Source organism: Drosophila albomicans, chromosome 2L (assembly GCF_009650485.2).
Source record: "Drosophila albomicans strain 15112-1751.03 chromosome 2L, ASM965048v2, whole genome shotgun sequence".
In the NCBI taxonomy this organism is placed as follows: domain Eukaryota; kingdom Metazoa; phylum Arthropoda; class Insecta; order Diptera; family Drosophilidae; genus Drosophila; species Drosophila albomicans.
The window spans coordinates 7,512,976-7,632,774 of NC_047628.2; the positions used below are offsets into that span (position 1 = coordinate 7,512,976).

The window sequence follows — 119,799 nt, forward strand, 5'->3', positions numbered from 1 at the left end:
GCTCTTGGATAGAATCTTAATAACGAGATATCTATGTGTGTAATTTGTAATTGTAATTGTAAGCTTAGTTTAATTGTATGACATTTCTTATGGTTTGGTAATCGTATTATTATTTAATTCATATATTTGTATTTTTCTCTGTTTCTTTTCGTTTGTTGTTGCTGTTGTGGTATTTGTTTTGTTTTTATATTCAAAGAAAAATTCTGATTGTTTTCAATGCACAAGATTTACAATTAGAAGCAGAATTGCTGTAACTTAAAAATTATAAAAATAATGCTATTTTGTGAAAATAGTTTAGTTTAGTTTAGATTTTGTTTAGAAGCATGTGAGAATCTCATGAGAACTGCAAGATCACGGTCAAGATTAGAATCATGAATGTTCTAAAAAAACTATCTTCATTGCAGTTGCTCAAATGACTCAGATGCGATCGTAATTTTTAAGATTTCTGTTTTGCTATGTGTGATTTTGTTTAATCAGACCTGAATTTCGAATTCGACTTTCGTATTGATTTCACAATATCGTGCAAAACATACTTTAATGCATGTATATGAAAATAAGAAAAACTTGAAGTTTCGCCTAAAAGTATGCATTTCACATTTATGTGGAATTGACGATGAAAGGGAATTCGAAACAGACCCGCATGAACAGAAATTGTGTGCTTGGCTAGTTTGCGGACAATAAAATGCTCGTACTGTATGATTATTGATCTATGGATTCCACGTGGAAGAAAGATCATCTAATAATTGAGTATATTCGCGAGTAAGATTAATTTCCATATGAATCTTGATATTCGATTTTCATTTTGTTTGTTTGTCTTTTTTTTAGTGATCTTCTCTATACGTATAAAGCTCTCTCTTTTTAATAAGTGTTTTGTGTTTTTTATTATATGTAAGTATTTAGGTTTTGCTCTCAATACTAAAGCAAAGCACACAATTTGCCATGCACCGGACATGTTTTGTGTTCAATATGATGTTCATTGTTATTGGTATATTTTTTTGTATATTTTTGGTATTTTGTGAGTATATTCATCCTTGGGATGTGTTGAATCATGTTGTATGCATTTTGGTGTTTGTATCAAGTTTCAGTATTCATTTTTGTTAAAGATAATCAAAAATTATTTATAGATAGTTGTTTAGTGAAATGAAAATTGAAATCAAATCTGAGAATTAAATCAAAAATAATGTGGAATACCGAAAGTTGTAAGTTACAGTTACAGATACATTTCGCTGTTCTCAATGCAATGAAGAAGCGAACTTTTGCTTAGATATCTGTTTGTTCGTATCTATGCAATGGATCGATCGATCATTGTTTGCATCACCAAAAAATCATGCAATTCATCAACACGCAGATATTATTGCTCGCAACCATTCAATTTTTCTCAATTTGTATTTTCGATTTCGGTTTCGATCATTCACAATCAGATGAAATTCAGTTATTTGCATTTCACTTGTTGTGCGCGCCTTGGGCTTGGTTTCTTTTACTATATCTGAGGTAAGACCTACAGATTTGAGTGATTTCATTTTACATTCTTTTTTTCCGATGTGATATACAGACAAGTTCTGAATGCCGATTCCAAATCAATTTTTAAGAATATTCCATACTTCTTAAAAGAAATATGCAAAGTCATTAAATCGATTTGAAAGTGCATTCTAGAACATTTCTGATTTCACTTAAGTTATTCATTTTTTTGTGATATTTTATTAATTTTGAAATTCCAATTGGATTTTGCATTTCAATTTGTTGGATGGGTTATTCTATTGGTTTTGTATATGCTTTAAGTTTTGGGGAAAGGTATTTGTTTACGGATTTGTTTAGAGTTGAACTAAAAATAAAAAGAGCGGATTCAAGGAATATTACGTACAATTCATTGGATATGTAGATCGTCAATATTGGTTCTGTTTAGAAATGCAGATGGAACTTGTATCTTATGTGTTTAGTCCAATTCCTTTCAAGACTGTTTTGGAAGCATTGGATTCGATGATCTTATGACAAAATCTGGAAAACTACACATACTAAGTGACTTGAATAATGATCGAGAAGAGTATCAGAGAATTCAGTAATTCTAATAATCCTGCAAGAGAGCCAGAATAAAAAAGGTTGGGTTTCGCCTAACACTTTGGATCCATTTAATTTCTACTATGTATTTCCCTTTATAAAGCTCAATATCAACCAAAACGAAATTGAGCGTATACAATGAAGTCTTCGAAATGTTTTTTTTTTTTTTTTTGCTTTTTTTTTTGGTTTTATATACGAGTTATACTGCAATTTCTTAAAAGTTTACTAAAAAATTGTTGGAAATTGTTGTCTATTTCGAGAAAAATTGCTCTTAAATTGTAAAATATACAAATCTATAAAGAAAATATACCCGTTTCATTCTTTGTTTTTTTTTTTTTTTTTAAATTTTGGAAGAAACTTAATTACTGACTTGGGAGTAACAGTTTGGAAAGTCGTAGGTATCTAGGGGTTTCAAAAGGATTAAGTTGATTTTTTTTAATAGTTTTAGAGTTTTTTTTTAATTAAAAAGGTGTAAACAACTTTATATTGTTTTTAAGTCTCTGTTTTTTTGTTTTAATTTTATATTAAAGACTTGTTTAAATGAATTTTCGTTTTATGTTTAAATTATTGTGTTTTATAGATTTTTTTTTGGGTTTTTCTTTTTGGTATTATTTAGTCAATGGTTTTTATTTAAGTGTTTTTCTCTTTTTTTGTTGATTTTTGTTGTTGAACGTTTTTAAACTTACTTAAAAAGTTTCGTTATTAATTTAATAATTAACAAATTGATTTTATAATAAAACCAATAACAATAACCACCTCGCCCATATGGCTACGAGACAATAATATGTGGTGCTGATAGTAGTACAGCTATTGTGGCTAATATTGTGAACATTGTGAATATGATAAGGCACAGTCTGTCAACGACCATAGCTGCAAATTTCCAATCATTGGCAATGTCATTGTCCTCGTCATCTTTACGTAGCTATATATTGTTGCAATTATATTATTTCATATTTGTATATTTATATAATTTATAGAGATATTGTTAAAGATTTGGAGAGAGAAAAGAAGCAAAAATAATTGGGGTATTGGTTTCAAGTGTCAACAAAACTTATCTAAATGCCATTAATTATTCTATGGTAACTATGAGTTTTAATCTAATTTCTGTCACAATAAAGTAATGTGCAAAAATTCATATGCATTAAATACTAGTATAAATAGATTCAGAGCGCTTACAAACTAGCATGCATTAAACTTTTTAAATGCATTTTTCATAAATTGAAAATGAATTAAATAATTGACTTGTACGCCAAAATCCCAAAGCTGAGAAAAAGGTTTAAATATTTTGCTATTTTGCCATATGCAGACAGATATGATAAATTGTATTGTGGAAAGTTTGTCAAATTCCAAGTTTTCGAATTTCCAATTAAAATGTTTTATGTGAAAGTCTTTAAATCTTGAATCTTTTTTATTAAGGCGCTATTCCCAGATGAACGGAATAAATTACCTGCGAATTTATACAAATTTTAGAGTGACCGTCTTTTTATTAACATTTTTGTGCCTAATTTGACACGAAAATGTAAAAAAAAAACAAACAAAATCATGGACACACCACTGAAACATTCGTATACTAAATAAATTAAATTATTGAACTGAATTTTTCCTATTTCTATGACGATAATATGCCAAGTAAATTTTATTGCAGCTTGGTTAAAATATTTTTTTTATTTTACATTTCATATGCAGTCCTGCGACTCCACAGTTTGAATAAATGATGCTTCACACGCTTATCATATTTTTCCATGTGATCGTTTTAACCGATATCAGTGCGAAAAAATATTCTGCCTATATTTTGAAGGGCGATTTTTATACGCAGTTGCGTTTTCGCTCATCTGGGAACAGCGCTTAAGACTAAGTATGAAAATCCAATCGAAATTTAATAATGTTCTTTCTTTATCTTGGTTAAAATAATGCTTATGAGAATATAATTTATTAAAGCAGTACAGATAGAGGAAGAAAACTAGTTGGCAGAATGACAACGGAAGCACTTACCTGATCAGTAATAAAGCGAATTTCCTTTAAGATTAAACCTAATTCATATTCTGTTGATGATTTGATGCACGTGTGATGTGTGACCGCATCGGGCATTCGAGTGCTGCCAATTGGCCCAATGCTGCCATCGTCGCCTTGCCTGAGTTCGGGATAGAAACAGAAAGAGAGAGAGAGGGGTGTGAGTGGCATAAGTTTATTGGGCATAGCACTAAAGCGAGATTAGCCTGTGCATTGTGTGTGGTTTGTTGTTGTTGTTATTGTTGTTGTTGTTACCCATAAACCGTGCGATAGAAAGCCGGATTGTGTGGCAGTGTTCCGCCGGGCGTCATGGGGCGACAATTGTGCCGAAAATCATCATCAATGTCGAGCACATTGGCCAGCAGCGACTTGGAGGACCTTCGATATTTCAGGCAGTTAAGGGGGAAAAGAGATAAAGGGTAATTTAGCATATGAACAGATCATTGAGTTGCTTTCAATATCATTGCATAATATACCGCTCTTTCAGCTCAACATCGGACAGTATCTGATGCTTGCGCTCGGAAGATGTATCCGAGCATGGCGTTGTCGGGAATTCCAATATCAGCGGTCGTCCCGGTCGACTCATGCGCAATATCCATGGTAGCCAGCATAAAAATACGATGCGAATCTAACGTGTGGCAAGTGGCAAGTGGCAAGTGGCGTGTGGCATGTGGCAGGTGGAAATTGAAACGTTTAGTAGACGGAACTGCAGGCTGACTCGACTCCAAATGCGTGTATTACGAGTATGTGTTTTGCATATGCGAATTTCACCGTCTTGCTGTCCGTCTGTCTGTCTGTCCATTTCGTGTATGCGTGTGTGTTTGTGTGTGTGGCATACTTACTGGGCTGCCAACGATTTATTGCTCTTTTGCATGAACAGTGAAGCATATACACACACACACACACAGACACAGACACATAGACACGCATGCCACAATTATGATTTATATTTGATTTTGATTACAACTATAGCAACAATAAGCCCCCATCGAGTGCTCTCGTTGGGGCACAAATTGTTGTAGTTGTCGTCGTTTAGTGGCTGTCTCTCTGTCCGTCTGTCTGTCTGTCCGATGTGTCGATTAGTGTTGGGAAGTGTCGCTTTGGTGCTGGCAGTTTTGCCTGCTTGGTATGATATTTGCTGGTGCGTTACTATTACACTTAGCTATAATAATATTTATGTGCGCCTTTCGGTGTTGATCTGCTTTGCGCCATGGCAGCGGGTTGCTGTTTATTTATAGCTATGAAGCATGCAAAATTTATGATTTACAACATAACACGACACAGCAACAACGACAACGACAACGACATAGACAACAATATATGTAGAAATACGAGAGCAACAATAAGAACACAGCACAACAATTTAGTATTATCGCTGAGAGATACAAATACACACACGTATGCAGATGTATGTTTCGTACTCATTCACACATTCTTAGAACGCCTTTCGATTGTGCTTTGGCCATAAATAATCCAAACACTCGCACATATTCACCTCTCTCAAACTCAAACTTATATTCATTCCTTTTCTCAAAGCCGTCGACGACTTTCTAATAACGCAACGCAACAAGTTTTGCATTAAAGCTATTTAATTTCGTATTTGCTATAGAATGGTAACAAAAACTTAATTGTCTTTTGGTATTTCTATTTCTATTAAGAGCTACAAATAAAAACTGCGCAAATTTGTTATAACTTAGTGAAAACCTTTTTAGTTTTAAAAGTTGTTATTATCCACACTATTTTTAGTTAATTTATTTTATGAATAATTTATACAAAAGTGGGCTTAGAAATAATTGACCTATGTTTTCTGTTTTTGAAATAAATTATAGTTTTTGTGAATACTGAAATTTATTTCTATAAACCTAATAAAGTTCGGTCACACCTTGTTTCTTTTGTTTTTAATTTTTTAGTTCATTAAGTTCTTCAAAACAGCATGTTTTAAAGTTCAACTAGTTATTAGTTATTAGATTTTATACCCGCTACCCATAGGGTGGAAGGGTATTATAACTTTGTGGGTCCAGCAAATGTATGTCACAGACATATATAGGCTACTCCGTCCCTTTAAAGTATATACATATATTCTTTTTCAGCGTCAATAGCCGAGGCGATATAGCCACGATCGTCGATATAAGTATTCTTTCGATTTAATAATTCGGTATTTTTAAAAAATAATACCACTATTGGTATATTGATGTATTTTTTCGGTAAATTGGTTTTATTCAAAACGGATAGCGGGTATACCACAGTCGAGCACACTCGACTGCAGCTTTCTGACTTCTTTTTATTAGCCTGCTCTCTTTCAATTTACGTATTAAATACATTCAGATTATTTTCAACTTTCAGTACTCTGCCTTATCACTACAAGAAAATTAAGTTGACATTTTGATATCTTTAAATTCTATTTGTTGAACTTTTACAAAAAACTCATTCAAGGTTTTTTTCTTACGACGGAAATCATTTTATGATGAATGAATCATTGATCAAAGTCTCGTAACTTATTTTCATATTAGATATCAAAACTCAGTTTGTTTTTGATGTAACTGCAAAAAGCAGCTAAGGAACAAGGGCAAAAAACAGGGAACTAAGAACCAAAGAGAGTTTGTCATGCTAAGCTGCATTTCATTCAGGACAGTTTTTTGTCCCACCTCTCAGCTCCTCCCCTCTGCAGTTGGTTAAAACTCAGGCCACGTTGACATCTGCTGCAATGACTCCAGCCGCTTCAATGCTCCCCTCTTCCCCCTCGAAGTCCACAGTGTGTTGGACTCCTTTGACGGTTGGCGGTTTTCGCTAACAAGCGATGGTAACATGGAAATGCGCTCGAGGACGTGGCATGCAAACCAAATGCAAAGTTTTGACTGCGATCGAATGGATGGAGCATGGAGCACGATGGAGCATGGAGCACTCTGGCATTGGCATACGAGTGGTATCCATATCGTCCCGTCTATGATATGCGACATGGCCACAGACCGCAGCTGTGCAAAAGGATACTCTTCTCCCTCCTCTTTCTCTCTCGCATTTGCTCTAGTGTTTTCTATTTTTTCTATCCATTTCGTCCGTTTCGCTTTGTGCAAATTTTGTGCAAATTGATTTGTTGTTATCACAGAAGAGGAGGAGCGCGCGCGCCAAACTGTTGTAGATGTTATGTGCCCTAAGCTGCCACATTTCTAATGCACCTGCCTGCGTTGCCAATTGGCTCAATTTTCATGCCCGTGTCACGACAACTTGCAACTGGGCCAACTGTCGCCTAGCTGCCACATTTTGAATGTGTATTTCTTTTTCTCTTCTATAGTATATTCACTGTGTGTATACTTGATTTGGGGGTTTTCCTTCAATTGCTCCAAATTCAATTGCATGTCGAGGCGGTACAAGTGCCTGTCCACATTTCTTTGGGGCGAAATGCATGCCAAGAACTTTTCATGTGACTGACTTCTTAAAAGCCAATCGACTTCCACTGAGCTGCATTCGGTTTAGCGTCCCTTTTTTGGAGCCAACTTGTGAGCCAAACTTCTTCTACAGTTCTTCGAACTTTCCATTATGCTCTTCATGCAATTGCAATAATGTGAATAAATTGCTTTCCACTTGGCATCTTGGCCATATTCAATTCACTTCAAAACTGATGTGTATGATACTATCATATTCTTTTTTGATTTTGATATTCCATTTTCGATATGGATACAAGTACTTTGTCAATAAATTGCTTTTCAGCTATTCGTATAAAATATGCATATCAAAAACTAAAACATTGTTCTTTGCTTTCGATTATAGCGTCCTCACTTTGTCCCTTAAATTCTAAGTTCAGCAGTCAAAGCATTCCATCAAAGTATCATACAAACCATTCACTTACTTTACATTTATTTGAATATTTAAATATATATACACACATTTATTTATTTACACATATTTAGAGTACAACATATCATTTGATAGAATGTTGAATATTAAATTAACTGGACTGCACATTTACGTTACGTCATAGAAAAACGAATAACTAATGGAAATTGTGCAACTGGTGACGATAACGGAAGCGTAAAGGGCTCCGAGTGATGGGTTGTTAGTAAGTTAGTAGTTAGATAGCAGGTTCTGTGGATAGGCATTTGCGGGGCAAGGGAGGAGGAGGAGATGGAGGCTGTGATGGAGAATTGTACAGAGTGACATAGCTTACATAAAGAAGAAAATTATGGGCCCAACATCAACATTACGATATTTTTCATTACATAAATTATTTTATAGTAGACACGTTCAGTACTCAGTCGTGGCAGACATGTTGGCTAGTTAATACACTTAGTTACAACATTCATTTCGAACTCTGTACATCCGTCCGTCACATTGGGTTTGGTATTTTGCAGTTTTCTACAATATTTGCGATGCTTTTCATTTTCTTTTGGGTCACACACACATTTGGGCTATAACTGACATTTCTTTTTTTTTTTTCTTCTTATTTTCTTTTTTTGGCTAAGTACACAGCTCTAAAACAAACGCAAAAAACAAGAAATAAACTTGCTTGCAAAAGCGCCTCTAAGTAGGCTTTAAATAAACACACAATAACATAACGAAAATTCTCGAATAGCAAATGATTTGGAAATGAAAATGTTTTTAATACGACAACACAACAACAACGACAACAAACTGGGTGGAATAGCAATAATAATTGCACAATCATAATAACAACAACAAACATATATTTGTGGTGCAGCAACTAGCAAAATTTGCATTTATTTTTTGATGATTTCACGGATTTCTTCGTTACAAAATAATAATTTATGGTAAATGCGAAAAGTGTTTTATACTGTATTTGAATATTTCAGAATATTCAATATTTCAATATTCAATAGAAAATTGTATCGTTTTCACTCATCCGGAAATACACCAAAAATGTAAGCTTATAGCAATATTTTTTTTTTTTTGTTGGGGCGGTAGCTACATTTAAAATTGTATTTGCTGATCAAGGTGTGGCATAATTTTGTACGAACACAAAACAAATATAGAGTACTTAATAAATGAGTAATACAACACAAGGGGTAACAGCGATAACTAAATAACGAGAATGTCAAGAAACAAGTAAACACAAAAACATTTCTCTAACTAAACACATAAATTATTTTGCGCATTTCTCAAAATTATATATATATAGAGTATATATAGAGTACGATATGCGATATGCGATATGCAGTTGTCTCGGTTTGTTAGTGGCTCTAGAGAGATAAATCATATGAAAATATGCTAATGCTATGCGAGACTGTGGACAGCGGAGCAGCAGGCGAGCAAGTCCTGCTCCAGGACGACGATTTGTGTCCAGGAATGGAGATTGCTCCCGTTGCTACTGCGACTGCTGGAGGCTATGATAAGTGATGGTCGCATTTTGCAGTTGTTTGTTGTTTTTTTTTTTGTTGTTAGTTGATTTGGATACGAGTTGTAAGTTGGTATTTGATTTTGTTGGTTGGTTGTATTTTTTATTTTTTTTTTTTTTTGGTAAATGACCCGTTTGAAACTTACCCATTCGGACATTTCGTGCGTATCAGCATTTCGATGATGATAATTTAATATTAAAATCGTTGACACAACGGATGAAGCTACCATAAACATTATGCAATTGAAATATGTACCTGTTGGTTGGTTGGGCGTGTTGTCAATATATAAAATAGTATTTTGGTTTTTGTATTTTTTTTTTTTTTTTTTTGCATCGTTTATCGATGGGTGTGTTTGAGTGAGTTTTGAGAGTGTAATTCGGAGTGGTTATTGTGGTTGTTGTAGTGCAAATGGTTATTTATTTGTTTTGTGGTTTCGTATCGATTGAATTGTTTATCATTGTTTTAGTTGAATTTTCGATTTGGTTAGTTTTTTTTGTTTTTTTGTCGAGCATAGTTCAGGGTAGCATATTTCGTTCAGAATTCATTCAGTGTTTTATATTTGTTGGTTGATTATTGATAGTAGTTTGGCAAAAGGTTTACAATTTTTTAGAAAGAAAGAAAAAAGGCAGAGATATATACAATATTTGAGTTAGTATTTATAGTAAAATGCAAATCTTCTATCTTAATTTTTTACTATCTGTTTTTTTTTACGTTTTACTCGTTTTAACTTTATTGTTCATAGCAAATATGTTTATTGAATCGAAAAGAAATCATTTTAAAAACACACACACACATGTAACTTGTAAACTGATTTAATTGGAATAGTATTTGTAGTGATTATATAATTATAGTAGAATTAGACACCCATAAAAAGTATGCCAGAAACTGAATTAGATATATTACGTTTATCAAATAGAGTTAAGTAAGTATTTGATTTTAAAGATATTTTTATGTATATAGAATTGGAATCGAAATAGTTAAATTTGGCCGAAAATTTAAATTTGAATTTAAAGAAATTTTGAAGCAATTTTAAAGCTCAATCAATTCAATTTGAATGTATTTTCCATAGGTTTTTTCTTCACCAATTAATGCAATTTTCTTCATTCGAATTCTTTAATTTTTACCTTTAATATATTTAAATTATCGCGGTTTTAAATGTGGAGTATTGTTTAAGATACAGTTTAATGTTTAAATATTTATTTGATTAGAAGAAACCTATAGATTAAATACAGTTCTATGAGTATATAAGAGAATACTTGATATTGATCTTAAGAGCCCAAAAGAAAAGATTATAGCGTGCAAGTAACTGGTTGTAAAATGTGTGTGCATTTATCAAACCAACTCGTGTGTTCAGTGTATCATATCTGGGATTATAAATATTATTCTTAGTATTGCATTGTTTTCTTTTTTTTTAATTTCTAAATATTATTGTTATTATTAACTGCATCATTCATATGCCCTTTTAAGTATTATTTATTTTTATATTTTTTTTTTCTTTCTCTACAGATTTTTAGACTATTATTTTTTTAGCATCAGCTGGCAGTTTCTTTAGTCGCTCTAAAGTCAAACCAAAGAGTCTGTCTTTAGAGCCAAAGAAACTGCTGTTGTATAATCAAAATGTTGCCGATGCATGTCCATTATGTTAAATGTGTGTCAAAGTTTTAATATTATAAAATCATCGGATTTTACTTGGAATTTATAAAATCATTTTTAGAAATGCATGAATATGAATATATATGAGTGGAACTGTAATTGCAACTTTAGATTTATGATGTTTGTAGTAAATTTTTTTGTTTTTCTTTTGAATATGGTTCTATAAACTGTGAACAGATAAACACACGAACTCAAAAGCAAAGTCGAACGAAGACACAGCGATTATACGAATATACGAATACGAGTACACAATAATAGGATAACGAGGATTACATATAATATAGTATAGTAGAGTAAACAATACCATCAGCAAATTTGGCAAACAAAATGATCTTACCTAGCAGAGGCACTGCATCTGATGTTGCCGGCATTGTCTCAGCGACCATATTGAGGAACACGGTCAGCGAGAGCAAGATCGTGACGCCTAAATATATACACAAAAAAGAAATATGTTGAGTAGAGATTACAAAAATATATGTTTAAAAAAGTGTACATTTATTTTCACACACAACAATAAGGATAATATTACGTGAAGATGCCTCGCATCAATAAGTGCTTACTGAACTGAAACTTATCTCATGACTTGTCTTTTTCCCACCCAGAAACGTCTATTATGTAGATGGGATATTTTGAACATAACTCAGATACTTTGTAGCAGCCATCGCAGCATTAAAAGTTCAATAGTTTGTTTACCAGCCAAGCAGCTCAGCTGTCTCGTGGCGTGGCGTCATCATCACCCTTCATCAACGGCCCGACAATAACGACTAATGTGCGACGTCAGCCAGGCTCAAGGCACGAGGCACAAGACTGGATGCTCGATGCTCGTCAGGCTGCTCTCCGAGCACTCATCAACGGCATTGGCAACGACATGCTGAGGAGGGATTTTTGCCCCGACAGCGCCAACTTATTTTAAATTCTTAGCGAGGGGCTGTCATTATTATAAAGAGTACTTGGCAAATACTTTTCGAAGCACATCTTGAGCTCCTTACACTATTTGTATTACGTACATGAGTGTAGATTCATATTGTAATTTATTGGAACTATTCAACACTCAGTTTTACTTTGCCATTTCAATAAATTTAGTCCTTGTTATAGAATTTTAGAATTTTTCACCATTTCATTTCTTAAGCGGCTGTGTGTAAGAGAGGGACGGCTAATGGAGCCGCATCATTGATAATGCGACAATAATTTTTAAAATGTGACCGTATTTCGGTTATCGAAAAAAGTGTGTTATCGATAGAAATCAGCTGATCATTCACACTTACACATATTGACACTTTAAAATTATTTCAAATTGCTTTGCAGTACTTAAAAAAAAAAAAACTCAAGACGAAAAAGTGAAAATGCTTAAAGATAATCGCTAAAACGAAAAATTTGACAATTTTTTATAGAAATATGATCGACGCGGAGCAAGTTGCCTCGCTTTGAGTGACGCATAATTTATTAATTTTATCAATTTCGATTGATTTGCTTCTATTTGCCTTTTATATCCTGTCTGAGTCTGTTTACTTTTTCATTCCCAAACAGTTGTTCGCGTGACGCAACTTTGGTGTAAACTTTTGCATCATAGATTCGCATCGTTAAAGCAGATGCACTTGGTCTAATACCCTATTAGCGTCAATTCCTTTCAACTTACCAAGCGATAGTTTTTCACCCGAATCCGGCGGCAGTGTGAAGCCGAGCAGAGCCATCGATGCAATCAGCACACAGGGTATGATCAGATTAAAAAAATAGTACAGAGTGCGTCGTCGTATGATAATGGCAAATGTGATGTCAATATACGGTTCCGGGCAGCAGTTGTAGTAAATCTCATTGCGTTTTCCGGGCACACCTGCGAGTTGTGGTTGTGTTTAAAGATCGTTGAGATTAGTAAAATGTATGAAATATTTCGTTTGCATTTCGGTTAACTTCTTCTTGTATCTGTGTCAGCGTTTACTTGGACCTTTTGTCTGAGCTTTATGTCTATAGTATGTATAGTATATTGAGTATATTGAGCATGGCATACAGGCAATTACGAGTAAGTAGAGTAGTAAGTAGAGAGTAGAATAGAATAGAGTAAGTTCGTAAGAGAGTAAAGCGAGAGTAAAATGAAGCGTTCGCTACAAGTAGTTTAGAAGAGTGTTTGCTCAAGATGGGTGGGTGTGTGTAGGGAATATATATATATATAGTAGATAGAATATGTATTTATAGAGTTGATAGAGCTTATAAGTAAGTGAAGTAGACACGAGTATAATATACTTGTACTTGAGTATGAAAACCTTTTCTGTGCATGCTGTGGTTTTGTCTAAGTGTAGTCAAAAAGTTGAGCGTGTTTTTTGGGTGGGTGTAGTGTATGGGGTTAGAGGGGGGCTGCAAGGGGATTGCAAGGGTAGCTACGACTATGCGTAACGGTATGTAGTTACAGTAAAAGTTTTATTTGCATACGAGCAACTAATTTGAAGTAAGCGCCGACTGAGTTTGCTCTAGACAAACATGTTTTCAAAACTTTCAGCACTTTACTCAAGTTGTGAAATACTAGCAAGTTAGTTAAAGTAATACAAATAGTTAAATGCAAGAGCAGAATTTTGATTTCAAAAGCGGGCGGTTACTTAACACTGAATCTTGCGGAATGCGGAAAGCGGAATGCGAACAAGTTAAGCTAACAATTCACTTCGACTGGGCAACCAAAGTGCCCAATTTCATTTGCTTTCTATTCTAATCGCAATAATCTCACTGCTAAATAATTTCCCTAAATTATTCCCAGATTACTTAAGGGCTTATTCTGGTAGTTGGTAAGCATTTAAATACAATAAAAAAAATGGCGGCTAACATTTTCGCTCGTTGGACTCTGAATGAAAACTAGTGAAACTCCAAATTATTTGCATAAACTAACCGCTAAAGGCAAATGCTGCAAATGCGCCCAGAGAAGCAAAAACATTAAGCAAGCCAACAAACTTAACAAAACTTCTAAAAAAATGACGCAGCGAATAAAACAAAAGCCAAATGAAATCAAAAAAAAAAGAAAATAAAAATAAAATGCTGCAGAGGAATGCATGAAAGAAGAAAAAAGAGAAAATAAAGAAAAAAGGAGTAAAAATAAAATTTGTTGCACAAACTTTCTCAGCACTTTTGTATGTTGTGAACTTTTGTGGCCAGTGTTGAACAAAGAACATTTTTGCTGCTTTTTCTCAACTCTTTCTGTATGTGTGTGTGTGTGTGTTAGTGTTTGACTGTATGCATCTGCTAATTTATAGTGCTGCTTAAATGTGTGTATGTATTTGGTGGGAATGTATTTGTATTTGTCTTTTAATTTCTTAATTGGTTTGGTGCGTGGTTGTAGCCAACTAAAGACCAAATCTCTTCTTTCAATGGTTAAGTGAATGCTGGACAAAAGTTTTGTTCTGTGTCTTTGTCTGTATCTGTAAATGTATCTGCATCTGTATCTGTGTGTGGTTGAGGGACTGCGCAGTTAGCTGCTTTGGCATTTTATGCGGAAAAGTGCAATTTACAACTTTCTGCTTTCCCTTAGTTCTAATTTCACTTTGCTTCTCCTTTTTTTTGTAGAGTTCGACAACATTTCCTAAATTTTTCGTAAATCGCATGACCTTAGGAAGTAATCAAAAGTTACTAAAAACCATTTGAGGACTGAAAAAGTGATGCAACTGAAAATGAAAAGCAATCAAAATGGTCTGCAGTTCTAGCTAAATTTCTTTTACAGTATTTGCGCTAGTGTAATTAAAGTGAAAAATGAATAGTAGCTTCACAGTCTCATTCAAGAAGCTTGATAGTCTCATTCATCCTTTGATTATCCTTCTTAGCTTACTTAACGCTACACAAAATGCAATAGTTTTATTGTATTGTTTACGTACAATATTATATTTCTAAACAGCATTCATTAAAGTTCTTTTTTTCGGAACTTGTTCATGCCATAAGAGCTTCGTAAAAATTGAGATATATATAGAGAGAGAGATCAAGAGATTAGAAAACTTCTAAGGGAATGCATAAACGGGCCAGACCTTACCTCTTGCATAGGGGCGATTTTATATATGAGAGAGAGACAAACAGTTGGGGCAGCATATCATTGACTTTATTTAGACAAAAATGATGCTGCACCACTGATCGTATTTCTTTTTAATTTGATCTGTGGTAAACGAAACGTTTACGCGGCTATTTCGGTCTTGAAAAGTTAAAGCGCCCAAGTAGTTTTATTTTTTATCGAATCGAATTGAATTTTTTTTTTTAATATTTTCTTTTTTTGTTGGAGTGAGTGAATGGGAGAACACTGGATAAGCGTGTGGTATTTTGGTAGTTTGAGTGTACTTGAAGGAAAACAGTAGTAAAGTACAGAATATAGATAAGAAGAGTAGTTGAGAGTAACAAATGTACATATGTATATAACACAGGGTTCATTAGGTGCATTACTTCATTCCGTATTCATTTGCCTCGAAATTGCATTTGGGAATCGCGTCGATGATTAAGATGTGAGCAACAGTGATGGAGAGCGTTCAAAGCAGCCGATTGATTGACATTTAAATTGACCAGCACTGGCGCAAAAAGTATTCAATCAATTGTCGAGCGAAACGCACTTTTATCTTTTCATATTTTGTTAACAGTATGAGTTTCGAACGGAACGAGTTCGGAACTTTAGCTCGCAACCTGAACCCTGCTTCAGTTTAGAGAGTTGAGTGAGAAATATTTATGCCATGTTCTTGGTGGGTGGTTTACGGTGGAGGGGGGATTGGACATGAGATGAGTACTTTGCACAAGTACTCGAAGTACTTGAAGGCTTTAAGGCCTTGGCTAAGCCATTGTGTGTGTGCTCTTCTGGAAACTTATAGAAACATCTCTGACATAAAGATGAAGACGAAGATGAGAAATAAGTTTTGTTTTTTTTTCTGCTCTGCTCTGCCCTGCTCTGCTTCGTTTTGTTTTGTTTTCATTTCTATCTTTTTTTTTTTCTTTTCATTTTCATTTTGTCATTTCTGCCCGGGAAAACGAGTTTCGCACAGACACGCAAACGCACACACACACACTTAAAAAGTATATAGATGAAAGTATATAGAACACAATGAGAATGCCTCTAGTAGTTGTGGCAGTTATTTCTCAATTTTTCTAATGTGTATGTTTTCGTTTCATTTGTCTGAGAACGTGAGTTACTTATGTTAAAGTAAGCAAAGCGACGGCCTTAACAGCCAGATGGATAAGTCTTTAGCTTTAGGTTTAGCCTTAGCTTTAGCTTTAGCTGTTTCTGTTTCTGTTTCTTGCTTTGGTTCTGGCATTGGCTTACTCACCCAGTAGTTCCCACTCGCCGTTGAGCACGTAACTGCTGATATCACCGCCAGTTTCATCTTGTAATTGCAAATCCAGCTTTAGTTACAATGGGGGGAGAGGGTAGAATAATATAAATATATATATCGCTCCGCCTCCTCCTCCTCTTCTTTAACTTCCTTCTTCTTCTTCAACTTCTTCTTCTCAATAAATCATAAAAGTATAAACACAAAAAAAAAATGTACGCAAATATTTTATAGTTTAAGCATAACAACTACGAGCTGAGCAGTACTCCCTGAGGTTGCCTTGCTTTTTGCCTACTCGGTCGACTGAACCAAACCTGAAATCCATCATAGGTCCAACTGCCAAATTTCATCTCGCAGCGCTGATCATCGAACGGGAACCACGTGATGTCGATTTTGCAAGTCGATTTGAAGATACCCGGCGGCACGTAGAGACACGACCCATTGTTGCGGACCACAACATTTGTTTGATAGGTGCCATCGAATCCCTCGTCGGCGCTGTTGTACATGAGGACATCGGGCTTCCAGATGCGATGCGGGGGAATGCGCAGATCCTTGACACCGCCATAGTCCGACGTATTCCAGCGGAGATTCATATCGTTCCACTCCAGTTTTAGCCACACATTCGTGACAAGCAATTGATTTTTCTCATCCTGCGAATAGAAACGTTTTTGATATCAGTTATGTGAAAATAATCTTTATCGAGATTTTTAAATTACAACTTATTGTCATATAATTTAATTCTTTCGTTTGATTATCAATATTTAAGTATATTTAATTTATGCAGCTCACAATAATGTCAAATATGTACACATTTATGCAGTTAAGTCCGTGGGGCATTATGAACTCCACAGGATTTTTCATCATCCATCAAATTGCTGAATAATTGAAGAGCAGCAAGCGACACACACACACAGAATACAAATGAAACCATTTCAATTTACGCGAACTTTAATCAAGCGGGTTAAATTTTTAAATACGCCGTAACCAGACCCCAATAAAAGCCTCTCCCTAGGCACGTGGCCCAATGGCCAAATCCGCGCATTACAATGAAAACAACAACAGCAACAACAACAACAACAGCGACGGCAGCTCGCAAACAATTGTAAAAAATGCATAAAGTGCACACAGGGCGAATGTGTAATTTACAATTAAATGCCTGAAATATTCATAGGCGTACGGGCCAGAGAACTGCCAAAAACCAAATCTCTGGGCGCTTAACTACATAGTACTAGCAAAGAGAAGGAATGCATAGAGTCTGTGTGTGTGAGTGTGTGTATGAGTGTGCAGACTGCAGAGCACGCTGAAAGCTGAGCCTGGGCATTGTAGAAATATTTTGGCCAGAGCAATTTCCGGGTATGAACTGTGCGCAAGCTGCAAGTGCAATCACAAAATGCGCCAGCAACAAACAAATAACAAAAGTGGCAGCAAAATTGCGACAGAAATGCGGTAAAATGAAATGGAGCAATGGCCAGTGCCCAGCAAAAAGAAAAAAAAAAAAAACGTCCTGCAGCCCGGACAAACAAGCAGCCTACCCAACAGCTGGGTCACATAGCAATCGTCAATAAGTTTTGGCTTCTTTTTTTTTGGTGAGGAAATCGAACTGCTGACAAATAAAAGCAAGCTGCGGCTAACAGAGTTGCCGTCAAATCAGGATGCTGCAAGAAGTGTACACAGAACACGTAATATTGTGGTCATAACATCACTTCGCCACACGCTCTCTCGCTCTCGGTCTCGCTCTCAGTCTCTCTTTCTATCTCACTCGGTAACTGCCATTACATTATTGCACTTGATTGTAGCTTCAATTTCAGCTCTCCGCTGTTGTCCGCTGTGTACGCTCTCAAATGCATTTTGTTGGCCTCCAACCGCAGCCCAAACAAATTGAACGCTGCATAGTTCGCTATGCTATTCAGTTGTCCTTTTCCTTTTTCCCCTGTGTGTGTGTAGCGTCAACCTAATCAAATTCGTTTTCAACAAATTAGAACGAAAATTGGTTTTTGTGCTCTAGCTTTGTTAAGAAGCAAAGGAAGGTGACGACCACCGCGCATAATGCGCTCTGATGGCTCAATCGTCCAGATTGTCCAAATTGCTTTCCACGCTTTTTTTTTGCGGCGCTTCACGTTGCGTTTCATTGTATATTGCTCGGATTATTGCTTGCAGTGAGTGCGAGAATGTTTTCAAAATATAAAATGGAAGGTTCGTGTACTATACAATGCTTATAGAATGCATTTATTGGATCTCCATTGTAGTAGTACAATCAAATTCAATTTAATATTGTTTTTTCTAATTATTACCCATTTTAAGGTAAGGCAGAAAAGTACGGAATTATTTTTGAAATATACCAAATGTATATACCTCAAAAAGAATTAAATATAACGAATGTTATTTTTGATATCTTGATATACTATATTCAACAAATACCATTGAGAACAAAATGTATCATATTGTTAACCAAAGCAGGTATGACCAAAATTTGAAATAAACTTGATCTGCTTACAAAAATTAGAAGTGCCGACGAAAGTTATATTCTCTCTTATATTCTCTGAGATCTAGATGTTCATATGGACAGACGGACACGCTATTTAAGAATATATATAAATTCAAATAAAATAATAATTCTTCTTAAAAATGAATATAAATTTTTTTAAATTTGTTTAACAATTCAGAATTGTTAAAAACTTAAATATTAATTAAATTCAAATCAATAAATTACTACTTTCCACCCCTTACATTGCCTTTTTCTTATCTAATTTTGCAAATTTCATAGAAATTAAGCACTATTAATATTGGCATTCGGGATTTTTTCAAGACCAAATAGATTCAGAGAAACATGCTAAAGTTTTCATGATGATTTTCGCATTTACTATTCAAAGAAATGTAAAAGTCTGAAGGTAGTTCTAAGCAACTTCCTAGTTATTTATTATGTACTACTTCACCCGTTCTTTATCAACATTTATGTGCAAGTCGTATTTGCCTACACATGTTCATTTGCAGTTCTACTAAAACTTTCAACTCAATTATACAGCAAAAAAAAAACAACTCAAATGACTGCATATGGAAGAAATAAAAAGAAAAGGAATAAAGAGCAAACTGCTTCAAGTTTAATTAAAATAAAAATGTGGGAGGCGAGCCAAAAGTCAGACGAATAGCAAAATAGGAGCCACAGAAATTGTGGTGCTTATTTGTCGTCGCCTTCGGTGGCCTCTGCAGCTGTTGTTGTTGCTGTTGCTGCTGTTGCATGCATGTATAAATAGCAGACAGGAGAGGGACGAAGGGATAGGCGCATGCTATGTATTTGCTGCTTCTATGGAATTCTGTTTTTTTTGTCGGTTTTTTTGTAGAGCAACAGACGTAACATAAACGAGGCTTATTTCCATTCAAAAAGTGCGAGCTCGCCATTTCGCTCGCTCCCCATTCGCTTTTCCCCATCGCTTTTCGTCTTCATTTCTCTATCCCATTCCCACACTTCAATGTAGTGGTAAAAATGGCAGCGGCGGCAGTTGTTGAATTTTAAATGAGCAGAAAAAAGCAAACGGCAAAATTATTACAGCCAAGTTACAGGCGTTGCTTGGCGCTTGCTCACTGCCCAAAGACAAGTTTTTGGCTTGTGTATAATTTGCATATATTCCCACACTTATAAAACACAAGCACACACAGACACACACACACATTGACACACTCATACAGTTACAGGCTGCAGTAGTTCATTGACATGTGGTGCGTTCTGGGAATTTAAAAAGGCGAAGCAAAGGCAACAACAACACACACAAAAAACTGTAGCGCATTCCCCACGCACACACACAGACACAAACACACACACACACACACACACACACACACACACATAGAGAGACCTAGTTTCTTATTGTTCTGCCGCTTGGCTCCAACTCGAGTTCATTACTCATTTTCGCTGATATCCGTTGATATGGCTCGGCCTTTTGTTGGCGGCAATGCCTCCAATGCCTTTTTCCCAACTGCCGGTGTCTACTTAATCACTTTTCGTCCTTGCCGCTTACTCGCTTGCCTTATCTTCCATTCTCTCTTTCTCTTTCTTGGCTTTTCAGTCTCTCACTTGGTCCATTTTTCTTTCCCGCTTTTCTATTCGTCTGCTACTCATTGACGCCAATTAATCTGCGCCTCGCATTGTCTCTGCCTTTTAATTGATGCGCTTGGGAGTTGTCCTTTTTTTCTGTTTGTTGTTTGCTATGTATATTTTTTGCATTTTATCTTCGCCTTCTTAGCGTATCTTTTTTCTTCAGACTCTTTGCAGAAACCGATTATAGAGCTGCTTCATTTGTCATTCTGCGATTAACACAGTTTTGCAAAATGCTTTTATTAAGTTGCACTCATCTCTGAGATTTTGGACTTTTCTATAAAATTAGTTAATTGGATATTTTCCTAAACTAATAATAGTGCACTTTACTTTTGCAGATATTTGTGCAGGTCTATAAGAGATGTAAATATAATTATTTTTGCAAATTTCTTTAAAATTTTGTCAAGCCCTAGTTCTTGTAGTACGCCTACTGAAATCAAATCTTAGCAACTTTGGTTGACAATCTGGTATATTTTGTACTATATGGTATATTTTTAATATAGCACTTTGTCAATATACCAAATGTAGCTCTTGGTATATTTAAGTCTTTTACGATATATTATTTTTTAGGTATAATTTTAGAATATGGTTTTGTTGAAAATGTGTAACGTGTATCTCACAATCGAGCAAACTCAACCGTAGTTTTCTAACTTATTTTTACTTAACTCAGTTTGTACTTTAAAATTACTTTACTTTGAACTCATTGCTGAATTAATTTATGTATTTTTAAGTTATCAATTAGAAATATTTAAATCAATTAGAATTCTTTATTGAATTTTGATTTTGTATTGATAATTTCAGAAAATAATAAAACAAAAAAACTTTCGATATTAAATAATTTCATTCATCTTCCGTAATCCATAGTAATTATTTTTAATTGACCAACTGGAAATTGGATTGAGTGAAAGTTTGAAAAAGTTTTTGCGAATCGATCGATAGTTTTCAATGGAGATCGACATGCATTTCACATTTCAAATTAAATTAAAAAGAATTTTGAGAGTTTTTCGCAACGCGAATTAATTGAAAAATGGCAACAAAAAGTTGTAGCTGCGAGGTTCGCGTGCTTTTAAAATGCAATTAAATAGAAGCATGGGCGAATGCGTTCGTGTGGTCGTGGTCCTTTTTGCATATTTTAAGCAATGGACGTGCTTTATATGTGTGTGAGAGTGGTGAATGCGAGTCGAGACGAGGAGGAGGTTGTGTTCATGTGGTTAGCTCTCTTCGTGAGCAAACACAGATGCGAGACGAAGGGAGAGACGCGATGGGCTCGGAGGGGGAGCTCTGCTTAGGCCCTTGCATAGGACTTACAAACATGTGCTTATGAGCATGAATAGCAAACATTTGAAACTCCATTATCAAAATGACAGCTGCCGGCAAATATTTACAAGGCGGCACACATATAATATACCATACTTCTTATATGTGAGTGTATAAAATGTACATACGCATACGCATACTATATATGAATGGGCTATAACCTCGATATCGAGTCGAGAGCTCGAGAGGGAGAGATGCTGGCTGCTGTGTATCTGTATTTCTATCTGTATCTGTATTTCTATCATCGCTCGCGTTCAGTTAATTAAATTACGCTTTTATCATCATCCATATTCAAACACACACACATACACTCAGCTGGTTGTCGCATGATTTTCAAGGACTTTTGAAAACTTGACTTCCATTCTGAAGTATTTACGCAATGTTCACTCGCTTAGCTATTAAACCAAAAAGCCGTTGTGGCCCATAAAGCCCATCAATTCGTGCCAAACTGTGCATGCCAATGCCAATGGCTTCAACGACAATTACAGTCATTTGTTGGATGGATTTACAGTTAAACTATATAAATTATGCCTTCTTTATCTTCTCTATTTTGTGGTAGTAAACTATGAGTGAGAGTATCATGGATAAACTACACAAAGTGATTATTTTTGGGAAAATAGCCCCAAGTCTTAACATATGAAGTTTAACAATTTAAAGTATGATAAGTCAAGTGTGCTCGACTGTGAGATACCCGCTACTCATTTTGAATAAAAAAGCTAAACCGTGTGGTACTATATTACTCTTAAAATATACACTTCTTTAAATTCCCTTTTTGCGGCAATAAACTACGATTCATTAGTTTGGAATCAGAATTCACTAGTTTTGACAAAATTGCCCTTCTTGGATAAAGATTAACCATTTAATTTCTTAGATAGCAAAATTTAAATAAGAATTAACTAAATTGCTTTACATTATTTCTGGAATATGTTAACACTTTATTAGAACGCCTTAGAAAAATACTTTTTTTTATTAAAACATATATTTCTGATATTTATCGTTTCGAATCTAAATAATATATATACTATTCAGATGATTGAATAGCAGGAAAATAAATAATGTGTAGAATACAATTTTTAAGAATAAATTACAATTTATTATTATTATTATTTTTATTTTCTAATTTTCATTTATCTTTCCAAATTAAAAAGATATATCAAATTTAATCGACTATAAAAACACTGAATTCAATAAGCTTAGACGTGTGCGGGTTTTTTCAATTTTCCTTAAAGTGTTTAAGTGCATTTGGCGCTCAACTACTTGGCTGCTTGAGAAGTTAATGCTTTTATGATGGAAGATATTGTCGAGGAGGGTGATGGACATTTGCCATGTGCTCCGCTCGTTAAGTGGAGTTGTGTCATTTGTTGTCGAAGTGCTGTCCCAATTTGAGCAAACACTCGCACAGGCCATTGAGCAATATGCTCTGGACACAGGATACAGCATCAGCATCAGCAACAACATCAACATCAACAACATCAACATCAACATCAATGTATCTGTGTGATGGTGTGAGAATGTGTGCGTGTGTGCTTGCTTGCACTCATTTGGTAGCGTTTGCCTTTGAAAGCGACAGAGCCCAACACACAGATTGAGAGAGACACAAAACAGGACTCGAGCCGCAGTCATTCGCACATGCAACAACATCAATCAAAGGGAAAGTGACTAAGAAGCAGCTGCTGTGGGGATGACTATCCCAATGAAATGCAAAGCCAAATGCATTGAAAAATGTTGAAAAGTATGCCAAACAGACACAGAGAGAGAGAGGTGTCTGTCCTCTTTAAGTTGATGCAATACATGTGTGGCGCTTACAAAAAAGAGCCTTTTAGTCCTGTAGGCAAAAGCGAAAACGAAACCGAAAAACGATGCTGAAATTGACGGGAATCTGGAATTAGGTGAACATGGCAAACGACACGGCAAAGTAAAGCATATAGAATAAGAGTGGAACAGTAAAAGCAGAAGCAGAAGTTGTAAACAAACTGCAACATGATAACATTCTAATTTGAGCAACATCAACGCCATCGTCGACAGGTAAACAAAGGTGTGCAGCATAAAATTCATAGCATACTTTTCAGGGCAGTTGCATTGCGTTGCGTTGCGTTGCTTTGCGACGTTGCCTTCCATTGTTGTTTGCACATCTCACCAAGTCTTGTACTCGCATTGTGTGTGTATGTGTTTGCTTACTGCTGAACAATGTGGCACATAAATTGTGACTTATTCAAATGCAATTTCAAGCTGCACCGCACACCGAAGTATTGTTATTACTGGATTCGTTTTGTTTCTCCTGGCATTGTGCACATCTTCATCCCACTTCACACTTCTCGTGTTCTCGTGTCATGTGTCCTTTTCCAGTTGACCTCCCTGGAGCGCAATTATGGCAAGTTGTCGCTGCAATAATAATGCATTTGATAGGAGCTGCGATTATCGTTGCCAGCGACTTGCTCCATCGTTGGCCACGCTCATTTGAGCAGGCTCCGTTTGGTGTGCTTAAAGCTTAATCACTTGGCAACTTGACAGATAAGAGACGTTGACTGTCTCACTGATAAGCAGCTGAATTGATGATGCTTAACGCTCTCAAGAACACTTTGCACCTCCCCAAACACACACTCACACATATACACTCGCACTTGTGTTCCAGTTTCCAGTTTTTTGGAGCTGCCTCAAATTGAATTGCTGCTGCTCTGGGGAAAACGTCGCTTGGCCTTTGCCAACAGCGTCGTGTCCTTGCCACGCCTCTCAACCCAAGCTGCCAACAGCAGCTGCACCAGCAGCTGTCAGGTGTTAAATCTTCAAATTGCTTTGAGACCAACGCCCTCACTCTTCCTCCTCCTCCTCTTTCGTTGCACCTCCAGTTGAATACGTAAAATATGGAAATGCAACTACGAGTGCAGTTAGCAGTTAAAATATTGCCAGTGTCAAATGCCTCAATATCCCAAGGGAAATATAATGGCATTGCCGCCTTATATACGCCCACGGATATAACGACAGAAATGAAAGAAATGCTGGAAACGCGCATAAATATTTTTCTGCTTAAGTGTAAATAAGAGCAAACTGGGTGTGAATTGCTGAAAATTGAAAGATTTATGCTGAAGTTCGACTGCAACAATTTCCCTTTGGTTTGCAGTCGGCAATTCTCAAGTTACTTCTCAAACAGATTTATGGGACTGTTATCTAAAATGCATCTAACCAGGCTACCAACAAACTGTTAGAGCAATTTAAAGTTGCGTCTTACTTTGAGTAGTAAGCAAAGTCTTCAAGAATATTCTATCTATTTTAATTAGGCAAATATATAGTAAAAATAATAATAATACATTATTTTCATGAATTTTAGGTATGAAATTGATTATTCCTTTTTAAAATAATTGTATTTTTGCTGAATATTATTTGCTTATAAAATATTGTCTGGCGAAAATGTCGAGAAAAACATATACCAAAAGATTTTTTTATTTTGAGTGAAGATGAAACTTTTAACTCTTGTTTAGCACTTTAATTAAAGCTAAGAATGATTCTGTATTTTTTTTCTTTGAAAATTTGAAAATGAACAAACTTAAACCAAAAGTAACGAATTTATATATTTTATCGAAAAACAGAAAAAGTTTCTTAAATCAATCTTATCTCTAAAAATAGTGCTAATAAAAAGCCATACAAAAAACCTTATATTTATTATTACAACTGTGTCCGATTATGATTTTTTTTACTATAAAAAGTGTCACACGCGACAATTTCTGACAAAAAATTACCCATAAACATACATATGTCGAGATGATTATTTCAGGTTAGTCAATGGATATTTGGTTGGATATTTTTTACACTATACCAATAGGGTAGAAGGAATTATAACTTTGGTTGCGGCATTTGGGGCTTAGTTGGCTGACAATCTAGTATATTTTGTACCCTACTTTTCCTATTTACTTATTTTGGTATTGTCTATTTTAGTATTTCTTCAATACATTGATTAGGTTAGATTATGTTTTGTTTTCATTGAAAATAGATAGCGGGTATCTCATAGTCGAGAACATTGACTGAAGCTTTCTTACTTGTTTTTATTTCTTGTAGTTTTATAACTCTGGCAAGCTTGTCAACATGACTAATTGGATGTTTCAACTGGTTGCCATAGTAATATTAAAAATTAAAAAAAAACAACAATAAATAAAGTGGAATATTCATTCTTTTTCTATTCATTTTAAAAATATGTTTCTTTTACACTTTATTTATGTTTCTTTCAATCAATGCTGTAAAAATGCACATTTTTGTATATAATCAATATTCTCAATATGTACGAGTACTTTCGAAATAAAAACACGACAAAGAAATAAATTTGCTCAAAATATTAAAAGTAAATGCGTATACTTAATGCAAGTTGCTTATTACACTCTTTAAAGCATGTCATTAATAAATTGCCTTTTGCATAATCTGAAATCATAAGCCAAGCACTCACAGTCTGTTGGTGAATGCAGTTAACAAGTTGCCTCATTGATAGCTTGGTTTAATTTTGGGCAACATTTGCAAGCAAACGCGTTTGCCACACCTAAGCAATTCGCAAATTATTCGTTGAATAAAAACTTTAAGCACCGCTAGCTTTTGGCCAACACCCACACACTTTGCACCCAGCGAGATGTTGCTGACACTTTGCACACAACATAAACTTTACGGGCCAAAAGCAGACAGGGCGAGGAGGAGAATGAGAAGGGAGGCGAAGGGAGAGTGCATAAGATCCCGTTGGCTGCTTTGGCGAGCTCTGCTGGGAGCTGTGTGTTCACACCCGGACACAGCTCCAGTGTAACAAAATGACCCGATTTTTGGTTTTTATGCCCGACATACCAACTGTAATTGCTGTTGTTGTTGTCGGTGGTTGCTGTCGTTGCTGTTGCTGTTGCTGTTGCTGCTGCTGCTGCTGCGTTTTGAGTGTGCGTGCTGCAGTTTTTACTGCCAGCAGTTTTAGCGCAACGCCAGCAACAACAAAGAAGACTGGGCCAACGCATTGTACTTCATTCGTTTTCAACTTCATTTTGCAGGAGCTGTGTGACAGCAACAGCAGCAATAACAGCAACAGCAACAACAACAGCAACAGCAGCAACAACAAGAACAACAATAAAACAGCAACTCGCACTTCATTGCTGAGCGCGCAACTTTTATGTGCTGTAGCGGCAGGTGTGAACAACACATGTGCAAATTTTATTTATTCATTTTATTTGCATGCCACATGTGCGAGTGTGAGTGTGTGTGCGTGTGTGAGTATGTGTATTTGGCTGTGTGTTGTATTGTGAATGCTTTGCAGTATTTTCGCAGTGTGTGACTTTTAACGCGCCAGTGAATGCGCAGTTCTAGGCCTGTTTTCTGCCACCAGCAGCAACCATCCCCACATTCCACCCCTCGCCCCCTTCCCTCGCCTCCCTATTGCCACCATCTTACTCTCTGCTCTGGACTCTGCTTTCAGGCGCAGTATCTTTTGTTTGTGCGCTCCATTTTGCTGAATCCCAACTTTGGTCGGGACACCGACAGCCAGGCAGGCAGGCAACAAACAACACATACACACAGACACACACACACACACACTCGCACACTCTTACATAGAAATCTAATATGAATTGAGGTTGTCTCACTAACAAAAGCAAACGCAACGCGCTCGCTTGATGCATATACAAATGTTGCCACCACCTTGCTGCTGCCCTCTACGCAACAGCAGCAGCAACAGAAGCAAGAGTGAACAGAAAAAAATGGTATATAACAAACTTTGCCCCAATGAATGCAACATGCAATTCCCCTCCCTACGCTCACTCTGGAGGTGAGAATGAGCCAAATGCCACACGCCACATGACGTTGCATGTAATTTACTCGACACTGCCTGGTAAGTCAGGTTGGCAGTCGGGCAGGATGTGTGCGTCCTGTCTGCATCCAGGCCAGTCAACCAGTCAGCAAGTCAGCCAGAAGAGAACTCAAGCCAAGCTGTCATTCAGGGAACACAAACACACACACACACATACTGACATGCATGTGTGTACTCCCGCACACATAAGCAAATAATTAAAATTTCACTTTCTTGGCAATTCACTTTTCATGCACAGCGCACAAAATGGTGTCATCAGTTTTTTTTGTCACCTTCGTGCTGTTTTCTCTCTCAATGGAGCTTGAAATGACTTTAAGATTAAAGCGTTCGGGGTACATATCTTAGGCAGATAATTTAATGAATGGGAAAAACTAGAAAGTACTTAGCTCGTTGAGTAATATTAGAAGAGTGAAAATCTTAAAACTACAAATATTTTCTAAAGCTTTTGGCGCGTGGAAATAAAAAAATGTATTTAAATAAAGAATAAAACTTAAATATACCCGCTATCTAGAAGGTAAAACTTTTGTTATATAACGTTGTAACTGCAGCAAATGTATTTAACCGGCAAAAGAAAGAATCCAACTCTAGAAAATATTTTTTGCACTCAATGTAGGAAATAACGCCTTTTACATATTTCGATATTTTTGGTATATTTTGAGAATAATGCCACACTGTTTTGCTCTTATTCAAAATTAGTAGCGGGTTTCTCATAGACAAGCACACTCGACTATAGCTGTCAGACTTGTCGCTAGAAGAATATTATAACTTTGAGCCTGCAGGAAATGTATTTAACAGGCAGAAGGAGGCATTTCCGACCCTATGAAGAATTTTTTGCACTCTGTAGTATATTTTAAAGATATGACTATATTTATCAATATACCAAATAACGCCTTTAGTATATATTTTGATATTTAATTACAGTTGTTATATATATTTCTTTTTTAAATTAAACTACCACAGATATAATAATGTAATAATTTAAAATATTATTTAATATTAGTTGTTATTTTGCTGTACTTACCACATCGATAATTTGCATTAAAGTTAACCCAAAGCTTAATTGTAACGGGTCCGATTCGTTGAGAACCGGACGTTCTAGTGTATTATAAGGATCCAAAAGATCATGTAACAGTCTCTTTTCATGATATCCTGCTAAGCAAACTGCAATTGATACAAAAGACAAGATAAAAATGAAATTAGTTTCTTCACAAACTTTGAATGCAGCACTTGTAAAGATCAAACTGTTTCGATAAGGTGAGGCAGGCAGGCACAAGGATACAGCACGATTTGTGGAATTGGAGTTTAGAGGGTCGATGCAAGTGTTTGCCTCTTGCACAAAAGCACCGCAAATCAACATCAATAATTTGTGTGGCAAAATGGGAACCAGAGACAAAAGTCTAAGGCGAGTGGGCGATTGAACGAGAAAGACAGAGAGAGAGAGAAATATAAAGAGGAAAGCAACTGGAAATTTATTGATATGCAAAAGTTTACGAGTTTTCGGTTTGGTTTTGCAACTTGGCCAACTGATTCTATTCCTGTTTCTGTTGCTGTTGCTGTTGCTATTTGAGAATGCGGGTTTCGTTTTGGGAAAACTTTTGCTTCTCTGGCTATGCTCTTTTTCTGCTCAGCATATGTCCCAGTGTCTTTGTGTCTATCTGTCTTCCCGTCGACCTCCGTTTCTCTATTGTTCTGGCTTGCGTATAACAAAGAGAAACTTTTATTGAGCCAAAAGTTTTTAACATACAAATTTCCTTGCGTTCTTCTCGGACAAGACTGCTCGCTTGCTTGTCGATAATAAATTGGCTGACACACACACACGCACATCAAATAATAGAGGAGAAACAACGAAGAAAAAAAAAAACACTCATACGCCTCGTTATTTGTCTGCCGTTTGCCGAATCGTTATCGTCGAATTATTTATGCATGCAACGAAAACGACAAAGAAAACACATGTGGGGCATTTTTCTCTGCCTTCTCTTCTTCTCTCTATAGCGTGTCTCTATTCTCTTCGCTTTCAATTTGATAATTTCTTAAGGGTCCTTTGCAGATTTGGGGCAAACAATTCCATTGCAGTATGCTTTAGTGTGCCAAGTTTCTTTTGTGACACGCCACAATCTGCAATAAGAATGCCAAAACTCTAGCTGCAAAGAGTTGTAAGTGTCGGATTTATTCAGTGGCACGTGGCACGTTGAACGTTGCACGTTGCTGCGAAAAATGCAAGAAAATTGCAAATGGATTCATTTTTAATGATTCGCCACTTGTGGCGCTTGAATACCAAAGTGCTTGAAAGTGCAAAAAGAGCGAAAACGATTTGCAGCAGCAGCAGGATGGCGATTGATAATACTTTAACTATTCTGTGATGAATTTTCAATGGCTCGCGATGAAAATGAGGAGCGTTTGAGGGAGGTTAGTTAATATCCTGTCTATTCTACGTTGAATTTGCATGAGCTATTACAGATAAATTGAATACTGATTAAATCGCAGCTCAATTTTAATAATAGAACGATTTAAGTGGTTTGGATTATTATGCAGTCTATTACAAAAATCATTCCAAATGTTTTAAGAATAAAATTTAAATGCTTTTAGTAAAACTTGAATTTTATTGTATTTAGAGAACTTAAAAGATTAGTTACGAAAAGCCGGTTGCGGCATAAAATATTTAATTTTAATAACAATCAGAATAATAATTTAGAATAATTGTTGACAGAAACTTAAGGCGATGAAATAAATAATAATTTACATACGAGCATGATAAATGTGAATAGTTTTCTTCAGCTTTCATTCTAGTTTATAAGATCTGGCTTTGCTCTCATGTAGATGGCAAAAATGTTCTTCTCTGCACTTTCTGAATTGTTATGCCACAAGATTTGCATACAAAATGAACATCATAAAAGTTATGCACATAAATTTTTTACTTAGTTTTAATTCGCCTTTAGTCTTTTGGCTGGCAAACTCCAACACAATATGGGAATGTGTGTGTGTGTCTGTGTGTGTGCTGCTGCTCTAGGCAGGCCGAGGAAAATGGGTGAAATTCTTTTATTTCACTTTCTTCACGTTTGCATATTTCATTCTCTTTTAGCGCGTTTGCATTGCATTTAAAATTAAAAATTCTTAAACAAAATGCAGAGAGATCGTCGGCAGGCGTCGCAGCTAACGAGGCAAAGCTGCCTGACAATGAAGAGTAGGGACGGGGGTGCGGCGAGCTCAGTGCCGAGGCAGGAACACGGCAGCGTTAAGCCTTTAAGGCAAAGCATTGACATCACAGCACAAAGCAAACAGGAGCAGCGACAAAAAAAAGACGAGAAAAATAAAAATAAGAGTGGAAAAAAATGCAACACAAAACAGGGCCAACGTCTGATGAAGTGTCAAAATGAATGTAATAATAAAACAAATACTTCAAGCCGAGCAAAAGCAAAAGCTGCAGCCAGAGAGCAGAGAGGGAATTGTGAATGAAACCATTGTGTATTTAAAAAATATACGTATATACTTTCAGTGCTAAGACTTTTGTTTGTAACACTTTTATTCACAGATGGGAAAGGAGAAGAAACAAATGTAGAAAACTAAACTAATGAATATTCAGTCCTGTGTTTGGATAAAATAAAAACTCTACTTGCATCGAAAAGTGTCCGATAAATTGATGCTTCACTACACTCTATTCACTTTACAGTCGACATTTGCTAATGACTCACATGAAGTGGCAATTAAATGCTCTAGTCACGGTCTAACTTTTGGTGGCAGCAAAACCATAAATTGCGTCCATTTTGGAAATGCCTTTTCAATGGCTGCACTTGCTCAGCCATCTTTACTTCTCTTTGCTTATTTTGCTGTTGCTGTTGCTGTTGTTTTGCGGCAGGCCGCATAAAATTGCAATTTTATTGCAGTGAAGCATGAAAAAGTAATTGCTATTTCACAAAGTCAGCGCCAGTACAGTACGCCAGTAAAGTACGAGCAACAACACCAACAAAAAAAAAAAGAAAAACAAAATTCGGCAACAGCTGCGAAATTGGACAGCAAAGACAACAGCCAGAACGTGGCCACGGTCTGTAGGAAAGGATGAGACAAAGCCAGTTGCCTAGAACGACCGCAAAGCCGAAGCCAATTTAATGTGCACAAAATAAAAGGCAACAAAATTGGTTAGAAAATGCACTCGCCTACAAACAACAGCAGCAATATCAGCAACAACAAAAAAAGACCAGAAACAGCCAAGTGTCTAACAAAAATATGAAACAACAAAGCGCTTGTACCCTGCTCTATCTAGAGATTTTTACACTGATATATAAAAGCCATTTATTCGATAAGAACAGAAAATTTTGAAATGGTTGAAGTAAACAAAGGAACTGAAGTTTGTTAAATTTAAGTAATTTCAGCAAATTATAAACCTTATTATAGATAAACTGGACATTTCCAAAAAATAAATATAATCAGAATAATTTTACTAGCATTACTAGCAAATTTATGAATATAAATTTACGAAATTAAGAGTAGCTCCTCTTTTTTTTTATCGTTTTTTGGTTATTAAATGTTGGAAAATGTTTCAAGGCTTATTTTTCTTGTAATCTCCTAGAGTACTAAAACTTAAAAATTGATATGTTTTTAAATTTGTTTTAGCGGGAATATTTAAGAAAATTTGCAAGTAGGAATTTTTAGGTGAAGCGTACTCTTTAAAAATGTATGTAAGATCTTGAACCTTAAAGAAATTATAATTCGCTGTCTATCAGTTTCGAACGCTATTTGACATAATAAATTTCAATTGTTACGAAAAAAATATAAATTCTGATAGTCCTTTATTGATGTGAATCTAGTTTAGTAATCGCAATCAGGTCAAATAATCTTAGTTATCAATTTACAACTTTAATAATGAGTTTGACAGAACTGTGAACATTATACAGAGTTTTTAAGCACTCTAAATTCAGTATATATACTTTTTTAAATTCATTTTTTGCCACTCTGTTATTTGCTTAGATTAAAAGACAGCTGCAACTCCCTGTCATATACTCTACATTTGAGAGCCGCTATCCGCCATTGGGGCACTCGTGCTGCATGTCGATATTAAAAATTGAAAGCGAAATGAAAACTGACGCGGCGCCAAACCACTTAAGCGGCTAAAACCGATACAAAGGAGTGAGCTGCGATATAAAAGTAGTCTGGAGAGTGAAAGAGAGAAAGAGAGAGAGAGAGAGGAGGGCAATGTATGCAGAATGGTCACAGCTCGACTCGTTAGTCTGATGGGCTGTCTGTGAGCTCTGCGGCCATGTGGCTGCTGACCTCCACTCAGCTCGGCGGGGAGCACCTGCTAATGGCTGCGGTGAGCGCAAAAGAGACAGACAGACAGACAGAAAGAGGGAGAGAGTACGAAATAAAGAGCGGCGAAGCTGAGGATTTTAATAGCGCCAAGGTGACGCTTAACCATTCAAAGCTTAATTTATGCAATAAAAATGGCAGCAGCTATCCAAGGGTCAAACACACACGTATCCCTAAGTACATAACCTAATTGGATAAAGCTTGGCTGAGTATATTTAATTGCTTATGACTATCTCTTTTGTTTTTTATTCAGCTGGTAACCTGAGACGAAACAAGACTCAAAAATGGATACAAATCAGCAGACAACAGCCAAGGAGGGGTGCGAAAAAGAGAAAGAATAGATTGGAGATGGAAAGCAGATGCTGCAAAGAAGTACGACTGGGGTGGATAACCTGAAGGCTGGCAATTTCCTGGGCAGGCTATCAATCAAACGCCTGTGTCCACTATTGAAATTATGAATGCTATCATATTTGATGATTGATTTCAGCACAGCACAGAAAAGTTGTTGCCGCTGCCTTTGCCATTGTGTGGCTGCTTCATGCTTACAGAAGTGAGGGGCAAAATATGTGTAGGAGGTGTAAGTAAAGTTGTTTGTATAGCATGATGGGCATATATCTTTGTGTAGGTGTAGATGTGTGTGTAAACGTATGTATACTAATGCAAATAGCAGTCATGACATTCTGTTTTTCTTTCTTGTGTAACCCTTTAGCTAATGATGGAAGCAGCATATGACATTTAGGGGAAGAGACGACAGTACGAATATAGATTGATAGGCGGGATCGATGAATGCTGAATGCTGCTTGAAAATCATGTGTGGGCTTTGTGCTTGAATATTTAATGAGCGACTAGAAATATTTCATAGCTGAATTGAAGGGAAGAAATATTTTACTAAAATAAGTAAATTTGGATAATAATTATCTAAAATTCAACATATATTAAAAGGATGAAGTTCATTTTGCCATTCCACATTGGAAAGAACATTCATGTTTGTAATTTAGCCTCCCTTTATGTATATGTGGAACCCTTTAAGGTACTTAACCCTTTAACTTAATGCTTCTTTCGCTTACGTACCATATTGTACATCAGAAATTATATTTCAAAATGCTAACAATTTTCTGTACTTCCCCCATTGAAAATTCTCCCCCTGCTCTGCTTTGGCACATGCTGCAGCTCGTTAGTCAGCGGCACAAGCAGAAAACATTAAAATCAACTTGCTCGCTTTATTCGGCTGTCAAATGGCTGCAAAGTCTTGAAGACTTGAAGTCTTGAAGCATGCCAAAAAGCTTTCCGAAGCAATAAACGTCATAACAGGGGCACTTGGCTGGCCAACGGGGCGTATGAACGATGTCATAGGGCAGCTAAAACACAAACGCACACTACGACGCGCACAAATACACAAACTAACACACACACACAAACACACACACAGTGACTGCTTCATGCATATGCAGCGTTGTAAGCGACGTTGACGTTGTGTAAAGTTTAAATCTGATTATCGCTGGCAGCGTTCACAGAAAGGGGAGAGGAGAGTGGGTAGTAACAGGGGTAGTTACATATAGAGTACAATATGGCATAACGGAAACGGAAGTGCTGCCATAAAATCATAAACATGCACACACGCACATGGACAGCGACATTGCCTGCATGAAACATGAACTCGCAACTCGCTCCAGCAACAGCGACAGAAGGCGAGGCGGGGCGAAAACTCTTCGAATGCAGAGACAAAGACGTTGCCCCACTCGCACACATACACACACATACGTTTGCATAATGAGTTTATATGTGTGCGTGTGTGTGGTCATATGTTTTCATAGCTGGCGAACAACCACGACACGCAAAGCCGAACGACTTATTCAACAGTCGAATGCACAGTGGAGTTAGAGAGGGAGGCAAATCAACAAGGCAACAAACACTTTGCAACTGCTGCCAAAGTGATCATTCCCTTCCATTACAATTTGCCCTCAATGTGGGTGTGTGTGTGTGTATGTGTGTGTGCCCCATTAATAACCCCAATATGTGTAAGTGGCAGTCAGGCGGCATCGTTGTCAGGTGTGTGTATCCCGCCTTCCCACCATCTGCCCCTAAGGCTGCCTCGCGGTGTTAAAAATATTGTTGTCATGGCAAAAGAATTTGTAAGCTGCTAAAAAGCCATTAAAAGGATTTTGCCAAAACTGAACTGCACACACACACACATAACATACAGAAAATTGCACAGGAAAAATGAAACTAGACAAGCATCCTGACGCCAGCAGCTGGATTTGCACTGAAAGCGGAACAAATTCCCACGCCACAAAATTCTTTGCTAAAAATAGTTTGCACATGGAAATTGTTACAGGTAAACGACACAACATATTTTCCTAAGCTATTTTTATAAGCTGCATTTTAGAGCAATGCCTAGCAAGAATGCTGTACGAGAAACAGTTTTCATACAAATTGGAATTTCAATAAGTGGAAAAATATATATGAACTGCATATATCACTTTATTGCTATTGAATTTACTATAAAATTGTAATATGTATATCTCCAACAATGGAATTATTATAGAAATAAACAACATATTATATAAGTACTTCAAAATGAAATCCAGGTTAGAATTAAATGATTTAAAATGCATTTTGAAATATGAAAAAAAATATTAAATTGGAAAACAATAAGTAAAAACAAATTTTATGATAAATATGAGAAAAAGATTAAGTTCGAGAAGAGTACATAAATAAAATAAAATACAAATTTCAATATATGTGTAAGCTTTGTTCAAAGTGAACATTAAATGTAAAGACAAATAATGGATTGGAAAAACGAGTTTATTATAAAATTAAAACTAATATGAATAATACATATATTGATAATAAAACAAATTGAGTTTTACATACGATAAATAAGATTTAAAATAATGAGACAAAGTATGAAATAATTAAATGAGAATGTGTTAGATATGCATCTGGCATTAGAGTTTGTTTTAAGTTCTGCGCCAGACGCAACAGAGAACTGAATGCAACTACTTTATATACATTTTGTGTTGCATTCAATTAAGCTCTGAATTAAGCAAATTACATCAAAATGATCTGCAGGTAAATATATTATGATCTGCAGTATAACATTTTCTTCTCAAATGACACTATGAATTTAATTTACAAAATATTGTGCTCTTTATTCGCATTGCTTTATTTGTTGCTTGCAACTGAAGTACACTATTCGGCAGCACTTAGGGGAGGGATTTCCATTACTAGGAGAATATTATAGCATACTTTTAAGCGTTTTAAACTGTCTACACTATTCATTCAGGTAGCATTCAATGGACCAACCGCCACCGCCACCGCCGTCGTCCTTATGCGGCTTGGCTCGTTTTAGTTGCCACCATAAAAATAACAACAACAGCAACAAAAAAGCAGCCCTAGGCGCAGACGCTTTCAAGTGCCATAGACAGTCAAGCCGAGACGGTGGCAGAGGCAGCAACAGAGGTTGCGGCTGAGGTTGCGTCTGAGACTGAGGTCGGGTTCTGTTGCTGCTGCTGTTGCTATTGCTGTTGTTGTCGACATGCTTCACTTGAAGCTGTCGTAAATGTCACAACTAACAAACGGCAGCAACGCCCACAACAACGACAAAATACAACAAAAAAAAAAAAAAAGAAACTGTTGTCCCACCCTTGAGTGGTTTTATGTGTCAAAGTGACAATATGTTGGCGGCGTGCATTATGAAGTTGCTGTTGGCGTGCAGCTAAACAATATATGAGAGCTTGTGAGGCAACAGTTGCTGGCAAGTGGTTGTGCCAACAACAACAACAATTGCAGCCGGCTACAGACAACACAAGACTGTTGCTGTTGCTGCCTCTCAAGTGTTGCACTTGTTGTCTGATTTGATAATCGGATAATTGTAGCAGAGAGCACTTACCTCTAGCAGATAAATTCAAATATATCAATAAAAATATCCATGAGTGTTTATTAAGTCCGTTGATTATTTGTGTGCTGCTGCTGTAGCTGCTGCTGTTGTTGCTGTTGCTGCTGCTGTATCTGCTGCTGTTGCTGTTGCTGTTGCTACTGCTGCTGCTCGGCTTACAGCAATGTAGTTGCAGTGCAATCGCATTTGCATAGGAAATGATGGCGGTGGTGATGCTATTAGCAATGACTCTAAGCACTGTTGCTACTTGCCGTTGCTGCTGCAGCTGCAGTTTCCACAATCTCAGTGCCGTCAGCAACATATGCAACACAATGCCAACACTAACAGACCAAATGCCATAAAATATGTTTAAGCTGTTTTCATTGCTGCGGGCTAACCAATATGTTGTGGATGCTGCTGTTGTTCTTGATGTGGCCGCTGTTGCTGCTGCTGTTGTTGTAGCGGTTGCTGTTGCTGTTTCTGTTGTGGTGGTGCTTTGATTGCTGTTGCTATTGCTAAATGTTATTGCTGTTGCTGCTGTTGTTGGTTTTCTTTTTCGCCGCCGACGTAATCTTTGTCGCTTGCGTACGCACAGTCTTATGTTTGTTTGTGTTGCTTGATTGCTGCCGGCTTCGCCCTGGTTCAACATGTTGTTGTCTAACTCCGTTTGCTGCTGTTGCTGTGAGTCCCGTTGAACATGTTGCTGGCCGTTGTCGCTCGACACGCTGACTACATGCTGTGATCCTCTCCTTCTAGTTGCTCCTGATGTTGTGTTGTTGTTGCCGTTGCCGATGCTGTGGTGTTTTGTACTTAAGCTCTTTAGTTGCTGTTGAGTAAGTTGCTTGCTCTTGTTGCTGTTGTGTGCTAATCTAAACGATAGTTGTTGCTGCTGTTGCTGATGTTGTTGGTGTTGTTGCCACAGCCACAGCTCATCATCATCAACTTCACTCAACTTCAGTTGCGCATTTTTCATAGTCTCTTCGGTGTTTGCTGATGACGTTGCGTATATTTGTTTTTACTTTGCTTTTCCTGCTGCAGCTGCTTCCAATTTTCTTTTGTCCGTTTTTTTCTTTGCCTTTTTTCTTCTTCAAATTTTCTTTGGGTCTTACATTGTCTCTTCCCTCTCTATTCCACTCTCTCTCTCTCTCTCTCTCTCTCTCTCTCTGCTTCCTTTCACAGTTTTTGTGATGCTCCGACAACGTTTCTTAATAGCTCTTAATTTTACAAAAATGTTCAACTTTTTTTTTACTTTGCTTGTCTATGTTTTTTATATTATTTCCTATTGTTCAATATGGCGAGTATAAGTTTTATTGTTGCCTTTAGCTGTAATATTATTAAATTTATCGTTTAGTTTTCCCTTTTTTTCTTGGTTTTTTTTGTATGCTTCCTTCTTGTTCTGACTTTGGTTTCTTTGTGTTTGCTTTTACAACCCAAAGAGTGTTTTCTTATTTTCTTGTGTCTTATAGTTTAAGTTTGCGCTTCAGCTTCAGTTTGAATGCATTTCTCTTGTCCATGTGCTTGAGAGAGAGCCTTGTAAATCGTGATTATTATTATTATTATTATTATTTCTATACTGTTATCTGAATCTTTATTTTTTTGCAAGAATTTAGTAGATGCGATGATTTGCAGCTTATATTGTGGTCAGCTTTTTGTAAAATTTGCTTTCTCTAGTTTGTAATATATACGTATGTATATACACTTATATATATTCTATATATTATTCATGTATATTTGCAATTTATGTTGTAGTTGCTTTTTATTTATTTATTTTTTTCTTGTTTTGTGGGTATTGTTCAATTGCAATTGAATGCAGTTTTAGATGGCAGTGCATTGTAGCGTTTTGCTATTGTTGCTGTTGCTTCTTATTGCTGTGGCAAGACGGGCCTGAAAAGATATGCAAATAATTCATAATTAATGCAAAATGCAATAGACATTAAAATGTGTTTATTTTATAATTAATTCAAGTGCATAATGTACACAAATTGTTATGCCAAAAAATAAATTGAAATCAATACATTTATGTGTTCATTAACACATAATTGACATTTGCTTGCGCATCTAAATTGTCGAAACTGTATATTATTCAAAATGATTTTATCTCGGGTTTGTCCTCTCAATTATAGCTCAGCAATCACAACATTCATTTGTGTATTATTCAGGCTTAAATTACAAACTGGCTGCTAGATTATGGCATTGCTCAAAATAGATTTGACCAAAACACCAGAAGGCTTTTAGCTGGCAATCTAAATCAAGTCGGAGTCTTTGTGGTTGCAGCATTCGTATTAAATTTGTATGTCCTCTCTGTTTGCAGTTGCAGCTTATAGTAATCGACAACAACAATTGCATTTAATGTTGGTCAAATTGTTGAATCTAGAACAAAAGCTGAGGCAATCTCACAAAATTCGAAGGCAAATTGTTGCAAGCTAATGAAAATCATTTTAGTTCTCTGCTATAAAATTGATATTTTCGAAGGAGAAGTGAAAACATTGGAAGAATATGGGTGAGTTCAAGTTTCAATTACTGCTCAAACTAATTAGTTTTGCTAAAACAATAAACCCAAAACATTTTGCATGCTAATTACTCGTAGGAATTTCTGCAGCTGCTGCACAGAATGGAGAAAGGTAAGGACAAAGTGGAAGATGGTAACGAGTCCTAGCTTGTTCTCGTTTGACAGGACTCAGCTCAGTCTGGATGCCTACTTAATGCTGCATGCAAAGCAGCCTTTGCTCTCAGCATTCATAAATAATGCCTATGCAAAACGATAAATACACAAGAGCATCCTGGACGCCTTTAGTCTACAGTGTTCAGCCTTCTGCAGCCTATTCTGTGGCCAGTCAAATGGCCAAAGTAGCAGCTGCAACTGCCCAAAACAATGACGTGCAACAAATGCAAATAGTAAACTTTTGCAGGACACACACACACACGTTGACGTTGACGATGATGGACACGTTCTGGACATTTATAGCATCTCCTATTTGGGGCAGGACACTTGACATCAGCTTATGCATATTTATAACAAAACTTGTTACATTTTGCATACAATTTGGACATTGTCCATTGTTGCCTAGCTGAAGCAGAGAAGCACAAGTACAAAGGCGACTCGCTGTCAATTGTTTTTGAAAGGCGAACATCTTTGTGGTTGTAGTGGAAAATTGAAATAAAGAACAAAAATGTGAAAAGCAGTTAGAACAAGTAAGAAAGCTACAGTCAAGTTTGCTCGACTGTGAGATACCCGCTACACATTTAAAATAAAATCATATTCCTCAAATATAAAAAAGATATATTATATTTGATATATTGATATTGTCATGTATTCAAAATATACCATAAATTGCAGTTATACTAGATATAATACTAGATTGCAATTACGAGCCGATTACAGTGGCCTTTTTGGTATACAAAAGTTTTTGTAAACAAATAAAAAAGCTACAGTCGAGTGTACTCAACTGTAAGATATCCACTACTCATTTGTGTAAAAGGGAAAAAAGGTATTATTTCTAAAATATACCAAATTTAAATACAGAAATAATTCTGAAATATACCAAAGGCTATGTTTTCTTAATATGGATATATGGTAGTACCATTGAAAATATACCATACCCCTAACTATAAATAACAAATACTCCTTAAATAACTTCTACAATTAATTAATACAAATTATAACGCTATCTCTTTTAGTCTCTAATATCTAGGTAGACAGTAAGAAAATGGTTATTGCGTCTCAACTATTGATGCTATTCAAGAATAAATCAAATTTATATAGGGTCAGGGATAGACCTCTTTCTATCTGGTACATCCATTTGCTGGAGACACATAGCTATAATACACTTCTGCCCTATGGGTAGTGGATATAAAAAGTTTTCTAGGATTGAGATAAATGGAAAAAACAACTAGCTGATGTCAAGAGTTCAGTTATGCAGTTGCTGCTTGCATTTTTAAATTCAAATAAATAGTAGAAATTTTTGTATTTCCATTTCACCTCAGCAAAAAGTTTTTCTTCGCCTCTATCACATAAAATGTGATGTGTTATCTAACCCGATGAGTTGTGACAATTTTTTCTGTAAATATTTCTGTGCATAACTCAATTACTAAACAATAGGAAAGTGTTGTCGTTTTACTTTTAAGTCAATATATTTATATTATTTACATATGGGCAATTCTCTGATGTCGAATGCGACATTTGTACGCATTCAAACTGAAAAAAAACATGTGCCACGACATTATTTTAATTTTGTAAAAATTGAAACTTATAGCTCTCGGTTAGCACTATAATTGGTGCTAAGATGGATTTTGGGCAATTGTTCGTTTTCAAGAAAATTGCAAAAATGTTGCGCATTCGCACGCGACAAAAACAGAAGTTACTTTTTCAAAAACCAGTTCAAGCACTTATTTCAGCGAAACGTGATGAAAGATTTTAATGCAATTAATTTTAATGTATTATGCATATATTTATCTAAATAGTGTATTTGGTTTGACTTAAAAATATTAAGTTGTCTTTTTTTAAATTAAATTTTAATCACTGTCGCACGCGACATGTCGCACGCGACATTTTTTCCATCATACTTTTTATGCTGTTTTTTTTTACTTTTTAAGTTCATTTGAAGAGCATATGAAGCATTTTCATAGTTTTTTAATATATTCAATATATATTTTTATTTTCAACTGAAATTTCATACTTTAAAAAATAACTTTAATAAAGGTAAACAAAACGAAATATATTCATAACATGTACATAAGAAACATAATTACCTATCTTAAATTACATCATTAATGTCAAAAAAAATTTTTTTATGAATATACTGTTCTAGTAGATTTCGTTTGTTGGCCATTTCAGCAAAACAAATTCATTTGGTTTATAACCGGTATACTGTGCACATTCATTCTATCATTGTTTTTAATGACAAAGTCTCAATTGGCGCTTATGACATGAAATTTATATTATTTTTTGCACATAAAAAGAGTATGCATCATCTACACTAAAAAAAAAAATAATTTAAAGAAAAAAAAAAAAAATTTTTTTTTTGCCATGTCGCACGCGACAAACTTTCAAAAATTCTTAAAAATGAAGTTGTGCTTATATTCATTCAAATTTTATTTTATTATATTTGGTAGCAAAAGATGTGTTTGGACACAATTTTGCATGCTCAATGGACAAAAACTTTAGATGCACTCATAACAAATGCTGTTTTTCACTGTCGCACGCGACAAAAATAGAAGCTGATTAGCTGAAAAGAAATTTACCGTTATTAGCTATTGCATCATTTCTTTTATATATTTTGTATATTCCTTGGATATTAAACAAGATATTAAACTAAGGGTATCAATGCATACTGACTCACTTTAAGGAAATGAATCAAAACAAAACTTGCAGTATAAATGTTCAAAACAGAACTTTTGCTCATCTTCGACTTTGCATTGAAATTTTTCAAAATGTGTTATGAGTAAATGGAAAAATCGTTTGTTAAATGTAATATTTTCCCTATAAACAAATGTGAAGAAAACATGCTTTTATAGAGTTTGAATTTTTTGGCGCCGGTTGCACTTTCTAGAGAATTGCCCATATACAAAAATTTGCGCAAATTAGCTGCAGTTTGTTGCTATCGGTTTCTGTTTCTGTTTGCGCCGTATGCAAAAAAAAAATGTCGCGATAAATGTTACAAAATAATACCGAGTGAAATTCGCGCAGTTTATCATAAAGAATTCTTTTTTTTTGGTCGTAAAAGAATATGCAACCCTAAAAACCACTTGAACAAATATTAATTTTCCGCCACTGTCGCCAGTGCTCTAAAATTCGCCGACAACGACAACAGCAAGCCAAACATGGCTAAGAACATTTTGCACATAATTCTTGCTAGCCGCAAAATAAAAACGAGCCACAAACTTACAGAAAAAAAAATAAAAACCGAATAAAGCGGCAGGCAATGGTTGAAAAAAAGTTTTGCCGCTGCTGCACACAAAACGAATTCATAATTCATCGAGAGAGAGGCAAAGCCCAAACGGACTTAAGGGCGCTACAGGAAGAGCTCTCCGAGCTGGGACCATTCCTAAAGTTCTAGTATTCGCCATATCATTTACACTATGCATTTTACTTTATTTTGTGTGGCTGTGTATATTTTTGCATACCCTGTAAATAAAAGATATTCTAAAAATTGTATTCTCGATTCATCCAGAAAATACAGTTTTCAATTCTCTCAATTAAAATGCAGAATTACATAAAGTGTTGATTTTTAAGCAGTATCTATGGCTCGAACTGTATCTGCTTGGCATATTTGAATTTTTTCAGAATTTTCTTTTTTCGGCGATGAAAATTAATTTGCTCACGCGCCAGTCGAGAGTCAGCTCGCAGTTGTTGCCTTCAAAAAATGGCTACATCTGCAATGCGACGCAGCCAGTTACGAAAACCATTCTCCCTCTCACTCACTCTCTCTCGGTCTTGCTTGCTCTGTTCTCTCTGTGTGCTATGAATGTGCGAAAATGGCGTCCATTTTATGCGCACACAACTCGTGCGGCGGCCATCTCATAAATTTCATGAAATTTCATGAAATTCCATACATCAATATTACGCTACTCGAATACCGAGAATGGGTCAATGGCTCTCGTTCGTATTTTTGAACATGACCTGCGGTTGCCACTTCAGTTGATTAGGCTGAGCAGCAGAAATGCAATAAAATTATTTGTAGCTGCATTGAAACATGTGGCGTATGCGCAATATTTTTAGATATTCAACAACAAGCAACGAAAAACATACGAAACTTGGCTGCCTTTTTACCTGTCCAAAAGTGGCGGCCAAGTGAACCATAAAATGTCTGCTCAACAGACCGAGGCGATTTCAACTTGCCACCATTTGCTGCCAACTTGCAGCCCATTTGCAACAGTTGAAAATGTCACGAGCTTTGTCAGTTGCCATTGTAGCTAGACTTTAGTTTGCTCGCTTTCGCTTGCGCTTTTCTTCTTATTTTTGGCAAGTTCAATTGTAGTCTAAACGTTAGTTTGCTGCATTGTTATCTGCTAAAAAGTCTCTTGACTGTGCTGCCAACTGCCACCTGCGGCATCTTCCATTTTGGACAGTGAATTTAAAATAAAGCAACTACTGCATTTAGCTGTCTTGTTATAAAATGATAAGTGTGTGATATCTGTATTTGAGTAATCGATAAAGCGAACCACAAATTGTTTTCAGAGTCAGGCGCATCGAATTCACTGAGATTAAAGCTAAAATTTATATGACAACCATAACTATCGAATGATAAACACAAACGCAAGCATTCTCCAACATACCGAACATACTTTTCTTCGATTTAGCGTCATGTCCTTAGCTGTCCATTTAGCTCCCTTTGACCTCATTCCCACAATGGGAAAGCGACACACAAAAAGCCAAAAAAAAAAAATGTCAACGTTTTAAACGACGACAACAAAAGCAAAATTTTCTGCTTCTGCTATCGCCCTGTCGAATTAACTATAAAGGATTATATTAGCAATATTTTATGTGATTTCTTAACGGCTACCAACATCAACAGCATCCACCACTACCACTAATTTTTTCTCAGCTGCGTATTGAGAAGGACGCTGGCAGCCAATTGACGTGGAACAAAGCGACGTGTCCTCCGCAGGCTGTGTCCAGATAGCATCTTGCCACAGCCAACAAAACACGCCAGTGTGTCACTTTGAATGTGTATTTGTGTGCGTCTGAATGCGTGTGTCTGTGTGTGGGCGTATCTAAAAAAAAAACCTCGGACTCTGGCCATTATGGCATGTAATTTATTTTTGGACTTGGATTCTCTCTACGCTTGGCTCTTTACTAAGGGAATGCGACACAGCTATCGACAAATGTGCTTTCTTAATACCCTTGCAAAAGGGATTTCACACGGACTACCAATGCTAATATATTATTGGCTCCTAAGAATAAAAGATTATAAACATAATCTTATAAAGTGGAACATTTGTCAACTGCTATTTACTATAAATGCTTATTAATATGCAACAATCAAATGTAGCATCGAATCATTTTTTTTTTATGAAAAAGTGAAATAATAATAAATAAATTTGGGCTAAGCTTAAATATAAAATTTACTTAGAATCCTTATTTTTAAGAAATAAATAAGAAAAATATAAGTTAATATGTAAAGATTTGTTGATGAGATAACATACGTATTTACATTCTAAGTTTCTTGTAGATCGTTACTAAATCAGAATTAAAAAAATTAAAAAATTGATACAAAATTAAAGTATTTATATAACTTCCTAGTTATTGGAAATATGATAATATTTCAAATTAACAAATATAAAACTTAAAATAGTATAAATTAAATATCAGAAAATATTTTATTCTGATATGCATGTTTTGAATTGACAATTAATTAAATTTTGTGATCAAAAAAATAAAATTAGCTAATCTATAACGTAGAAATAAATAAAGTACAATTTAAGTAAACATAAATATCAATATATATTAAATAGGTAAAAATTTAAATTTATTATAATTTTAATTGTAATTTACCAGAGTAATTAAACATTCGAATCATTTCTATTCACATTATGTATACGCAGTGTAAACACTTGATGCTCCAACAGATTAAAGATATGGGTAATTCTCGTAATTTGTCGTTAGCGACACAATTTATAGTGAAAAAACACAAACTTAAACAATACTTTGAAATAACTGAAGGATATTGTTAAAGCTTTGGACTAGCACTAATTTTAGAGCTACGATTGAGTTTAGGAACTTTTTCTGTTGTATTAAAAAATACATAAATTCATTAATTTTTTGGTATCTGTACGAATTCATTCATTTTTGCAATCATCTTAAAACAGAAAAATAATTCCAAAATCTTGATTAGCTAAAAAATCGGGTTTGTTTAATGACAATTGTTTATTTGTAGATGCGCAGGTCCTCAGTTGCGGCAACTTATACGAAATATATATAGAATTATATAAATGATATTATATATATATATATATATATATATATATATATATATATATATCTTAAGCTTGTTTTTACAGGGTATGTAGTAGACGAAACGCCTCTTAACTCTCCCTCTAGATTTCGTTTATTTTGCGTTGCTGTTTAGTTGCATTGAAAGGGTTTTTTTATTTAGTTGCTGTTGCTGAAAATGAACTGAAAATGGATTGTGGTGGTGGGTGCCATAAGCTTTTTAGCTTCGGTGTTTCGCAGTCGCTTTATGGTCATGGGCGGCCCATTAAATTGGCAATATTTCTGCACATAAACAGGACACTGCATTGCATAGTTTATGCGTCGCCAAAGATCCAACTCCTAGACCCCGTTTGAGGTTGGTCAATGAGCTGGAAGCATATTTTCTTTGGCACATTTTGTGCCCGCCCGCAAATGTAGTTCAACACAAAAAATTCAACAATACGCAGCACATTGGCGTATTTAATATGAGGGAGAATTTCACATAGCTTGGGGACATCAAGACGCAAAATTGGTAAAAAAGGGAAGTGGTAAATTAAATTAAAACTTGATCATCGCAATTTGGTTACTCTTCTGTTTAGTCTGTGACTATTATTCAATCGCAGTTACCACAAGCTCGTGCTATCCGATTTTCTCATCATCATTGAATCGATTCGATTCATCAGCATTCTTGTCTTTTGCTCTTCACATTCAACCAACATGTATTTATCCTCTTTGCTTTTAATCTCATAATCTATTTTGCAGTCTCCTTTTCTCTCTCGCTCCTCTCGTAAGCACTCTCATCAATTATTGCTATCTGGAACTATCTCAATTGATTTTTTGGTTTTCTCTTGCATCTCTTTCAATGGTTGCGTTAATCAGCTATTCATTTAGCTCTCCAATTACGACTGCACTTCAATTTCCTTTTGTATTTCTCTGCTTATAGAATGCAATACTTCAAAATGGTGCATTGAACCTTAAATACTGTCGTCAAGCTGGTGACTTTTGGTCAAAAAAACAATCGCTTGGCATCGCTTTTTGAATTGCAAATGTAAATAAATTATTTTTCAGCGCATGCAGCAAAGAAACAATTTATGGGCAGTCGTTGTTATGGTTGTTTATGACATCATCGAGCTGTGGGCGGCAAGAGATGTCGTAGAGCTCTGAGTGCTATGATGTTGGTATCTATGAGGCTGCAACATGACAAGCTCATGAATATTTGCCAGCATTCGTTCTCGTTCTCGTTGTAGTTGTCGATGTTTGCCTGGAATTTCTGTCAAGTTGTTGCTGTTGCTGTTTATGTTGCCCTCCCGCTGTCTGTTGTTGTGGTTGTCAACGGGCGCGTGTTGCTTTTGCATACTATATACATACATAACATATATGAATGTTTCTACGCTCGCACATATATTAAAAACTGGCGACACTTTTACTACCCAGTTACCCAGCCTTGTCCTCTTGCCACGCCTGTAATTGCATTGCATGTGCTGCCGCCTGCCGCCTGCAACTGTTTGTTGCCTTGTTGCCTTGTGTCGCTTGTCAACAAACAAACCAACATAAATCATTCGAAAGCCCATCGCATAAATAATGAATGTGCCACGAATGCATTATCATTCTCACTGATTCTTGGCTTTTGCGGCTCTTTGAGGTTCTCTTTTGGCTTTGCTCAACAATTGTTTATTGCACTTGCCAAATGGATGCTGCAACTGTCAGATACGAGTGAGAATAACGTATATAAATATAGCAGCTAGCAGATGTTTAAGCCATTAATGGCAACATTCAGGCAGTTAATTACCTGCATTGACATTGCTGAATCCTGTGAAAATTCAGCCAAAATTTTCAGTAATGCTAAATTGTTGTTTTCACTTAACATTGCATTAAAAGAATTAATTCGTTTTATGTGAACTTTTACTTAGTATTAACTTGAGACTTTAAATTATGATTAAATTGATAGAACTACTTATTTCATAACTAATAATATATTTATTTATTCATTTTATTTTATTTAAATTTTTGGTGGCTTTGACTGGCATATTTTGCTCTCTAAATAGAATATGTTTTTTTTGAAGAGAGAATTCATCAAACACTTTTAATTTATGAAAATTATATAATATATAAAGACAAATAAAGAGAATATATAGATTTATTCTATCTTCGCCAACATTTAACGCGGCTATAAAAATTCAACAATCCAATAAGTTATTGATTAGATTATTTTAGCTTGGAGCCCTATTCTTTAAGCTGAATAAATATTAAAATACAATACGCATTCGCGACCTTTGAGGGCGTTAAGCACGCACATCGTGGAATGAAATTTACGAGGTATAAATGAAATTTGGCAGCTGCAATCATAAATAAGCATATTTTGTTGGCGATTAACTAACCACAAAATAGCTAACAAAAAGGGCAAAATAACATGGAGAACAGCATGAAAATGGTCAAGAGTGGCGACCATTTGGATGCTGGGTCCAACACATGCACACACACACATACTCAGAAATTTATTTCTGTACTCTATAAGGCAATAGGATTAACCCTTAATGCGCAACAGCAATAATTGCCATGACGGCAACGGCAACGACAACGGTGACTGCGACGCAGGCAGCGACGTCGACTGTGACTGCGACGCGGACAGCGACGACTTAATTTTTAGCACAGGCGGCAACAACTTGACCCATATTTTCAATGGCTGACAAGCTCGCATCGCATCGCATCGCATCGCATCGCTTCGTCCGCTCTGCTGCCACTTAAAGCTGCTCACATACAAACACTTCAGTACAATCCAACCACCGCACCGTCCCCCCCTTCCCCACGGCATCGTAGCACACCACCAGTTCGCTGCCTATTCCACAGCAATCAGTGTACCCAATATTTGTACACCTCTGTATCCACAGCTGCCACCTTTGTGCCCCTCACTACCGCGCTGATCTCGTGGTGGGAGGCAAAGCTGAAAACTGAAATTTTGTCGTCGAAGCGGCAAATGAGCTGGAAGCGTGTATCGAAGCGTTGGCATGGGATATTTTTGGGGGAGATGCTGCAAAATAAATATGTATGTACACAAATAAACGAAATGAACGAACGGCAAAGCGAAAGCGAAAGCCGAAAAAGGCAACAACAGCCAGCCAGCAAGCAAGTGGAGGAGGAAGATGCGCAGAAAATGGGAAAATACACACAGAGAATTTGCAAAGCGACGGCGCAAAAATAAATTAAGTTAAAATAAATGTCACGATGCGAAATACATATATATATATATACAACGACAATGGCACATGGCAAAAGCAACAAAACTAGAAATAACAGCAGCCAACGGCCTAGTGAAGAAGAGTTACAATAATATTCCACATACGCAGCGTGGGCTCTGACAACTCGACTCGAATCGACTCGAGTCGCGTGGGTGTTTTGCTGCTTTTTTAATGAGTTTTATTAGGCGGGCCCAAAGCCAAAAAACACACGCATAAACAAACACTTAAAGAGCGAGCACAACACCACACACAAACACACCTACACACACACAAACACTAAGAGTCTGCTAACAACAAATCGAATTAGTCTTGGTGCCTTTTTACATCAAAGAGAGCGCGAACTGACTCTCGCTCTCTCCCTCTCTCACTTCATCTCTCTTTTTCTCTAGCTCTCTTACGCTCTCTCTTTCACTCTGCGCTCAGTCACGAGTCTGGCGAAAGCTCGACTCTGGTATTATCCCTGGATGCTGCTGGAAATTCCTTTCGCTGCCTGCGTGTTGTTGCGTTTTTCTTTTTTTTCATTTTTTTCGTTCTACTGTTTTCTGTTGCCTACTTATAGGCTGTGGCACGCATAGAAATGTTAATGTTTGTCCTCCGTGTTCAGTTTCGAGGGCAACTCTGTGTGCTTAGGTGTGTGTGTGTGTGTGTGTGTGTTTTGTGCGTTCCGCACGTTGCTGGAAGCTGCACGCAATTTCATTTTGATTTTGATTGCTTTTGTAGTTGCGGTTTGTATTATCCTATACACAGTCATGTAGAAATCTACTTATATAGTATATATACCCACGCATATTCATGACTACATATTCAGATATAAATTCAACTATTTGGTGCAACGTGCAGCACTCATTGCTCATTGCCAGCGAAATGTATTTCACACTTCATTTTACTGCGGTGCCTGGAATGCCACTTGGATGAGCTCGTCACTTCGTTTTATTCATTTTGGACTTTTAAAGCAGACAAACTTGAAGATGTGAATAACTATGCTGAATACTGAATTATTCAAATTTATTTTTAAATTATGCTACATCATTTTTTTATTAACTTATTAACTTATTTGTCCATCTAGCGCAGCAAACTTTTTTACAGCTGCGGCGGCAATTTGGTATATTTTGTAGTCTATGTTATATTTTCAGTATAATACCATCAATATACCAAATATACAATTCTATACATTTAAGTTTATTTGTGGCATATTATTTCGGTATATTTTCTGAATAATTCCGCATTGTTTCGTTATGTTCTTTATATTAGTCACAGTATTAGTAATTTTGTTTCAACTTTTAATATATTAAAATTAAACATATTGAATTTTTACTTATTCATATAATATATATTCATATATACCAGAAATTCTGCGTAAATTCGATTGGAGTTACTTTTTATTTGCAGTAACTAAATTTCAATGCTTTGTCTTAATACAATTACAAAGATGTATATACATATATATATATATATATATTTATATCTTAATTACTCTATTAATCAAATATTTTCAACTTTTAATAAATATTATTTTAATTAATTCACTTTATTTACTTCCTCATTTCCACTCTATATTTTGCTTTAATCTGATTTCAATTCCTTGTCAGTTTCCACGACTAAATTTAAATGTTGACATCTATTTGATTTTAAAAAATATATTTGCTTAATACTTCAGCATTCTACTTCATATAGAATTTTCAGAATTTCATTTTTATTTTATTATTTATTTATGAATTAATAACTTTGCCTTTCTACCAACACAAATACTTGAACTCACTATGAAGAAGTCACTTCATTAGTCACCTAATTCTAAATCAATTACTAAAGACTACTGGATGCTTTAATGTTAAATTATCTGAATTTGTAAAATACATAATTAATTTATTAATTAAAAATCAAGTCTTTCCAGCTGCACAAATATTTAAAACAACATTTATTTAGGCCACTCTATTCTACTTCAAGTAGAACCATTAATATTTATTATTTAAATTAAATCACTTTCTTAACTGCATTATTTCTTCTACAAATTTAATACAATTTCAGTTTTGATTTTCTGGGGCAAAATGTACATGTTGACATCCATTTGCCTTTCACTTGATTTTAACGAAAATAATTGCGGCATTTTGTAGATAAATTAGAAAACTTTCACTACAGATTAAATGCGAAATGAAAAGCTTTAATTTGAGCACACTTAAGTCCTCTTCAAATATGCATAAAATGTAATTAAATTAATCGTTGAAGTGAGCTTACAAAATAAGCTACGTAATCCATTCAGCCAAATGGATAATGAAGCGTGCAACAAAGGAAAGCACTTGAAAAGTAACTCGCACAGCACAGTACAGCAGCAGTCGCAATAGCCCCCAGAGCAATATGTGCCACAAAATTTCGTTTCCTCAATAGTTTAATTGCATTATTGTTGAAAAACCAGAGAGAGAGAGAGAGAGAAAAGCAAGACAGCCGTTGAGCTGCTTCATGTGGCAGCTGCAACATTATCCATTATCTATTTTTCCAATAATCCGCGGATTGCCTCAAACTCCATTAAAACCAATTAATGCTGCACAGAGCGGGAGGAAGGATGATTTATAAATAGCCGCCTTGCAACGCGGCGTGCAGCAAAGTTCGTTGCAACTCTGGATAAATAATATAAAGTAATAAGCAACATTTTGTTGCGCAGAATAAACACACACACACACACATAAACACACAGAGCAAGGCTGCGTGAGGATGAAGCAGAGGCTTGTCTTGTGGCAACGCTTCCTGCGAGGCAATTGACCAACATTTTCAATTAATTTTTGCTCCAATAATCAGGCAACGTGTAGACGCGGCGGCAAGACGGACGAGGCGAGGCAAGGCGAGGCGAGGTTGTCCTGCCGTGTAAAAGCGCGACATGCCCCACATCCTCACCGTTGGTTGCACAAACATTTGCAGAGGCAAGCTCCAGCTTTGCCGCCTTGCCACCCACCTCTTGCTGCCCCCATCTCCTCCTCGCTCTCTCTCTTTGCCTGCTTTTAGCTCGCCTCAACGCACAGTTGAGTTATTTGACGCGCAGCTGTTGGCCAAAGCCGCAACAACCCGGCAGCCTGGCTTCCAATTTCTCCTCCTTGCTGTTCTACAAAATATTGCAGCATAATTTTATATGCATGTGTGCTTCACGTATGTACGTGTGTGTGTGTGTGTGTGTGTGAGGGACTCGTTAACCTTTTTTACTCAGCGAGCGAGCGAGCGAACGAACGAGCTTCTTGGTATACACAAACATTTATCTTCTAATTGAGGCAGTCGCAGAGCAAATTGTTAATTTGAGTGCGGGGACGCATTCCGGGGAATGAGAATGGCACTCTGGAGTTACCTTTTTGTGCCACACTCGACTCGCTGCAAATGCAGTTGAGCTTTAACTTTATGGCAGGTGTTAACGGCACACACATTCAACCATTATGGCCGCATTAAACATTCACTTAACACCGTCTCCTTGTCTCGATTGGGAATTGCAGTCAGCCTTTAAAAGCCTTTTACCACAGACCCACACAGAAAAGCAAGCAACTGACCAAGTCCGATACCAAACTAGCAGGGTTATCAACTCCTTAATAACTTCAAGATGACGCATAACAACCACAATAAAAGGGAAAAAAATCCCGTTCAGTTATACTTCACTACATATACTTTTTTTTTATAATAATTATTGCAATTTATTAAATGAATTTATGGGAGCAAAGAACTAAGTTTCAAAAATGTTTTTGATAATTCCGCAGAATAAATTTAATCATATTTTTTAAACACAGTTCACTAAATAAGCTAAAGTAATCAATAATACTTTCAGTATTAAGATGTATTAAACATTATATTTCATCTTACACATAATAATTATAATAATTAAATGAAATAAATACAATTCGTACTATTTTTGTTTACAATTCAAATTAGAACCCAAATAAGAAAATACAATAGAAATGATTAGAACAATAATTAAAATTATTACAAAGTGGTTAGCACCATTTTCCTTCTGTCAACTGCTGTCAAAAATAAAATTGAAAAAAAGTATTAACAAACAAGTAAGAAAGCTATAGTCGAGAGTGCTTGAGTGTGAAATACCCGTTAACCATTTTCAATAACATCGAAAATATACCTTATAAATACAAAAATATACCGAATGCCATATATAGTATTTCAATACTACTTTGTCTGGCAAAGCAAATAGTATTTCAATACTACTTTGTCTGGCAAAGCAACTAAGATCCATAGTAAGTAGTCAATTTCTCCATACAGAATTGGTAACCAAATTTTCAGTAATCATAAATAATATATATTATTATTATTGTTTATACAACAAATCGGCTCTAGTTTCCAGAATTGGTATTCTTATGTTACTTTTTTCGACTTGGGGGGTCTATAGTAAGCGTGGTAAAAATGTGAAACGAGCTCATATCTCAATCTCTTATAGTATGTTAGAGAGACTAACAGACAGGCATGACTATAAAGTCTTGGCTGTTGACGCTGAACAACAATAAATATGATATATGTCTCATTCTGCCTGTATTTAGAATTCATTAAATATTATTGGAAAAAAAGTATTTATATTAAACAATATGTAAATTCTGATTTCCTTAATAACAGATTAATTTAAAATATTTGTATAATTTTGGAAATTCCTTATTTGGTTGGAGCATTGATTTTACAGACAATGGTTGTAAACCACTTTGATTTAGAAAAGTTATGCTCGAATCCTGTTCATTTTCAAGGGTTTACCGGTTATTACCGTAACATATTAGTGAGGATTAGCAGTGGCACACGTTCATTTCTAGTTTTAGCTCTAAACTGAGGCGGAATTTGTTGGTTGGCTTAGGGAAATGTTTGAAATGTTTTCGCCGAAATTTCGCTGTAAACTTTTTGGTCGAGCAACTATTTGGTTTGCCTGCCTGCCTGCTAAATAGTTATGCTAGATAACTTCGAGATATACTATATACATTTATGTGTATATTAGAAACTGATGTATGCATGTTAAATGTTAAAGCAACCGCAAAGTTTCGCTCAACTCAAACAAGATGCCTCCTCCATCTCCTCCATTCCCCTGCAGAGAACTCTCACTCTCTCGCATCCAAAAGCATTTTAACCTGTCAAGCCGCATTTCGAGAAATATATGTGTATATGCGTTTGTATGAGTGTGTGTGTGTGTGTGTGTGAGTGAGTGCCACGTGCATTAACTTAAATGCTTTGTGGGTTGGGCACTTTGGTCTCTAAAAGGCAGCACACTGAGCTGAGAGAGAGTGAAAAACGAGGGAAAGAGAGAGGGAAGAGGTAAGGTAGAGCAAAAGCGAAGCCGCTTTTCAAACATTTAACGATTTTTTTAGGTCAGGCTGCAAAAATATTTTAGCATAAAAATGTGAATATTTTTGCCGACTTACCCGCGGCAGTTTATGAATGTCAGCATACTCACACACACACACACACACATACATACACATACATACATATGTGAAGCCTAATATAAAGTGCAGTTTATGAGCATTTCCTGTATGAAGCAGTTGGAGGCAAAAAAAAAAAAAAAAAAAAAGAAAACAGAAAATAAAAACCCAAACTCAGCTCAGTCCGCGCGCATTTGTAATGCGAAACTTATTAACATACTTCAGGGCGCATGCATTAGGAGTATGCCTAGTGCAGTCAGCCTCCCTCTCAACTCCCTTCCCAACTTCCACACACCTTCTAACTTGCAATATGTGTGTGTGTGTGTGTGTGTGTTTAATTGCAGCTGCGCCTGATGATGGCTGTAGCCTTGCCACAGCTTGACAATAAAATGCAGGATACATGGCTTGCAAATTATGAAAAACGCCAGCCAACGTTTTCCATGGTTATTGAAATGCACACTCACACACTGACACACACACACACACACACACACACCTGAGAATATTCACTCACTGGGTATGGAGCACTCGTCGTATACGCAATGCACTCAACAGCTCTGAGCGCTCGTTGCGTATTTGTGTGTGTGTATCTCTCTCGCTTTGCTGTAAGTAATTTGAAAATCTGTTGTGTGAGTGTGCGTGCGACAAAAATAGGTCAGCTGTGTTGTTGCTGCTGCTGCTGCTGCTGTTGCTGTTGCTGCTTGTTAAACTGGGCGTGACGGCAAAGTGGCAAACTGAAGTTGCATCTGCTGAAACTTCAACGCATAAAATAGCTATCCGAAAACTCGCCTGTTAATCGGGCGGCAGCGGGGCGTGGCATGTTGCTGCTGCTGCAGTTGCTGTTGCTATTGCTGCCAATGCTATGTGCAACTAGTGGTTAATATTTGATGGCTGCTGCTGTTTTGCATTTCCTTTTTGGGCGCTGCCACACAGCGGCGACCTACTTTCTGACAATGCATTTTTGCAGCTGCATTTACAAGTGTGTGTGTGTGTGTGAGCTGCATCAACAAGTACACACTGAAATTCCCCAGCATGCAACGGGGCGTTGCTTTTATACCTCAGCTTTATCACTGCAACTTCAACTTTCAACTGCCGCAGCAATCATAAAGAGCATAATAACAACATCAGCAAAATAAGTCGAAATACAAAAGGGGAAAAAATTGCTGAAATAAACTACAACTCTGGGGAATTTGGTAAGCCAGCTTTATCCTTATTCCTTTGTTGCTGCTCTTAGTTTAATAAATCAATTTCAGGTGTCGTAAAGTAAGCCATAAACATAGTGTCGAAATCAAGCAACGAAAACTAAGACAATAAAATTCCATGGCTTCGAAAGATGACTGAAATCTGCAACCATTTATCAATCTATTGGATTGTGCTGCTGAATTTGCTTTAAATATCATTCACTGTTGTACGATATTGAATTTTTATTTATTACAGTAAAATATAGTGATATTCTATGTTTTTTATCCAACAAAAATAAATATAAAAAATTTTAAAAGGATTAATTTGTATGGTTGTAGTTTACTAAGTTATAAACCTCTACTAATCAGAATAGAATCATTAAATAACACAAAAGTATTACTTCCTTGATATAATTTATATCATAAAGAAATAAACGTAATACTGCATCAACTTAATATGTAAAAATAATGTTTTCGGCATTCAAATGTTTCAAAATACTATATCTCCCACAAAATATTTATTATACCAAAACTTCTCTGTTGTCGAATTTATTGATTTAACTGCTCTGAATAAATTTAAATTTAAAATACATAAATGCTGATTTTGCAATTGTTGTGCTTTTAATTCAAGACTCGAGAAATAATTAAGTTTTGAGAGCAAGAAACGTGATAGAAGCAGTCACTGTTGGATGAGAATTTGCAGTTCTGTTCAAGGCTTAATTCAATTAAATGCAGGTCGAGCAAGTTGGCACTTGGCACGTTTTTTAGTGCTGGCTGGACCAAAAATAAATGTTGCAAACAACAAATAATAAATAAATAACTAAGTGAGCAGAGAGCGCAGCTTTGCAAAAAAAAATGCTACAAAAGAAATAAATGTACATAAGTATATGAAGGTATATATGTATAAGGAAAGAACAAGAACAGTTAGAGAAGAGCAAGCTGAGACAGAGACAGAGACAGAGAAACTGAGGCTGAGGCTGAGACAAGGCAGAGCAATAGTGAAGCGAAATGGCAAACGGGGCAAACGAGGCAACGAGTCCATGTCCTTGGGCAACGTCCCACGCAAAATGTTGGCATAGCCAGCAAAGGTTACCAATACAAACACACAAACCAACCAACACACACACACACACTAAGGCACGCATACAGACACACGCACAAAAGCAATCAAAGAGAATGGCTGAAGCACACACACACACACACACACACACAGAGGGACGCACTCAACGCGCCGACAAAGAGAAGAGAAAACAACATAAAAATTAAAGAAGCTTTAAGTAGCCTTGTTGCTGCTCTGAGGGCAACGCCAACGCCACAGGAAATGTGCAGGCTCGACAGCGGCAAAAACGGAAGGGTAGCCAAGAGAGGAAAGCGGACGGGGAGGTGGGAGGATGCTAGAGGGAGGATGTTGCTGTTGCTCCTGCTGTTGCTATCAGAAATTGGTTGTTGTTGTTGCTCTTACTGTTGCTGTTATATATATTTTTTATTTTTTCTTGCTTATTTTTATATATTTTTCTAAGATTTTGCACGCCTGCCAAAGTTCACGCGCTCTCACGCACTTGCTCTCTCTCTCTCTTTCTAGCGCTCTCTTACACACTCTCTCTCTCTTTCTCTAACACATATTCTGCGCACCTTAAAGCTCGTGAATGGGCGTGTGTATGTATGTGTGTGTGTGTATTTGGCATTTGGCTTAGTGCGAAAAATATATAAATGTGCAGCGATTATGGCAAAAAGATCTTTGTGCTACTGTCACACACACACACACACATACACGCACGCACGTACATACATATGTAGATACAGCAAAACACTCACAGATATAGACACATACATACATATGTATATCTGCAGCTGATAAAAAATTGCTTAGGATATTAAAGCGTTGGCTTCCAAAACTCTCGCATACATTAGCGAGAGTGACAGCGCTCTGTGTTTGTGTGTGTGTGTGTGTGTGTTTCCATATTTTTAGACACTTTTAAGTTGTTGGTTTTTGTTTCATTCCGACTCGCTGTTTTTTTTTTCGTGTCTTGTATACATTTTTTATAATATGACTGTAATCGGCAGATGAGTGCATATGACTCCTCGGGGAGCCTGCGCCATATATGTTCATAATATTTCCTTCCAAAATTGTGTAGAAGTTTTTAAGGAATCATTGTGCTCATATTTTTAGCATCTTTGCTGAATACTCTGGAATGTTTCTCACACTAAGCGCATGCTAAAAATAATCTAAACTTGTACTTTCAAGATAAAAATAACACAGGGTTCAACTATATGTTAGTTTTGCATCCTAAGTTTCGGAAGTTTACTCGGCTTGTGGCTTCATTATTATATGATATGAAAGGCAGATCTTTGATTTAAGTCTGGTCTAAAAAGTTCTTCTATATAATATGATATATCTGCTGAGTAGTATTTCATAATATACTATATCACAGTATATCTACTAAGTAATACATTGTCTTTCTATAACATACTACATCTAGTATAATAGTCTAATAAGTAGTCGGTTAATTGATTTCTCAATTTTAGGTGTATTTGGTATTTATTTTTATGATATATATGTATGTCTACTAAATATACTATACTATACTAATCACAAAATCAAATAGCAGAATTAAGCACAATAACTATAATATACTATATCTACTAAGTAGTATAATAATAATAATAAAGTAGTGTGACCAAAAACTGATTTAAACTGATTTAAAATTATCAATGCACTCGTGAGTTGAAAAACATTACTATTTATTCTGCTCTGATCTTTTACATCGGGTCAATTGTCTTCTTAGTCATAACTTTAGTCGTGTAGATAAAAAGAAAGTTATCACATTCATTATTATTGTTGAGAGCTGCATATGAAAGATAAATTCCATTGTCTTTCTGAACCTGCTGAGAAAACATTCCATTTTATGTGACTTCCTTATCGTATTCTCCTTTATGAATGGATGCAATCTTCATTCCAACATACAAACTTTGAATGTATGACGAAGTTCAGCGGCTTATAATAAAATTCTTTATAATCGTCTCGGTATATTATCACATATTTGTTACTTATTCCTTATAAACTCAGTAGACGTAAGAGATTAATTTAATTCATAGTCCTAAAAGATTGGCGACGAATTATGTACTCAATAATGATCAGTAAAACCTTATTTTAAACTACAGACTTTAGACTCAGATTATAATGTGTACTTGCTATATCATTCATTAATTTAAAATTTAATTATTATATAGAGTAGAAAATTATGTATATATCTGCTCAATGCTGTACATTTAAGTGAAAAATTTAGTTCCTAATTCAACCCAAATGTCACTCGAAGTTCTTAAAGATTTATGCCTTTATACGATCAGTCCTATAAAACTTATTTATTATTATATATTTATAAACAATTGTGTTCAACGACATATTAAATGCAGATAATTGAGATATTATGCTTTGTTGTTACAACGATCAACGAATATTATCTTAATCTTATGATGGTTTGACTTAAGTAAAATTTTCTGTATTTCGGTAATTCTGTTTTCCGTTGTTCTCTTTTTCGGTTTTTATGAAGCGAGACGAAAGTGAAAATGAAATTAAAGAGCGACCAACGCAGTAGATTAAACGACCTCTCCGAGGGTGACAAGAGAAAATCATAAATTCGGTAGGTAAAAATAGAATAGAGTAAATGCAGTGAATAGGTAGTTTCTCTCTCTCTCTCTCGCTGTCTTTCCTCCCTCTCCATTTGTGGTATGCTCTCGAAGAAAGAAACGCTCAAAGGCGAAGGCACAATAAACGTGGTAGAAAGCGAGAAAAGAGCAAATAATGCTCTTTCCCAACTCTGTTTTCAGCTCGAATCGAAAAAAACATCGAAACTTTTCTATAAACAGTCTAAAGTGTATTTATTTAGTATGAAAAACTTAGCGACTAATAATGAAACTTCAACTAACACAGCCCATGCGAATGATGCCAACTGCTCATGGCACAAACTCATCCACATCATAAGTCTTCTGCGAGAATTCACAATGCAGCACTTCCTTGGGCTGAGACTCCGAGTTCTCCAATCCCCCATGACGACCACGACGGATGCGTGTAATCAAGCTGGCAACGACGAGCACAAAGAGAAAGCCAGAGGAGAAGCCGAGTACGGGAATTGTGAAAAAGTTGATCTCATCTTCGTCATCAACAGCTTGATCGATGCTCAAAATGTCGCCTAAGATGCTGCGATGACACGTGAGCGTGGTGACGCCTTCCTTGGGTTCATCCTTCGAGTAGCCAATGTTGCAGGTGCAGTTGCCCGTCGCCTCGTCGCAGGTCTGATGTGCTCCACAGCCGGTGAGGCGGCAATGCTTCACCTGCAGCTCGTTGCTCTCAAAGAACTCGGCACGACATTGGCCCGCATAGAGAACAAATCCCTTTTCGCAGACGATTGGTTTACTGGGCTCCTCAATGCCCTGCTCCCTGATCGTGGTCATCTCTTGCTGCTCCACTGATTGCTCTTCGGTTATGGGTCTAAATTGTATTTGAATGCAGGCGTGCAGAATCGTGCTCCATATATAAGACTCGTTGCAGACACAGACATCAGCTGCCTCGTCGCATTTGCCATTCTCACAGCCATTGTTCAGTCGACAACTGGGCAAACAAGGAGCACTCACAGCATCGCCAACGGGCGGAGCTGCGTTATAGCCTTCCTTGCAGGCACAAGTGTTGGGTCCGACGCATTCGCTGCCATCGGAACAGAACGAATCGCAGACTGGCTCACAGTAGTGGCTGTTGTCACGTTGACTAATGGCAGACACATAGCCTGCGGTGCACTGGCAACGCTGTGGCGCCACACAACTGGCGAAGGCGGGGCAGCCACGCTCACAGATCGGTTCACAGAGTCCGGTGGCCACTTGCAGATAGCCTGGGCAGCATTCCGAGATGACTTTGTAGCTGATCTGCTCCTCGTGTGTGGCATAGGTTTCGGTGATTTCTTGCGCTTTCTTCCAGAACTTCCATTTCGAGGGCTGCTTCACTATGGTGCGCTGCTTGTTCACTGGGCACCATGCTGCTAACGGACACATTCCGCTCACAGAAATGCTCTCTGAGTGCCACACTGCTGCCCAAGAGACAGAGCCACAACCACAAGCAGAGCTCTTGCTTCATTTCTCTTTTGTATTTGTATTTTGTTATGACTTCGACTTCGATGGTGAACCGCTCAAGTTGAGGCTCGCTCGACAACTGAATGGGACAGGCAAGCGATGCTCGCCTCGAAGTGACAACAACATCCGCCAGCTACTAGATAAAGTCCCGGGCCGACCCTTGCTCTATTCTCGATAAGCGAGGGTTGTTCGTGCGCATCGGCAGGAGGTAGAGGAAAACATTCAACACTCCACAACAAAGTAGGGAAAACTTTATTTGCTCTTCACGGAAGTACGGGAAATATGTGCGCATAAAAGATACATTTATTTTAAACATTTCAGTCTGTTTTGTAGCTCAGTGTATACTGCGCCAATCAGCTGTTTTTGTGAGACTGCATTCAGAGACATTGACTGCTGCATGCTGGTCAGAGATTTGAGTTTATCATAATGCCCGCTTCATAAGTCGCCCGCATTCAAGTCTCTGATAAGCTGTAGAATAGCTGCATCCGAACAATGCAAAAGATACATTTGTATTCCAACATGCGTCACAAGAAAAAGAGGCGTTTGCGGATAGCACTCTGAAGCATTTATTTCGATTCGATAAGGTCAAGCTCAAACATTTTATCTGAGTAGAAAAATAGTCAAATGTCTCTTTTGAGTTACACACAAAACTAGTTTTCAAATGAATATGAAAACTCAACAAATGAATTTTCAACTCACTTTTCAAAATTCATTTCAACTACCTGTAATGTTGCCGTTTACCTGCTTAGGAAACAGAAATCGAGGTCAGCGGAAAGAAAAGAAAATGTGAGAGGGAAGAAGAAAAGAGAAAATTAAAGAGAGTGAACAATTAAAGAGAAAAAGATCAGGTAAAAACCAAATGCAAATGTGATATATTGAATTGACTGAGGTTGTATTATTGTTATAATATATTCAATCTGGAAAACTGATTTTAAATTGTACATATTATTCACATATATCAATTTATATTATATTATATTAAGAATTATATATTATATAATATTTATTTAATAAAAACATAAAATGTCTGATTTCATGATTTCATATTTGTTCCAAATATTTAATCAATGCTCTTCAAAAATAATTATGATGATGATTTTTTTTATTTTCGAATTTTGAAGCTAGAGTCGCAGTTTGGTATAGACATTAACAACTATAGCATTTATGCATTCAGAGAATTTGGTTGTGATCGGATAAAAATTGTTGAATGTATTCTGGTATATTTTCGCAAATCGAATTTCGATATACCAAATATAGCATTCTGTATATTTTAGTAGTTTTTGTACCGTTTTTCTTTTATTCAAATGTTTTGTCAATCACACTTTATTTTAATTATTAAATTTAATAGTTCAACATTTTTCGTGACTGTTTAAGTGTGACTTAACAGCATGTTATCTAATACAAATAAATGATTTAGTTTAATAGTTAGATAACATTCGGCTCATTTAAGTATGACTAAACAGCTCAGACGGCGGACATCGCAGCTGTGTGTTCTATATTGATAACAAATAAGCGATATTTATGTCTAGCATGACTAAGAGTTTTCTATTTAATTCGTAGCATATCTTTAGTCGCTTCTTTATGCAAAACTGGTGAGAAATTCTCGCATTTGCCAATTCGCTTAATCACATCTACAGTTGATGTACACACACACACAAACACACACATACAGTCAGCTGATGGACACAAGGCATCAACTGTCAATGCAGAAACAGGCGTCACGGGGCACGTATCCTGCGCTCTGTCTTCCAATCTGCCTGTCCGCTCCTGCGAGCCAACAAAATGAACATATGAACGGATGAATGACAGCTGACATAGAAACGAAGTGCGAGTGTGTGTGTGTGTGAGTGCGAGTGTGTGGGTGTGTGTGTGTGCGTGTGTGTTTGTGACACAGTCACATTCTAATCTAAAATAATTGAATTGAAGTCAGATTGCAACTGATGCCTTGCGCACAGCTACAGATACAGCACGTTGGCATTGTGAGTGCGTGTGAAAAGTGTAACTGTTAGATACATTTTCAGTAACAGTCTTTGCTTGTGCTTGGGGCATGTGCCACCAACAGTTGTCGCCTCAGTTCTCAGTCAGGCATTGTGTGTGTGTGTGTGTTTTTTTCCACGCCCGCATTCACAGCATTTGCCTTTCCTTTTGCCTTTGCCTTTTATCTCTATCTCTATCTATCTCTCGCTATATTTGTATCTACAACTCACACACACATACATATATATCTGTGTAACTATATTTGTATCGCTGGCTTATGCTCCAGTTAGCTCACATATGCGACGTTGTCGCCGTCGCCTTTGATAATTAATGGTTAGAGGACTCGCTAACTGAATTTTGGTTTTGCCATTGTCTTGTTTTGCCTCGTTTTCGTTTTGGCTTTCCCCCATAGCGCTTTTTGGCCGAGATTTTGCACGTTCGCCAACTGCAATTAGGCTCAAAGTTTGAGCTAGTCCAAGTTCGTTCGCTTGAGTTATTACCTTGGCTTTGGTTGCGATTCGCGACCCGCTAATTGCCAGCCATAAATTTGCATTATCTCACGTAGAGAGCGAAAGGTACATCCTTAACATCCTTGCTTGCCTCTATTCCTACATATATCCTTCACCTTCCCCCACTCTCTTTCCATCTCTATCTCTATCTCGCTCTGCTTGTGTCCTTCTGCTTAACTGTTAAATTATCCAAGCTGCGAGCGTTCGAAAACTTTTACCAACCCCATGTGACATCTGGTGCTCAATGCACAGACACGTAACGAGCTGCTCCGAATGGATTGCAAAGGGGGGGATGCGGTTGTGTGGAGGAGTAGCGAAGGGGGGAATAGATTGTGGATGTGAACAGACAGTTTAACTACCAAAGTGTTGAGGTGTCTCACACAATCCTCGCCAACTTGGCAGGCAGTGCAAGTAGTTCCCAAATGATTAGGCAATCGTTTAAATTATGAATTAGCTGCCTCTCTCAGTTGAGCAGTAAAAAGTCTAAAATAAGTCACAATAATGAGCAGATGATGTAGCGTAATAAAATGCAAATGAAATTGCTAACAGCAACACTTGGAGGGAGAATCAGGCTATAGGCCTATAACTATTTCTAACTATTTTTAAATTAACTATTATATAATATATCAATTACAAAACATTCATTAGAATATTATTGCTAGAGCAAATCGTTTCATATTTGGGATAACAAATATTTATAATTTTTAGATAAATATTCAAATATTGTATATTAAAAAAAAGTAACTACCAATAACAAGTAAGAAAGCAACAGTCGATTGTAAAATACCCGCTACCATTTAAAAAATGACAAAACCAATAAATAGATTCTAAAATTTTTATGTCACATATTGAGAAAAGTGTGTTTTATAAAATATGATAAGTATTATGTTTGTCAACTTTTCACATTGACTCGTGTATAATTCTCTCGAGAAATATTTATCTTTGAACCCTTGAAATTTAATAAAAATTCATACAGCATTTTAATTTTGTATATTATTAACAATTCGCCTTTTACTAATGCTACATTCCGAATTCTCGAAACTTGGGCACAACTTTTTGCTCTGTTTTTTCCTTTCTAATATCTGTGTGTGACCTTTGCGAAGAGGACAAGCTCACGTTGGCCTAGTTTTAAATTAAGTGGCGCAACAATAATAAAGCGATATTTTTTAACCTTAAATTTTTTTCTCATTTTCTCGAAGCGAAGGTTATGAGAAACGCAGCCAAGCTACAATAATGTTCGCATTGTCTCTTCGCAACAACACCAACAACAACAACAAAACACACATGAGAAACTTTGCAAATGGTTGGTAGGAAACTGCGTCGCCGTCTGTGATTAAAAAGCATCTTCGCCATTTTGTAGCTGTTTGTACCGTGCACAAAACTGGTTAAGAAACTTTCACCAACGAAACTTGAGATGCTCAAACTTAATCATCGGCAGAAGAAGTTTATCTATAAATTGTAAATACATAAATAAGTATTATGTTATATGTATCTGTATTATATTAATTTATTTTATTTTATTTTATTTTCTTTAATTATTGATATTTTTTCTTTGAATTACTCAGACTAAAGGAAAATTCCAAAAAAATTCATTTTATTTTGGATTTTTCTTTTTTCAATGCGATATTATTAAAATTTTTGTAATATCATAAACAAGAATTACAGAAATAAATATATTCCAATTTTGTTGTAAATTATAGAACATAATGGAGATAAACGAATTAGAAAAATTTGAATTCATACTAGATTGTATTAATACTTGAATTATTTTAATTTTAATTTTATTAATTACAAAATATATTTCGCATATAATTTAATGAAATATTTTTTATTTTATGGATTATATGTAGATACCTATACTTTTATATTCATTTTATAGAGTATCTAGTTATTTAGACACTTAATTAAATGTTGTTTTTTTTTGCATTCTTTATCTCTGTGCGCGGCCATTTTCATTTGCAAGAAAGTTTAAGGTCCTTCATACATAAATAAGCAGTAAGCAGGCGGCGTCGCCTCAAAGTGCCAGGCAAACATCAACAACAAAAGACAAGAGCAACAACAGCAACAACTAAGCGGACATGACACCCACTACAACGGCGCACTTCAAAAAGGACCAGCAACAACAGCAACAGCATCAGCAGCAGCAGCGGCAGCGAGGCGACAACACTCATCAAGAACGACCAAACACAAGCTATAAAAACAAGCGCAACAAGGACTTTAGTCTCGAGTCTCTCCGACATGACACACGACAACGATGACGATGAGTCGCGAGCGCCGAAGAGCTTGGCAGTTGTGCCTATGTGTGCATGCGTCTTTTTGACTCACAGTGCCACTGTGTGACAGTCAGTCATGGCTTCGCTAGCTGGCTGACTGACTGACTGGTTGGCACATAATTAAGGACGTCAACAAATAAAATTTAACAAAAAACTTAAGGCCGATGCTTCAATCAGAAAACAATTTACTAAACTGCATACTCCACCCATCGAATATACTTCACAATATATAAAGAAAATCATTAAAATGACGGTTGTAAGAATATTTTGCCTGATCCCCAAAAAGTATGCTACACTTTTTTATTCAAGAGATTAAAAGAACATTTAAATATTTTCAACTATAAATGTTTTGCAAAAAAGTGCGTCTATATTTTTGGAAGGGTATTTAAAATTTGTACTCGAACACAAACACATACACACACCCACTAACACTCACTAACGCATATACACCACACGAATATTGCACTTTTGTTTTGTTGGTCTTCTCTCTGCCTCTTTTTGCATTTGGATTTGCTGATGTATCCTAACTGCTGTGTGTGTGTGTGTGAGCGCGTATATGTTGCATGAATGAATGATGAAAGAAAAGGCAAAAGACGTTAGCTGCCAGAGCCGGGACTAGAAGACAAAGCCTCAAATGAGCATAATGAGCATAAGGAGGCGTCAAAGCCAAAAGTGCTCTCAGGCGCATCTGGCCAAGACAATGCTGCACGAATTGTGTCATATTATTAATGAAAAAAAAAAAAAAAAAAACGCAGCAAGTACTAAGTTTACGATGGCGACCATGAGAGGAGCAAGAAAGCATGAGGATCCAGATTTTTAGTCAGCCAAATGAGCAACGCGCAAGACACAAAACAAAAAAATAAGAAGGAAAAACAACAACAGGAAACTGAGGCACTTTTTATATGCAACAGTCTAGCGACTGAATGTAGTGTGTCCACTCTCTCGTTCTCTTTCCCTCTCTGAGTGTGTGTATGTGTGTGTGTGGGTGTATTTGCGAAATGAAAATGAAAATGAAAATCAAGCCCAGGCCTCGTCACACAAAGCAAATAAACGCGCTGAGCGAGCGTCAAGTTATTTATTTGGCAATTGTTCGTTGCTTTTTATTGTCGCCAGAGTTGCGGTAGCTGCTATTTGCTTTTGGGCATTGCCCGACCATCCCAATCAAGCGACCTACCCACTTTGAATGTCCCATGCTCCTTGCCCCTATTCGTCCCCCCGATTTACCGCACTGCGTGGTCGCCAAAGGTCAATGGAACAATTTTCAACTGAGGCTCAAACCAAAACCAAAAAAAAAAAAAAAAAAAAAAGAAAACACAAAAAGAAAAGAAAACCACAGTCGAAACTGTGGCTACTTGGGGACACACTGCACCTGGGGGCATCGACGTTCAGAGCAAAGCATCTCAAAAAGAAATTATGCGCTGCTAAAAGAGCCTGTAGTTATGGTTTTAATACAGCAGTAAATATACATCGTACGATACTATACGAGATTATGTAGTTTATTTTTTCCATTCATGAAATTTCTCAAAATTTTAAAAATATCTATATAAATATATATTTTATATATAAAACCCAAAAAAAATGTCTTTCTCCTTCTTCTTTCTACAAAGGTCTATATCAATATGTAATACTATTTTATTTTATGAGTTTTTAAGTTTTGTTGAAAACCTCTTTTGAACCCTGAACATTTTTTTTAAAATTTATTTTTAAAAGTTTTATTTTTTACTCATTAAAGTATTTCTCAATAAATTTCTAAAAATGGTCAAAATATTGCTATAGACTCAAATATGTTGTTTGTGTTGCTCATTACAAGGCTCAACATAAATCATTTCAAAAATCTATAATAAACTTTCATGTTGAATTTTGAAGTTTTATTTATTGCTTGCAAGTCTGATTTTATTGAATATTTCTATAGATTAAAATAATATTTTTGTTCTACTCGTAGCAAGGCTCAATATAAATTATTGAGAAAATAGGTAATTCATATTAATTTTTATTTATTATTATTATTTTTTAATTTAGTTAGTTGTTGAAAATATCCTTTATAAGTCTGAACATTTTATTTCAAAATTTACTCTCAGAATTATTATTATTTTTATTCGTGAAAATGTTTCTCAATAAACATAATAAAATATTGTAAATATTTCTGTAGTCTCACGAATTGTTTTTGATAAAGCTTTATATAAATCAGTTTTCTAAGTCAGTTTAAATTCTATAAATTCTGAAGTTGAGCTAATTGTTGAAAATAATGGTTACAACTCTGAATATATATTAAAGAAATTAATTTTTAATTCTTTAGAATTAATTTTTAGCTGATTTTTAATTTAGTGTTTTATTGTGTGTTGTTCACTATTTGTAAATTATTCTAGAAATTTCTAAAATTGTATACAAAGCATTTAAAACAAATGTTGGTTTTCTGTTTAGTGATGTCTTTGTTTTGATTTCAATTTTAATGAGAATTGACTAATAGATTCACAAATTAAATTTGAATTTGCAAAACTCAACACAATATTGCGTATACGTAATAACATTTGGTACTCACCTTAACTTTCAAATTGATTTAAATGTTTCACTTTCCAATTTGTTGTTTTGTTGTGTATATGTATAAAGTTTTAGTTGATCTAGTTGAATACTATAAATATTCCATTTATTGTTTCTTATTTAGTATTAAATGATTTATCAAATTTTTCGCAGTTTCGTTATGCACATTTGCAATATAATTATGAATCGTATAAATAGTTGTGTATTCATACAGCAGAAGGTGAATGAATGAATTAATTGTAGCTCAATTGTAGTGATTATTATAATTACTTTTATTATTATTATTATTATTATTATTAATACTTGAATTTGTATTTGTATTTGTAATTTGTAATTTTTTATTAAGTAGTTAGTTTAGTTTAGTTAGCTGCGATTATCGATTATCGAATATGTATATGTATGTCTCGAATGATTGAAAAGTTTTCTGTCTTCTTGTAATTGAGTAATGAATAAATTTGCATCGAAATGATTGCGACACCTTCCTTCAATAGGTCAAATGGCAGCAATGCAAATGATCAAATGCAGCCAATTGTTTAATTGTTAAATTAAAATGTATTTTCTTTCGATTTACATTTTATTTGGTTATATTTTTGTGCGTGTTTCAGTTGCTTATTGAGTTTAATTACCGTTTTTTGTTTTTTTGTTTTTTTATATTCTATATAATAGAAAATGTTGTATTACAATTATTATTAAAAACGTTTTTCATTCAGCGAAAAATGTGTTCGTCATCCTTTTATTAATATTTCTATCCTTTTTTATCTTTTTTTTTGGTTTTGTTATTTGTAAATGTGTGTTTTTTTATAATTTTTTAATATTTACAATAAATTTCAAAATTTGCATTTTTCATTCAATTATTATGTTTAAAGTTTCATTTAATAATTTTAGTTGCGTTCGTGCTGCCTATAAATTTGTTTCATCTTAAGCCTTTATCAATTGCTTCAGTAAGAGTTTTGTTTTTGCGATTCTTAAACACTTCTTATGATAATCTTTGGTTCTCTTTCGATAATTTTCACTAGCACAAACACGGCTTTCGGGTTATTAAATACTTTGGTGCTTCTCACTCAATCCTCAAAATATTGCTTAGTATTAAATAAGTATTTTAGTAAAGTTGATTCATGTAGTATTTTTGTATTGAAATGTCATCCATTGTTTTGTGGTTGAGCTGTAAAGAGAAAATGTAGCATTAATAAAGGCACGAAATTGACTGCAATTATCCTTACTTTAATTTCTCATTATTTATTGCTCTTATCACTAATAAATTAAAATTTCCTGCAAATACTTTACTATTTCTAAGTGCTTGTGCACTTGTTGACAGTGCAAAAGCAAATTTCTAGTTCGAATTTTATGGGCAACTTTCGGTTAAACTGACACAATATGAATATCAAAATTTGCCATTTCCACTCACACATGAAATATATGTATTGGCACCTGTAATACATATATTCGCACACACACAAATAATACACATATTTATAAAAAGCAACCCACACACACAGCACACAACCTTGCACTTGACATGTATCTGTAAGATACCCATTGAGCTGAGTTTTTTTTTTTATTTTTTGGCAGAGGTTGAGGCTGTGGCTGCTGCAATTTGAAACATTTATTTGATGGTCAATTAGAAATTTGCCTGCCATTTGCAATTCGTTTTTCGCATTTCGTTTTTCCGCAGCAATAAAAAAAGAAAAGCAACCAGTAAATAAAATACATAGATGATGAGATAGAGAGTTGGGCAGGCAGGAAGAGGCATCCTCAAAATTGGAGGTGGGAGTTGCTTTCGAGGACAGAAGAAGAAATATGTCTACAACAATGTTGCCACCGAGAACGATGATGATGCTGTTCATGATGATGATGATGATGGAATTTTCACACACACACACACATACACTCTTACAGAGCGCAGAGCGGAGCAGAGAGCGAGAGCCTCGTGCCGTTATTTTTTGCAAAAAAGCACAAGAAGAAATAAGAATATCAATTTCCTCCAGTTGGAAAGCGCACCGCACGCACACAATGGCAAAAAATGTTCAATGTTCCAAGCACACACAAACACACACTCTCACGCATACGCACGCACTTTGAAGACCCAGTCGATAGCTAGATACACACATATACAAAATATAGATGTCGAAATATATGTATATTTATATTTCGATATAGAATGTTTCTGATTAATTTGCTAAATATCTTCGATTTACCTGATTGTGTGCTATATTATCGGCCATTTGAGCATCCTGCTGTGCGCTGCTTAAACGATGTTGCCATGTAATGTAGTTGGTGTGTGTGTGTTTTGGTTAATGTGTTGGTTCTCACACACACGCACACGCATATGGTCACACTGGTTGTGGCTCCTATACGCAGAGGCGGAGGCAGAGGTGGAGACGGAGGCTGCACACTCCTACACAACACATACACGCGCACGCACGCACACTACGAAGTGTCTCAAACGCGCGCGCACCGTTAGCGACAGACAACAAACTCACGCACACACACACGCACGAACATGTACAGAGGATAGAAAAGCAGGCATACTCACACACACTCACACAATCACACACACTGTCACACTGTCACACACTCACAGTCACAGTCAGAGTCAGAGTCCACAAGCTCAGGCACATGCACAGGCAACGGGCACAGGCACCACGACCGAGAGACCGCGAGACTCCGCTTGGCTCTGCTTAGCTCTGTGCAGGAAAAGGCAACTAACAGCACAACCCGAAACCGGAACACCAACTGAATGCGCTGACAGCCCGCAATTGCCAGCCAGGCGACGCTGGAAGTCACTCTGCTAGTCTGCTTCAGCTGCAGGAACGAACGCAGCTCAACTCAGCTCAGCTCAGCACAGCTCGCCTCGCACACGAACATCTCTTGCAGAGGACCGATTGGATGGCCAAAGCACCAGTCGTGGGGATGCTAAGAACGTAACGGTGAATGTGAACTGGAAAGCTTCGTATGAGCTCGTGCCTGGAACTAAGCTGCGAGCGAGGACAGAGAACGAGAGCGAAACAGAGAGAGAGTGAGAGAAAGAGAGCGCAGTGCACAGCTTACAGCTCGCATGTTGGCTTAGGCGGCAGCCAAAAGCTTTCGCTGTTCCTTTTTCCATCTTTTTTAGTCGCTTCAATATGCGTGACTTTCGGGAAGCTGCGTGAGCGAGCTCCATCGAGCTTTACTTGAGGTAGTTTCACAGCTATGACCTCTGCCTGCTCTGCATACAGGGTGCGAGCTTCAAACATTCACAACTCACTCAATTCACAATGAGTGGAGTAATATTAAATTTATTATAACATATATCGAACATACATTTCATATTAATGCAAAGAACGAAAAATTGTTCTGCGACTGATTTTAGAATGATTAATAATAAAACTCAAAGTCAAAATAGTTATAATCTGAAAAATTAGACAGAAAATAAAACAATTTTATATATAACTCGAAATCCACTTTTTTTGAATAATAATATAATACTTAAATAACATCTAATTCTTTATTTTTTTAATTAAATATAACTATTGCAAAGCCGGAGCCTAACACCTTTTTGTGATTTTTAATAATTTGTGAGTTAATTTTAGTCAATTATTTATGTATAATATATCTGATTTACTATCAATAATCAAAACATCTCTGATATTATTTATTTAACTCGTTATTATTATAGTTAAAATACAGATCTATCAATGAAAACGAAGTCAGCTCTCAATTGAGCAATCAACTTTTGTTATCTAAAGCACTCAAATGCCTATGCCGTTATGGAGCCAATTGTAAGTGATTGTGAGCTATAGTGCTCACTTGACCCAAATGTTGAGAATCCTTCAATGCAATCACAACTAACTCGAATATTTGAAATTTCACGCATGTTCATTCATGCACAAGAGCACATACAGAGCACACATACTGCAAAAATATAGTACACACATACAAACATAGCTCACGCACACATCGCTCCCACTCATAGCAAACCATCCGCAGTGTAGGTCCAGAGCCAAAAATGATTTATGACCCCCAAAAAAATTAATTTAAAGTAAATTCGCATGAATGAAAAATGGCTTTTACAAACGAAAAACTACAGGGCGCCTACACGCAGCACATAAAGAGATATCGAGAGAGTAAAAAGCAAACATTTTTTAAGAGCACCCCACTGAGAGTGATAAGGTCCAGCTGAAAGCGCTCTTTCAAGCCACTTGTAGACTGCCTGCTTGCTCTTTACTCTGAGCTTAAAGCTCACTCAACTCTCTCTCTCTCTCACTTTCTGGATTGTGTTTCTCACAGTCGCTGCTGCTGCTACTGCTGTGACTTCCATTATGTTTATCCCTGTTTGCACTTCCAGTGGCTGTCAAACTTTTCTCGCGCACACGAAGGACACACGGGAGGCTGCTCCACAGCTCCTACTCCCAGCGACAGCTCCAGTGCTCCAGCTGCTATTTTCGTTGGTGTAAAACTCACTTCGTCTGTGCCCGACTCGGCATTTCACTTCGGCTTTGCCGAATCGGTTGGTATCCATGAATGGAGGCTGATAATGCCAGTTGCCAGCGCAGCATTTGCGCCAGGCGCACCGCACCGTACACATGGCCGATGCTCCCCACAGGACAGCGCGGTGGCTGCCACAACTTTGTCTGGGATCTTGCAAGCATGATTTTTTGAGCAGACCAAGTCAGTGTCCTTGGTTACATTCGCCCAAGCCGAAAACCCTCACACACACACACACACAAATATGAACAACTTTGTTTTTGCGGTGTTTCTTTTTTATTGTCTTTGCTCATTTACCTTTGTTTTGCCTCTGCTTATGTTCGTCTCTGTGTGCTCGTGTGTGCGGTCGAAGCAGGTTAATAACTATGTTACGGTGTTGACAAGACCTAGGAGGCTTATCCGTTCAAAGTTATGATACATATCAAAGTAATGATAAAAACCTTAAGGGATAAGCACACTGTAAAGTTCCGCAAAGTACAACTTCCGAAAGAAATTTCTTAATTATTTAATGGATGTGTGGTTTGAAAAGCTTTACTCTATTTCATTTTTCGTCAATTTAAAAAAGGATTTTATGAAACAAGATAATTGTTTGGTCTTCTTAGCTACTAATTTTGCAATTAGTTTTCGCTTATGAAATAGCATTAAAATTTTCTAAAAAAAAGTTAAGAAATATGTTGCGAAGCACTTGTAGTTTATTTTATGTAAATGTATTAGCAGCAAATATTTTTTAATATATAAAGTGATTAATATTCGTAAGCAGAATTATGTATTGTAATAAATTTATTCTTTTTTCATTAATAATAATAATAATAATAATAATAATAATAATAATAATAATAATAATAATAATAATAATAATAATAATAATAATAATAATAATAATAATAATAATAATAATAATAATAATAATAATAATAATAATAATAATAATAATAATAATAATAATAATAATAATAATAATAATAATAATAATAATAATAATAATAATAATAATAATAATAATAATAATAATAATAATAATAATAATAATAATAATAATAATAATAATAATAATAATAATAAGAATAATAATAATAATAATAATAATAATAATAATAATAATAATAATAATAATAATAATAATAATAATAATAATAATAAGAATAATAAGAATAAAAATAATAATGATAATAACAATAATTAAGCTAGAGAGGGTATTTAAACTTCGTCTTCAGTTTTCAATCTTATAGCAATTGTTGTTTTTTCTTTGTCGCGGCTTTCTCAATCGCTTCATTTTCACAACTTGCAGGAAACAAACACAGCGCAGTGAGTATTAACCGCAGTATCTTTGTGTCTGTATCTACTCGATGCATACAAGGTAACAACGATATGTATTCGGAAAGTGTTTTGTTTTTACATTACTGTTCGTCCTTTTTACACTACTGTATTTGAGTGTAAGCGAATTTCATTTAATTTGCTCGGCACTTCGGTTGTCGGCGTATTTGCTTATTTGTTTTGATTTTTTCATGTTTCCATTTCTGCTTGTGTCTGTTTTCGCGTCTCTTGAAACATTTTTGCACGAACCCGCAATTCATATTGTGAACAGCTCCCTTAGACTTTCATAGCAACTTAACTTAACTCATTAAGTACCCGAGTTGTTGTGCGCCTTTGATGCATTTGACCTTTGCCTTGCACGATTTGACCGATAGCGTGACATACAAGTATTATGAGCAATTCTCAAAGTCATCAAAGTGAAGCACTCACAAGCAAATGCAGCTCAATGAACTATTGTGCACGGAAAATAGTGCCATAAAGTACAGTTTACATGATGGTATGATTATGGTATTTTCTATTTATATTTTCGAATCTCTTTTGTATATTAACAACTAAAGGCGAATTAAAGACAAAGCTTAGCTCAAAAATATCTCAAAATTGTATTACATTGACCCATTTAAAATACATGCTCAATGCGCTATTCAATGCGGTGCAGAGTTTTCAGCACTGGACATTTGATTTCAACACTGCTCAAATATTAATTCATATCAAGGTTTCGCCATTCATTTTGTATGTCCGTCTGACGGAGCTCTGCTCAAACTCAGCTTGATGGGCCGTTTCGGTTGGTTCGTTTCACTGGGATCGTGTAATGAAATTTAAGCAGAATTGTAAACAAAGTTGTGCAATAAAATCAACAAACCGCAAATAAAGTGCAATTTAGAGCAGACTCCAACCAAAACGAAAAAAAAAAACGAACGACAGAAAAAAGACATCCAAGCCAAAGCAAAGAAATTTTCGTTTTATTTCAGACTTTTGCTTGGCTTTTTGTTTTTCTTTAGGTCTTTTTGTCAATATGCCGCCGCAGAAGAGGATTGCTTTCATTTTTTTTTTTTTTTGGGTGGGCGTGACTGTTCTGATTTCACGAACCATTTGCGAAAGTCCTTCGCTCAGAATGCAAAGCGAGAGAAACTGAACTCTAAGAATGCAAAACGATGCAGTTGCTGCAACGTCGCGAAAATTACCGCAAATTGAAACAAAGTCGACGACATTTTATTGAAGTTCGCGCTACCATGGGACCTCTTTTTGTGGCAGATATCCTGTCACTAGAAGATACAAATTCGACAAACGGTCGCTTCGTTCTTTCAATTTGTGCATTTCGCCTTCCAATTGCCAGCTGATAATTTATGCAAATTCCAAACAATTTGCTTCTCCTCACTTTTGCTTATTCACTTTGCCAATTGATTTCGTGACTGCCGACCGAAATCTGTGTCGAAAAGTATGTCGAGGACACTGACGCCTAAAATTAGCCCCATGGTCAGAACGATTTAAATTTAGTTAAAGTGTAAAATCACTCTTACTCTAGATAGATATAGATAAGATATAGATATAGATATAGATATAGATATAGATATAGATATAGATATAGATATAGATATAGATATAGATATAGATATAGATATAGATATAGATATAGATATAGATATAGATATAGATATAGATATAGATATAGATATAGATATAGATATAGATATAGATATAGATATAGATATAGATATAGATATAGATATAGATATAGATATAGATATAGATATAGATATAGATATAGATATAGATATAGATATAGATATAGATATAGATATAGATATAGATATAGATATAGATATAGATATAGATATAGATATAGATATAGATATAGATATAGATATAGATATAGATATAGATATAGATATAGATATAGATATAGATATAGATATAGATATAGATATAGATATAGATATAGATATAGATATAGATATAGATATAGATATAGATATAGATATAGATATAGATATAGATATAGATATAGATATAGATATAGATATAGATATAGATATAGATATAGATATAGATATAGATATAGATATAGATATAGATATAGATATAGATATAGATATAGATATAGATATAGATATAGATATAGATATAGATATAGATATAGATATAGATATAGATATAGATATAGATATAGATATAGATATAGATATAGATATAGATATAGATATAGATATAGATATAGATATAGATATAGATATAGATATAGATATAGATATAGATATAGATATAGATATAGATATAGATATAGATATAGATATAGATATAGATATAGATATAGATATAGATATAGATATAGATATAGATATAGATATAGATATAGATATAGATATAGATATAGATATAGATATAGATATAGATATAGATATAGATATAGATATAGATATAGATATAGATATAGATATAGATATAGGTATAGATATAGATATAGATATAGATATAGATATAGATATAGATATAGATATAGATATAGATATAGATATTGAATATCCTGTTGCTCTTGGCAATTAAATGTTTCACAAAGTCGTTGCTTGAATGTTTCTGAATGTTTTCAGTCCTGGCCATCATCCAAAAGCTGTTGACTGCAACCCAAGCTGCCACAAAAATGCAATCCCCTTCGCCTCCTCACTTTCTCGACACTCGCACTCATAAAATTGGCTGACTGCACACTCACACACACACACAAACATACACGCAAACACACAGATACACACAGACATGGTTTACGGTGCTTTTCGTGTTGCACGGCAATAAATCATAATGCGCCGGCTCAGTCAGAAACTCGGACTCGAGACTCGAGTGTTGGCAACGGCAACGGTAATGGTGCAATCGGTCATGTTATTATTTGTTGTTCTTGCTGCTGTTGTTCGTTGCTATTGTTGTTATAGTTGTTGTCGTTACAGCTGCAAGCATCGACCATTGGATGCAGTTCGTTTGGCGTTGTTCCGTTGCAAGTTGACTTGTCATAAAAATTGAAATTGTTATCAACTCATCCGTGCGTTCGACGTTGAGGATTATTGCATTAAAGTTGGCTCTGTAATGGAAAATGTACAGTTACCACGCCCATTGAATGAAGCTGCCATTTATAACATGACAGCGCAGGAAACTGCACTTCTTGTCATCCACTTCTCCGCTTCCGCAAAACCTCTTTCCACGTCGCCTCCTATTGTGCTTTCATCTTTCGCCATCCGATACGTGAGCTGCGGATTAAAGTCGACAAAGTGTTGAGAAACGAGTTGGTCCTTGGTCCTTGATGTTTGGTTGATGATGGTCCATCCACTCTTGGTCGCTTATCAATAGCGTGCATTGAGTCGCCGCATGTTTGAGCATAAAAATTAAGCCCAGATCCTCTTATCATATTTCCCATTGAGTGAAGTGGAAAACGTTTGTCGGGAAATTTAATTAATTCCCCGCACAAGCAGGAAAGAACGAGTTCTACTGAAAAGCAATATGTGATAAGTCAGCTTATATTCTTAATTGCTCATTTATGAAAGTCAATCTACACTAAATATTAAAGATATTGATATTAATATACAAATTTAAATAATAAATTGCATTAGAAATTCTTAAACCAAGTGCAAATGTCATAAAATTATGATATATAATAAATATAAGAAATTAATTGAACTATAATCGAAATATTTAAAATGAAGATTAAACTCCTAAATTTCACTGTCCATATCTTTGAGAAACTTAAGTTTTGAGCCTCAGGTAGATGAAATAGTAAAAATAGATTCCACAATACAAATCTTATCTAATTCAATTTTGGTTTAGATTTTCGACATGTGAAAACGGCGTGAGTTGTATCGATTATTCAATCAGTTGAATAACATGAATTCAAATGCTTTTTATTGCTCTTTGCAAAGCTGTGGAAAACATGACTCTGATTTGTTGAAAGTTTCGTTGTCAGCAGCAATTAAAACAACGCCCAAAAAATGCACAGGAATTACTTGGGCAACAATAAAACCAAAGCAAAGCAAAGCAAAGCTGAGCGAAATGAAGCTCGGCCACAAAGCTGGAAAAAATACAAATAAGATTGTTTTAGTTTTAAGTTTTTACCACACAAAATACCCTTCTTATGATTTTGCTTTAACGAAATATTTAATATATGTATATCATTATTTGACATGGAAATAAAATAATTAATGTAAATGAAATTAGTTGGGAAACATATAATAAATATTTATTATTTTTAGTATGAAATCTTAGTAATTAAATATAAAATTGCTATGATAAAGTGAAACTTTTAATATGCTCTTAACCCATTTTAGTAGTTTACAGGGTATTACAACCCGGAAAATAGAGCAAAAAAGTGGCCAGCAAAATGAAATTAAATGCAAAAAGCGTGCGGGCGGAAAAGCGTCAGCAGCGTCAGTCGGTCAACTGGTCGTATACAGTATACGAAAAGTCAGCCAGCCATCCGGTTAGCCAGCTCTCTCTTCTTTTTGCTCAAGCTGCCTTTCCGCACTCACGTTCTCATCCTCTTAGTTGAAAGCCAGCTCTTCGACCATGTTTCGTTTTACATTCACATTCTCGTCCATTGTTCACATGCCGAATTTTTGTAGCACTCCAAATAAATAAACACACACACTCAGGCCACACAATTCACATTCGCTCACACATAGACGTAAAGGGACATACACACACATGGGCAAAGTGCAGGCAAAAAGGAAACACAAACTAAACGCAGTCCTGTGTTTCCTGTAATGAAAACTTTAGAAATTTTGTTGCTGCAAGACGTCAAACAAGAAATGAAAAACTCAAATGGAAAAACGGCTTTAAGTAAGCAACTACGCAAGTTCTTGACTTAAAGATATCCATCTTTGTTTAACAAAAATTTGAAATTAATTTTGTAAAGTAAATGTGTTCAAAAAAAAAAATAAATCAGAATTAGCATATTTGAATCTTCCATAATTTTTTTTAAAATCAATCACAACGAAGAATTTGTTTATAAGTATTCAAATTCAAACATTTAAATAAATTTTTCAAAAATTAAAATAATTTGTGTAGAAGTTATAAATCCTAAAGTCTTATTCAATACAAAACTAAACATTAAATATAATAAATTTAATCCAAAAGAAATGGAGCAATTCCTACATAATCCACCCCATTTAATTTGTTGTAACTTAAGTATTTCACAATTGAAGCTCTGCTGTTATATTTTTTCTATTGTTGTTGCAGTAAATAAACCAAAAATTCTATTAAAATTGAAAAGCCAGAGCAAAGATCCTTCAGGAACAAAAGCATGAGAAGAGTCTGCCCTTTTTCTGTTGGATTTGCCAAGGGCGCAATGGCCAGTGTTGCAATTAGAGGTTAAAGCAACATGATACAACTGGTAGTAGTTGAATGCAGAGGCGAAGCAAAGAGGAGACGTGAGTGCCCCAAAAAAGGACAATGCGCATATTAAAAAATTCATTGAAATCACAAATAGTCGAGTGTAAGAACTCTGGAGCTGTAGCTGAAGCTGGCACTCTATTATAAAGCTGGAAATTAATGTGAAATGAACAGCAAGAACAGCAGACAAAATTAGAGCAAAATAATGGACACTGAGTTAGAAATGTCCAAGACGAAACAAATAGAAAAACAGTGAAAGAAAAATCTATACATACGATTCTCAAAAATGAACAAAACACTTTAAGAAACAAAAATACTATAAAAATGTAAGCTTATTTATGGCACATTTTAATTTCCTGAAAAATCTACAATAAGCGAACATAAAATAATAAATAATAATATATCCAACTATTTAACCATTTTAGCCATAAACTACTCAGATTTAGTGCAAAAGCTATTTATAAGATGTAAGAAAGCAATCTAAACTTATTCAGCCACTTTTGCATTTGCAGCCACATAAATAAGACAACATAAGTAAATATTATGACACTTTATCTTCATTACACAACCAGAAAAGGATACACTCCATTGAAAAGATAGAGATGCATATAAAAGACGAGGGTAAATTTATTTTGCGGAACTAAATTGAAATAATTTGGCAGCAAAAATATGCTTAAAAAATATTTTTAATACCAGAGACCAGACATGAAGCCAAACACAGACGCAAATGCTTGCTGCATTTGCAGGCAGACAAAAAGACAGACAAACAGACAGACAGACAGACCGACTGGCAGGACCTCAGCAGTCAAATAAAACCCGGACTTATAAGTGTGCAAATTCCCGCAGTAGTTTCCCAGTGAAGTTATGTCCTGGCATTTGGCCAAGTTTTCTTTTTTATTGCAACTGGTTTGTGCCTTCGAGTTGTAACTGCAACCGACGACTGAAAGGAAGAGCGACATATTAAATTTGTCATTTTGCGCGCAACGCGAGGCGTGGCCAATTTATCCTTATTGCTGCCTGTTGTCCCTGTCAATTGCAGTGCAATTTAAAAACGCATTTCGCAACCGTTGGCCATGAAAATTGAATTATAAATCGCTTGGCTGACACACACACACACACAACAATTAAATTGAGTATGCAACTGCAGTGGTAAAATGTTATTAAGCAACAGATGCAGCAGCAGCAACATCGAGTCGCAACGCAGCGACAAACAAAGTGGAAAGTGGCGCAGTGGCGCAGTGGCCAACGCGGCGTATGCGTAATTTGTACACAAAACTCGCTGGCGTCAGTTTGAGCGCTCATTGATGGGTCTTTCTTTTACAATGCCGCAATGAAAAACATATTATGCTGCAGTCCACAGTCAACTACTAAAAAAAATTAAAATAAAAAGCTACAGTGAAACTTTTTGAAACGGGACTTATGTGCCTTAATCCTTATCTCTATTACAATATTACTTCAAAACAAGTCAAAGAATTCAATCTGAAAAGTAAAAATTATTTTAAATCACAAATTCCATTGCAAATATTTTGTGAAATTTTTTTAGAGAAAATTATACTAAAATCAACAATAAAATCTTGTATCAAAATCGAACCAGAAAAGTTGATTCTTTAATCAACATCAATTATATATCTTGCTTCAAGAATGAAAAATCTCAAAATTGAACCATGAATTAACTTCATCGATCGAAAACTTCATTATTCAATATATGCAATTTTATTTTGAATCTAGAATTAATAATTTTTAAAGAAAGATTTTAATGTCCAAATAAGAATTTTCTAATCTTAAAATGTGAATTTAGCTTACAAATTTTGATTTACCCCTAAAATTTTTATTTTAAGATTATTTTTTTAAGATTTAAAAATTTTAAATGAAGATTTGCAATTTTTTTTTAATTTAGATTTTTTTTCTCTGTGTACAAATTTGATTTGTAATCGTTTTTTAATTAGCTTTGACAACTCTGAACAAATTACGTTTTTAATGTCAAATAAATATTCCTAAACTTATCAATTTTCTAATTCAATATTTTTATACATTTCTGTGCTAAATTTAGTCATTTTAAGCCGCATGGAATGGAGATTCAACTCGGATACTTGGTGATTGTTTTGCTGCTCATCCTGTACATTCTGGCCGATGTCAACTATTTCATTCGTTGTGCATTTGTCTTCTTTAGTGCAAAGATGTTTCAGACCAAGCATAAATTGACCGACATCACAGCTATTTTGGGTATTTGTACTCCGCAGGATGTCGACATCTTCCTGCGGCACATGAATAATGCACGATTTCTGCGTGAATTGAATTTTGCTAGTTTGCATTATTATGCCGTAACAGATCTGTATAATCGGTTGCGACAGCGTGGTGGCAGCGTCGTTCAAAGTGCCGTCAGTTTGAGATATCGTCGATTTATATCAATTTTCCAGCCGTATAAGATACACACGAAACTAGTCTGGTGGGATGAGAAAGCCATCTATCTAGAGCAACAGTTTGTTGGTCTAATTAATCGATTTGTCAATGCCGTCGCTCTATCGAAACATTCGTTTATACAGTGCAATGTAATGCATTTGCTTCAAACATTTCCAGAGACGATTGATCGACCTGAAATTCCCGAAGACCTTAAACTATGGCTGCAAGCCATAAATGCATCGAGTGGCAAATTGAATACTAAATAAATTGTAAATATTGATTGAAGTTTGCCACTTGAAAAGAATAAACAATTTGCCATCTTAATGTTTTATAAACCCTTCTGGCAATTGCAGGATTAACTCACTGTGATATACATATATACCAAAACATGTATCAGTCAATCTGCTTTGTAGATTATGAAACCACATATGAAAATACCATATTTGAACCGAAACCACAAGATACACTTCATGCACACTCATGTGCTAACATGGATGCAATAATCTTTTGTTCTTATACTCGCTACCCATTGGGTAGAAGGGTATTATAACTATTTGTATATAAAGTATATCCGACCAAATTCCGCCATGGAATTACCCATATGATAAGCCTCAACACCAAAGATCATGTTTGTCTGTCCGTCAGAGAAAATAAGTCATAGAGCTATAATTTGTTTTTGATAGCAATTGGTATTTTTGCGCGATGGGATAAAAAAAACTTTCGTCACGCCCAACTTCCGCTCCCGAAACTCGATAATATAAAATAAAATAAAATAGAAAATAAATAGAAAACATAATTTTGAATTTCGATTTTGGTGTAGACAATAATATCTATACTATTTATAATTCCAGAGAATTCGATTGCGATCGGATGAAGTTATTTAAGAAATATTTCCGTGTGAGTTTTGGCTGGCAATCCGGTATATTTTGAACTTTATGGTATATTTTTAATGGTACTATATTAGCATTAAAAAAACATAGCTTTTCGTATGTGTCAGTATTTTTGTGGTTTATTAATTTTATGAAAAACACTGCATTGTTTTCCTTGGGTTGCGGATATCTCACAGTCGGGCACACTCGGCTGTAGCTTTCTTACTTATTTTATTTATTTATTTTTTGTTTTTTCTTGCCCATTTATATCAATTTCAATTTGTCTGTGGCATACGAGTAGTTTTTGCCCGGACTCTGGCCTGTGCCATGCCACAATGCTCAATGCTTGGCACAGTTTCAAAATCCAAATTAATAAACATTACAATTGCGGCAACAAGCAAATTTGTATAGTCATAATCGCTTCGTCTGTATGTCGGTGCTTGTCCCCCTCTGTTCTTTGTTGCAACATTGCCTTTAGCCAACTTGGCTAAGTGCATTTGAGCCTGTGGCTTTTCATTGGCAAACACATGTGCTGGAGTAAAAGTTGAAATGCAGGTAAAGTCCAAACACAATACTGTAGCAGGAAACCATCAATGGGAATACTCGACTTTCCCATACTCTAACTTTAAATATAAAAAAATAAGGACTATTTGAATAAATTATTATTTTAAAACTGCATCGGTGCACACCCAACTTATTAAAAATGTAAATAGAAATAGAAACAATAAAAATATTTTTATAAAATTTGTTTACTTTCAATGACCAATAAAATACAACAAAATTTTAATTTAGTTGACATTATGGCACTATAACATTATAGTTACTAAGAGAAATACTTTTTTTTTAATATACAACATTTGTTACATTTGCACAATTGGATGCAACCCCTGAATAACATTTGCTAAACACTGAGTATAATAAACCAACACAGCAATGAATTAAATTGTAATTATAAATAATCAAAAGCAGTCGAATATGCATTAGACTGTTTTACTTATTTAAATAATGCAAATTTTAATGTATTCGAATGCCTGAATAAATACTTATTCTTCCATAATTCACAAAATAAACTAAATGAAAATGTATATCTGAATTAAATATGCTCTTAGCTAAATTTCACATTTATTCTATTTATTACCCACATAATAATTTCATAAAATTACTCATATGTTCTACACAACCAAAGACTCCACAGATGCGGGAGTATTTCTAATAGTTTGTCTTGGATTTCTTTTCATTATTCTATATCGTATAATTAAAAATATAGCGACCACAATGAAAATAAAAGCACATATAATGAGACTGTAGACAAGAACGGAAAGTGGTGACGAGAAATTTGTATTTTTATCCATAATTATTTGGTGTTTAATCTCTTTCAAGTACAATTTAGTTTTTTCCGTGAACTGAACCGTTCACTAAACTTTGTATTCAATTATGAGTTCTGCAAAATAAATGAATAATAATTTACATCGAATAAATGAAAAGAGCTCTCTCTCTCTCTCTCTCTCTCTTTTCTCTCTCTCTCTCTCTCTCTTCTCTCTCTCTCTCTCTCTCTCTCTCTAATTCTTTAAGCTTTCAAGTCTTAAGCTTTCATATAAAGCAAGAAGAGAGTGAACTTTAAGTGTAGCTTGAAAGTTAAATTAATAAACAGTATGCGATAGCGAAATTTTTGATACTAATATTAAAATTTCTATTTTTGGGTGAATTACACAATGATGAATAATCTACATTTGTTAAAGAACTTTCGTGGATTTTTTAAATCTTGTGTATTTTTTAGCTGTGCCTCAGGGTCAAGGCACGCAATCTAACCAAGCAAAGTAAAATTGTTAATTGTGACTCTTATTATGTTTATAGTCAATCTGACTATCTTGATGAGTTTGAATTAAACATGAAACGATAATAAGATTTAGAATAACATAATTAATTTATTTAATTTAATATCAATAATTTATTAAATACAAACGTTGCCTTTCTTTAAACCAATTTAATTTTTTCCCATAGAATTATTATTTATGTTCTCATTCATTTCATATTCTGCATACGAGGCGAAAGAAGTATGCCATGATCGTGTATCGGGAACTTCCGCTGGGTTTTCCTTTCGCACACAAATGACTATCATTGCAATTACTGTGACTATCGTGAATATCACCGAACAAATCAAAAAACTGTAGATTATAATATGCGTTTCAGTGAATGCAGTGAAAGAGTCCTCGAGACAACTAGCTAAAGTACCAGACTTATTCGTGATTGGACTATATCCCGGGTTACACTTGCAATCATCTGGAGAGACGCAGACCGAGTTCTCGGGGCACTCCGCATTGCAAACAGGTTTGCAATGCTTCAATTTTGTAGGGTCATCATCACTCATTTCATCGATCTCATAACCGCGAACGCACTTACATTTTTTTGGCGAGGCGCAGAAACTATTAGCGGGGCAACTCGGTTCGCAAATAGGTTCGCAGCTCTGAAGACTTTCGACTTTTTGGTAGCCATCAGGACATATGCAAGTAGTATCATTAACCATTTGACTGTTTGACGGACATACTAATAAGTTACAAGTCATATTCGTATCAGGTCCATTCTTAACGTATCCTTTATCGCACTCACATTTCTTTGGCGAGGCGCAGAAACTATTAGCGGGGCAACTCGGTTCACAAATAGGTTCGCAGCTCTGAAGAATCGCATTCCTTTCGACTTTTTGGTAGCCATCACGACATATGCAAGTAGTATCATTAACCATTTGACTGTTTGACGGACATACTAATAAGTTACAAGTCATATTCGTATCAGGTCCATTCTTAACGTATCCTTTATCGCACTCACATTTATTTGGCGAGGCGCAGAAGCTATGAGCGGGGCAACTCGGTTCACAAATAGGTTCGCAGCTCTGAAGAATCGCATTCATTTCGACTATATCTCCTTTGTAGCCATCAAAACATTTGCAAGTAGTATCATTAACAATTTGACTGTTTAGCGGACATACTATTGGGTTACAAGTCATATTCGTATCAGGTCCATTCTTAACGTATCCTTTATCGCACTTACAGATTTCAGGTTCTACGCATTTACTGTGCTCAGGACACTTATCATAACAATTTGGCTTACAATCTGGCACACGTCCAATGCATTCCTCACGACAAACAGGTATCGGGATATTATCAGATTCCTAAAAAACAAAATAATAAAGTATTACGATGTCCCGTTTTTTTGTTTTTTTTTTTTCCTTACGGAATTTGCGTATTTAATGCAATTGTACTCCTCAGCCAAAACCAAGCCAGATGCAAACAGTACAATAAGGAAAAGATTAAGATACCCCAACATCGTTGTTCTGTTACAATCAAGAGCAAAAATACACAACTTGAGCCTGTGCTAAGCAACAATATACTAAGTTACTGCCATGTCGATTAAATTGCCATTGCTGGTATTGTGCAAATAATTCCTGACTCACACATGAGCCAACAATGAGAGAACTCTCTCTCAACATTTTTTTACTGCTTCCCATAGAGTAGAAGGGCATTATAACTTTGAACCTGAAAGAAATGCATTTAAAAGGCAAAAGAAGTCACCTCCGATATAAAGTGTATATATTCTTGAGCAGCGTCAACAACCGAGACGATATGGCCATATTCGCCTGTCCGTCTGTCCGTATACAACACCGTTTGAAATCCTCAGAGACTTTAATTCTCTCGAGAGCACTTGTTTTGTTTGCAGGCAAATCAATTTCTTATCAAATTTCCCACTTCAGCCCCTGTAATTCGAAAAAAATCAAGTGACAACAATAATTTTAAAGCTAGATCAAATAAAAATTCTTTGCGATCAGATAAAAATTGTAGAACAAAAATGTTCTATTAGATCAATATACCAAATAAAGCCTTCTGTATATTTGAGTATTTTGCGGTATATTTTTAGTATACTTGTAGAATATGGAGCTTTTGAAGATCGGTAGCGGGTAACTCATAGTCGAGCTATAAAAGCTATTTGCAACACTTGCTTTTCTAATTTAACTTCCAATGATTAACTAAGCTTTGTTATTGGACCGCTAATATTGTATAACTGATTCCTGAACCACTCATTATCGTACTCTGAGAGTAAAACCTTTTCTCATACATATATATTTTCATTTAATAAGTCCCTTCTATAGTTCACATTCGTTAAAGAAATGTAAAGCTATTTAAAGAGTTCATTTTTATAATTAGTATGTGATTAATATGTGATTAAGTGAATTTTGAGCAATATATTTGTGACGCTGAATCAGCATATGAATAATACTGCGCTTTCATGGAATTGGAGTTTTTATTTATAAATAAAATATATAATATTCAACAACAGAGCTTCATGAGTTATTTCAATACCACCTCATTTTCCAAACATTCTTCAACGCTGGGACTAGAAATTTTTTGTCTTTCTCGAAAGCACTTAACGTAAAGCAAATTGCCATACCACTCACAGTCACAGTCAAAATAATTATAATGAGATATATTGCACCACGTTCAAATTGACAGAGCTTCATGAGTTATGTCAATGCCATCGAGATTTCCTCATTTTCTCCGTCTTCAATGCAGGGACTAGAAGTTTTTTGTCTTCCTCGAAAGTACTTAACGTAAATACAAAGTGCAATACCGCTCACAGTCACAGTCAAAATAATTATAATAAGATATATTGCACCACGTTCAAATTGGCAGCTTTTGATCAACTCTCTCCCGTAATAGGTATATATTTCATCAATCTCATAGCCCATATCGCAGCCGCAGGTATTGGGAGATACACAGTGACTATTTGGGGGACAACCCAGATCACATCTGGGCAGGCATTCGCGTCAATTCTTTCATAGCCCGGACAACAGAACTTGTCGAGCTTCGGCATATAATTTTTCTGAGATAACAAAAATATCACTTAATATTATTAGGAATTAATAACGAACCTTAAATACATACTTGCACTGAACCATATTTCAATTTATTGCAAATCCCGTCGCCATTTAAAGCTTGCGTCAGAAGTACATTTATCACCAACGTTAGACCCGCATATTTTATGCAATTTGCCAATAGTTTCAACATTTTTTGATAAAGTCACAAATTGCGTAAATTTTCATCGAAGAAAAAAACCCTCTGCGATAGAAGTTAAAGCTGTCAGCTCTACGGTTTCATCTAAACTAACAATCACAAGCACTCACGATTAATAATCGACTTGAGGTCAGCAAGTTCTCTTTCAGGGAGCTTTTATATTCTTTGTAAAAGCTTTGGAATTAATTAAGTTTCCTGGTCAATAATAATGATTTGTATAAATAATCAACGTGCCAGTTTTTCTCAAAAGTTCAATTAAAAGTGTTCGAAAATACTTCAAAAAGAAAATAAAGAACAAATAAAAATTTGTATTATGTTTAAATCATTTATTTTCCTTGCAAATTGATATTTAAAAAAAATGCAGGCTCGTGAACGAGGTTTTGCAAGTCCGGAAATGACAAATGCATTTTAATGACTAAGGATTTAAAAATATTTCTTTTTAAATACAAATTTAATCAAAAAATGAATAATAATAATAAAAAAAGAAACAATTATAAATAAATAAATTAAATCATTTGTGAAAATCACCCACATGATTTCTTGTTTCTTTAAAATTTGAACAATAAAAATACAAACTAATATGTATTAACGAATAATTGTAATAACTTAGATTTAATTTCTGTATATTAAAAATAAAATAAATATAAAAATGAAAGAAAAATAACATTAACAATATATTCTAAATATCATTTAAAAAAAATAAGCAAAAAATATTAATTTTGATGTAATACAAATACATATCAAGAATAATAATAACAACAATTACAATTGTAATACAATTTAATTATAATAGATTATTAAATAAAGCAAAAAAATGACTTGATCTTATTACTAAATCTTTTAATTATAATCAAAATAAACATAATTCAATCAATTATTTAAAGAAATTCACACAAAACATTTACTTTTACCTTATAGAAATAAGAAATTTAGTCAAAATAAATGCAATTGAACAATTAAAATTGTATTGCAAGTCGTTTTCTATAGTCGTTAAAAAAAGTTCACGTGATTCATCCACCGCCAGTGGTGTTAAGGCAGTGAACACAGCTCGCTCTGCAAAGGGTAGAGGTTCAAGCCTTGATAAGATCCACTGAGATGATAGTTGGTACGAATGCAGCAACCAGACGGAGGTGTACACCTCAATACGAGTCAGGTTAGCGAGCCATGGTACTTGACTTAATCCAGTAGATCGGCGGAACACACACAACCACACAAAACGCAAACACGGCTAATAAAGTGTACTTTACACGATCCATTGTGTAGGATCAGTAGGTACAATTTAACCGTTAACATTCGCAAACACGGCAAAGGTGTACCTTTCACGATCCTTAGTAGATCGGTAGGAACAATTTGACGTTAACACTCGCAAATACGACAAAAATGTGCATTACACGATCCATTGTAGATCGGTAGGTACAATTTGACGTTAACACTCGATAAATACTACAACAACACCACTTTTTTAAAACTGCATTTAATAGATCTCTGTTTCTTGTTCTAATGACTAAGCTTGCAAAAAAAGTGATGCGTGATGGCTCGCTGAGAGAGCGTGTGAATGCCAACAAGAAGGTCCCCGGTTCGAATCCGGAATATTCAACTTTTTTTTAATTACTATGATTAAATATATGTCCAATTAATATAATAACTGTTCATGGGCAAATATTCCATCAAATTCCTTCGACACAATATTAATATTTATACCCGCTACTCATAGGGTAGAAGGGTATTATAATTTGGTGCCTCCAGGAAATGTATGTAGCAGGCAGAAGAGATAGAGCTATAATTTTTTCGACAGCAATTGTTATTTTTGCACGCAGATCAAATTTGATTTTTTTTCAAAATCAGCAAAAAATAGTAAAGCTCATTAAGGAAATGCTTTTCTATAGGCAAAAACGTCTACTTACGTTACTTCGAATCTTAGTTGCTTTGACAACTGTTTTTTGAATGTAATACTGCACCACGATACCTAAAAAGGCCTTTGAATATTTCTTAGTATTTTGCGACATATTTATTTGGTATATTTTAAAATGAATACCACACTGTTTTGCTTTTATTAAAAATGGGTAGCTGGTATCTCACTCTCAAGCACACTCGACGGTAGCTTTCTTACTTGTTATATCTTGAATTTGGAGTATGTGCATGCCCTCAAAATAATAATATTTGTAATATTCATTGGCCTAATGAAATTGAAAATTTTGTCAATAAAGACTCAATAAAACTGAAAAGATACTGAAGAAACGTTTAGCTGAATCATGAATGTATGAAACAAATAAATGTATTTACATATTATATTATTGTAAAGTAAAATTGAAAATTAAGTAAGTAAGTAAAAAGTGAGTAAAATTAAGAGATTTATTTTATTTTAAATCGAACACAATCTGTCTTGCGATATGTCCAACTATGAAAACTAGCTTAAGACACATTTAATAATTAATAAAAATAATAGTTACTATAAGCGAACAATTTTCCCCAATAGACATTAACAGCTTTGTCTGTAAATGTGAATGCCCATTGATGATATCCCCAAAGTCTATTTGCCTGCATCTCCCAAGCTGCACACTTGGCCAACAACAAACACAAGCAGCTAGATAATTAACACAGACATGCAGATAAATGCAAACCTGGTCAAATCCCAGACGACTTGTTAACGATTTGGGGGTAGCAATTAAAACGGTAGTCGCGACTTGTATGATTACAGTAAATATTTGGTCGAGTCGGTTAACTGATTAACTATCTTGACATGTTGTCAACTAACTTGAGCAGCTGCATTGCGATAAGACGACTCATTTTACAGTTACAGCTTCCCATTCTTGCCAAGATTCAGTCTTTACTGAAATGGGCCAAAGAAGGTTGTTTCTGCGCCTCCTAGTCGCACTGCTCTGCTGTGTGGCAAGCAGATCACATTCCCTGCAGCTGACTAACTGTAACGTCAGCGAGTTGAGCACTCTGAACAACGTTGAATCTCTGACCTCGTTGAGTCTGTTGCACTGCAACCTGCCCCAAGTGAGGGCAAATCTTTTCCAGGGCTACGCTCAACTGTTGCGCCTCGAGTTGTCGCATTGCTCGCTCACCGATTTGGCCAAAAGTGCCCTTAATGGTTTGCAACGTTTGCGTCGTTTGTCGCTGGCCCACAACAATATCAGTGAGATTAAATCGTGGTCAGAGGAAACATTGGCTGGACTCAGTGCGCTTGATGCGAGTCACAATAGAATTGTGCAGTTAGCGGCATTGAGCTTTGCGGCTTATCCACAACTACAGGAACTCAATTTGGGGCACAATCTCATCACAAAATTAGAGCCGGACGCGTTCCATGGTCTTCAGCATCTAAAGCAATTGCAACTGCAAGAGAATCGCCTTCAGCAGATTGACGGTAAATGCTTTCATGGTCTGCCTCGACTTCACAGTCTCGCTTTGCAGCATAATCAGATCAATCATGTGGCGGTTGCAGCTTTTGAGAGCAACACACATCTCCGCAGTTTGCGGCTGGAGTTTAATCAAGTTAGCAACATGCAATTCCTGCAGGATCCCGGACTCTCGCGGCTGGTGCTATTGAATCTGTCGAGGAATGCTCTATCTAATCTGGCACCTTTGACATTTTCACAAAATGTTGAACTCCAGTATTTGGACTTGAGTTTCAACCAGCTGAGGCAGCTCGACAACGATAGTTTCATCGGTCTGGACTTGCTAGAGGTAAGATTAAGAAACACAGAGTTCAAGTTATTACTGGAATCTTTACATATGCTGACTGACTGATTTTGTCGAAAGATAAATATAGCTTCAAATTCGAATCATGTGGAAAGTTCTAGAAAAATGTCTAAGTTTGTGATATTTTAAAATTTTGTGTTTTTATTTCATATATTTTTTCAAACCCAGAAAATACAAATTCAACTAACAACACAACATTTTCAAATGAAGAGCACAACTCAAAGAATATTGCTTCCTTAGCTTTTGTGCGGTATTAAATCAGAATGATTGTACTACCAAAAAATGCTAAAGAATATTTTTAAGATAAAGCTTTTTATACCCGCTACCCATAGGGTAGAAGGGTATTATAACTTTGTGCCGGCAGGAAATGTATGTAACAGGTAGAAGGAGGCATCTCCGACCCTATAAAGTATATATATTCTTGATCAGCGTCAACAGCCGAGTCGATCTAGCCATGTCCGTCTGTCCGTCTGTGTGTCTGTCCGTCTGTCCGTCTGTCCGTCTGTCCGTCCGTCCGTATGAACACCTAGATCTCAGAGACTATAAGAGATAGAGCTATAATTTTTTTTCGACAGCATTTGTTATGTTTGCACGCAGATCAAGTTTGTTTCAAATTTTTGCCACGCCCACCTTCGCCCCCGCAAATCAAAAAAATCGAATAACAAGCGTAATTGTAAAGCTAGAATTGCGACTACTATAGTAGTTATGATTCCTGAAAATTTGGTTGCGATCAGATAAAAATTGTCGAAGTTATTAAAGAAATACTTTTGTATGGGCAAAACGCCTACTTACTAGGGGTCTAATTTGCTTTGGCCGACAATCTGGTATATTGTGCCGTCTATGGTATATTTTGAATGCGGTACTATATCGATATACCAAATATACCATTTGGTATATTTTTAATATTTTTAGTATATTTGGTATATTTTTTATAATAATACCCCAAAATATATTTTTAGTATTTTTGTAGTATAATTGGTATGTTTTGAGAATAATACCGCAAAATATATTGCTTTTATTCAAAATGGGTAGCGGGTATCTCACAGTCGAGCATACTCGACTGTAGCTTTCTTACTTGTTAATATACCGCATAAATACAAAAGTATTTCTTAAATAACTTTTACAATTTTCAAATGATTACAAAAGTAAAATCAATTTTGTTTTTTTTTTAATTTATTGTTTGTTTCAAAATCTAAATTTCCATTTAAAGAGACATCCTAAAGAAACTATATAATTTCATTCTTATTTTTAGAACGTTTTTCTGCTCGACTTGCATAGAATCTTAACTAATCTTATCTTATCTCGCTCGCCTTCAGCACATCAATGTCAGTCACAATAACGTGGACGAGATCCATGGAGACTGCCTTGAACCACTCAGCACACTGCAACAACTTGACTTGGGATATAATCAGTTGTCTTCACTGCCCGATCAATTATTCCAGACGACAACACAACTTAGATCCATCGATCTGACACACAATAAACTGGAGAAGTTGCCGCTGCACTTGCTCAGTCAATTGATACATTTAAATCGATTGAATCTTGCTGAGAATCGCCTTGATAATGCCGCCTGGTTGCAACATTTGGCGGCAGCTTTGAATCGTTTGGCACTTCGAATCGATCTCAGCTCGAATCACATTCGATCACTCAACCTGAGCAGCTTGGCGCTGTTTGAGCATGTCTATCTAGCGGATAATCGATGGGATTGCATGTGGCTGACCAGAAATATGCTGAGAACGCCGCCAGCTACCTTGAGTTTTGATCGTTCTTGGCCAATGTTGAGTGCATGGAGCGAGGATTTGATGAATGTCCGTGGCATCGATTGCTTCGATGGTGAACAGAATCGATCCATTGTGCTGCTCGATGTTGGCATCGCTAGGCAACAGCAGTCCAAAAGCTGCAACTGTGAGGTACGCAAATTCATTGAGATTGTAAAGAAATCGAGTCAAATTATTCTCATGATTTCTCAGGTAAACGGCGATGACATCAGCCCACTGACGCCACCTTTGACCTGGCCTAAAATTCGCACAGATCGCTTCGATTCGCGATCGGTGATCATCTGGATGCTGGTGGCCATTGCTTTGGCTTTTTCTGGCTTGCGGTGGGGTCAGCGCTTCATGGATCGTAAGGAAGTCACTAAGAAGCTCCAAAAAGCCAACGATGAGGTAAGCATAAAATAAATACACTTGACATATACAAGTAGTCGAGAAACAAAAGAAGAATTGGGGAGTACCCAAAATATTCAATCATAAGATAAACTCTAATATCAAATCTGACTCTTTCACTTTAAGCATTCGACTTTCACTTTAATGCAGAAAGTTAATGAAATAGTTGTTTTTTGTAAATATACCAATAATTTAAATAATATCAATACCACACAAAAGTAAAAAAAGCAATACTAAAACAAAATCGACTGCAAACCTTTTATTATACATAAAGAGTAGAACGCTTAAGACGGACTATTTAATCTCTATGAATAATTGCCTAAATTTAGTGAGCAAACTTGCTAATCAAACTTTATGATATATGTACTGGTATATATTGTATATTTATTCTTTGCGTTCATAGTATTCAATCTAAGAGTCAGACAGAAGAGTATTCAACAAAAACTAAAATGACCAAACAACAACAAAGAGATAGGCAAACATTTTATTGTCTGATAATTAGTAAACAGAGTGTGCTTGCACTGAAACATGTAATATAAGTGAAATTCCTTAATATATATAAAATCTACGCTGACAATTATTCGAATCAAAACTACATTTCTGCGATCTAAAAAATTACTTAATATTATTCCTCAACAAATTGAAAGTAATCTTGAGGTCCCTAATTAAAGGGTATTCTCTTTTTGAAAACAATAAATTGAATCTCAATGAACTCGGAAATTCAACGTTATCTCAGACAAAGCACGCGCTAGACAGCAATTTAGTCAAAAAATTTACTATTTCTATTTACAGCAAGCCAACAAAGTGGATGAGGAAGCACAACGTCTGCGAAACGGGCGAGAACGATGATAATACAAAGAAAGGGGAACAAAGTTCAATATTTAGTTGCGTGTACATACTTTATAAGTAAAAAAATAAATCTGCCAAGAAATTGTAAATGCAATGATACATTAATAAAAATCCTTAATAGTAATAATAATAATAATTTGTTGCGCTCATTTATAGAGTCGCTCAATGAGCTCGGCATACTTGGCATGCACAATGTTGCGTCTGATCTTCAACGTGGGTCCAAGTTCGCCAGTTAATAGCGAGAATTCGTGGGGAATGAGTGCAAATTTCTGGACTCTCTGAGCGTTCGAGATGGCTTGTTCATTGGCTCGTTTAATACCCGCCTCGAGGGCTTCATAAAGCTTCGGCTCAGCATTGATCTTCAGAGCTGCGGACAAGGCATTCGAATCGTTGGGCAGCTTCAGATCAGCCGGGATGCTAAGCAGCTCAGAGAGTTTTGTTTGATGCAAATCATGAGCCTGCAGCCATTCAATGGTCTCCTCACGCAAGGCATCCAAAGGTCTGCCCGTCTCTGGATCCGATTTGGTCTTGAGAGCCAACAAAACCGTCAGATACTTGCGGTGATCACCAATCAACAAAGCATTGCTCACACAGCTCAACTCGCGTTTGATCAACTCCTCAATGTGCACGGGGGGAATATTCTCACCACCCGCTGTGATGATCAGTTCCTTGAGTCTGCCTGAGATCACGACATTGCCATGGCCATCGATGGAGCCAATATCGCCAGTGTGCAACCAACCGTCCTCACCAATCGTCTCATCAGTCTTGTCGCGTTGATTGAGGTAACCCATGAAATTCGAACGACTGCGAATCACAATTTCGCCACAACCATTGACATCCGGTTCGAACACTTTCACCTCAGTGCCCATAACTGGCTGTCCCGAACTATAAAGATTGGTGATCTGGGTGTGCATGGTGATGGCGCCTGCTGTCTCCGACATGCCATAAAGATCCCCTAGAGGCATGTCCAAGCCGAGGAAAAAGTGCTTGAGTTCCGGCGACACCGGAGCCCCGCCTGTGAAGAAAGTGTGACATTGATCCAGACCCAGCAGCTGCTGAACGGGACGAATGAGACGCGAAGCGAGCCAATACTTGGCGGTGCCATAGATGGAAGATTGCTTGCTAAAGGAAGAGGTAATAGAGAAATCAATTAAAGTACTTTTTCGGGAATAATGTTTCCTCTACATACCCCGCAATTGTGTTTAATTGATGCTCGGCAACTGCTTCGCGTGCCTTGCTAAGCAGTAGACGGGAGTAAGGCTTTGCCTTGGCTTCGGCGGCTATCAGACGCTCCTGGAACTTCTCAAAAACACGCGGCACCCCAAACATGCTGGTGGGTCGAGCTTTCTGGAAGGTGCGCACCACAGTTCCCTTCAGGGCATCCTTGTCCGCGAAGTACACACAACCGCCCAGCGACATGGCCAGGTAAATGTCAAAGATTTGTGCAGCAATGTGGCTTAGTGGCAAATAGCTGACCATGCGCTCGGCTCCAACAACAACGTGCGGCATGTTGCGAGCCACAATTCGGGTGTCGTAAACGACGCTGTCGTGCGACAACATCACAGCCTTGGGCATGCCAACGGTGCCGGAGGTGAAGACGAGCATGCAACACTCGTTCGGATAAATGGCATTCTCACGACGCAGCAACTCCTCCTTTAGGTGCTGATCAAAGCTCTGTTTCTCCAGCTGTTGCCAGCTGTAGTAGCCAGGTTCCTGATTCACAAACGATTCGTAGGGTCCATGCAGCTGTATGACAGCCTTAAGTCTTGGCAGCCTATGTTTGATAGCTCTCACCTTGGCCATCTGCTTGTCATCGTCCACAACGCAGACGGTGGCATCACTAGTCTCCAGCGAATGATGCACTGCCTCCGCAGAATTGCTGGGATAAATGCCCGCAACAATCGCCCCAGCACGCAATGCACCCAACTCGGCAAAGAACCATTCAGGGCAATTGAAGGCCAAAATGCCCACCGAAGATCGTTCCTCTAGTCCCGCATGTAGCAGCATCAAGGCCGCCTGCTCCACACGCTGCTCATAGTCCGCATATGTTGCCGTCTGCCACCCATCCGAAGTTTCCCAGACTAGAGCCGGGAGTTTTGAGAATTTCTTGCAAATTTCACGGAAATACTCTGGAACCGTCTGCGGTTCCACGGTGTTATCCTCGCTTATGCGCAGCTTGACAGCCTCGTGGACCGAGGTGCTTGTGTAGCTGCTGGCGGGCTTCAGCTTCCCATCGTTGAGCGTCACGTCGTTCATGTTGAAGAGTATTGAGACGAATAAACTCCCGAGCCAATGGTGACCCTACTTTTAAAGGCTGTCTTCCCGCGGGGTCTATTGATAAGCCAGAACCAAATCATTAAGCGGCATTTTCGTAATCTCTCTCTCTCTCTCATGCTTTTGTGAAAGAGCTCATGTCTGGCTGTGATTCTATGTTAAGTGTGCCATGATCTACAGTCGCTTTTGTGTGACCTTTAGACCATCTTATCGCCACGAGACTCCGATAGAACCAGGCTCGAATCAAATTACTCACTATCTGAATCCGCTTTTCGAACCGTCGCTAGGGGTGTCGCGATAAGGATTCCTAATTTTCCAAACATTTTTTCGAAGATTTCGAAAGCCTAAGATCTTCAAGAGTGACCCTATTAAATTTACTTAGATCTATTACAAGTCATTGTAAGTCCCATCATTATCTCCTATTCCTGCAACGTCATGCTTAATGTATTTAAAAGAAGTTTAAACCTGCAGTTTCTTCTTATTGTCTCAATGATAATCTTACAGCTTTACGAGCGTCATATGACTTGCATATTACGAACAAAGCCAACCCCAACTTGAAGAAAGCCCAACAGATAAGAAAGTTCCAAGTGTAACAAAATATCTCAAGGCATTGATATACTTTAATTTTCAATAGGATTCCCTTCTGTAATGTATGTTTAATTTGTAACATCCCAAAAAATTAAAGCTGTATTTGAATGTAAAAATTAAATTTTATGTAACATGACAGTTTAACAACAATGCTGAAGTACATAATTTAGCTAAATGTATAAGGATTTTTTAAATTTTTTAAATTTCTATATTCCAAAACTATCTACCATAACAAATTACAATACAATAAAAATACAAATACATACATATATGTTACATATATTCAATAGTTTTGTGTATTATCATATTTCATACTATATATTAACAATAATGTGAACATATAACAAATATATTTTTCATACTCGTGTTTGTATGATCACTGCAATTTGATTTACAAATATTATATATAATACGATGTACGATGTGCAAATACTACATATGATTAATGTTTGATCATATATCTAGGATTATTCCTATGTTCTTTAAGTTCTTAACCTTTTCTAGTCTGACAATCGACAATGTATGTACATACGCATACATACATACATATATATGTGTGTACACTTTACAATAAAAATACATCTAATTTATAAAATTGTTGATTTGTATAGGTATATACATATGTATGTATGCATGTTAATACATATGTGTGCATGCACATCGTGAAAGTATTCATAAATGATTACTCCTTGTGATGCCATACATACAAACATAGTCGCATATCAATATGTATGTGCATACATATGTATGTAGTATGTTTATAGAAGTAAAAGCGTTTAGTACGTATGTATATAACAGCGTATATATGTATGTACATGCATATGTACATATAAGTTCGATCAAAATAATGTATGTTTAGTGTCAATATTACCCACTGTAATGTACATACATCTATTTGGATGAATAGGTACACATGTACATACAAGCATGTACTATATGAAAATTTGTGTTGATATGTGGGTCCAGACTGACATACATACATACATACATGCATACATACATACATACATACATACATACATACATACATACGACATACAAAATACATGTTCATACATACATACATATATACATACATACATACATACATATGTACATACATACATACATACATACATACATATACATATGTATGTACATGACGAATAGCACTGACCTGAGACACGCTCACCTTAAGCACATCGAACATCACAGCTGGACAACTGACCTTCTTCGCACCGACTGAAAAGACAGACGAGACATTTGATTGACTGAACGGGTGCGAACGGAGGGAGTAGAGGAGAAATAGCAAGTGTAGAGAGTGATAGAGCAAACAACAAGAAGAACAACAGCAAAGCACACGCATGTTTCACTATCGCTGCCCTCAGTCGCTGGTGCTCTGCCTTAGTACATAAAGCATGGGGATTCTAACGGTTTGTTTCTCTGCCCACCTTCGGTTCGGTCACTCGACTGAGGCCGACACTGTGCTCACATTACAAGCGCCTGGTGCTCAAACATGATACGCAGTCGAACATACACACTCACACGCACACTTCAAAATGTATGCATGTATGCATGTGGTACATACAAAGCAATGAAATAGAAGCAGAAAAACTGGCATACAGTGGGCTCGCCCAGCAACAACAAACAACAGCAGCAGCAACAGCAGTAGAAGAAGCAGCAGAAGCAGAAAAATCGTTTTCGCTTTTGACGGCAACAGAGCTACCGACTGTGCTTTGATGCGCGCCTGTTCGAGCAACAGTCATTTTTTGTACAAATTTATAATTTATTGTTTAATTTATTTTATTGCAAAATGTCAAACAGCTTTGCCTTGTTTACTCTCACACAAACACATACACACTGATGTATGCTTCGTATGCATGTACTTGTGTATGTTGCGTTTGCTCCAGCAGCGGCAACAACTACAACAACATCATAGCTATGATTATGATGTATTATTAACCCAATTGTAATTGTTGCAATTTGTAACTGCGGCTTATCATTTGTCATGCCGCAACAACAACATTATTATGAAATTATTTACCAATGAACAGCAGCCCATGAATGCCAAACAAGTGTAAACATGTCGTTTCCTTAAACAAAACACAAAAAAAAAGAGAGAAAAACAAATGTAGTGCAGTGGGGCTTGGTCAAAGAGGGCGACAGAGTGGCTGAGGTGCGGTTTGCTGGCATTAAAACTACAAACACAAATAGTTGCATATTGCGTTTGTTTTGTTTTGCTTTGTATTTATTGTATTTTGTATTTGTATTTGAGATGGAAGCGCGCAACATGTGTACATAGTACATAGAGAAGTGTCCGATGGGTAGCGGTAAACAAAAGATAAATAAATCTAAGTAAATTGAGAGTCAGCTGCAACTACAGTGGTCTCAGTAAACTCGTACACAAGCAATATAGATACATATGTACATACATATGTACATAGTATGTTTAGTTATGTACGTTAATAATACATACATACATATGTAAGTACATACTTGTGTAAATATGTATATTAAACCTTTCAAGCCACTTCCCAATAACAATCGAATTATAAAAATGCGATACACATACATACATACATACATATGTATTTATGTAAATAATCTAAAAACGCGATGTACGATTGTTCATACTTATTATGTTAAATACAGTTCTTGTTTGAAAAAGTAATTTCATTCAAATTATTTTTGTACCTTTAAATTACAGTAGTTGCTCGCAAATTTGAACCTCTTTTTAAGAAAATTCAAATTTCTCAAAAATTAAAATTCTTGGACAATTTTAAAAAGAGAAAAGTTACAGAATAAAAATACAATTAGTCTATACTTTATTAGTTTCTTTTTATTAATAAATAATAGATGAAACTAAACGATTAAACTAAACGGCCACAATTACAATCAACAAAACAAAGATTTTCTCAGTACTTCGAAACACTTTAATTTAAATTTCTGAAAAATACGAATTTATTGAAAATTAATTATTATATTATTTCAAAATGATCATAAAATATTAATATTTTTCTTTGCCAAGAAGCATTTCTTTATATAAAATTATCTTTTTATGTAAATGTGGATGCATATATTTATTAAATGTTCACTCAAAAGAGCGTGCACTGTACTGAGTTCAAGTCCAGTCTACCTCAGTCTTCAATCTTAATCACAGACAATGGCAATAGACAACCTATTCGTTCCTTCAGATGTATTATGTGTAGATGTACATATGTATGATATACAAAGTCACAGTCACACAGTCGCTATAACGGAACTGATATGTACATATCTGTACATCTATGTACATATGTACATATATTCTTCCGATTTTTCTTGCTCATAATCGCATTGTACGGTGGGGTAACATGTGTTGTACATGCTATTTACACGCACGATTCGAGATGGTATTTGTGGGAACGGGTCTGCTCCGTGATGGGTTGAGGCTGGGGGGATATGCATGTGCATGTCTGTGACTTTTGTAGATTTGTTTGTGTACATATAGATATAGCAAAATTACCAGGCGCACAGCATTGATTAGCAGGCGGAAAAGAGCCCAACCAACCGAACAACGAACGAAGCAACCAAGCAAAGTCAAAGCAAAAAGTTCATACGAGCGAGCAGCAAGTGAGTGTGAGCAGCCGGGCAAGGCAACAACAATAACAGCAACAAGTACACACAACAATAAAGAAACACACATTCATGCATAACAACAACATCGCCACACAAAACGATACACACACAAAACTACTAAAAGAGGCAGCGACAAACCCGACGACGGACACCCGAGACGACGACGTCGGCGTCGGAGTCGACGTCGACAGATAAACAACATTTATATTCATGTACCCGCCAGTAACAAGAACAACATCGACAACAACAACAACAACAACAACATAAGAAGTGTGGCACACATACACTTAAACATAAATGAAGAAAGAAAAAAAAAACAAGCGCAAATCAAATAACATGTGTACATATTGACAAACAAGTGAACATATGTATACACACATATGTATGTATGGTGTATGTATGCGCGTGTGTACGTACATGCACTGCACTGCTCACGATTCATCCACCATACGGCCCCCTTTAGCAACTCACTCAAACTCATTTCTATACTCACGAAGGCAGCGACGTCAACGTCGACGCCAAAACGTAGCAGTAGCATATCAGCAAAGTCGTTACGTGGGCCACCACGGTGCTGGAAGGGGGCAGTACATTAACAATAACACCAGCATATGTACGTACATATGTACATACATATGTACATACATACATACATACATGTATGCATAAGTCTTGTTTACTGCCGTTGTGCTCTCTCTCTCTCTCTCGCTCTCCATGTTTGACAAGTCAGCCGCATAAATAGCAATTACAATAACAACCGGTATTTAAAAATGTTTTTAATCCCATCATTAACACACGACACGAGCACAAAAACCGACGAACCAGCAAACTAAACAGGTGTCTACAGTGTATCACCCCACAAAAATGTCGCAAATAAATATAAACACTCGAAAATTTCCTGTATTATGCACTATGTTCTTCCCGTAGTTGTAAAAATCTCTAACTTTTAAAAAAACTTTGTTAAAAAAATTAATCAGACCTTATATTTATGAAGGGATAATATTTTATTATTAATTTGTGTAAATGAAGCTTCAACTTAGTATTTGCTAAATTTACATCCCGATTATGAAATTTATGTGGGGTGTGCATGAAATGAGAGCGAAAAATGCTCATCACGATGCTTGATCAGACTTCATTGCAATGCATGACGTCTTTGTGACGTCAAAGAAATTTGCAAAAAGAGAACTGCTCGTGTTGCTGATACTTATGTACATGGAGTGGAGCTTATCAATTTGTTGATAATGGAAAATTCTTAAATCGAATTCTTTAAAATTATGACCTACATTCATGAATACTTATTAATGTTCAACAATTTATATGTAAAGTTGTGTATATGTATACTCTGTAAGAATGAAATTATAGTAATATTCATTTAATTCACAATGACTAATTTAGCTGAACGTCACTGTAAAAATACCTACAAGCGTGTGCATTTTTCTGTCCGCTACTGTTCCTTCAATGATTTTTTTTTTGTAAAGCGCCGATAATCATACGAATTAAGTTGTTGCTGTTATATTAAGAGAGAGAGAGAGAGAGAAAGATTGTTGTTGACGTTGACTCTGACTGCGGTGCATTCTCTTTTGCGTTGTCAACAAAAAACAACGTCATCATCTAGACACCAGGCAACTTAAAGCCAACAGTCACAGGTACAATATATGAGTGTATTACATACATATGAACATACAAACATATTTGAATGTTGTCGCACAGCACGTGTTTGTTGTTGTTACCCATTACATTTAATTTTCATGCCTTTTCTGGTTTTTGCATTGGCTCTCCACTCTCATTCATTACAATCATACGGACTATACATACATACATACATATGCATACATGTGTGTACATACTTACATTCATATGCATGCATTAACATACAAGCTACACATGGATGGTATTGTACATACAAACATAAACACAATTTGAGAATGCCGACGTCGACGTCGTCGTTACCGTTTTAGCTGTTGCGATGGCAGCGAAAGCTACTTCTACTCGTACTACATGAACAACAACAACAACAACAACAACATTACACACACACGCACACACACGCTGACTGCCTACATGGTTACGCTCTCTTGCTAATCATTGCTGTGCGCCTGCTTTGTGCTCATGTTTTTTTGTATATATCGAGCAACACAAACGCACAGAACTCATATGCAAAAGCACGGGTACATACAACAACAACATACTAACCAGTATACACTTCTATACACATCTCTAATCATACATATGCATGCATGTATGTTCGTTCATACAATATATGAATGCACGAATGTGTACACTTGTATACGGAGAGACATAGAAACATTTGTGCGCAGTACGTACATATTTATGCAGATAGTAAAGTGCGAGTGTAGATACGAGATACTATAATGCTTCGACTACTTACTCTTCCACGTACATTAAATGTATGTACATACACACACAAGTGTACATACCTGCACCTATTTGTTGCTTGTAGACGCTGAGCAGACGGTTTGAAGGCCATCAATTTCTTTAGTCATATTTCGTACCAGGAAATAAATCACTTGCGATTAACATGTAGCTACTTATGTAGGTGTGTATGTACATATCTATGTTAAAAATGATCTCATTGCGGAGCGTTTGATAATTTTTAAATAATGTAAATTCTTTTAACAGATTATATTGCTTTAGTCACAAATGTATGATTATCGCTTTTCGAATATTTGAATGAAAAATCTCTTCTATATAACAATTCAGTCATGTAATGAGAGCATTAAGTATGTGTACAAAAATTGAAAATGAATCACGTCAGATAAATAAAATATTAAAATTAATTTAAATCAATTTGATTATCATTTAACTTTTGTATTAAAAAAGTTTCGACAATCTTAAATTTTTTTAATAGTAACTATTTAACGTGAAATTGAGTTTATCATCTTTAAATATCTATTGCTTCCAGAAGTATGAAATTATATACAGTAGAAGAGTCGCAGTTATTGAATGACTGCAGTTGGATTTGAGTAGCTGTTGAATCTCGCAGATATTTGTTTCAGTTGGATTTTCTGTAGCTTTGTTTATTGGTAGCTTTTCGAGCATTGCTGGTCTGTGTGGTCAGACTGATCTGTAATGAATGAAATGTGTTTTTAATAAGTTTATCTATTACATCCCTTTCTTTCCAGATAGTTGAATTGAAGGGTTATATGTTTCGATGAATATTTATTAAACTTTTGTTTGAATTGACTGTTTGATCTCTCTCTAATTTTTATTACAATCGTTTTGTTCTTGTTCTCTTAGAGTCGTTAATAAACATTTTATTAATCTCGTTGCATATTGGCTAAGATCAAATCTGAACTCTTTATTAAGTTACGTATAAGCAGTCTTTTGACATTTTTTCCAGCAGCTGCAATTGGTTTGACAATCCTGGGATCAAATGGGGAATTGTCTTTTCTTGCTGACCAGCCAACAATGGGATATTATGGCAAATGGGTCGACAACTAGTTGTACTGGCCTCACGACTAATCGTACACTGTGCGTATATGCATTGCGCAATGGGCCGATAGATTCCCGAAGATTACTCGTTACCAGAAATAAAATTGTTCCGCAAATAGCGAATACCAAAGCATTCAAAATTAAACTATTCTTTTAATTCAATCGCAATTGCTCTTTAAAAACTTTATAACATTTTTTTTTAAATACATTTTTTGAAAATTAAATCAACACGTATGTTATTGTCCATCAAGAGGTTGTAAATGAGTTTTTATATTTTCCCTATTAGAACATGTTTTTGTGTAATTTATTTTCTATTCTTTTCAGCTGTAGTTTGTTGTTCTAAATGATTTATTTTGTATTCAATTCGTGAATTTATATAAATGTGTTTATAATTAAGAAACTATATTATTTTTTCCTATGAAATTGAACTGATTTATTGTTTATATCAATTCATTTGCAAACAATATTCATCGTTGCAAATATTTTTTTAGCGCTGCTCTTAGAATCACTTTGTCACTACAAAGTATCTAGGGCAGCTTAGTTGATGACTCAAAAATGAATAATGCATAAAGTAACAAATAATACTCGGTTAGTTATCAACAATTCATAATGTGGAATATTTATTTAATGTTTAATTTTAATTTGCAATTTAATTGTTTTATTTCCAATTTATCGAATAATTTGAGTGGTGTCCGAGAAGCTCGAATTGGGATAGTAATTGACATTGCGAGAGCGAGCTATGCAGCAGTAGATAATGACAGAAATACTGCCGACAAGTGTAAGAGCGAGAACGGCAACGACTAAGTAGACCCACCAAGGATACGGCAAGGAACAACTGAGGCTCTTCAGATCGTTGGGCTTATATCCTAATCGGCACTTGCATTCATGCGTCTTGTGGCAGTAGCTGTTCAATCCACATTTGGGTGTACACTTTGGAAGGCATTCTTTATGACTCTGGTCCCACTCGAATCCCAGAGGGCAGTAACATTTGTTGGGTGCCACACAGTGACTTTTATGTGGACATCCTTTGCTGCAAACTGGTTCGCAAACGCCATCCTTAGCGAGATATCCCCGATTACAAGCGCAAATATCAGGTTCGGAGCAGAATGCATTTGCTTTGCATGGTGGATCACAATGGGCTTCACATTGCTGAGTCTTTTTATTCAGATGATAGCCTGTATTACAGCCACATTTTTCAGGACTTATGCAGACGCCATGTGGTCCACAACTTTTAGAACACTTTGCAGTGCACTTTTTATGCACCATCTCATAGCCAGTGTGGCAGACACATCCATGGGTAGTGCAGTTGGCAAACTGATCACAAGGGGGATTACATACTGGTGGTACACATTTATTCAATTTAACATCCCAGTGCAATCCTGTTTTGCAAATCTTAAATTGAGGCGAATAATTATGCTGTATTAATAATGCTAATATAAAAATAATATATCTTACCGGAAAATTCTCTTCTCCATTGCTTAATTGAATGCACACGATTAATCCAAGAATCAGAATTATTAGTTCTCGCATTGTGAAATTTATATTATAATTATTTTAACAATCGTCTTGCTCGGAGTCTGTAATAGAACTAAGATTCTTGTGGGTCGCAGGGAGCTTTTTATTGGCTCTCCGAATACCGCAGGAATTTTTATTTATAAAATTATGATGGCGAATATAGCTGTGGTTTCCCACATAAACTGCTTATCTTAGGACTAAATATATTCGATTTATGCAACCTAGATAAACAAACATACATATTACTCACGATATCCATAAGGTTAAAAAAGATTTAAAAAAAATATGTCAATAGTTTCAGAAGTAATTACATTCCACATTGTAGATTTTTTATTGCTTTGCTGTTATGACTAGAGTTAAACCAATACAAATTGATAAAATATTCAGTATATACAAATATTGTTATTGAAACCGTATATTGTAATAGAAATATCTTTTGCAAAAATGGATACACAACATGTGTGTGATTCATGAAAATATAATGGAAAATATGTAAGGGTCTCTATTTAAAAAAAAACAAAACAAGTAAGAAAGCTACAGTGAAGTGTGCTCGACTGTGAGATATCTGCTACCCCGCTACCCACAAAGTTATAATACCCTTCAACCTTTGGGTAGCGCGTATAAAAACAATAGGGGTCGATGGAATATTTCTAACCGCTATATATATCCCTTATAACCGCTATATATATCCCTTTAAGTGTTATATACTTTGTAAGATATATTGAATACAAAGTTGAATAATGGCATTTATACCCGCTACCCATAGGGTAGAAGGGTATTATAACTTTGTGCCGGCAGGAAATGTAAGTAACAGGTAGAAGAAGGCATCTCCGACCCCATAAAGTATATATATTCTTGATCAGCGTCAACAGCCGAGACGATCTAGCCATGTCCGTCTGTCCGTCTGTGTGTCTGTCCGTCTGAGTGTCTGTCCGTCCGTCCGCATGAACACCTAGATCTCAGAGACTATAAGAGATAGAGCTCAGAGACTATAAGAGATAGAGCATTTGTTATGTTTGCACGCAGATCAAGTTTGTTTCAAATTTTTGACACGCCTCCTTCCGCCCCCGCAAATCAAAAAAATCGAATAACAAGCGTAATTTTAAAGCTAGAGTTACGCATTTTGGTACATACAGTAAGAACTATAGTAGTTATGATTCCTGAAAATTTGGTTGCGATCAGATAAAAACTGTCGAAGTTATTAAAGAAATACTTTTGTATGGGCAAGAACGCCTACTTACTAGGGCTCTTAGTTGCTTTGGCTGACAATCTCGTATATTGTGCCGTTTATGGTATATTTTGAATGCGGTACTATATCGATATACCTCATATACCATTTGGTATATTTTTAGTATTTTTCAGTATATGTGGTATATTTTGAGAATAATACCGCAAAATATATTGCTTTTATTCAAAATGGGTAGCGGGTATCTCACAGTCGAGTACACTCGACTGTAGCTTTCTTACTTGTTTTATTGTATTATTATGTATATTTGTGTGTTCTAAAAAAGTTATTTTGTTTTAGTCAAAATACATGGGTACCGAGAATTCATTTTAATATTTTTATACCCTGAGGGTATCCCTCAGTGTATGTAAAATGCAGAAGGAGGCATCTCTGATATCCGTCTGTCGTCTGTCTCTCCGTGTGAAACATTGGATCGGATCGGAGACTATAAGAGATAAAGTTATTAACAACACTTGTAATGTTTTTACGCAGATCGAATTTGCTTTCAAAATCAATTAGCAAGCGTAATGTTGAAGCTAATGATTTTTTGAAACATATAGTAATATCTATAGTATCCATAATTCCTAATAATTTGTTTGCGATCAGATTAGAAACACTTTTGTATGGCAAAAACTCATACGGGTCTTATTTGCTCTGACTGACAATCTGATAAATTGTCTACTCTTTGGTGAATTTTTTGAATTAATACTTCATTCGATATACCAACATTTGCTATTGCATTTCTATTAAAAATTCTAAAGTATTAAAGTATGATTTATAGTATGTTCTTGTGACTGGAGTTCTTATCAAACATGTTCGATGCAGTCAGACTTGGACGCAGTTGCAACCGCAGTTGATGCTGAAGTTCCATTCTGAAAATCATTGGCAGTCTCTGATTTAGTTTGAGACTGAGTCTACGCTTCAGTCGCAGAGTCTGCAAAGATTTCCAATGTTGTGACGGGAGTGAGAGAGATAAGAGAGTGCAAAACAGGGAATTATCGTCTGACCCCGAGAAGAGTTGAGACAAAAGAATTGTGCTTTCACTTTTTATCAGCATTTGGTCAGCTTCTAGTGGACAGTGTCTGAGTGGTGTCAAGTCAAGTTAAGTATGCTGGGACTGATGATGATTGGCCTGGCGCTGCTTCTGATGCTGGGAGAGACACAGACCATGACCATTACCAATGGTCATTGCCAGAAGAACATCAGCGTCAAGTACCAAGTGCCAGTGACGAAAACAAAGATCATTGGTAACTCCAGCAATCCCCATGCAGGAGAGCAGCTGTATATTGTGTATGAGGAGCGTGTGCGTTGGGACACTGTGCAGATCTGTTGTCCAGGCTATCGCACCATTATCTTTGGCTTCTGTGAACCCATTTGCCAGGAGCCATGTCCGCCGCACAGCTATTGCCTGGAGCCCAACAAATGTCGCTGCATGCGAGGCTACGAGCACTCGCATCATCCCAACCAACAGCATCAACTCATTTGCCGTCCCATCTGCCATGGCGGCTGCCCGGAGCACAGTCATTGTATTGCCCACAACGAGTGCGAGTGTCGTCCCGGCTTCAAGGATGTCAGCAGCTGGTTCAGCCTCAGCCTTAGCTGTGAGCGCATCCAATGTGGACTCGAGCAGCGCTATGACATCCATCGACATGCCTGCGTCAAGATCGAGATGAGCATGGAGGAGCTAATGCAGCGAGTGGCCGAGCGTCTGGAGAAGGGCCTTCCAGCTGAAGGAGAAGCTGAAAGTGACACAGATCAGCCTTTGGAGTAGCATTAGTTGGACTGAATGGGTTCGCTGATGTTCCTACTTAAAAGCATTAATCGAGATTATTCATATTTATAGGTTTCATAAAGAGATAAGACACATATCTTGAAAGAAAGTGACTAAATTTCGATTGAGAGTTTGTTTCTAAGCAATTGAGCATAAATAAAACATTTGTTTATAAAAATGAAAGCATTAGATTAATATAAATCAAAATAAATCTGTTGTGTTATTCAGCAAAATCACATTCTACATAATAATCACTCACTTAGTAATTTTTTTTAAGCTTCGTAAAAGTTGAAAATAATTTTAGAAATTGCATTGCGCTAAAGTTTAGCTTTACGTGATTGCAAAAGTTTCAGTATAAAAGTGTTGATATTTTTTTTAAAAAATTATTTTTAACTTGAGATGAACGAAGAATTTAAATATTAAATTTCAAAAAAAGAAAAGGAAACAAAAATAAACCTATGTTTCAAAATTCTTCGATGTCTATATGAATGATTTCTATATAAACAACAAAAATGTAAAAGATCTTAGCGATTAAACCCTTTTGTATCGAGGTACAAACTGTTTAGAGTATATAACTAAATATACAAATAAATTTTTCGACTTTTGATGTAGATCGAAGTTTAATCAGTTAAAAAATGTCTACTAAACTGGAATTAATAAGTGTAACAAAATGCGCAACACATTATAAATCTATATGCAATTTTATTTGTAATAATTCAAAACAATTGGATTATAGAATTATGTAAATAATAAAACTTCTCCTTGCGTTTCAGTAAATAAAACAAATTAACATAAAATGTATAACTTATGATCTAAAAATGTCTACTCAAATATAGTTTTTTTGTTGAATGGGAAAAGCTGCAGGCAAGCTATCAGGACGCATTAGAAATAATAATCATAAACTTCATCATCAACAGCATCATTGTAATCATCATCATCATCATCAAAGTTAATCATCATCACTCATACAAATTGAGTGAATAACCCTCTCCTTTCTCCGCTCTATATGCTATATATATATGGTAGAATAGGTGTATATTAAGTATTGTAGTAGTAGTAGTTTTTAGCTGGCACTCAATGGCTTGAAAGTCCGTTAAATTCATTTCATTTTAAAGCTCAAGTTCCCTTTGCTCTGGTATCTGGATAATTTTGGTTTTCTTTTGGTTTCTTCATCAGCTACGCCTTCCATCGATTTATGCATAAAGCTTGTCGATCATCTCGGCATACATTTTGTTAACCACATTGCGCTTCACCTTCAGAGTGGGACCCAATTCCCCGGTGACAATGGAGAAGTCATGGGGCAGAATGGCGAACTTCTGCACTTTCTGGGCATTCGAGATGGATTGTTTGTTGGCACGCTTGATGCCATCCTCGATGGACTTGAACACCTTGGGACAGGGACCAGCATTCAATATCTCCGAGAGTGTCTTGTGCTCAACTCCCAGAGATTTCATCCAAACCGTCGACTCGTGTGTCAACTCATCCAACGGTGCACCAGTGTCCTTGTCGACCTCCGTCTGCAAAATAAAATTCCATTAAAATCTGTTGAATTGATAAACCAACAACTTAAGACTTACCTTGATGGAAACCAGAACCGTCAGATACTTGCGCTGTTCACCCACAAGGAAAGCATTGGAAATGCCATCGAGCTCCTTTTTGATAATGTTCTCGATGTGCACAGGCGGAATATTCTCACCACCGGCTGTGATGATGAGCTCCTTGGAGCGACCCGTCAGACACACGTAGCCCTTGTCATCGATGTAGCCCAAATCACCAGAGTGCAACCAACAATCATCGTCCAGCGATTCTTCGGTCTTCTCCTTGTTGGACACATAGCCCATGAAGACGTGACGGCCACGAATGCACAGCTCACCATGTCCATTCTCATCGGGATTGATAATCTTGGACTCACAGCCGGGCATCGATTTGCCAATGGTGTTCAAGAGCGTGCAGTCGGGCTGGCAAAGCGTGTGACAACCGCCAGTCTCGGACATGCCAAAGGCATCCAATATCTTCAGATCCAGGCTGAGGAAGTACTTCTTGGTCTCCGGTGACATGGGAGCGGCAGCGCTCACCAGGCTGACCACACGATCAAAGCCCAGGGCTGCCTTCACCTTGGACATGACCAGGGACTTGGCAATCTTGTAGCGGAAACCTCCGCTGCTTTTGCTGCAAGTGAAGGAAAGTTGGTTAGCAAAAGTTTAATTGGAATTGTTGATTAGTTTTAGCTGGCAAACTTGATAATTGCATTGGCCAAGGATAATGCACTTGACAGCCAAGTTGACCATGTGCTCGCCGGGAAGGCTTCTTGTCAGAGATGGGATTGGGTATGAATTAAGTATACAAGTACTATATGTGAATAAGCATAAGTTGAAAGTCCTAATTAATATGCAATTGATGTCCCCAAAGCGGGAGACATAGCTGTGAGTTGTTGTCTATTTGAAAAACATGTCAAAATGGAAATATGCAGGCTATGAAATATTATATTATTATTGTAGTATAAAGTTTTTTCACAAAGAGTAATCAAAATAATAAATAATGCATATTTGATGTCGTATATGTATTTCACGAAGTTGTGTAAATAGAGATTCTAGTTCTAGTTCTAGGGAAAGTATCTGTGGTATAAATCTAACAATAAATATCACTTGTTATGAGTGCAAAATTTTAAAAACAACTACTACGTCACAAAGTATATAAATAAGTGGTTAATACAAAAGTGTTGTGTATGTATGATATTCTAGTTCCTATGCTTAATCAGAGATGTTTAACATACAGAGCACTTCACATTTGGCTGGAGATAGCTAATCGAGTTGAATAGTCTAGACTGGCCGCGCTTTAAGGCAAAGCCGAAAGTGCACTAATCACTGGCAAACTTGAAGTTGCGGCAATAGCTCTACAACACTCTGGCAAATGACTGCCACGAAATTGCAGAAGTTGTGGGAGAGCAGAGGACTGTCTCATGCGCAGGACGTGCCCGCATGCATGAGCTTGTAGCATCACGGATCCAGCATCCAGCATGCTGTTGGTAGCCGTAACGTGTACAACCTGACGTATGAGTAATGTTGTTGCCTGTGATTTTGGCTTAAACCAGAGCACGCCGCTGGCTGCCTTTGGCCGCTTCGCTTGCATAATTTAGCGTACGAAACGCGGCAGTGCTTCGCAGGGATTGCTTTCACCCAGGCAGCCAAGCAGCCAGAAGTGGGAGGTGGGTGGATGGGTGGATGGTTTAAGCCGTTGCAGCCACTTTAACTGTGCATCCTTTTTGCATAATTTATGCGCACACAAAAGTTAAAGTTGAAGTATTTTTTGTTCTTTGTGTGCCGTGTCGTCCTTTGGCGAATGCAGTAATGCAAGAAAGCAAAAGGAAAGCTGAGAGATGGAACTGACTCCTCTCGCACTTACCCTTGATTCTCCATGTAGTGCTTCAGTGTGATGCCCTTGGCCCAGCCGGCAATCATTTTGCTAAAGCTGCCACTGGAGCTGGCAACGGCAACCATGCGCTCCTGGAACTTCTCAAACACACGCGGCACGCCCATGAAACGCGTCGGATGCGCATCCTGCAGTGACTTGACCAACGTGCCCTTCAGCGCATCCTTATCGGCAAACCAAATGCAACCGGCCATCGAGGCAACCGTATAGACATCCACAGTTTGGGCAGCCACATGGGACAGCGGCAGATAGCTGACCATTGCCTCCGATCCCATCACCACCTTCTCCAAACCCTTGGCAATGACACGCGTATTGAAGGCAATGTTATCGTGTGAGAGCATCACACCCTTGGGCATGCCCACGGTGCCCGAGGTGTAGACCAGCGAGCAGCACTCGTTGATGGCAACGCTCTCCAAGCGCCGCTTGTATTCGTCCTCCACATCGCTGACGTTCATGGCCTCAATCTCCGACCACTGTCACAGAACGAAGCAATTAATCAGTTAAAATGTAAGAGAAACAAGTAAAAAATCTAGAGTCGAGTGTGATCGACTGTGGGATACCTGGCACGCATTTTCAACAAAAGTAAAAGTGTCAAAATACACCAAATTAATAAAACTAAGAATACCACAACATACCAAAAGTTATATTTGGTATATTGGTATAACTTTTGGTATGTTGGTGTACTAAATAAATACCAAATATTCCCTTTCTTAAATAAATCAAAATATTACAGTACTTTTGATAAAATATTCAAAATTAACAAATTGATAAAATACTAAGATATACCAAACATTTTATATGGTACATTAGTATACTAATATACCAATTTTAATTAAAATATTGCGGTAATATTGCTAAAATATACAAAATGAATATACCGAAAACTATTAAAATATATCAAAAGCTTTACTTGGTATATTGATATAAAAATATACAACAAAATATTCGAGATTGTTAACCACAGCTGTGAAGATGCGGAATGTGTAGCCGCATAAAATAATTTCATGAATAACTTCCAAGTTTAATTGATTGCAATTAAATTTTTAGGTTTTGTGTGCAGCAACATCAAGTGATGTTAACAGAAATTGTATGTTTATCTCTTCTAGTCTCTGAGATGTTGGTGTTCATATGGACAGGCGGATAGACGGACTTGACTATTTTATTTCTGTCGTGGACACTGATAAAAAATGTATATACTTTAAGAGGTCGAAGATACCTCCTTTTGTCACATACATTTCCTCACGGCAGCCAAATTGTGTCGAGTATAAAATGGATGTGAACTCACCCTGTAGTAGCCATCCTCCTTTTTCAAGTAAGCTGGATACGGCTCCTGGATTTGAATGGCCGCCTTAAGCAGTGGCAATTTGTCGCGAATCGATTGAATTTTGTCCATCTGCTTCGAGTCATCCACAATGACAATTTGTGCCCGCGAATCTGCGAGAACATGCAGCACAGCCTCAGCGGAATTGGTCGTGTAGATGCCGGCAATGATGCCACGTGCATGAATCGCACCCATGGCTGAGTAGAACCATTCGGCGCAGTTGAACGCCAACACACCCACCGAATGATGCTCCTGCAGGCCAAGTTTGACGAATGCCTTGGCCGTCTGATGAACCTTTTGCTCGTATTGCCTGTCGGTCGATTGAGGTTGATTGGTTAAACGAGGCGCTGATTGAGTTAGCCGAGAGTCGGACACTTACTTGTAGGTGACTGTGGTGTAGCCTCCGTTTTTTCCATTCTTGGTACGCAGAGCCGGATAGTCGGGATAATTGTTGGCGCTGCGCTTGAGCAGACCGGGTATGGAGATGGGTTCCTCGGCACCAAGACCCTCCTTGGACATGCGGATCTTGACGGCCTCCTCGGGATTGGTAGTCCTATAGTTTTCTGCGGGCCTCAGGCGATTGGGGCCTGGGCGATTTAGGAGAGCTTCGTTTGGATTTGCGGCCATTTCTCAGTCTGCTGTGTAAACTGAAATTGAGTTAGAAAAACGATTAGTTCAGCGAATTGCAGTCTTTGGATTAACTGAATTTAGAATGTGACTTTCTAACGTAATCATACGACCTGTGACTAAAGTACAACGATAGAGGTAGGAAAGGGGTGCAGTGTCAAGGTTATCGTCACACGTTTTATACTCGGCACCTTGCAGCTTCTTATCGTTATGTTTAAATTATGACTTAACACCTGATTAGAGGCGGCACAGTGTGGCTGTAAATAATTATACTATACATACATACTATATCAAAATTTATGGCACACTATGGCTTCAAGTGCTGAACCGCTTTTAAGGTAGCTACCATACTACTTTGCTATAAATAATGGCAGCGGTGTAAAACCAAGTCAACTTATAAATAAAAATACAGGAAATTGCAGCAAAAGTGGTAAATCATTCTTAAGTGAATTTGTAATTAAATAAGATCAATAGCTTAAAGTGCCATCAATAAAAATAATTATCTATTCCAAGTGTAAAGTAAATAATTCCTTTTTTGGAATTTACAATTAAATATTTGCAAAAAAAATTATTTCAATGAATTATCTAACTTTAGAACTTTACTTTAATAAATTACATAAAAATTATTTTTATACTTATTGTCACTAATATGAAAATAATTCGTTTGAAATTATACATTGAATTAAATGGGAAGAATAATTTGGACAATCACTTTTTTCTATTCAATAATTAGCCAATTAACATAAATTTTTGTTTGCTTTTATTGCGTTTTAATAGCAGCAGAGAACAAGATTTCTGACATAATTGCCAACAAAATTAATTTACACCTGCTAGCAAATTTAAATAATTGTAAAAATTGAGAGGCTAAAATAAGTATAAAATATAGTTTGGTTAAATATTATATCATAGTAGTTATTATGGTGGGAAATTTTTATTATATTTTACTACTACTGTCAAATTTATGGTAAATAATTCTAGAAATTGAAAGATTTAAAGAAGTACAAAAGATAGTTTGGTTAAATATTATATCATTGCAGTTATCAAGGTGGGAAATTCGTGTTTCCCGTAAGCTTTGACATGTCATTAGTTGTGAAATCATAGAGCACCTTTGATCTTATCTAGAACTTATATTTGATAATGCCAGACTACCGAAGTCTTGGCTTACGATAGTCAACATACGAGCTAAGTTCTTTTTTTCTTTCCTTTTCGGGTACAAAGGGCTGCGACGGCTATCTCGATATCTAGTGTGAACATACACATATATATATATGTACATATGTACTATTTACACCTGTTCATAATTTTTTATTAATCAATAAAAGAAGCGGGCAAACCATTTCGTATGTTTCGTGTGATAAGCACAAATACCAAAATAAACAAGCAAACCGATTTTTTAGTTCACAATGAAAATGAACGAATGAAAAGTCCAAAGTTTATTGACAAGTCTGAGACCAGCTGATTTTTCATGTTTAGTTGGAAAAATTTCCAGTTGCCCGGTAACGTTACTTAGTAGCCAAAGTTCCGCCTATGATTAGATCTGATTGATTGATGGAGAAGGCCTCGGGCTATGCAATTTACGAGTACTACGACACAAATTGACTGATTGACAGTCAACTAATGCACACGCTTCTTCAATAAAAACGTCGTAAATGTATTTTAATTGTGTTGTGATTTTGTTTTAGCGAAAGCTATTAAATGAATTCATTCTTGAATATGGAAAGTAAATATAGTATATAGTTCGAAAGCATACAATGAGTTTACAAATTTTTCAAAGCAATTAAGTTCGACATCATTATGAGATTGCTAGAAGGCTTTGTGTGGTAGAATAAATCACAAATAATGAACGACAGCAGTTTGTGCTATTTTTAGTTGAGGAAACTCGTTTTGAAATATTTCTAAAATTGGCTAGAATTGTCAAGAAATTGCGGCGGAAAACAAACTATCAATTTTGAAAACAAATGAACAGTAAAATGTTGTCATAAATAACAAATTTTGAACGCTTGTAATAACAATCATGACTTTGCTATTGATAAGCAGAGAATTCGATTTTAATAATTAAGTTCGATGCGACTTATATATAATGAGTATTATAGAATCTCTGACTGCTTATGTCAGAGCGAAGAGAAACAATCGAAATAACACTCCACACAGGTTGAGCTATAAGCAACATGCATAGATCTACATAATATTTGATCGAGCTCATAATATAGAAATGTATATAAGTTTGTATTAATACCTCCTACATATAAACGTACAAATATGTATATATGTATGTGAGTATGAGAAATCGTATGTTTGCCTCTATAGACAGTAGTTTGTGTAGTTTTATTAGCTGTGGCGAGAAACTCAGAAACTGAGCATGGAGCAGGAAACCGGCTTTTTGATAAGAAGCGTATAAGTCTAGACATGTGCTGTGCTCGTACGATTCGTAAAGTGTTGAGAATAGTTCTTGATTTAAATTGATATTAATCCAAGAACACAACGTACTTGGAACATTAATCTCACGAAATATTACATGGGAACCACTTTAAGAAGCTGCGTATGAAAACAAAAACCGATAATGAGAGCTGATCTAAAAATATTTGCCATGCGTGTGTGTTTTTTTTTTTTTTCTTTTCTTCTTGGTCTTATTCGTCTTTCGGGGACAACCAACGAAACTGTCGAAAAATGGAAAAAGAGAATAGCTTGTCGCAGAACTGAAGAATTTTATTATATTTTTGTTGTGTTGTTGACGTAGTTCTTTCTGCTGCTTTCGAAAGTGGTATAAAGAAAAGAGCTGAGTTTTTTTTTTTTTTTTTGGTGGTAAATGTAAGAAACGCGATCAAAGCAAGAAAGGCGAAATTTTAGAGAATCATGAAAGAGACAACTGACGGAACGTCAAGGTGACAATGAACCCAGCGAACAGTGCACTGACCCACTAAAATGTTGAGAGAGAAAACTGAAGGGAAACTGAGAGAATACTTCATACAAAAACACAAAATAGCCGGTAAAATGTGGGAAAATGTACATATTTTGAAAAGCTCGCACACACGTGTTTTCATTAGTCTTAATATATTTTCTTGTTTGGATGGAAGTTATTCACGCACTCGGTCAAATGTATTATTAAACTTACATAATTTAATTTAAAATATTGTGTTTTATTTTATTAAGAGGGAGCGCGACACTTGTAATATTCAATCGCTTTTCGTTTTATGGGTTTTCTTTTCGTATATTATTTGTGTTGTTGAGAGCACGTCAAACGCAGACAACCGCACGCAGCGAAGCCAAAGCGTAAACTGAAAGCAGAACAGGATCGGATGCTATAGAAATCGTCGATCGCTGTCGCTGTTGCTGTCGCGGTTTGCTGTTGCTGTTGCTGGTGTTGTCGTCGATCGCTTTGGACTGTCTTAGAGAGCTACCTGCTGGCGCAGTTCTGTTATCAGTTGTGCGCCCCCATTGCGCTCTCTCGCTCGCACTGATTACAAATCGAAATCAAATGCCTAATTCATGCTCATGCTAGGCGCATGCTCACACAACACAATATCACCAAATCTTCTGATCTTTCAATTCTCGAAATAAATAGAATAAAAACAAATGTATTTACGCTTATCAGTCAATAGAGTTGGCTTTCTATTCTGAGGGAGGCATTCTAACTATTAACCATTATTTTTGTTATCGTAATTTGTGTAACTGTTTATTTACTTAGAATAAATAAATGCAAGTCAGTCAATGTTAATAAACTGACTAATAATTCTATTTATTTATATATTTGACTTTCTTTACATATGGATTATTTTTAAGTAATATTATATACATTAAGAATAATGCAAATCTACGCATTATGCAACGAAAGATGAAACTAATATTTTTTATTTAAATTCTTATCAGCAGAGTATTAATTAGAGGCACATGGAATGCAATAAATTATTTCAACATCATTTTATTTTTAGCCTATAGGCTAATTGCAGTTTATATGGTTGGAATTCCACAAAACTACTTTGAAGTAAATCTCAACTATAATCTTAGTAGTAATAATCAGCTCAGCTTGAAATAAACTTATCAATATTCTCTTACGCCATATGAAATATATATTTGATATACAATGGGATTATAAATACTAAAACATAGTTATGGTTTTCTTTGGGCTTGGCCTTGAGACACTTTGTGAACTTGATTGAGTAAAAGAAATATGATTTCTTGATTTCCAAAATATTTCTCAATGAAAGTGAACAAAACGTTTACTCTTCACACAAGTGGATTTATTTCTACATTTTCAATTAATTTTGTTAAACGTTCTTATCTCATTAAAGTGACTAAGAATTGCAAAGAAAAATATTGTAAGAGTGTAACTTTGTTTAATATGAATCACTTTATATTAAAATAGCCCATTTCCGCAATATATTTACCGATAAATATTATTTTGTATTAAAATGAGAGTTCATTGTCTGCACCAAGAGATTATGATTATCTCTTTAGGCCAAGCACCTGTTCTATTAATCAACAGTTGCAAATAATTTATATTACTCATTATGTCTATTAGATATTATCGCATTGTTATATTGAATTTAAAGAAATTTGAAAACAAACGTCTTTTATCTGTGTTGAATTCCTCAAGAAATATTATTGATTGCTCGATTTGATCAATTGAAATGTTTTTACAGACGCAAACTATGTGTACTCGATGTGTACTATTGTATATAAATGTGAATGTTCGAGGGCTGCTTAATAAATAAGTGGTTCAATAGTTTATTTTCTTTCAATTAAATTCTATAGTTTTGGATATTCCCCTCGGTACACGCAGCAATAATTATAATCTATAGTCGACTTCGATATATCATAGACATACATTTTATTTTTATATAGTTTTTAGAATTTCTCTGACATGTTGATAGCTTCACAATTAACCCTCGTTTGCATACAGAAAACAAAAATAAAACACTATCAACTGACCGATTCATACCAAAATTTTGGGCTGTTGCCAATTGTTCTGTTTGGCGCTTATCAAATTATACAAGTTTATGATTTGATAAACATGAACGTAGCAGTAGTTTGAGCCCATAAACTGCAGTATATAAAGGTAAGTACATATACATACCAGAGTCGGCAGTTCTTTTTAAAATTTATGCCCAGCTTGGTCACACTTCCGCCAAGCTCGTAATCTTGGACAGCAACTTGGCAGGCCAAAGGTTCGACATGGTACCGTTAGGTTCAAGTGCCACCCCGAACATGACGCGTTCACCACACGAATGCAGCGGCCCTAATCAATGTTGCCATTGATAAGATATGGCTAAAGGTATACCCGTGTATAAATCACGAATTATAGCATCTTAGCGTCTATAAAACCCATAGATTTAGTTGATTATCTTCAAAGCAGTAAAAGTATTGGCTTGTGTGCCATTAACGAGTATTAATATTCTTATAAAACACCATTTAATGAACTTGCAAAACTTCTTTATCTAAATTCGTTAAAATAGACAAATAGAAAATATAAACATAATTATTTAGAAAACGTTTGTTGGATCTTAAGTGCGCCAACGAACGATTTTATTTCATTGAATTTTTCTGGCTGTTACTAATCTCCCATGGCTGATATAAGGTGCAATAATTTGTTTAATCGTAAGTAACACAAATACATTCTCACACATGTATTTGTTATTCTTTAAATTCCAGTATTTAAATTGATTTTAGGTGTTATCAGTACACAAGGAACGCGTGTTTCATGCTAAGCAGAGATTAGATGCGGTTTTTTTGGGCAATACTACGAAAAGTTCTCAAGTACAAGAGGTTCTTGTCCACTTGGAGTTAGAGACAACATTGTTTAAGAAATCCGAGAAATCTTATTAGCGATAAAGTCATTTGAAATTATCATCATGATAAGAGTAAACTTCAGGAATGGTTGTGATTCATTAGAAAGATGGGTTGAATTAGAAATACAATTCTTCATAAATGCAATTTTATAAA

At 35.9% G+C, this 119,799-nt stretch overlaps 9 protein-coding genes across 10 annotated transcripts; 3 read left to right on the forward strand and 6 right to left on the reverse strand.

The window, feature by feature from the left end:
* Nucleotides 1-800: 800 nt before the first annotated feature.
* On the reverse strand, nucleotides 801-70,669 carry LOC117578387 (neuronal acetylcholine receptor subunit alpha-7). The gene is made up of 13 exons (XM_034263823.2): nucleotides 70,065-70,669; nucleotides 67,871-69,031; nucleotides 36,761-38,629; nucleotides 28,589-28,728; nucleotides 16,654-16,989; nucleotides 16,337-16,412; nucleotides 12,703-12,897; nucleotides 11,404-11,490; nucleotides 9,559-9,668; nucleotides 4,542-4,693; nucleotides 4,321-4,443; nucleotides 4,048-4,186; nucleotides 801-2,977 (listed from the first exon to the last, which is right to left on the reverse strand). The coding sequence occupies exons 3-13, from the start codon at nucleotides 37,716-37,718 to the stop codon at nucleotides 2,825-2,827; spliced, it is 2,469 nt and encodes an 822-aa protein (XP_034119714.1). The 5' UTR covers nucleotides 37,719-38,629; nucleotides 67,871-69,031; nucleotides 70,065-70,669; the 3' UTR covers nucleotides 801-2,824.
* On the reverse strand, nucleotides 59,406-60,494 carry LOC117563672 (cell death abnormality protein 1). The gene has a single exon (XM_034242097.2). It carries the CDS (start codon nucleotides 60,492-60,494, stop codon nucleotides 59,406-59,408), a length of 1,089 nt encoding a protein of 362 aa, XP_034097988.2.
* Nucleotides 70,670-80,963: 10,294 nt separating the features above from the next.
* LOC117564544 (protein THEM6-like) lies at nucleotides 80,964-81,749 on the forward strand. 2 transcript variants are annotated; one of them, XM_052002177.1, is made up of 2 exons: nucleotides 80,964-81,104; nucleotides 81,182-81,749. In XM_052002177.1, the coding sequence occupies exons 1-2, from the start codon at nucleotides 81,076-81,078 to the stop codon at nucleotides 81,675-81,677; spliced, it is 525 nt and encodes a 174-aa protein (XP_051858137.1). In that variant the 5' UTR covers nucleotides 80,964-81,075; the 3' UTR covers nucleotides 81,678-81,749. The 2 variants fall into 2 exon arrangements, with proteins under 2 accessions (XP_051858137.1, XP_034099258.2); XM_034243367.2 differs by having other exon boundaries at nucleotides 80,964-81,748.
* Nucleotides 81,750-84,542: 2,793 nt separating this feature from the next.
* On the reverse strand, nucleotides 84,543-85,638 carry LOC117564421 (von Willebrand factor D and EGF domain-containing protein-like). The gene is made up of 3 exons (XM_052002291.1): nucleotides 85,509-85,638; nucleotides 84,888-85,446; nucleotides 84,543-84,808 (listed from the first exon to the last, which is right to left on the reverse strand). Exons 1-3 carry the CDS (start codon nucleotides 85,599-85,601, stop codon nucleotides 84,645-84,647), a joined length of 816 nt encoding a protein of 271 aa, XP_051858251.1. The 5' UTR covers nucleotides 85,602-85,638; the 3' UTR covers nucleotides 84,543-84,644.
* Nucleotides 85,639-90,172: 4,534 nt separating this feature from the next.
* On the forward strand, nucleotides 90,173-94,105 carry LOC117564420 (insulin-like growth factor-binding protein complex acid labile subunit). The gene is made up of 4 exons (XM_034243152.2): nucleotides 90,173-91,033; nucleotides 92,365-92,958; nucleotides 93,019-93,213; nucleotides 94,006-94,105. Exons 1-4 carry the CDS (start codon nucleotides 90,179-90,181, stop codon nucleotides 94,060-94,062), a joined length of 1,701 nt encoding a protein of 566 aa, XP_034099043.2. The 5' UTR covers nucleotides 90,173-90,178; the 3' UTR covers nucleotides 94,063-94,105.
* On the reverse strand, nucleotides 94,092-96,358 carry LOC117564418 (long-chain-fatty-acid--CoA ligase heimdall). Its single transcript, XM_034243149.2, has 2 exons — nucleotides 95,252-96,358; nucleotides 94,092-95,184 (listed from the first exon to the last, which is right to left on the reverse strand). Exons 1-2 carry the CDS (start codon nucleotides 96,316-96,318, stop codon nucleotides 94,209-94,211), a joined length of 2,043 nt encoding a protein of 680 aa, XP_034099040.2. The 5' UTR covers nucleotides 96,319-96,358; the 3' UTR covers nucleotides 94,092-94,208.
* Nucleotides 96,359-104,564: 8,206 nt separating this feature from the next.
* On the reverse strand, nucleotides 104,565-105,558 carry LOC117564426 (epidermal growth factor-like protein). The gene is made up of 2 exons (XM_034243160.2): nucleotides 105,427-105,558; nucleotides 104,565-105,363 (listed from the first exon to the last, which is right to left on the reverse strand). The coding sequence occupies exons 1-2, from the start codon at nucleotides 105,499-105,501 to the stop codon at nucleotides 104,641-104,643; spliced, it is 798 nt and encodes a 265-aa protein (XP_034099051.2). The 5' UTR covers nucleotides 105,502-105,558; the 3' UTR covers nucleotides 104,565-104,640.
* Nucleotides 105,559-107,607: 2,049 nt separating this feature from the next.
* On the forward strand, nucleotides 107,608-108,623 carry LOC117564427 (protein kinase C-binding protein NELL1-like). Its single transcript, XM_034243161.2, has one exon. It carries the CDS (start codon nucleotides 107,820-107,822, stop codon nucleotides 108,480-108,482), a length of 663 nt encoding a protein of 220 aa, XP_034099052.2. The 5' UTR covers nucleotides 107,608-107,819; the 3' UTR covers nucleotides 108,483-108,623.
* Nucleotides 108,624-109,164: 541 nt separating this feature from the next.
* LOC117564419 (very long-chain-fatty-acid--CoA ligase bubblegum) lies at nucleotides 109,165-117,132 on the reverse strand. Its single transcript, XM_034243151.2, has 6 exons — nucleotides 116,972-117,132; nucleotides 113,612-113,879; nucleotides 113,197-113,542; nucleotides 111,885-112,384; nucleotides 110,060-110,651; nucleotides 109,165-109,999 (listed from the first exon to the last, which is right to left on the reverse strand). Exons 2-6 carry the CDS (start codon nucleotides 113,857-113,859, stop codon nucleotides 109,676-109,678), a joined length of 2,010 nt encoding a protein of 669 aa, XP_034099042.1. The 5' UTR covers nucleotides 113,860-113,879; nucleotides 116,972-117,132; the 3' UTR covers nucleotides 109,165-109,675.
* Nucleotides 117,133-119,799: the final 2,667 nt, after the last annotated feature.

What these genes read in the sequence shown, in the direction of transcription:
- LOC117578387 (XM_034263823.2), bottom strand. Translation starts at nt 37,718, where the DNA reads ATGAAAAATGCGCAACTGAAGTTGAGTGAAGTTGATGATGATGAGCTG. An exon ending in CGCACGAAATGTCCGAATGG is followed by an intron (nt 4,694 to 9,558) that starts GTAAGTTTCAAA and finishes GCCACACGTTAG; the next exon opens with ATTCGCATCGTATTTTTATG. An exon ending in TTCGCTTTATTACTGATCAG is followed by an intron (nt 2,978 to 4,047) that starts GTAAGTGCTTCC and finishes AACAATATATAG; the next exon opens with CTACGTAAAGATGACGAGGA.
- LOC117563672 (XM_034242097.2), bottom strand. Translation starts at nt 60,494, where the DNA reads ATGTGTCCGTTAGCAGCATGGTGCCCAGTGAACAAGCAGCGCACCATA.
- LOC117564544 (XM_034243367.2), top strand. Translation starts at nt 81,081, where the DNA reads ATGGAGATTCAACTCGGATACTTGGTGATTGTTTTGCTGCTCATCCTG.
- LOC117564421 (XM_052002291.1), bottom strand. Translation starts at nt 85,601, where the DNA reads ATGTTGGGGTATCTTAATCTTTTCCTTATTGTACTGTTTGCATCTGGC. An exon ending in GCATTAAATACGCAAATTCC is followed by an intron (nt 85,447 to 85,508) that starts GTAAGGAAAAAA and finishes TTTGTTTTTTAG; the next exon opens with GAATCTGATAATATCCCGAT. An exon ending in CTGCGCCTCGCCAAAGAAAT is followed by an intron (nt 84,809 to 84,887) that starts GTGAGTGCGATA and finishes TCCGTCAAACAG; the next exon opens with TCAAATGGTTAATGATACTA.
- LOC117564420 (XM_034243152.2), top strand. Translation starts at nt 90,179, where the DNA reads ATGGGCCAAAGAAGGTTGTTTCTGCGCCTCCTAGTCGCACTGCTCTGC. An exon ending in TCGGTCTGGACTTGCTAGAG is followed by an intron (nt 91,034 to 92,364) that starts GTAAGATTAAGA and finishes GCTCGCCTTCAG; the next exon opens with CACATCAATGTCAGTCACAA. An exon ending in CCAAAAGCTGCAACTGTGAG is followed by an intron (nt 92,959 to 93,018) that starts GTACGCAAATTC and finishes ATGATTTCTCAG; the next exon opens with GTAAACGGCGATGACATCAG.
- LOC117564418 (XM_034243149.2), bottom strand. Translation starts at nt 96,318, where the DNA reads ATGAACGACGTGACGCTCAACGATGGGAAGCTGAAGCCCGCCAGCAGC. An exon ending in CAATTAAACACAATTGCGGG is followed by an intron (nt 95,185 to 95,251) that starts GTATGTAGAGGA and finishes CTCTTCCTTTAG; the next exon opens with CAAGCAATCTTCCATCTATG.
- LOC117564426 (XM_034243160.2), bottom strand. Translation starts at nt 105,501, where the DNA reads ATGCGAGAACTAATAATTCTGATTCTTGGATTAATCGTGTGCATTCAA. An exon ending in ATGGAGAAGAGAATTTTCCG is followed by an intron (nt 105,364 to 105,426) that starts GTAAGATATATT and finishes CCTCAATTTAAG; the next exon opens with ATTTGCAAAACAGGATTGCA.
- LOC117564427 (XM_034243161.2), top strand. Translation starts at nt 107,820, where the DNA reads ATGCTGGGACTGATGATGATTGGCCTGGCGCTGCTTCTGATGCTGGGA.
- LOC117564419 (XM_034243151.2), bottom strand. Translation starts at nt 113,859, where the DNA reads ATGGCCGCAAATCCAAACGAAGCTCTCCTAAATCGCCCAGGCCCCAAT. An exon ending in TACACCACAGTCACCTACAA is followed by an intron (nt 113,543 to 113,611) that starts GTAAGTGTCCGA and finishes ATCGACCGACAG; the next exon opens with GCAATACGAGCAAAAGGTTC. An exon ending in AGGAGGATGGCTACTACAGG is followed by an intron (nt 112,385 to 113,196) that starts GTGAGTTCACAT and finishes GTTCTGTGACAG; the next exon opens with TGGTCGGAGATTGAGGCCAT.